This window comes from Pleuronectes platessa, chromosome 15 (genome assembly GCF_947347685.1).
Source record: "Pleuronectes platessa chromosome 15, fPlePla1.1, whole genome shotgun sequence".
NCBI lineage: Eukaryota > Metazoa > Chordata > Actinopteri > Pleuronectiformes > Pleuronectidae > Pleuronectes > Pleuronectes platessa.
This window is the reverse complement of record NC_070640.1, coordinates 10,513,819-10,657,997: the sequence shown is the minus strand read 5'-3', so window position 1 is coordinate 10,657,997 and position 144,179 is coordinate 10,513,819. Positions and strand designations below refer to the sequence as shown.

General features: G+C 40.9%; 6 protein-coding genes and 1 long non-coding RNA gene across 10 annotated transcripts; 4 read left to right on the top strand and 3 right to left on the bottom strand.

The window, feature by feature from the left end:
- Positions 1-5,704: 5,704 nt before the first annotated feature.
- Positions 5,705-13,380, bottom strand: znf346 (zinc finger protein 346). 2 transcript variants are annotated; one of them, XM_053441388.1, is made up of 7 exons: positions 13,285-13,380; positions 11,370-11,473; positions 10,685-10,777; positions 10,297-10,441; positions 9,743-10,006; positions 9,452-9,551; positions 5,705-9,197 (listed from the first exon to the last, which is right to left on the bottom strand). In XM_053441388.1, the coding sequence occupies exons 1-7, from the start codon at positions 13,340-13,342 to the stop codon at positions 8,882-8,884; spliced, it is 1,080 nt and encodes a 359-aa protein (XP_053297363.1). In that variant the 5' UTR covers positions 13,343-13,380; the 3' UTR covers positions 5,705-8,881. The 2 variants fall into 2 exon arrangements, with proteins under 2 accessions (XP_053297363.1, XP_053297365.1); XM_053441390.1 differs by having other exon boundaries at positions 9,743-10,003.
- An 839-nt stretch (positions 13,381-14,219) lies between these two features.
- LOC128456947 (15-hydroxyprostaglandin dehydrogenase [NAD(+)]) lies at positions 14,220-16,854 on the top strand. The gene is made up of 7 exons (XM_053441393.1): positions 14,220-14,315; positions 14,440-14,563; positions 14,969-15,075; positions 15,173-15,269; positions 16,129-16,205; positions 16,338-16,492; positions 16,647-16,854. Exons 1-7 carry the CDS (start codon positions 14,223-14,225, stop codon positions 16,765-16,767), a joined length of 774 nt encoding a protein of 257 aa, XP_053297368.1. The 5' UTR covers positions 14,220-14,222; the 3' UTR covers positions 16,768-16,854.
- Positions 16,855-19,101: 2,247 nt separating this feature from the next.
- Positions 19,102-23,515, bottom strand: LOC128456946 (15-hydroxyprostaglandin dehydrogenase [NAD(+)]). The gene is made up of 7 exons (XM_053441392.1): positions 23,347-23,515; positions 22,224-22,347; positions 21,479-21,585; positions 21,121-21,217; positions 20,780-20,856; positions 20,081-20,238; positions 19,102-19,332 (listed from the first exon to the last, which is right to left on the bottom strand). The coding sequence occupies exons 1-7, from the start codon at positions 23,437-23,439 to the stop codon at positions 19,194-19,196; spliced, it is 795 nt and encodes a 264-aa protein (XP_053297367.1). The 5' UTR covers positions 23,440-23,515; the 3' UTR covers positions 19,102-19,193.
- A 12,105-nt stretch (positions 23,516-35,620) lies between these two features.
- larp1 (La ribonucleoprotein 1, translational regulator) lies at positions 35,621-80,885 on the top strand. Of its 2 annotated transcripts, none has more exons than XM_053441386.1 (21): positions 35,621-36,275; positions 54,616-54,680; positions 56,816-56,881; positions 60,933-61,004; positions 65,177-65,321; positions 67,107-67,241; positions 67,690-67,836; positions 69,601-69,763; positions 70,179-70,323; positions 70,454-70,628; positions 70,852-71,015; positions 71,915-72,013; positions 72,401-72,727; positions 74,452-74,575; positions 74,743-74,948; positions 75,093-75,199; positions 75,800-75,957; positions 76,125-76,269; positions 76,458-76,567; positions 76,861-76,988; positions 77,380-80,885. In XM_053441386.1, exons 1-21 carry the CDS (start codon positions 35,894-35,896, stop codon positions 77,602-77,604), a joined length of 3,288 nt encoding a protein of 1,095 aa, XP_053297361.1. In that variant the 5' UTR covers positions 35,621-35,893; the 3' UTR covers positions 77,605-80,885. The 2 variants fall into 2 exon arrangements, with proteins under 2 accessions (XP_053297361.1, XP_053297360.1); XM_053441385.1 differs by having other exon boundaries at positions 70,852-71,030.
- A 6,835-nt stretch (positions 80,886-87,720) lies between these two features.
- faxdc2 (fatty acid hydroxylase domain containing 2) lies at positions 87,721-98,173 on the bottom strand. The gene is made up of 9 exons (XM_053441391.1): positions 98,068-98,173; positions 96,461-96,501; positions 94,342-94,439; positions 93,947-94,050; positions 93,380-93,501; positions 90,607-90,812; positions 89,704-89,809; positions 89,187-89,353; positions 87,721-88,626 (listed from the first exon to the last, which is right to left on the bottom strand). The coding sequence occupies exons 1-9, from the start codon at positions 98,087-98,089 to the stop codon at positions 88,470-88,472; spliced, it is 1,023 nt and encodes a 340-aa protein (XP_053297366.1). The 5' UTR covers positions 98,090-98,173; the 3' UTR covers positions 87,721-88,469.
- Positions 98,174-103,201: 5,028 nt separating this feature from the next.
- On the top strand, positions 103,202-120,041 carry LOC128457201 (core histone macro-H2A.1). 2 transcript variants are annotated; one of them, XM_053441785.1, is made up of 9 exons: positions 103,202-103,436; positions 105,399-105,599; positions 105,842-105,948; positions 106,118-106,309; positions 107,050-107,154; positions 110,825-110,915; positions 113,440-113,529; positions 117,532-117,706; positions 118,434-120,041. In XM_053441785.1, exons 2-9 carry the CDS (start codon positions 105,428-105,430, stop codon positions 118,597-118,599), a joined length of 1,098 nt encoding a protein of 365 aa, XP_053297760.1. In that variant the 5' UTR covers positions 103,202-103,436; positions 105,399-105,427; the 3' UTR covers positions 118,600-120,041. The 2 variants fall into 2 exon arrangements, with proteins under 2 accessions (XP_053297760.1, XP_053297759.1); XM_053441784.1 differs by having other exon boundaries at positions 103,210-103,436; positions 107,047-107,154.
- Positions 120,042-135,403: 15,362 nt separating this feature from the next.
- On the top strand, positions 135,404-136,351 carry LOC128456574 (uncharacterized). The gene is made up of 3 exons (XR_008341866.1): positions 135,404-135,529; positions 135,635-135,732; positions 136,285-136,351. It is a non-coding gene; the product is annotated as an uncharacterized LOC128456574 (long non-coding RNA).
- Positions 136,352-144,179: the final 7,828 nt, after the last annotated feature.

The window sequence follows — 144,179 nt, the reverse complement described above, 5'->3', positions numbered from 1 at the left end:
TGAGTTTGATGTTATTGAATATACAATATTAAAACTTCTCAAGCTTATAATTTTTGAGGGTTGTAGTGCGGAGCTGGAGCCAATCCCAGTTGTTACTGGGCGACAGACAGGGCACAGCCTGGACAGTCCGTCAGTCCATTGCAGGGCCAACAACCTTTCACTGTTATATTCACACCTACGGTCAATTGAGCGCATGTCTTTGTGGAGTGTGGGAGGAGGCTAGAGTACCACGCAAACAAGGGGAGACGCAAATTCACAGAAAGACTCACGCCGACCATGGGTTCGAACCAGAGACCTATTTGCTGCAATTAAATAAAAAGTGTACTGGTTAATGTGGTTTAACCATGATATCTCTGTGAGGAAGAAAACTGCACTGACCTTATACTTCCTGGACCTACAGAGCTGCTCCCAAGTGTCTAATTCATTTTCCAACTGTTTCAGAAAATTATATATCTGCCTCAAATGTCTTCAGTTGAATGAGGTGTTTAAAGTTTTATTAGTTTCCTTCCTTCCTGAACATTTTGTTCAGAGTGATTAAATAAAGCAAAGTCAGATATTTGCAGTGTTTTCTTTCAGATTTGAGATGTAAATCAGAGACCTCTTTTTTTTCCGCAGAGGGATTAAACAGAGATCAGATGCAATAAAACTTCCAGTAACTTCATGCGATTGATCCTTTTGATCCTCTGAACACATGGGCTGCAGTCAAAGTACAGGAAGTGGAACGAGACACCAGAGTAAAGAAAAGCTATGGACTGTTCTGTGCTTCCTCCTCGTGATCCAATACCGACACCAAAAGAATTCCTACAATTGTCCTGAACTGTATGTGTTGGCTTGACTGACCACTGCACTGTCTACTAAAAGCTGAAAATATATTTGATTGACCACCTATAGGTCTCTACTCTGAGACTGTGGCTCAGGAGATGGGACGTCCACTAACCAGAAGGTCGGTGGTTCAATACCTGGTCCCTGTAGCCCACATGCCAATGTCGAAGGGTTATGCTGCGTTCGCACCAACTGTGTCTTTGCATTCAATTTGAATGTAATATCATTGTGTGAATAATTTATATAATATAGCAATGGCCGAACGTGACAGTGGGTTGTTAATCCTGCCTGGTTGGACAGTCTCCCCTCAAAAGGATTCATGGTGTTACACTATGTTAGACCATAGACTGTTTATAAAGATGGACGACACGTCTTCACTTCCTCCCGCTGTTGAAGTTGTAACATCCAAGATACAAGCTGTCATCTTGTGGCCGGGAACAAGAGTCTGCAAAGAATACTGTACAGGGGAAGAGGCCGATATATCTCAAGTCCCGCCGATACACACACTCGACCAATCACGAGCCAGTATCATCGTGATTGGTCAACATAAACAACAAACTAACCTGAACAAAAACCCCAGTGATAAGAACCATCTAAAAAGACAGAAACATTTAGAAAAATGTATTTGACGTGAAGTTGATTTTCTTTGTTTGGACCTATGTCCCATCTGCTAACATAGAGGAGGCTGGGACCTTTACTGCAGCCAGACACCAGGGGGCGATCCAGACATTTTGGGGAGCCATCATATCATCCATCTGTTTAAACAGTCTATGAGTTGAACGCATGAAGATGTATTTGTGTGAGGACTGTAAAAGTAGAGAGGTTCCGAGTTTATTCCCTCGCCCCCACACACCTGAAGTGGACGTGGTTTCAGACTGACAATACAACACACGCTTCATTTAAAGCAAAACCGGTGCATTTACGGAAAGAATCAATGATCCACTGCATCTGTTTTCCTCCGAGGAAAGAGGAGGAAAAAAACATCTGGATACAATACACCCTCTGTGTTTACAACACGTCCCATCACAGTCCAGCGAGGTTCACGTGCAGACAATGAGAAATATGGAGATCTGTGTGTTTCACGGCAGTTACTCACAAACACGCTCTGGCAACCAAAACCTGTTTTCAAGACTAGTAGGCAAATCCAACTGACAATATATTCAGACCCACTTGTTAGTAGCTACTGTACGATGACACTGCTTCTCACACTGGGAGCATTTTAACACTGACACTCATCTTTTTAATTGAATCACAATAACGCTGAAGCCCATTCAACTTGCAGAGGACCAAGACAAATTGTGTTTTTTTTGGAGGGCTGCTCTAACAGACTATCCCGATGTCACCCTGTGTGCTGCACACACTGGATACACACACACCGACACACATACACACACACAGCTGCAATCATGAACTGTGGACGCATTTATGAGCGTGATGCCGAGTGCTGATAAAAGAAATACAGCTGCAAAAGATTTCCTAAGCGAGAGTCCTGTTTATTCTTTGCATTAACAAATAAAGCGACTGGAGCATTTCAAAGAATTTCAAAGTTGGAGTACAAACTTTGTACTCCTGGTTTTATATTTAGTCTGATTCCAAACAAGTCAATGAGATATGGAATTATATTGTTGAGGTCTTATAAGTTTTAAAAACATCTATTTAACCTATTTGCAGGGTTGGGAAGGAGGGGGGGGGGGGGGTTGAGGTGTGTGTGTGAGTTAAGCTGGTTGATCGTGGATAGTGTCGGGGGAGGATTGATTTACTCGTTACACATAGATGAACGTATGGGTTTTGAATGTTAGTCTTATATTTTGTGTCTTTTGGATGTAAACACATTTTTTTGTTGTTGCTTTAGCTCAGCTTTTCATCATGATGCTATGGTGCCATCATATAAATTAGTTGAATTATATATTTTTTAAAAAGCATGAAATCTGATACCGCACATAGAAATGCAGAAATTAGAGGTTAGAGGTTAGACTATTTTTTTTAAATAAATAAATATATACGAATTTGAACTTACTGAACTTTATTATACAGAGTCTCTTGGACATAGGCTACGTCAGTGTGATAAGTTCTACCAAAATGAAAGAAACTATCTTTGAGAAAAAAGTATTTAATGTATACTTTGACAGTTTGGTCCATGATGCATCAATTAATATGAAGGAGGAATTGTGGAGAAAGGAGAAATGACCTACACTGTAGACAGCCACCAGGGGGTGGTGGAGATGCTTTGGCTTCACTTTTGGGAGCTGTCATGTCATCCATCTTCTAGTACAGTTTATGATCTTTATATTCAGTCTATGTGATGTGTATTATTATTCAATTTCCTTGTTATAAATAAACATACAAAACCACCTTCCAAACTTCTCATCATGGACTTGAATTGTTTAATTATCAAATGGTCAATGTTTTATGCTTAGTTAAAATGACCTAAACTTTGAATTAAATGTTAATACAATATTTATATTCCATGTTATTCTACTATAACCTTTAACATAGTTTAGTTTTATCTTTATACTCTGCAACAAGCAATCCTCTAACAATTTTAACAATTCACCTTATGTTTTTATATGTTGCACCTTGAAAGAATACTTGACCTGAAATCACATCCAAAACTGTTACTAAAAATAAAACCAACATTTAACAGAAAAATTCCATGTCTGGAAATCACTTTCCCCTCAAAGTCAAGGAGCTTTTGTTGAAGCCGAACTGGGCTCCCTGACGTCCACTTTGGGACCAGGAGGAAAATAAAGAAGGAACAAGCTGTCTTTGTGTGTGACAAACTACTTTCTGTAAGTTACACAAACACAATAAAGTATTCATTGTCCCTCTTTTCAAAATGTGACCCTGAGCATCAGTTCTGGGATGTAACCTGGAAGATTTAAGGCTGTCGGGGGCTCAGCGGCAGCAAAACCCTCAGCCAGGAAATTCAGCGCGACTGAGTCCAAACTGTGGCGACGATAAAACAGTCCACATGTGTTTTATATGTAGTCACCTTTGTATTAATGGAGCTGTGGATAAACACGCACGAGTCGCTCTCGAGCACAGGCTGAAGAATAAACACTGAACGCAGCTCAAAGGCCTCAGTGTGTTCCACATGAAGAACCCATGTCTGTAACGTATATCTTCATATATACAGAGGCTTTACTTGTCCTGAAGACACTGTCAGCCTCGGCAATGGGTCACCACAGGGGATACAAAAAGAATCTAAATAGTTTGAATTATTTCACAATCAGGACTATTTTTGATTTTGTTGTGCATCTTCTGTTTTAACTGGTTTCTTCATTTTCTTCATAAAAAATAAGCAAGGACGGAATTCTGTTTTTCCTGATATTAACGTGTTGCTTATCTAATTATGAATATCTCATGTTATAGAAATGTTTAAGATTTAAGATCTACAAATATAATAAAAAGCATTATTAAACATTTGGAAACCAAAGTATTTTACTGTTTCGTATAAGCAGGACATTATGCAATACGTCCACTGATAAACATCAAGCCGAGATGAACCATCACTGCCATGAACAGATGTGTTGGGGAAACGTTTTTTTTTCTTAAAGATCAGGACTTCTATAGTGTAACATCTCTCCAACACTGTCTTCATCCATTTTTCCTCTACTTCCACTTTTTTCTCGTGTCTCTATCAACATTCTGGTGGATTTACTGTAATGTCATTCTGGAGAAAGAGATTAAGACATGTAAAAAGAAAACTGATGAATGAATTGTGTGTGCGGACTGAGCTCACTGTTGATGTTGATATGAGGAAAAGGCCACTTGAGTTTGGACCCTGAGTCTTGATCATGAGCTGGGACCAGAAACCGCAAAGCTGATCCAGCACCTGGGAAAGAGTAAGTGCTCCACCATGTGGCCGAAATGATAATCAGCCCACATGAGTTGTTCAAGGATCGAAGTTTCCTTTTGTGGTCACATCTTGGACAAGTATGTCAGTTTCCTTCTCTTTTTATTGAATTTATTTCTCAGCAAATAATTGGAGACGGACATCGTGTCAGCCTCATGTGATCAGTGAACATCTAGAGAAACACAGATGCTGCAACAGTCTCTAGGAAGGATTCTGGGAGGTTTCAACAATGTCTTGGAACCTGACTGCAGGTATTTGACTTTTTAATTTCTTTTGGAGGTGTTGACATGTTGAATGAGGTCAGGGTCTTGCCCAAACTCTAACTATAAAAGTTGGAAGCAAACTATTGTCATCAAAAGCCAGATATGTTAGAATCGGTGCAGTGCAAACATCCAGGTGACATTCTCAAAGGCACAGACACATGACCCCCAGGCAGCAACACTGCTACTGACACGGTTGGTGGAGAACTTTACTACAACAGACACCTAACTGTGAGAGCCGAGATCTTCAGCTTGGAAACACAAAAGTGATTCCCTGAGTTTTCACTTTTGTGCTTAGAAAACACACAGTAACTGAGTCAAGCAGCAGAAATATAAGACAAACTAGAGATGGAGCTCTTTGACATCAGATTTACTTTTGGGGATAAATGTATGTTTGATGAATCCTTCTGCAAGAGAGCTGTTGAGTCTGGGACCTAGGATCACTGCCTGCACTTTACTGATTCATTGATATTGAAGACATTTTAAGACTCTACAGAAACACTGTATATACAGACGGAAGAGTTTGAAAATAATCTGGTCTCAGCTGTAAAGTAGAAAGCTGTCACTTTCTGAACCATCTATACATTGATGGTATTTCTGTGCTCTTCTTCCTTTCTGCTTATCAGTTGATATATTTATTGGCAGCCATCATCTGTGTATCAGCAATAAAACTACAATCAGCTTGTCTGTTCACACCGAAAAACATGTTTCAACAGAAATCTAGTGTTCACTATCTTGTGTTGAAGGAAAAAAAATTTAAACAAACTCTGGCAAAACATTTCTTTACTCGATGAACATCTTCACGGCATACGTAACATACCGAAAGTGAATCTTATCACAAAACACAAAGAATGAGGACGACAATAAAATGACCATTTGACTTTTGTACATAATGTGCTATACAGTATGTATGAGCCCTCTTGATATAAATTACATCCTTACACATGAGCGCTGAAAACATTCAATACGATAACAATCGTCATTTTATGAGGACAAACCGATTTGAAACAGAAAGCAGCTCTTGTTATGTTGACATCACTTCCTAATTTGACATCACTCTTTGAAAACCTCTCCTATTGAGAGCAATGACAGAGCTCAGAAAGCATCTATTAGTCTCTGCTAAAGTGTATAAAGCCCCATAGCGGACAAGCTCCAAGGGGGGAGTGTTAAAAAAAAAAAAAAAAAATCTTACACCCTTCAGAAAACCAAGAATAGAACTCAAACAGTGTAAAACAGCTTATATTAGCATGATCCCAGAAATAATATATGTCCACTGCGTTTGAAATGGGAGGATTCTGTTAAAATTCTTCAAAAATATCCCTTTACTCTCCATTTTGTAACTTAAACGGTCCAGATGCCTGAAAATTCAAACTAATGTTTAAAAAAAAATTACATTAACATCTGGAAAATAGTAAGTCACTTTTGACAATCATTGGCCGCTTTTTGAAGGTGTAGAGGATGAAATTTAGGTTCTAGCAGCTTAGTGGGATCCGGCCTGAAACCGTTCCACTGACATCTGTATCTTTAAGTAGATGAACGTCTGATAAAGATTTCTCACATTTACTTCTGGTGAGCAGAAAAAGGGCCAACTTTTTACCCACAGAATTAAAAAACAACAATAAGAAGCAACAAATAATAAAAATGGCTAAACTGAGGAGTTATGGACCTCCAGAGAAGAATCAGCCTCGTCTAGATTGTCACATTATAGATACCTAATTAAACAACCATGTGTGACTCAGTGATTTACACCAAACAATGCAATAAAAAAACAACTTCCAGATATTTTAGCTTCAAATATAGAGAAAAATCTATAAAAAAAGAAACTTTTCTTGTAGAAAGCGTTTCCATGTGTAGGCAGCAATGACATTATCACACCTGCTACAGTGACTGATCTGGCTTTTGACTTCACGTCCATCTTCAGTGCCAGAAATAGTCAAACATAAAGGAAGCGGAGAACTGAGGTGATAGTTCAAATACATTCACTGGAGATGTAAACCGACTGTACTCAGCTTGAAATGTAATATGTTAGTGCTGATTAGATGTTAGTAAACACTGAACAATTAAATTACATCGATGTATGTGACTAATGCATCAAACCAAACTTTGAGTCAGGTTCAATAAATGCAGTTAGCCTTACTAGTGTCATACATATGTATATTATATATAAATATACACACAATGCCTATAAAAGTATTCACCCCTGTTGGCTGTTTCACCCTTTTGTTGCTTTTATACATGAAATCATGGTCAATATAATTTGGCTTTTTGGACAAGAATTGTCAAAAAATAACTTTAATATCAAGTGAAACTATTTTTAGAAAATAATGTCAATTAATTAAAAATATATAAGGTAAAGTAAATGATTGCATACCAATTAACCCCTCCTCAGGTCAGTACTTGGTAGATGCACCTTTGGCTGCAATCACAGCACTGAGTCTGTGTGGATGTGTCTCAATCAGGCTGGCACAACTGGCCAGTACGATTTTTCTCCATTCTTCCTTGCACAAGTCAGGTTGCTCAGGGATCGGGCGTGAACAGCTCTTTTCAAGTCCAGCCACAAATTCTCGATTGGGTTGAGATCTGGGCTTTGACTTGGCCACGCCAGAACATTCACCTTGTGGTCTTTGAACCGTTTCTGTGTAGCCTCTGCTGTATGCTTGGGGTCATTGTCTTGCTGGAAAATAAATCTTCTCCCAAGTCGTAGTTCTCTTGCAGACTGAGTCACATTATCCTCCAGGATTTGGCGATATCTTTCTGCATTCATGTTCCCCTCGTACCTTACAAGCTCTCCAGGGCCTGCTGTTGAGAAGTCTACTCTGATGGCCAAAAAGGTCCATTTTGGTCTCATCAGACCAAAGAACCTTCTTCCAATTGACCTTGGAGTCTCCCACATGCTTCTTGCCCGGTCACTCAGTTTGTGAGGACGGCCAGCTCTAGGTAGATTCAAAATGCCCTTCTCCTTCCATTTCTTAATGCTGGATTTAACTGAACTCTGTGGGACGTCCAGGAGCGTTTTGTCTTCATGTTGTGATTGTTGCAGGAACACTGATGAGCCTGGACCTCCCAGACAAAGGTGCTTTTATACTGCAAACACCTGGCACACAGCAGCTGCACTCAGGTGTTCTCCATTTCACTGATTGTGACACAGCTGGACCTCTGTTGAATTAGGTCAGTCACTTTAAAGGTGGGGGGGGGGGGGGTATTAATGCCAAAACTTATTTGACACTATACAGTTTTAATTGACAGTTTGTATAAATCTGTTTTCACTTTGACATGAAAGAAGCTTTTTTTGCAAATTCTTGTCAAAAAAAGCCAAATTATATTGACCATGATTTCATGTGTAAAAGCAACAAAAGGACAAAACATCCGGGGGGGGGGGGGGATACTTGTGATAGCCATGGTGGTACACCATGGCTGAGTTTCAAACCTCACCTGAAATCTGTCTGACCGCAGCACTGAAGTAATGAACATAAAAACATTATCAGGATTGACATATTTCCGATGACACTCAGCCATTGGGTACATATGCGGAGTGTGTTTCAGTCAGTATATTATTTTCAAAGAGAGGCTGAGATGAACCCTCACAAACATTCTTCATTGTGACCATAGGTGGAGCTGCATCACATCTTAGCCCATTATCACATGGTGAAGGGTGTAACCTCTTACCGTCACGAGAACAAAAACTTTTTCAATATGAGAAAACGAACTAACAATAGAAATATTCAGCTGTTCTAGCCGAGAACGCAAAAATACTTTAAACCACGGGTTAATTCCAGGAATCAAACCCACGCTCAGATTACTCTCCCAGAACCCACCTACTGGGAATAGACTGGAGCTGGAGGTCGGTGGATGGTGATGGTTGGTTAATGTGTTAAAGGGGCTGGTTGCTGTGTGTCATTCCAAGTCCTGACTGAAACCTCAGCCGCCATTACCCAGTCCAGCCTTAGGAGAACTGGCATTCCTCTGAGTACAGCTTGTCCTCAGGGGTGTACTTGTTTACTTCTCCGTAAGCGCAATGGTCATCTCCAGCGACATCCTGGTCATTTTCAGGGGCAAACTGGTCATCCCCAGCGACGTACTGGTCATTTCCAGGGGCATACTGGTCATTTCCAGAGGCATACTGGTCGTCCACGGGGGCAAACTGGTCATCTTCGGCAGTGTATTGGTCTCCGTCTCCGCTGGTGACCTGGATGTTCTCTCCGTGCGATTCTTCTTCTGCTGGTAGTGTTTCTGTAGTGCTCTGGCCTGACTTCTTTATTCTTAGAAAAGAAAACATTCAAGACATTGTTATTTTATTGGTAAGAAATGAAACATTTTAAATGAAGCCTGGGGCCAAAACCTCACATAATAGTCACCAGCAGGATGCTCCAGTGTGAAGCAGATTCCTAAACTACACTGTCCATCAGCTTCATTTGTCAGACAAAATCAAGTGAATGTGAAGCAGTAAAGCAATTCTGTGTAATTTACTGGAATTTCTTCTCTTTAAAAGGGAAAAATTAAGCATCATACGTACTGGTTCTTATGTTTTGAACCACTGATATGAGACTGGTACTGCTCCACCGAGTTTAGTTCAATCTTGCAGACGGCACATGGGTAGCCCTTTAGCGTGGAACCTGTAGACAGAAGAGAAAAGTAAATCTTCATAAACTCCCTCAGCTAAATATCACCACATAATATAGAAGAATTGAGATTATTACATAATTCATTATTTATCTTCACAGGAGAGATGACTTCTGTAAGTGGAGCGATTAAAATGGCAGTTCTCCAAATGCAGCGTGATGAATTCCTGACTCTGCGCTCTGACCTGGTGCCGTGGAGGGGCCGTACGTCTCCATCAGTTTGAGCTTGGTCATCTGCTTTCGATGCTTCTTGCCCACGTAGTGCTGCTGGGCCATGAGTGGGTTGTTGAAGGAGGCCTGGCAGATGGAGCAAAAGCGGTCTGGGTTGTTGTCGTTGTTGTTGTCATTGTTGTTGTTGTTGCCGCCGCCGCCCGTCGCCGCCACAGCAATCACATCATCTGCAGGTTTCTTCTTGGGCTGAGCCGTTGGTGCAGTTTGGAAGGCGACTGCTGAAGAGGCGATAAAACAAAAACAATTCTAAAAAAGGTTATTAAAGTTAAATTGTGTCGTACTTCACAAACATCAACTTAGATACAAAAATTGAACAACACGTTAATGATAAACTCATGCTGAAATAGGATACTTTGTTTGCCGACTTAAAAAAAAAAAGGATCAATCTGGAGCCCACAAATAAATAAAGTTTTTAAGTTGCCTATTCTCTATTTTCAGTGTAAAAGCAAGTTTCAAAACAGATAAAGATAATGGAGGGTAAAGGGGTTCTGAATACAATCCCACATACCTGGGGGGTGGGGACCGACCGCCTTCAGCCTCAGGTTCTTAGCGTGAGTTTTGCCGTTGTAGTGAGACTCGGCCACCACAGGAGCTGAGAATGTCATGTTACATATATGACACACCTTATAGCGATCTCCATTGTTACAGTCCTCCTGAAAAAGTCACAGGAAGGAACATTGATCATTTATGGCCACAAAAAGTCAAAATTGTCAGTTTACATTGGATAAAGTTTATCTGTACTGAAAAAACTTTAACATGAAAACCAAAGGAAAGCCAGTTCAGCAAAGTCACAAAGCACAGACTCATCAAATTGATGATTTACCATGTGTGCCAATATGTTTTCATTCACCGAGTTTTTTGCTGATTGGATTTGGCTTGAAAACGTCCTTACTCACACTTTCAGATGTCGTCTTTAACTTTTTATTCAATGGCTCCTCCCCGTTTGTGCTGGAAAGATAACGTCGCACTCTGTTGGCATGTTTCTTGCTCTGAAAGGAGAAGCACAAACGTTTATCACAAAGTGGACGACACAAATCAGCACCACAATCCACAGCATGAGTCACATTTTCAAGAACTAGATTTTTGTGGCTGATGAGTAGGTTTTTGTTTTGTGTCCTGAACAAGAAAACTAATTTTACTCATGGCTGCACAGTTTAGTTTATAGAACATGTCCTAGACAAACTTTTCTACATGTCCATGCTAAGCTAACGCATAATAGAAATGTTTTATTGTTTTCATGTGAAAACCATTGTGAATTTATTTTTTTCTGCACCGTTTATTGAGTAAAGCTTAAGACTCTTTAGCACTTTTAATATCACAAATAATTCAAATGCAAACCAGTTTCATCAAATGAAAAACAACAAAGGAAAATAAAAAGTTTTGCCATTTATACAGAAATCATTTGGCATTCAAATCCCTTGTCTGTCACTTCTTTCCTGCTCTATGTTACAATATTATCAATCATTAGCTGGATAAGTAGTAAAAACGTATAAAACGATAAAGTTCATAAGTAGTCAAACATTTACAATGACATTTAAGACAAATGTAGAGAGAGCAGCCGCAGACTATGGGCTCACTGACCTGATAATGAGTCAACTTCTGAGACTGCGAATTGAGGACAGCGCTGCAGACTTTACACTGGGAGTCAGAAAACAGGTCCCCGTGCTCGATGATCATCTTATTCACTGCAGGTGGAGGAAGAGGAGATTTCAAATCAGGTTACATCTTCTGGGAAAACACTCCATGGCAACAGTTTAAACAAGAATGTCTGCATCGACTCAGACATTTGACAATTATGACATGTGCAGAGATATAATACAGATATGATGAAGACAATCATCAAGATGGGAGATTACATTTCCATCACTCAGTACTTTGTAGGACATATGACGTCTTTAGCTTGCCTAGTTGGTTTGTATCAGTACTGTCATGTACAGGCAACATCCACCATGGTTTTAACAGATGTGGTGGAGATTTATTCAAAGATGGCAGCTTGCCTTGGATCTCTTACGTAATTTTGAATAATACAAGAAATACAAAGGGCATGGACAAAAATATTGGGGCTTTTCCCCGAAGAACATATAACTGAGGAAATCACTGCAATGGTCCTTCTACAGCTTTTAATTCTACACTTACAAACTCCTCTGGTTTGATGGGTTCCTAATCCTGACTGGGTTTCAGCTGTTAGCTGCGATTCATAGCAGGTAAGAACGAATGTGTTGGGTCATTTCCCTGTTCGAGGATGCCTCCTCAAACAGTTCTAGAATATACTGTCACTTTTTATTGTTTGCGTGATTGTCGTGCTTTGACTTTGTAGAGAAATTGCTAATGAGTAGGTGATTATGTGAATGTTCTTGCCATGACGGAGAACAGCACGTGTGACACCAGGGAATTTCTTTGTTCATCCAATATGGTTAAATAAGAATAATTATTGTCATTGGTCTTTAGGGACAGACTAATGGCCACAGGCAGCCAGCAGCTGTAGTTTGTCCGAGGACGGATATCTAACCCAGCAAGTTTTTGACTTGCAGCTTCGTCCGAGGAGGTTTTATTAGCAGCTGAGGGACAGGAACATCCAGCTGACTGGAGATGATGATGAATGACCCTCTGCTTTCTTAGACCATGTTTACCGAGATGCACAGAATGATACCAAACAGCAAACAGGCACTTTTCTCCATCTAAAAAGGGCTAAATGATAAGCTTGAGGACAACTGCAATAACAAGTGAAGACAATAGTGTACTGGATATACTACAGCCTACTTAGTTTTCACCACGTCTAAGAAGCACCAATTTTGTCCAGGCCATTGTAGATGATCTTTGTAGGATTCAAAAGAGTTCAGCTCTTTCCACAGCCATTTGTTTTGATTCGATGGAAGTAGTGGAGCATTATGTGTGAGTGTGTGAGGGGATGCAGCCTTAAATCAGGGAAGGAAAACATCATGGAGAGTTGACATCTGATCTGTCTATAGCCACAGACCCTTTATGAACTTCTGAGATCGCATGATGTTTTGTTGTGCACTTCGTGTGGCATCACTGTCCCCATCACATTTGATGAAGTAGTAACATACATGTGAACTAGAAACGGAGGATGTACTGTAAAGCGATGTAAAAAACAAACACTAGCTACACGAGATGAATCGGGATTCTAGTGGGACCTCCATCTGAACTAAAGAGTGGCATGTCTGCTGCAGCAAACCCAAACACGCCTCCCCCAGTCTCCACTGGTCCACGGTCACTGTGATCGAACACAGTCACTGGGACACTGGATGAGATGCAGACGTGCTCTCCTCGACCTTGGAGCAGCAGCGGCTACGGTTAGCTTCGCATAGATTAACAAACCCGCTGCGCGCGCTCACGCCGCGCTGCCGGCTACAGCTAGCTCGCTGGAAATTAGCAACAACACTGGCATTTTTTACGCCAGACGCGTCCCGACTCGGACCGGGTCGCCGACACCACGTGGCGCAACATGGAGAAAGAGGTGAAAAACAGGCCATACCCTCCGCCAGACCCGCAGGGAAGTGAGGAGCGTCCCCTGTCTGCATCGCGACGGCCATAACATCTACACGCAAGCCAGCGGCGGACCACTGAGCATGTGCAGCCGTTCCGAGGACTTCCTGTGTGCGACACGCCCACAGGTTAGAACCCAAGAATGCGGAAGTCCTTTTGCCAAACTGTGATAAACTACTCACCAGTATGTGAAGTACATACATACACATGTACCACAGATTAATCCAAAAAATATCAGATAGAATAATGAAACACAGGGTTCCTACGGTCATGAAAAACCAGGAAAAGTCATGGAAATTTCAAATGTGTTTTTCCAGGCCTGGAAAAGTCATGGAAATAATAAAATCCCAAAAGTTTTGGAAAAGTCATGGAAATTTGTTATATTCATATTTTCATGTCGTTCATTTACGCTGAGTTTTGAATAATTCATATGCTTTTAAAGAAATACACAAATACATAATATAAGCAGGCATATTTGGGTGTGTGTCATACTGTATGCCTTGGAAATCTCATTGTTAGTTGTTACTTTTTCGCGTATACACCTTTTTCGGGCTGAAATGAAATTTGGCTTAAAGTTATTGAAAAGTCATCGAAAAGTCATGGAAATCCATTGGTGAAAATGTGTATGAACCCTGAAAACAGTGGCAGGGAATATTTTACTTATCTACTTTCATTTTTCATAATTTAAGTAAACTAGTGCAGCTGTTGCCCTGAGCCTGCCAATTATTACCTTTGAATGATGTTAATGTTTAACTTAGGACAGTTTAATATCTGCAAATATTGTACCCTCCTTGTCAGCTGGTGTTGACATGCATATTGTGTTCACCTCTGTCAATATAAAAGCACACCTCTGGGTTTATTGCTCATATATATTTCCCAGGATTCCTTCAGCTGACTTCCTCCTTCTCTCTTTTCTGAACAGGTGAAATGGCTTTGAACGGTAAAATCGCGGTAGTAACTGGAGCAGCACTGGGAATAGGGAAAGCGATAACGGAGATACTTTTACAAAACGGTGCTAAGGTAAGATCTGTGTCTGCATTTCGTCCAGCCAGCCTAAACACTGTGTATTTCAGCCGATCCATGCAAACAGTCGGAAAATGCAGCCATGAAAAACATGTTCCCTGACAGAGCTCCGACTGCACAGGTAGTCCTCCTGGATGTCAACGACAATGCAGGGACGAGTTTAAAGGAATCCCTCGACAAACAGCACGGACGAGAGAGAACCCTGTTCCTGAACTGTGACGTTGAGTCAGAGGAGCAGCTCAAAGGTAACACACACAGACAGTAATGATTTATCAGTTAACTAAATGAGATTGAGACGTTGGACACCTAAGGACAGCAGAGAAAACAAAGAAAGGACACATCAATAATAACATTAATGATCAACTTATGTAGCACCTTTCAAAACACAGTTACAAGGTGCTCTACATGTTAAAAATTTAAAAATGAAGGCAAACAAGAGGAAACTGTTAAAAAGCAAACAATAAGAAACTATTAATGGGAATTTGAAGATCAACCAGCAGTAGTGCACCGATACAGAAGACACGTTTTACAGATGAGAAAAGAGAAAAAACAAGATCTAGTAAAACATTATAAGATGATTTAAATAAATGACTGACTTCCTCGTTGAGATAGTGAGGTTTAACCATCAACTTTACTTTTCTGCTGTCAAGTTGCATTCCAGAAAACTGTGCAAACCTTTGGAGGAGTGGACATCCTGTGCAACAACGCTGGCATCTTGGATGAGGGCGCATGGGAAAAAACTGTTTCCATAAACCTCGTAAGAATTTACAATCTGATGTCATCCTTCAGATTATTATTTAGAAAATCTTGCAAAACTCCTAATTTCTGCTGTGTGATACTATCACTTGTTGTAGGTGGGTGTTATCAAGGTAACCTACCTGGCTTTGGAGCTCATGAACAAGTTGAATGGAGGTCGCGGAGGAGTCATCGTCAACATTGCATCCATGGCAGGTATGGCCCAAAGTGCATTGTGTTAGGTTCTTATTTGTATTTCTATGCTCTCAAGTCTAGAGACAGAAAAGTAAAGAAACTGCAATTACCATGCTGTGGTTGTATGCCTCCGCCATCCAGTGCAGTTTCAGTCTACATACTAAGTGGTTCTCTTCAGACTCATATGAGGTCACAGTGACTTTTGACCTTTGCTCAACAAAATCAGTAATCTATAAGTCTAAGGAAACATTTAGGCCAAATTTAATTTGATTCTCTCTTGATTTCACTCTCACTAGGCAAATAAAGTTGTTGAACTCTGACCACCTTCAGTCTCATAAGTTTCTCCTTGAGCTGCAGTGAATGTTTATATGAGTAATACATGTAATGTGTAGATCGCAGTGACCTTTGATGTTCAACCGCTAAAGCATAATCAGTTCATCTTTGACTCCGAGTGAATCAGTGCCTAAGTTGAAGAAATGTCCTCAACATGTTCCGGAGATGTTGGATTCAAGGTCCCAACATTTGTGTTTCGTTAGGTCACTGTGACCTTGACCTTTGACCTTCAGGCACCAAAATCTAATCAGTTCTTCTTTGAGTCCAAGTGAATATTTGTGCTAAATATAAAATGATTCCTATTTTCGGAGATATCATGCTGACAAGGCAACAAAATTGGCTTTTTGAGGCCACCTTGACCATTGATCATGCATAATGAACAAAGCTGTTTGGTGCTTGTTCACCACTGCTAAACAATATTTCAGTGATTAAAAGGAAAATTGGGGAGCAGGAAATGATTTTGTTCAGCACTAGTATTGTCAGGTTTTTGAAAGTTTCTGGGAAAGTATCCTCCCTGCTGATGACTGATATAACCGATAACTTACAGGTCTTGGTCCGTTCGCGTGCTGTCCTGTCTACACGGCCACCAAGCACGGAGTGGTAGGCTTCACTCAAGCCATGGCGGTAAAGAAGGACTTCTTCTGATAACGAAAAATACAATATCTTTACTTTCATTTAACTTTGTTGCTTGTATTTTACCCTGTGCCCCTGAGCAGCTGATAACGAACTGTGTGTATGTATGTGTGTTGTTACCAGGCTGCTTCTACTGCCTCTGGCTATGGCATACGTTTCAACGCCCTTTGCCCAGGCTTGGTCCAAACCGATCTCTTCACTCACATGATAGACAGATTAGGACAATTCTCCCATCTGGCTGATATAATTGCAAAACCTGCAGAAAAAGGGGCCTTAAAGTAAGTGTTTTTAACAAAGATTTTGAATGCTATGGGCAGAACTTGTAACAGTCAGTAATTATCTCTCTAAATTGTAGTTTTTATTGTTCCTGGCAGAATCCGCCTCCCTTGATTCAAATTAAGCCGTTTGGATTCGCTGTACCTTTTGTTTCAGTGTGTCTGAGGTAGCCGAGTGTTTTCTGGAGCTGGTGACAGATGCGACGAAGAATGGAGAGGCCCTCATGGTGACACCCAGTTTCAAGAAATACAGGACATTCCCCCCGTTAAACCAGTAGGTCATGGCAACGTCAAACATCATACCTGTGTGACAGACTCATTGACACCTTTTAAATCACTTCTTAAAACACCTCTCCATATCTTATGTCTTTTATCAATCCTAGTTCCCTATGTATTACCATTACACCTGTCTGTTTTATTTTGTCTGAAGAATTTTATTATTTTTGTTATTATCTGATCTTATCTTGGACCTGAATATTTTGAATCCTGCTCTTTGTAATTGTGTTATTAAAATGTCTCATAAATGTATTCATATATTACCTGATATTAAATAATATTTAATATTTTTCTGTCAGCCAGATTTATTGAATGCCCAAAGACACACAATTGAATGGTTTACGATTAAGGTAGAATAATCCCACAGTTCGGTGCCCAGTGTGAGGCAGAGTCCAGTTGGCAATAAATCATAATTGTGCAATATTACTTTCCATTTTGGCCAAAGCCAGAAATAGGTGGAACCTTGAACGTTTCATTCAAGCTAAAAGTTTTATCTCAAGTCCACCATTCTGCCACCAGACATTCAGAGTAAACATTCAGCCGTTCTTACAAACAATTCAATGTCGTGGAATTGAAATTCAGAAATTAATCATTTATTAATAGGTCATTATTAATAACTAGCTCTCTAATTCCTCATAGTGTTTGAAATTGACTAGAGTTTCAAATTTTAAACAAATATGTTTACATTTGAAAATCACATATTCCATGGTCAACTAGTCAATCTGTAAAAAGACATAGCATGCCAACGGCCCTATGTAACATAGAGCTTGTACCTGGATGTTATTGCCAAGCATATCAGCCTAAGTTGGAGGAGAGGGCCTGAGAAAGAGCCACAGCTTGCTACTAGCCCTGTGAATTTATAGATCCCCTCATTTTACTGCCCTGCACATCATTTAGCATATTTTTTAAATTAAGGTGAACTGATTTACCAACCAGTTTGTTTGGTTAGGCTAGTGTACGACCAAAACTGCACTACAAGCTGTGATGCACAGACAACATCCAAAGGTCCATTGTTGAGATGGTCTTTTCTATTAAATGTCCACAGGCAAACCAACCTTCCCCCATAATCGAAAGCGGCTCTAGAATAGGAGCGCAAAAAGCTCATCTCCTACATGAGGTTCAAAGGGCCAATAAGAAAGCCCTGCAAATTTAACAGAAAGACAGAATGTTTAACTTGGTGTGGAACACCAGCTCTACAGCTGTTCACAAGTTCATTCAGAATCTACCTATCTGTGTCACAGATAACTACACAGAGCTCCGTCACGCACTACTAGAGGAATTCTTTTCTACTATTGTTTTCGCTTCGAAGGCTATAGTAGGTGCAACTGAGCCTGTCAACACAAACCCTATGGTGTCAGAGACATTCAGCAGCCCAACGGGGGGTGACAAAAGGCAGTGTAGCGACAGATAGACAATACCACAGTAGAAGCTTGAGGAAGCCATACTCTGAAATTCTGGACCATATTACCAGTCACTAGACTGCTCAGAGGATGACTGCAGCATCTCTGAGTACAGTTGAGATCATGGTTATAAACCAGCAGACAGTAAGAGCCCCTCTGAATTTCCATTTTGACTCTGGCTTCCCAGAGCGTTACAGCCCTGAACCACGACACGATCGTTTATCCAGAGCTTGCTCTTCACGGCCAGAACCAGCACAGTTAACCCTGATTTACTGACAGTAGGCATTAAATTTCTTGCAGTTACTAGGCAAACTGTTTTGTAAGCAACAGCAGCAAACTCCAAAAACCTAAATTCTGTTTAGACTTAGTTACCACTGTCAACATTTATGGACCAACGTTTGGACTAACTACTTTCTGTTAATAATATAGTAATAATAATATAGTCCATGAAAAGTCTGTCAGATCAGACTAAGTACTACATTGAGTAGGAGCCAATGAGTGAACACAGAACTCTTGGATAGTCCAAAATTGTCTTTTCATTGTAGGTGCCACTCTCTTTCCATCTTACCAATTATGTCCAACTTCCCTTTTCCCACTAACCCAGTGAGAAACAAGGAGCACAGGTTATTCACTGGGTTAGTGAGAAAAAGGGAAGTTAGACATGACGTGTACTGTCATTGTAATCTGAATCATTTACCTAAGTTGATTATCTTACTTAACCAAAGTAGATATAGACAAACACCCAGATGATATAAACCAAATGAACTGAAAAAAATGACTTTTCCAGCTTTGGACTTCTAAGGAGATGTATTTTTGATGAATTGACAAACATGTTTTCCAGGTTGTCATTTATCCTCTGCTCACAGTTGCTATCAGCACAGAGGGAAAAGCCCACAGTTTAAACTTGAACAATATATTACATTAATCAACAATATATTTACTTCCCCATTGGTTGAATTCTTTATTACAATGGCTTCATGTCTTTATTGTGCACATTTGAGAACCAAGTAGTTTGTCCCTGTCAAGGGCTACTGCACGTATGTAGGGAAATTTATGTATGAATTTCCTCCTTTCCCATCTTCGTCTGTTGGGAGGACCAACAGAACCTGGCCATTCTTTGTCTCATCTGTCACCAGCTCGAGCAAAGCCTCAGCAACCTCAGACACACTGAAACAAAAAGGTGCAGGGACATCAGTGAATATCCATGTTTCGTGTTGTCATACATGAACATGATAATCTACTTGGAGTATCTAAATGATGAATACATTTTTGGGAGATTTTTCTTAGCTATTAGAATAAACATTTAAGTTTTAGATTTAAAACGTCACATTTGTATCTAACATTTAGATTTAGATTCAATATTAAAATTCAAATTTTATGTAAAAATTTAAATTTGGTTTCAACATTTGGGTTTGTCATTTGACATTAGGGTTTTTTTCATTTAACATTTACATTTAATATTAAAGTTTACATTTAGCATTTCTATACTTTTAGAATCAAATGATTCTCAAGGTTTCAATTTAGATTCCACAGTTAGATTTACATTCAACATTTAGATTCAGATTCAACAGTTAGATTTACATTCAACATTTAGATTCAGATTCAACAGTTAGATTTACATTCAACATTTAGATTCAGATTCAACAGTTAGATTTAGATCTAACATTTAGATTCAGCTTCAACATTAAGGTTTGACATTTGATATTTAGCTTCAACATTTAATATGTATATTTAGCATTGACTTTAATATTGATTTATTTTTTAAAGTGAATAAGACGGAGTTCACACATATTGTAAATCTGGTTTAAAAAAATGTGACTTTAAAAAGTACACCCCACTTTTAAAAAACATTTTGGAGCTTCAAAGGCATAGTCTAAGTATCAACTTGCGCAAAAGTATAAAAGCAAAAACTCACTCTAGAACCCCAAAATGTTCAACTAATTGTTGGGTTTCAAGGCAGAGTTCGGAGAATCTTCCCAGTTTTTTGGGGATGTTGGAGAAGAGGTCGGTTTGGACGAAAGCTGGGCAAAGAACGTTGAACCGTATGCCATAGCCTGATAAGGTAGAGGCAGCCTAGACAAAGAACCACACAATTAGACTTCAGCTGTTCATGTAAGTGCAATATGAGCACCAGAGAAAACAGATTAATACATTATTTTTGTTGTTCACACATTCATACAAAGTTCTTAAAGCTGCATTTATTGATTCTTTATGGTCTGTTGGGGACAGAAGACCAAACCAGGGTTAGGGTTAAACCATTGAGTTTCAACTTCAGCAGTCTCACAGTGACCATATTCTCTCCCTTTAGTGTAATGTTTGTTACACTTTTAGTGCTGCTTTTGTTCTACACTAACTTCTGTGAGAAGCATCTTCTCATTTGTTGATAATGTTTCACTTTCATCTTCAGCTAGTCACTACTTTAATTAGTAATTGTGAATTAACAAAAATTGACATATTTATCAAGTGCATGAAACTGTGCCAGTTCTGAATAGTTTTCTTCCTCTTCTATGACTCTTCTTATAATTGTATTTGTTTTGAAGCAAACATTACATGAACTTACAAAACTCTATTTGAAATAAATGAATAATTATAATAAACAGAAAGTCTTTCTTACCGCCATGGCTCGAGTGAAGCCGACCACTCCGTGCTTGACAGCTGTATAGACCGGACAGCTCGGAAGGGGGCCAATTCCTGTAGGGTATGAATCTTATCAGTTCATATTAAGGTTCAAAATGTACAGTTGATAAATCATGAGTTATGAGGCTGCACCGAATTACTGTCCATATTTTTTCTTTTGTCTATGAAAAATGAATTGACTGATGATTTGGGATGCTTTTTAAGATCATAAGATATGTTATAGTTTCTTATCTTATTCCTGAAAAGCTTAGATACTGTTTTAGAGCATTGTTATTGTTTTTAATTCTGACATGAAATGTTTACAAACAGGGCCCTTACCTGCCATAGATGCTGTGTTGACGATTACCCCTCCCCGACCTCCTGTCAACTTGTTCATGTGCTCCAGAGCCAGGTAACTCCCTTTGATGATGCCCATCTGCAACACAGAGCACAGGTTTCATTTTGGTGTCCACTGTAACAGCGGAAATCTTCTATTCTGTCCAGATGTTGTGAAACTAAACAGATGAAGCACACGTTAGGTTGGCACGTTTGGTGCAGTACAGATGTAGACAGAGACTTTGGAAAAACATTGTAGGTTGTGGTGTAATTTCCCCTGTGGGAGTGGTGCATTCCAGTACACCTAAGTAAACAAACCATAATAACAACCAGTGTGTATGTTGCTGTTTCTGCCTCTTACCAGGTTTATGGAGACCATTTTCTCCCACAAGCCCTCATTGAGGATACCGGCATTGTTGCACAGGATGTCTATCCCTCCGAAGGTTTCTGCAGCTTTCTTAAGGCCAGCTTGAGAGCAGGAAGAGAAACAGTGAAAAGTTATCTTTCAATTTCACAACCAAGTGGAGCTCCTCTTCTTATACAGCCTCTTTACATAGTAAGTGACATCGTTCACTGTAAAGCTGAAAACTAGTTTGTTGATATAAAAATCATTAATTATGATTAATTATATGAATTACATTCGAAAGGCCACTTTAAGTCGTCACTGTTCTAAAAAAAAAGAAAAATAATCAGTGGGTGTATTTGTAGTAAGAACATAATTATTATTAAATAGGTATAATCAGAGTACTTGGTGGCTGCAGCCCTTATTCACTAAAACAAAATTGCTCAACAGCTATTGTTCATGTAACTGTAAACCTCAAGCTAACATGCATTGTAGTTGTTCTCAAACAGGAATCAAACAACATCGTACAGACGCAGCACAACATTTCCCACGTTCGTGAGAAAAAACATCTGTTGACTGGAATTTTTGGTCCCAAACAAATAACAAATTGTGGGTGGGATGATTCAGCTCATGTGTTTCTAGGCATGGATTTCATTCAGTGAGTCCAGCTGCTTTCAGGACCACAAGTTCTGAAAAATCCTAAACCGTGTGTTTGTGTGTGTGCCTGAATGCGTGCGTGCATGCATGTGTGTGCATGTGTTACCTTTGATATCCTCCTCTGATTCCACGTCGCAGTTCATGAAGAAAACTTTGTCTTCTCCATACTGTTTGATGAGGGTTTTCATTAAACCCTTTGCTGCTGTTTCATTCACGTCCAGGAGAGCGACCTGCAGGTGAGAGTGAGTCAGTTTACAAGCTCGACTTATTTAAAGCTGCTGTTTTCTTATCCAGACACAACAAACAAATAAATGCAAGTTTCTGTTAAAATGTGTTTTGATTCATCTTCATGATCCTTCTGGAGGCTGTAGTTTATGGTGCTGTTGAATTGCACTGTGTTGTATTGACAGGTCATATTAAAGCAACTCCCACTGATATAAATGAAAAAGAATTTGAAATTCCCCTGTGTTCTAAATAAAGACATTAAAATGTTTGTGGTATCTGTTATCTGTTATTGGTTCAGTGTAGAGCCAGCCCCCCTTTCCATCATGAAGCCAGATGCCACAGGCATTAGTCAATAGCCTCGTAAATTGTCATGTATAGGCATGTTGTCCCAAGGAAGCATCTGGGACATGCACGAGACAGGTACTGGTCCCACAAACAGACCCAACAGGTTATTTGCTATCTGTTGGATGAAGCAAGTTGGGTTATTGACTTCTGTAAAGCCAGGAATCTTTCATGTGCAGTTTTAGCCACAGCTGGGGGACAGTCTTCTTCCATATCTTATCTTCCATATAGGCTAAATTGAATCGCTTCATTCTCAATAAGGAGGAAGTAACAGTTTGCAAAGGGAATGCAAATATCAGGATTGATGCAAGGAGAACATTTTAAGCCCCGTCTTTCCATCAAAGGTTTCCATGTCAGAGACAATTGTGTAACCATGCTCTTTACCCAACACTCTTTGTTGGCCACACAGTAACAGAGATATGTCCTCAAGCCACCCTAACGCATGCCCTCTTTCTGTGAGTTATCAGAAAAGTTCATCTGTTATGTATCTGAACTGTTGCCACAGCATGCCCTCTGCCTGAAACAACATTAAAAATGTACACACATGGTGGCTGAGGTTAGACATTTCTGTTTTTAGGATTTGGTCTCTATTATATTACAGATCATGCAGAAAACCGACAGTATGGATTAGAAACTCACTTTAGAAATTGACAAAAGTTTACCTTGGCACCATTTTGCAGGAGAATCTCCGTTATTGCTTTTCCTATTCCCATCACTGCCCCGGTCACCACCGCGTTTTTGCCATTTAGAGCCATTTCAGCTGTTGGGTACTGACTGAGAAGGACTTCAGCTGTTGGATCCCTGTAGGAAAGGGGTGAAATCAGACAAGCCAGTGGGACTTTAAACTCACTCTGAGTCCTCCCATCTGGAGGGGGCGTGTGTAACGTATCTGAACAAGCTGCTAGGGAGAGATCAAGAAAGGCCATCAAATCAATTGCTCAATATTCTGTGGTGCATCTTATGTGAGACAGCTTTGCATGACAGGTTGCTCTTCCGGAGAAAATTCATGAGAAATGATTTGCCTAAAATAATGTGAGAGCTCAGAGTTCACTGCACAGATGAAAAAGTTATGAAAACTCAAACTTTCAAGACAACTCACTGCAGAGTTTTCTGGGCGCTGCACCTTCACAGATCTTAATGAAATTTGGTGTGCTGATTTGGTCACATAAGAACAATAGAACAAGAGGCCACCTGAGAAAAAAATTAATATTTATATATATATATGTGTGTGTGTGTGTGTAACATATCTAATATGCAAAGTAACATATTAAGATATGCTGTACACTTCAGATTTATATTTATTATAAATTCTCTATATGTAATATAGAGGAGATATACTAGCTTATACAAAAACTATACCTATTTAATATAAAGAAGAATGTTATACCATGGTATATAATGTAATATATACGAAATACAATGGTATCTATTTACTAGTGATGCTGTATTATGACCCTATCTATAGATGAAGGTACACTGTATGGATCAGGCTGTATCTTTATATTTGTACAAGTTTTTCAAACCCCAGGAAGTCTGATGTCACACGATAGATCTGAAGGGTTACCAGATGAGAACTAGGAAAAGCATCAAACCTGTTTTGCCACACAAACTGACTTACCTGATTTCTGTTGTCCTCCAGTCCCTGCAGCACTCTATGTCAGTACATGTAAAGAATATGTGTCCCTGTTTGGTGGGAAGAGGCACCTTGCCTGAAGGGGACTGATAAAGCATAGCTGACAAGACTGGGCAAGCTGCTAAAAATCTGTGTGAGAAAAGAGGAGTGCAAGTTCGATCCCAACCACATAAAACCCGCACAGGTGTTGCAACAGAGGGAACAACGTATCTATTATGAGTTTGATGCTCAAAATGTTGTAGTTTTTGCTCGGCCTGTTGGAGTTCAAAGGTCAACACGCTCTGGGGCGGTTCTGAATTTGCAGAACTTTTGAAAGAGCCTGAACTGGTTTGTTTTAGGGGAGTTGTGCATGTGGTCTTCACCATATTCAACATACAAATACAAACTCTTCTTTTGTTTTTAACAAGAAAACTCATGCAGAGTGATCGCAGACTCTCAGGGGCTGACTGCTGGCCAAAGACCCCACTGATCAATTTAGTACCAGGCTTCCTTATCATATTGATTTCTGATTCTAATGAAAAATTGATTTGGAAGTTTTGATATGCTCTGCGTGTCCATTTTACAACTACGATCTTCCACTTCAAGACAGTGCAAGCTTTATGACAGAGAAAGTGTTGTGATGGCCTTCATCAGTGCACAGAGCGTTTTCCATATAAGCCAACCAGACGTTTGTGAGCTTAATGAATGAACAAAGGAATGGATTTTATCGTTTTAAGCCGTACTTAAAGATTCGTCTCCAACACACACATTTAAAAAGGCAATGTTGTCGAGACCGAGGCTTGCTGGTGTCTCCATATACTTGTAGGAATCAGTGTGGAGTAGAGAAGAGTATCTTGTTTTTCACTCATCATACATAGTATAGTATACACACAGTCAGCATTCTATGTAAACGAGAATCAGATGAGTTGATCATGAAGGATGGATTACGTCATCGATTGAGCAAGTGACACCCTGGTGAAGAGTTCACTCAGCTTGTCTTCTTGGAAGCTGTGCTAAACTCCTCGCACGATGACTTGGGAAACCTTGCAAAGTAAAGAACCACTGAGGAGCAGATCTATCTGGCCCAGAATGGCTAGAGATAGACTAGACCAGAGCCACTGGCAGTACGTGGTGAAACTGAAGAAAGATTTGCAGCGAGCCTCCCAGCTGGCACCAGAAGCCACTGGTGAGACTCACAAAAGAAACAAGAGAGCGTTTGACAAAAGAGTTGGTTTCCAGTCCCTAGAGTTGTTGACAGAGAACTGCTCATGTGACAGCTTGATGGAGAAAAGTAGGCACTGTGAAAAGGGACATAGCACTCCTCGTCTTCTCTAGATAAAAAATGGCCCGACAGTGTTTACAGACAGTAAGGGAAATCCAAAAAGTCATTCGGCTCTCTCTGATCTCACTCCCATCATCATTCGGCATGTTGCATTTGTTCCAGGACTGACCAATCACAACCAAGTTGATCAGAATCGTATTTATTCCCAAGGAGGCTATGAACATATAAGTGTTTAGTGAATAAAAAAACACATATAGTAGAAAATCAGGGAAGATAAAGCTAATTAAGGAGCAAGTAATGAGAAAGATGAAGTGCCAGAGCAATGTGGTGAATAGTGCTGTATAATAGATATGTATAAAAATAAATGTAAAAATGTTTAAAGATTTGTGCATCACAAAATGAGTGCGTATTATAATAGAGGTTTGACAGACGACGGGCAAAGTTTGAAGGTCCCGGTGGGTTCATGTGACTGTAATGCATATTGTTCATCAGGGGTCGGTGTTGACACGATCAGCTGCAGAGGGACAGAAACTGTTCTCATGGCGTGCGCTCCACGGGCCCACAGGCTTCTGGCAAATGGGCGGGTCTCAAACAGGTTGGGTCTGGCAGGTTGGGAGGTTTCGACGAAAAAATATGCAGAGAAAAAAGAACCCTGTCACCCCAATATCCATCTGTATTCTGTAAAAGGTCCAGTGGGTACGATTTCAGTGAAAGGGATCTATTGGCAGAAATTAAATATAAAGTAATCCTTGTGATGTTTCACTAATGTGTATTAATCATCTACATTGTACGAGTTTGTTTCCTTTACCCTAGAATACACTTGTTATATTTAAATATACCCAGACTGCACAAACCAAACATCTTTTGAGTTGTTATGATAACTGAAGGCTACCACAGGTTCTCCTTTGTGTTTGGAAGGAGAGAGTGAGGGGTGCTCAGCTGCAATAGGCAACTTCACCACTAGATGTCACTAAATTCTACACACTGAACATATAACTATCACCCTGACGATGCACATAGTTAGAAAATGATATCAGGGTTGGCTTGTTTGCTTAAAGCGTCCAATATCAGTTTCTCTTTATTATTTACTTAATTTTACAATACCAGCCACAAAATGCTTTATATCAAATAGTATTAATATTTTTGGATCCATGAAGTCCACACAAACACTGACAACTTTAAAAATACTATTGAAAAAATATCAATAAAATCAGAGAAGTAAAGATAAGCACACAAAAAAAGCCCCAACAAGATTAGGGTTGAATAGAAACTAAAAACTGGAGCAAAATTATCACAGGATTTAAATAATAACCATGACCATATCTGGAAAGTTACAAAACATGTGTGCTCATATGAACTGGAAGCTTACAGGTGCATGACACGTTGAAAATACCTCACTTACTAAATGTGGGAAATAATTATTTCTGTACAATTGCATTCACCACAAGTGGATCCGAACAAATGACACATCCAGCCCTATATATATGTGCTGTATATAGAGCTGCCACTAGATGGAGCAAAATGTTGCCACATGGTGACTTATTGCCTGTTGGACTTGGTCTGTTACATCATAGTTTATCAGATAGAGCATGTTTAAACAGCTTCTTTATACAGTCATGGTTTAAACCTATGGACCTATAGAAACTGTAAGGTTCAAACACGTGGTTTCAACACACGAACACAGACAGAGGTGTTCTTTATCGTGTTATAATGTGTAATGAGTTTCAATGTGGAAGATTGTTTCACGTCTCTATCATGTGTTGTTGTCTTCGTCTTGTAACCAGTGATCATATCTTTGTCATGCAAGAATAAAACACATTGCAAAAGAAGCAAGTATTGTAAGGAAAGCATTGCCTTGATGATAACTAACTGAATAATTACTTTTGCACGTTGGTTTGTTTCCATCCTTAAACTCCTATGATATTCTTAATTCACATTTCTTAACTCGGTTACAAATTTCTTATGTTAAATATGAGAACAGTTTGGATTCTGAGATTATTTGATACCATATATTTTAAAATTGTACACATCTAAAATCTAAGGTTTTTCCTCATCGTATAAGAGTTTAAGTACAGAGAATGTAGCACCTTGCTCATACTAAATAAACAATTGTCAGTTGTGATTATGGGCTGTACGAAATAAAATGTGAATCTTTTTATCTACTGATGACATATCCTGTGTAAAATTACAACATACGTATAATCAAGAGGACTTTTTTAACTGACATGTATGTGGTCACGAAAAGGTCTGTCCCTCTAACTCTGTGCCCTCTCACAAACCAGGTCTCACAAAGGGCCCCCAAGCTCATCCTGCTTACGGTGCAAATCGACCATTTAACAGCTTTGAACTGTGATTTGCTGACCAGCTGCTGACTTGTGTTTTTATCCCAGTGGCCCATTGCCATTTCACTGGTGATTACACTGCTAAAGAGCCCGAGAGAGCTGGACAATGCCTGAGAGCTTTACGTGTCACCAGTGTCATCGGCTGCAAAGAATAGGACGAAATATCTGCCTATTTACAGTGTGTGTCTGTGTGTGTGTGTGTGTGTGTGGAGACTTCGACTGGGAATGCAATGGCTTGGGTGCATGTGTGACACTTTGCGGTCTCAGGGTGTTTGACAGTTGCTACAACTAGACAGGAGACGCTGTTTGTTGGTTGGCCAACGATGACTGTGATACACCTCTCCGCTCCCACACACACACACACACACACACACTCACACATACTTGATGGTGTTGGCCTTAGAGACAGAAAGCATTACATTGAGTTACAAACTCTGGTATGTTTCCATTGAACACCCCGCAACAACTATGAGTCAAGTACAAGACACATTAGAGTCATTCAGCATGTGGTGTGTCATCTGGGGGCATCTGTGTGTGCTGCAGGGACTCACACTGTAACATCAGAGGTCACATCTGTCCCATCAGTCGTGTTTGATGATTAGAATAAAAGATCAACCATCAAACAATCACAACTCTCACAAAAAGGGGTTTTGAAAGAAATAAACAGCTTATGTATTTGTCACAGAGTTTATACATGGGATATTTGTTTGGCCTCTGAGTCCAAACACTCAGATGTCAGAGCCTCTCAGGAGATTTCGAAGGGGCCAGCAAGACTACTTTTTAAAAGAAGGTCCTAAATGCATCACAAGCCATTTTCAAACATGATTTTTGTCTTTCACAATTGAAGAACAATGGACAAAGGAAAACGTCCTGAACATCCAGGTGAGGGGTGCCATGTGGGTGGAGGGTGCATGAGGCAGGTCATGACGTAGAAATTCAAAACCTTCGTCAAAGGTTCTCGAGTCTCGTTGTCTTTCCAAGTTTCAATGTCAGAAATTCAAGAGTGACCGACACACAAACAGAAAATTAAGTTAAGATTAAAAACTTTACAGCTTGGTATGATCTGAGTTACAGAGCCAGGAGAACAGATGTTTCATGACGTCACCGAGCACGTGAGGAACAAGTCATTTAGGTATTTCTGGTCGATTCTCATGTGAGCTTGAATGTTGAGTTTTTGTCTGTAGTGTCTTTTAAGCTTTTCAAGCTTTTACAACCTTGTATCAGATTTTACATGACGCACTGAGAAAATTTACCTCTGAAATTGGTTCAGTACATTTGCCCTAAACATTTAAATTTAAAGGAAAATTTGAAACAATATTTGAATTACACTCATTTGTCAACACTTAAAGGTTGAGAAATAGTTTTGCAGACAGTTACATTCTGGTGTAAAAAGCAAACAGAGCTTATGATCTATTGGTAAAAATCCTGAGAATGAATTGGTGAGGAGACTGGCATAATTCATCCTCCTGCATCCTTCTGAATAAAGAGACATCTTCAGCAGCAACCTGTGAACAGTTTCAATCAGACAAGAGGAATCTGGTAAGGTCAAAGCAGCACAGACTTAAGCTTCATATTGTGTGTAATTGTGTGTGTGTGTTGTCAGCCGTGTGTTATGGTGATGTTGTTATGAACAGAACCAAACAGTAGCCTGGCAGGGACAAAAGACAGCGACATAGAGAGAAGGATGCAGAATAGAGGGATTAGGAGGGAATTGTCACCACAGGATGGACACTGATGTGTCATGACTTGTTTTTCATACAAAACTGAAAACACACAAACACCACTGTGTGACAAAACACACTGACCATATTTCCCTGTTTAATCCTGACTGTTAAAATTTGAAATAATAATCTGAAAATGATAGTAAAATTAAAGAAGCTATCTTTAGACAGCGCCTCTTCATTGTATAAATTGCTGGTCACCTACTCCGCTCTGGTCCCAAATTAATACAATATTTGAAATAAGCACAGGGATAGAGCAGCTGCAAAGGATTTACCCAAATCCTCGTATCCACCCTCTTCAGTTTGAGTGGTGCAGGTCACAGGTTAAGTGTTTAAAGCAGCTTGGAGAAGTGTTCTAACATCGCTTTCTGTCCCCTGAGGTACCACAAGTATCCATGTTTGGTTCCATTCTCTTCTCAGTAAACATCAAAAAGCCATTGGTCTGCCCAATTAACTTCTCACAAACCTTTCTCTCCCCTGCTGCGTTAATGATGCACAACTCTACCTTCAGATCCAAGGACACCACTTTAATATCTCAAAATGGAGGCTTGTGTGCCAGTCATGTCAGTCTCTCAGACCCAACTCCTGGTTATACCAGCCAGTCTCAGATCACAAGTTCCTCCTCTCTCTTTCCTTAGAAGTGTACAAGAAAGTGCCAAACACATGATCATTGTGGAAACTGTTGGATTTTCTGTCTGTATGCTGGGATTTGGCAAAATGCTAACAAAGTGAAAATTGTAGAATGATGTTGCACCATTCCATATGAGTCTTGACAAATGAATGTACTTCTCATAGTGTTTACATTTATTCTCTTAGGCACCATTCCACATGTTATTTTTGGCTGTCCCACACAAAAGTTGAAAATGGTGAGAGATACATGGCAAGTTCTTTGGCTGTCAGATAATAAAACAAATCTATGAGTGGGAGTGTGATGGGACTCATCCACTGACAGACCATTTGGGCCTCTAAGAGACCAAGACAGACGGCGTATGCAGATAAATGACTGCATACAAAGGTAGATGACAACTCCCCAAAAGTGAAGCCAAAACAGTTTGTCCATCCCTCCATCGTGAATGTGATATCTCAGGGAAGCCGTGAGAAAATGGGTTATAGTCAAAGGTCAAGTTCACTGTGAGCATTGTAGTGAGAGAAAGTGAGGACTTTTCATATCCCAAAGGTCCTTTTGAAGATCATAATGTTCTGCAATAACACTTTTCTCACGAATAATGACTCAGGAGATTGTGACATTATCTTCTGCAGTTCTACTGGTCAGCGGTGGCATAAAACCACAAGGCAGTCACTTTTTTCCAATGCTGTTTTTCCACATCCGAACACTTTTCTTTTTGTAAAACATGTGTTTAGGCCGGATAATGACACTATTTGCATTTCTCACCTGGAGGACTGAATGTGTAACAGTCACGTGACAAGAATGTCAGTAGCAGCTGGAGGCTTTACAGCAGCCAGGGGAGAGTGGCCGGTCCGGTCTTGCCCACCACACCCCACTCAGTCAGTGGATTATAGTCGTTATCTGTGGGGTTTGGGTGGTGGGTGGGTGGATGGGTGGGGGCAGCTGCTTCTACAGTAGGAAGCAACTTGTGGTTTGTACTGTGCTGCAGTGAATGTTTCAAGTGGTACATTGCCTCAAAATTATATATACCTGCCTAAGAAGTTAAAATTGAACTAAAATGAAAAAACAGCTCTGGAGCTTCTTTAACATTAGAAATAAATGACGATATGGCTTCTGGATGACTTTAATAACAGGATGTCAGACATACATACTCATTTATAGTAAATATTTTTTAAAGACACAGTGCTGGTTTGGTTGAAGGCGGGCTTTATTTCTTATGGGATTCATGAATCAGCACCACCCATCAGAGATGAACAGGTTTGATAGAAGACTTTGCGTCAATGGATTTTAAGTAAAAAAAAAATCTTCAATGAAAAAAAAATTTCCCTTTACTTTCTGGAGCCTCCCTCCAGCATTTTCTGCCGCCCCTCCTTTGCCATTTCAGTCATGCAAACACTGTCAACTGCACGCTGCACCTTTTACAATAATGCAGCCATTTACAACACGCTGTAAAAAAATACACACGTGTCATGATCGGCATCTACTACTGGCATATTCAAGGCTTTAGTCATTAAGCCACGAGGAATCCGGCCAGCCGTGTGCAGCAGTGGAAGCTACTGTGCGGCACGTTTTAACACTTCCAGTATATTTCTGAAATTTTTAATACAGATACAAGTTGTAAATGTGTGTTCATATGACATTAAAGCTAGTTTTACACTTGATATTGAACTAACTTAACAATCTGAGAAAAACAATGTCTTAACCCTGTTCCTAAATCAGTTTAACACACAAACAAACATTAAATGCCTCCATAGTGCTCCAGCCCAAATGTCATTTGTTGGACACTTCACCCACCCCTACATCGGCATAGTGGTGTATAGAAAATGAGTGAATTTTCATTTTTGGATGGACTATCCCTTTAAAACTCCCCAAGAGTTGGTACTTTACTCTGCTACCCTGTCTTGATGTTCCATTATACTCTGCTTATTGAGACTCTGTGTTGGAATCTGCAGTTTGTAGTAGGTGCATTAACTGGTGTTATTCTTTCATAGCATCACTGTATTGTGTTGGTTTAACCTGGGTCAGGAACAGAGCCTGGATCATGTTGATCCATTCATACTAACAGAAAACAGGTTTTTCGGGGCCACTGCCAGTTCATAGAAATATAATTTGAGTTATGACAATTTGAGTGTTTTTTGTGTAAGGCATCTAGAAGTGTGGAGGATGTGAGATTGTTTGAAAATGTGTGCTCTTGTCACAATTTGTAGGATCCATAATGTCTAACTCATCGCCAGCTGCTCCACCAATCAGATCAGGCCATACCACCTCTGCCTTAAGCCCAGTGGGCCCATAAGACCTTCATGAACCACTTTGTCTGAGGCACACCGAGGCTTCATAGCGCTGTAGATAGTTGTGACCAGCCGCCCTGAGGCCAAATCAGCTCTTCAAATAATCAAACAGTCGTCCAATCAGCACCTGCCAAGTCCAATGAGGAAAAAGTAGGAAATGACTGTGCATGTACAAACACGATCTCCATGATTTTATCTGAATTAAAGAGGAATTAAAAGTGTTGACACACTCACAGGTTTGCACAGCTATCCTTATCAAAAGTTTGAATTGACTTCCATTCATTGTGGACGGCCTAACCTTAACCTAATCACAATTCTCATCTAACCACTAACCTTAACTTGGAACTCAGAAATAACATTTCCCCTCATTAGGACCAGGGTTTGGTCCCATGAGGTCTACTGGTCCTGAAAAGGTCAGTGTTTACACTGGAAAATGTCTTATAGGGGTAACAAAAACGAGCACACACACACACACACACACACACACACACACACACACACACACACACACACACACACACACACACACACACACACACACACACACACAGACTATTTATAACCACTGATGTAATATGATATGCATGTACTGATGAATGGTTCCCTTACACAAGTACAATTTCAATGCAGGTTTTTACTCTCTTAACGACTCCAAGAATCAAGAATCTCAAAACTTCTGTCATCACCAGACTTATATGATAATTTGGCACAAACCAAATCATAAATCATAGGATCATAAATCATAAACCTATTTATGTTTCTCTTTCTCACAAGTACAATTTTTGTTAAGTGCTCTTTAAAGTCTGGATTCCCAGAAACAACTCTCCATTGGTTTTGGTCTGGGTTGCAGAAAATTTGAAAACTTCTCCCACGTCTTGTCTAATCAAATTACTCTACATAAACCAGTGAATGTTACTAAACCAGGCTGAGCTGAGTTATTGTAACACGTCTTCACGGGTCTGTGTGAAGAAAACTGAAGTTGTATTAAGAACACAGAAAACAGTAGTAGCTGGAGGAACAGTTACTTCATATGAAGCCATTTTCCCATTCGACTATGAGACAGAACTCCTCACTCTGAAATAACACACAAACACACACACACACACACACACACACACACACAGCCAGTCAGTAGCAAATGGGACAAATCCGACGTGATTATATAATCAACCTCAAAGACTAAAAAAAGCTTGATGAGCCACACGTTGAATGTGACTGCAGACACAACACACCGGATCACACACCGATGACGAGCACACAACACGGACACACACACACACACACACACACACACACACACACACACACACACACACACACCATCTTACAACTCCTGCGTGTGTTGTGGGGAACCCGTGACACCTTAAGAAATTAATGTTTAACATTTAAAAGGAAAAATGGGCTCGGGGCGTGAGCGCACACGTGCAGCTCTGGTGTGGACACGTGGGTGGAGTAAAGGCGACGGTGAATAGCGCTTTACGTAAATGTCACTAGCGTCTTTTACGCAAGTTAGAAAGCAGCATAACGTTGAATGTGCAGCTGATGGATGATTAACGGGACATGAGCTGCATCGTGTTTAGTTGAAGACTAATTACAGTGAAAAATGTTGTTCTGTGAAAGACATTTAAGGAGGTAACGTGATTTGATGCGTTCAGGGGGCGAGACCGACGTCATCGAGGGTTCCGTGAGACGTTCAAGATGTTCAGAAAAAAAGAAAAAATCCAGGAAATATAGTAACCCACGTTTGTAGCTAACGTTAGCCTACATTAACTGTATTTTTAATCGAATTTCAAATTTTTGTTGACCAATTTCAAATTCCTCTGCATCTCTTTGCCATGTTTTCCTCACTGGCCTCTGGAAAATGTATACCACGTTTTGAATACATATCCCTATTTAATTTTAACTTGTCAGTTGTAGTTTTCTGGTATGGTATTGTATTTTATACAAGGCTCTTTTTTTTTCTTTTTAATTCAATTAAATCATTGCTCTTCACATCTCATTCTACAGTTGACCCTTGTTTTAACTCGTGATAAATAAAACTGGAAAATGTGTTGCTTTTATTCATCTTTTCCTCTGACTTAATTAAATCACTTAAAACTACTGCAACAAACCTGGTCTTAAATATATGACGATTGAAGTTGAAAAGATATTGAAGTAACTATTGAGGAATGTTCCCAAAATTCTATAATTTGATATGTGGAGGACAATGAAAGTTGAAGCTAAACTGATACTTTACTTTAGTCAATTTATTGTAACTTATTGGAATTATATGCAAGAATGGATGGACGTGTAGATATATAGCTGGACAAAATGAGAAAACTATTTTCCATTAAAAAACCTACGAAGGAGGTTATTGTTTGTTTGGTCGAGGCAGATGGCCGCCACCATTCCGTCTGGTTCTGCTTGAGGTCTCTTCCAGTTAATTGGCCAAAGTACTGCTCATTGTTGGAACTGTTGGGTTTCTCTGGTCTCAAGTCTTGACCTTCAATGTAATGCACCTTGAGATAACACACTTTATGATTTGGCACTATACAAATAAGATTGAATTGAATTGTTTGTTATTTTTCAGGATTACACAAAGAGACACATGAGATTACCCCTTGATGAAATCATTATTTTTAGATAATAACCAAAGGATATTGGAGAAAACTCAGAGGCACGTTTAAGGGCTGATATTTATGAGTGTGTGCTATTTTGCGCTGATCCAAATTAAAATCCGGATCAAGTGAATATAAATGTGACTTCTGGAAGGGACTGTTGGGCCTTGGTGGCGGTAAGGTCCTTGTTTAGTTCTGCTTCAGTAGAAAACTGGATATGTGAGGTTTCTCGGGCCACTTTCCCATTTTACTATATCAAACGAGATTAAACAGCTAATTTAAAAATTACATCTGGATATCTTTGGCAACTGAGAGCACTTGAGTGTGTTCATCAAAAGGGCCCTTTGAGTTTGAGAGGATTAATGATCAGGCAGCACTTGAACGCAGCATCTCGATCTTGCCCAAAAGCGCGCTCCCGGCTTTACGTGGCTACGCCCCCTATGCACTGTACGTGCGCGCACCCTAGTATCGCGTGGTGGGGATCATCCATGTTGCTGCTGGTGCTGGAGATAAGGTTGTAATCCTGAGGCCCTCGGACACGTTTCTCTCTTTTTCTACATGTTTCAGCGCAGCGCCGACTGCCCCGCGTCTTAGGCTGAAGCTCTGCGAGGAAGGAGCGACAGAGGAGCGGCACTCACCGCCGAGTAACTTCACGTTCCCCTCAAATTGAAGGCGAATTTCGGGCCGGGGGGGAGGAGGACTGGTAATCCTGAGGGGGGAAGAAAGACGGCGGTGGGAAATGGCCACTCAGGTGGAGGCTCTCCTGCCTGGCAATCCGCTCGCCCAAGCCGAGGAGCACGGGAAAGTGGCCCAAGTTGAACCCGAGGAAGGGGAGGGTGGCCGGGGCGACGGGGCCAAGCGGCAGACGGGTGTGGACGACCAAGGGAGCAGCTCCGGCGGCGGCCCCGGCCAGGGAGGGTCCCCCGGTGCGGAGGAGCAGACCTCCAAGCAGGCGACGGAGGAGGACAAGGGGGACTGTGACAGCGAGGACAAGCAGACCGAGGAGGGGGTAACAGGCAGCAGGAAGGAGTTTACTGAAGCTCCCCCGCCCAAGGTGAACCCGTGGACTAGGAAAATGAACGCGGTGACCGTGGTCAGCGTGAATGGACAAGCACACCACGGTGCGTACCCTCCCCTACATGTTGCTTTCTTGGCTGTCAGTGTTGTGTCGGTGTCTGTGCGTCCAGGTGTGGTCATCCGGGCGGCTGTCACTGTGGGGCAGGGGATCACATTGTATTTAATGTAGGTAAATAAGAGGTAAGGGGCTGCGTAAACAATCCCTGTCTGTGCTCCCTGCACGCTGGTTATATTTGGAGTGCGTGCACCCCCCACTCCTTCTCCACCTCCTTTTGGTGAAGGCTATTCCTGAAGTTCAGGGTGGCGGTGTGGAGCCACGGGGGGGCTGGCTGCACAGGGGATCACTCACTTTAAAAAGCACTTAAAAACCCTCCACATGGCTCACATGATTCCTTATAACTCAAAGTTAAACCCCTCTGAGTTCTTTGAAACCCTTTGTTGCCAGTAAGGAGATGTCCTGCACCACTATGGACGTGTTGTAGTGCAATGGTTGTTAAGTAGCTGCACTACATCCCACCAGAAAAGCTGAATGCATTCGGAAGCAGAAAGCCTTTCACTGAATTCCAGGGTGGCTGGTTTAACAAGGGATCTACCTTTAAAAAAAAAAAAAAAAAAACACTTACAATGCTCCACATAGCTTTTTATAAAAAAAACAAATGCCCTGTTTTTTTTGTTGCTTTATGCTTTAAAACCCAGGGTTAAATAACAAGATACCTGTTACTAACTGACACTTCTGCTCTGTGTGAGACTCTCAGGGGGAAGTAGGGAATTGTCCTGCACAAATATGGACATGTGTTATGTGAAGATGCTGCACTCGTGTCATCACACCAGATAATGGTTTTGTACTGTGGTCACTGGTTGCATTCCTCTGCTTCTTGAAACGTCTCTCTGCCGTGCATCCCTCCTGCAGTGTCTTTAAACTCTGCAAAGTGGGAGACAACAGGACATCTGGCTTGAAAACAGTCCCCATGTTTAGCATGTGTCCCATCCACCCATCCAGTCAGACCTGACCTCACACACACACTCCCTGTGTTACCAAATGTTTAAGCTGGTCTTTACTGTTGCTAACACGTTTGTTTTCAGGGCGGGTTTCGACACACGCTAATGAGACAACCACCTTATTGTATCAATTAGCTGTAAACACACGATCTTGGCTAGTTGTGTGTGTAGCGGCTAAGCCAGCTAACAATAGCGCACGCACACACTTCCATGGCCTAGTGTTTCGTCCAGCCCTTCGCACACATACACACACACACACACACACACACAGAGATGTTAGCTTAGCTTCCACGCTGCTACATCCAACCCTGTTTAAAACGCACACCGCCCTCTGTACGTCATCCCAACATCGATTCCAGACACTGCAACGCCACCGATCATTAAAACATCACATTGTTAAATCTCTTTTAATGAAAACGAGCTGGTTTGTTGTGGGGCGTCACGTGTTCACTCCACGTGTTCCACTGGTGAAAGGCATGGCCGCTGCTAGCTTGTTAGCATTATGTGCGCCGCATCCGCGTCAACATACAGAGCGGTTCGTCGCCGGGGGTTGTTGTTTGTAGGCCAGTCCGATTGTTTCGTGGGTAGTACGACGGTTGTCACGTCGTGTGGACGTCGGCAGAACAAACCGGGCCCCTGCCTCCCTTGTCCAGCCCATGCTAGCTAAAGTTAGCATGGGGAGCTAGCAGGCAGCGTCATCATGGCTTCTGCATGATCTCACTGATCCCAACGCAGACGATGTAGATGGTTATGTTTTGTAATTAAAATGCACATCGAGGGAGGTGTTTTAAATCAAGGGCTCATCGATCGATTATTAGGAGTGATTATTGGTGAAGCACGTGGAGCCACCCTCCCCCTGCTGCTCTGTCAGTGCATGGTGGCTTCACGTCTCCTGAGCCATGTGTGTGTTTTGTATGTCCTGGACATTGTCAGACTCTGCAGCCTGTCAGCGGTTTGTGCTGCCTTTTTGTTTGCAGGCTGGTTTGTTGACTGTGCTGTGTGGACTTCGGGTAACAGCCTGTACCCTGAATCCGGACCAGTCTGGGTGGATGTGGTCCAAAAGCTGTCACATCAGCAAAGCAAGCCTGGCTGGGGGCCACAGGTTGAGATAACTAAGAATCCAGTGTTTCAATTCAAACACCCAAAATGTACTAGGGAAAAATTATCACAATTGCAAGTTTAAAATGAAACATAACCTTGAACCTCAACGTTTTTTTTTGTTTTTTTACATGGTGGATCATTACCCCCTTATATGGAACCACAGAGCAAACAGCCTCTCTAATGAACATGGTTCAGCCAATGATTTGGGTGAAATGTGAACATTACATCTGAAATTTGTGATAATTTTTCATATCGTTTTCCTTTAAAGTTACTTGAGTCATTCAACATAATGTCTCATGTCTGAAAAATACCCATCGCCATTTTCTAAAGCCCAAATAGCTTGGTTCAAGGAACAGACTCTTTATTTAGTAATCACAAATGAAAAGGAACAAAAACCTAACCTCCTGAAGCTGAATTTAAAGAAACGTTTCTTTCTTGATAATTACTTAAACCATTATTTAATTATCAACACAATTGAAGATTAATTCTATATTGATTACTTAAGCTAATAGTGAGTAATTGATGCAGCTCAGAAAAACTGCTTGACACTGTAATGCGAGTGTAGACTGAGGTGTAGCGACACTCAAATGTTATCAGTGTTTTAAAGTTATATCCTAAAGAGATCAGAGCATTTTCTGTAAAACTCAGTGTAGCGACATCTATTTTTAGATAGAAAGATTCAAGCTCTCCAGCAAAAATTTAAAAAGTTTTCTTTTTGTCAGGTAGGCGGCTCTCTAATCAGTATTGTGTACCCAGCTTGTCCTTGAACAAGATCCCGGACTCCTGCCCTGGATTAAAAAAACAACAGTTGAAAGAAGGAAAGAGCATTTCAACAGTCCAGGCAGCTGGTTTTAGGATCAAAGTGGGATAGTATCGCAAATGTGACCTCGATTTCTGCAAAGAGCTGGAAGTAATCAGTTTGTCTGGCCCCTATTGTTCTTTGAGTAATTACCAATCTGTAAACATGCTGATGAAACCCACGTTCCTTCTGGACCAGTGAAGTATTTATCTATCTATCAGAAACTGAGTCTTCTTCTAATGTCTCTTATTTTGTAGAACCAAAAATTATATTGGTTTTTAATAATAACTGTCTGGGTTTATTGTTAGTGATTTGGCAGTTACTCCTCTGGCTCGTCTGTAAAACGTTCCTGGACACATACTTAAAGGTGCCCTGCAGAGTTTTCATATGAACAAACAGAAGTTCTGTTTACATTCAGCGTTTCTCACCCAGACACTTATTATCCTTGAATCCTCGAGGCTTAACGAACGTGCTAAATAGATATGCTTCCTCGTTTGTCTGATTTCTTATGCAGCGTTTACATCCATGCTTGCTTGGTAGCAGTTTGCCTCTTTGCTGTTGTGGTTGGTTAATAGTTATGTTACTGTTAAGCATCCTCCTATGCATGCATGGTCTGCTTTCAAAAAACATACTCCAGAGTGATGAGAGAGCCCACAGGGCAACTTTAATGTGCGTTTCCACTGGATTTTGTGGGAAAGGATGCTTTAGTTCCTGGTCTTGAGTTGACTCTGCCTTTGTTACTTTGTGCAAAGGGCCGTCTGATTGAACTTTGACTGGGAAAATAGGTTGAGAAAGGGGGTCAACTCTACCCACTGGTTACAGAGGTCATTGATGGTTTAGTGTTTTGATAAGAGAACGTGTGACTTCTCACTTTCTGATTTGTTGTTACATTTGTCCACATTTTTCATGTACCTGACAACATCGCTACTGGCTCAGTTTTCCAGCCATGATATTGCAAAGATTATTCAGAGGGTTTTTTGGGATGCGTGGTGTCCTCACTCTTAAAATAATTATCTTAATCTGTCTTTTGCCTTTTTTCTGTATTTTTTCTGGTGCTTTTTATGTTTTATGGTCACAAATCTTTGCATAGCTGGTTCCAGGCTGAAACCTTTTCAATCTTTTTTAAATGTCAAAGAAAATGAACCGTAAATATGCTTTTTGAACCCTAAATTTTTCTGAAAATGGGCGACAACTGTTAGGCTTCATTGAGACTCATTTTTGTTCCCGGGATCTACAGTATGGTGTCTTCCTGAATATTAAAATTGTCGCAGAACTGACACCAAAAGCAAAGTGGAGCACTCAAACAATTACTGACAGAGGCAAATACAAATGATGTAGTCACAGCCTTAAGTTGTTACGACTTTCTCGGTCATGTGTCTTAATTGGTGCTCATTTAAACTTTTCAGTGGGTTTTAAATATGTATGATACTGAATTTGAATGGTGGGCTCCGTGTTTCTGAGAACAGCTTGAAGTCCTGATTCATAAATGGATTTTGGCCCCTGAGGAAGTAAATGGTGGATTAGTGATAAATGTGAGCAGTTGTGCGGCCGGCCTTCCTCTGAGGGTTCACCATTAAACAAGAGCAAGACTGTGTTTACATAAGTATACCTTCTCTACTTAAAGATTGTCCCAATTTCTTTAACATTTAACAGAATTTCGGGTGCTAATGAGAAGTCACTGGGTAAAACATGACATAAATCAACCAGACTGTCCTGTAAACAAAATTAACTCTAACAAGGCTTTACTGCTGGCAAAATGACGCCATTTTGGCTCAGGTGGTTAGTTTCCTGTCTGCCTGTTGCTTAATGTTGTGGCAAAGTGACTGTAACGAAATGTTCCACCGAAAACTGTAAAGTGCTGGTGTGTTTCTGCAAGTGCTGGTGAGAAGAAGAAGACAGATCTAAGACGCTGTGGTGTTCACAGTAGAAACGGCCAAATAGTTTTAGGCTGAAATATGGTGAAATTAGGACAAGGATCAACTTTACCCCTTTGGTTTCCCGTCAGCATGCCACAAACTTAGCTTAACTATATTTGTCAATATCATCAAAAGTGAAGTGTAATCACACCTCAACATTTAGTTCTTTCCACCATTGTCATCAGTGAGTGTTTGTGCATGTGTGAGCTCCATGGTGCGGCAGCATGTTAGATACATATATCGGCCTCTGGCCTTCGCACGAAGTCTCTGTGAGAAAGATTTTCTTTTTCTACAGGATACATTTTTAAAATGTATTTCTGCTCTACTGTGAGAGTAGAACTGATAATGTCTGGCTTTTATTGACACGATGGTCCGAAGGCTGTTAAACACTGGGGTTGGTCTCCAAGGAACCCCAGCCTCAGCTTGACAGTTGTCAGGATGTCTCAGTTCTTGGCTGTGTATGTTCATCTTCACTTTCAATTGTGAACAATGCAGACTATTCAAGGTCTAAGGATTTGACCAGCAGGTTTGCCAGATGAATAATTGCAGGTTTGGGTGCATACATTAGCATTTCCTTGCCATGTGTCTTACGGCGCGGCAGCTCTAAACAAAGTTGTGATTTCTAAGTACTCTAAGGTGTGTGTTTTCGAGCAGCTTGGAGGTCTTGCTGCAGTCTTTTCTCTATTAGCGCTTCACAGAACCAGTGTTTCCCTGTTTCAAAATGAGCATGGACACCTTCCTTGTCTCCTGCATTTGTCCCTGTCCTGTGAATCTCTTCCTCTTTGCTGTGCAGGAACAAAACCCCACCCTCTGTCACCAGATCCCCTCAAGGGTGTTTGTAGGATATCATGAGGTGTCAGGCCTCGACAAAGGTCGTGAAGCTGGAGGGGATTGCTGATGTGTGAAGAGGTAGAGTGCTCTACTGTTGCAGGACACTCGTCACACTGCTGCAGCTCGGTGTGTGTTAGCTGTGTTGAGGTGGGCCCAGTCTGAGGGGATGTCTTTAGACCTGCAGGTATAATCCAAAGAATCGGCTACGTAGTTTACCCACAGTTTGTGTTTTACACATACACACCGCACCAGGGTGTGGCACAGGCGCGTTCACAACAGCAACAAATCCTCTGCATTTTCAGGTGAGAGGTGGAGCAGTCGGGTGCAGCAGACAGAGACAGGAAGTGACGTATTAACTCCGCTGCGGAGTTCATGTGAATTTCTCGAAGCAACACCACCATTAACTCTCTAGACATCATCGTCTGGGTCTGCCACTTGTATGACATCGCATTTCTCACCAGGATATATTTGTTTTCTTTATCTTCTTTTTTTCATTTTTGCATCTGTCACTTGTTAGAAGTGTCAAACCCCCCCCCCCCCCCCCCCCATAGCTTGTGTTGAATCCAACTCCTCCTGGATTACTACAAACTTTATCTTACGAGACCAGGCAGAGAAAATCCGCAGAATTTGCGGAGACTCACTCGGGCATTTGCGTTCACAAGCTGCAGAGTTCAGTGCACGTCTGAAAGCAGATTTTATGGCCATGGTTTTCTTTTTTAAATTTTCCGTACTCCTGAGCTGTAAACTGTTTTATCAAATTGTATCATTTGTCAATTTAGTTTTTGATTCATCTTTTGGTTGTTTAAACTTGCACAGACGTTGTGTTCATGTTTGGATATCACTTTAGATGAAACGATTGGTTGATAAGTCTTTCAACAAAGTTAAACTGATTAGTAATAGATTATTAATCAAGCCAATATGTAAATAGTTTTGTTTTCAGCCTCTTTTTTTATATATCTTTGTGAATTCATTATTTGAAGGTTTTTGACCGTTGGTCAGAAAAAACTAAACCTGAAGATATTCACTCTCAGGTCAGAACCTCAGCAGATAATCCTGGAGAGGAAATTCTACGCTAAGAAGCCGACTAATGTCTATGCTACTCAATCTACTTTACCACACACACGCGCACACACACATACTCTCAGCTGTTTCTAATTAGCCCTCTACTTAAGTTGTCGAGTCCGAGTTGCTTTATCTGTGTCAGTGTTGTGTCTGGACTTGGCGATAGAGGCAGATCTCTCAGACTCTGCAGCACGGGCGCTCGCTCAGGGTGTGGATTGTCTGCATCAAGGATGTGTCCCCTTCACTGGTGTTTAATAAGTGTGACTATAGCCAAACGCTCAATGCACATATATATATCACATTTAATTTGCATTATGTCCTGTTTCTGCAGCTAACTCTGACTAGTTAGTTATCTTGTCCTTTTTTATATGGGAGGGATATTTAGTTGTCAGATTAAGTTTCAAGGTAAGACACGAGTCATTGCAATTTCAAACCGGCTGTTCCCATAAGAGGATGTTTTTAATGAATGGGAAAAACAAAAAGCTGCAGTGTGAACCTCAGCCATTTTTCTATGAATTTTTTTGCTTCTGTCACACTTTGCTGTGCCAAACATTTTGGCTCTGCTGGAGCCTCACAGCCAAGGATAAAGCAGCCAGTACTGTATGCTTCGCCAGTTTGTCCAGTCGCTTCTGAAACCCCCCTTACGACACGTTAGTGGTTCGACTGGTTGTCCAGTAGTTGTTCAAGAATGCTAGAGTGGGATGGTAATCTGGGTTTGACCTTTTCTCTTTAGCTCTTTTTCACATTAACTTTTCTTGTGTACAACTGAATGCACCACTGTAAATGTCTTGCAGGACAAACTGTCTGCTAATGTACACCCTTATCCCTGAATGTAATGATTAATGCGTCTGCTCCTCTCTTTGCGATGCCTGGCTTTTCACCCAGCCTTCGGGTGTCGACATTTAGAACATGTTTGACCTCTGATGAGGTCAGAAAACACCCTAGTGCTTTTTGAGAATAACCTCTGTGTTGACTTCCGCTGTTATAGTACCGCTAGGGCTGGAGAATAAATAAATAATAAAGTGACAATTATTGTGATAATTATTTTATATTTCATATTACAGATTTTTATTTCGATGTGATATAATTTGTTATCATATGGCCCAGTCCTAATCTCTGCTTGCTAACCATGTTGACCCTGACCCACCTGTGACCCCTGTCAGGTGTGTGTGTGTGTGTGTGTGTGTGTGTGTGTGTGTGTGTGTGTGTGTGTGTGTGTGTGTGTGTGTGTGTGTGTGTGTGTGTGTGTGTGTGTGTGTGTGTGTGTGTGTGTGAAAATATCTGTGGTTCTGCTTTTATTATGTAGCAGCTGCAGGAAATGCAGTGTAGTTTTTCATGTTTGGATGAAGAGCTGGAGTCAAGTGGTTTTTGAGACATGGTCAACAGGGTTGTTTACCGAACCTTTGAATTCAGCACCATGCCAGCAATACCTCAGCTGTCGGAAAATATTTCCAGCCTATTGAACAACATTAGAACAGACATTATGAAATGTGGTACAAATTAATATCCCAGGGAAATGATTTTTGAAGGTGCTTATTGAATTTAAAATCATGAGTCATTGACATCACACAGTTGTCATTATGGTTTACTTTGGAGGAATTTGGAGATAAACAGATGCGTTCAGCGTTAATGCCCATGATGATAAGAGATTTGATGTTGCGTATGGTTGCATGAACTCAGTAAAGCATTCTTGTCGTGTGTGCTGTAACTGTTGCTCAGCAGACGTGGGGAGAAAACCTCCCAGCCCACTGCTGTGTGATCTTTTGACTCCGCAAGAAGTGATGTCACCAGGCTGAGCATGTGACAACGGGGAGAATATTTGACGTGTGGAGCAGGGAGGCAGGCGGTCTGTGGCCTGCACCCCGACTGTCGTTTCCTCCATATTTGGATCTTAAAGGCTTCCCTCGTCTGTCGTCACCCAGCTCTGCTGAGGATGTGAGACTGTCAGGAAGGAAGCAGCTTGTCAATAAAACTGCAGAGCAACCCTTCACATCAGAAGTTATTTGAGATTTTGATTGTGGTAATGTCAGATCATTTAAACGACGGTTTGAAAATGATTATCGCACCTCATATAGACACATTTCCCCCTCAGCTCTCTTCAGTGCCTTTTAAGGAACTTTGTGTGTCCCATGTTGAGCATTTAAAGAAGTCCTGGCAATGTTTATCATTCCTTTTATCGAAAGAGAAATTAAATGCATGTTTATCTAATAAGGGGTTGTTTTTTATTGGACCCTGAGTTCTGTGGATTTTGTTAATCATCATGTGAGGAAGTTGTCAGACTGCTGCTTTTTCCACTACAGTCACAGGGAAATCCCAGAATCCAACGCTTACCTAATTAAGTAAATCTTTCGACCATGATTTGATTTACAATACATGTGGGAGCATGAAGAAAACCCGCTAGACAAAGCCAAAAAAAAGTCCCACCATCTGGTGGAGGACTGGGCCGGTTTCCCAACACCACCACTGTGTTTATCTAAGCCTGCAGAGCCGACGTGGCACAAGGTTTATTTAAAGGTTTCAACAGTGATAAACCCTTCGGGGTTTGGAGCAGGTATCTGCCCTGCTGTGTGCTGTAACACCCATGGGAAATTGAATGTGGACTCCACCTGAGCTGTGAGCTCGTTTGTGAGTTGTGGGAAGATGAGATGGGGCTGTGTGTGTTGGGGGTTGGAGATATCCGAGATAGTATTTATTGGAAAGAGAGAAATTATCTGACAGCATTTAACTAAATTAGGTTTAGAAAATATCCTTCAGTATCCCTTTTTAGATGTTTCGTTTTGATATAAATGTAAAAAAAAAAATGGATAGATGTGTAAGTATCTGATATTGAGCCTCCACAGCGGAGTGAATTGAACTCACTTCGATTGAAGTGTATTATGAGGAAGAGGTAATATTAATGGGAACTGGTAGGGGTTGGGGGCAGATAATGTTAATGGTTGCCTCTGGCTATGACTGCTGACACAGAACGCTATGAAGAAAGACAATGGGGGGAAAAACACGGGAGCAGGAGAGACTGAAAGAGTTGATACTGATGGAAATTACAGAGAGGAGAGGGTTACTATGGACGTAAGTGAGAGGAGTCTCCACAAGACGGGTCAGCAAGACAAGCAAGGCAAGCAGTCCCTGACCAGTCACAGCCAAAAATAGACCACGATACAGAAGTAGAAGTGATATTTCTCATTAGGTCTCAGAACTATTGCAAAGGGAAGTGAACAAAGTTCAGACCAGAGAAGTTGGTGGAGAGTTATCCTTGATACGCTGGTGGTCCTTATCCTCGCATCTAACCTGGTTAGGCCTGAGTCTCAGGTGACTTAAAGAACATTTTCAACTAAACTAATGTTTCTTGCAAGCTAACTTTGTGGGTGTGCTACCCTGACTGTTATCTGAAACATATTCTTCGATGGTCTCTTTTTTTCCCTTATGTTTGCCACTAAATAAATAACCCACTAACATCTGGCTTCACTGCAGTGGGAATGGATCATATCAGCACTCATTCCCGGGTCAAATGACTGCAGTAGAAATGGATTTTTCTATTGCTCTTGATCTGATTGGCAGTGATGGACTCTTGGTTGAACAAACTAATTTTGCAAGACATCAAGGTGAGAGAGAACCGTGGTTTTTTGTGTCCTCGTGATGTCGACCATGATGCTTTTGGAGAAACCCCCCAGAGGCAAACTCCTAACCATGGGGAGAGGCGCATATTTTGTTGCATGTTAACCTGCGTTTATTAAAACCGGTGTAGACCTACTAATGTTGGTGTGAATCTTAAATACTTGGTAAACGAAGCTTTTGCGTGAAGCACTAATTGCAAAAACGATCTTCAGCTAGAATATAGCCGTAGCCAACTTCTCAGTCTTAATTTTGTCCCTTATACTGTACCATACAAAACACATCTCTCCCATAAACAATCTGTAATTGCCTGTTAGCTTTCATCTCATAATTTAGTCGCCATGTGTGGCTGCAGTAGGGTTCTGTCTCAGGAAGCTAGGTTGACCACCAATTGTTGCCTCTTGAATACTGCTACTTACGAAACATAACTAGCTGCTCCGACTCAGGGTTTTTCTTCGCCGAATTGTGGAGGTTGTACTGAGCCCAGGCCGTTGGCAGACACCCACAAAGACATGCACAGCTCCAGCGCCCCCAGCAAAGCGCTCTGCGCCGGGGCACGGCCAAGGGTCCCCGGAAAGCTCCACTGCCCGGGACACAGAGGAAGCCATAAATAGCTCCACTAAGTTTGCTTACAGTGATAATTTCAGTTTAAACTTTTTACCTGCTCTTTCAGTAATTAACTGATCGTGTGTGTGTGTATATTTTTGTGAGAGTCGCTATCTTGAAACCTTCTAATCACTGTCCCTGATATCAATACATTGAAATGGAGAGTTTAGCTCTGTATGAGTCTAGAAAAACCTAACGATGGTGTTTTAGTTTTGAGTTGAACTGTAGATCTGTCTTGGTTCTTGGGGAAATTTATTTTGTAAGTGAGAATGATTAATGTTTTCTCGGTCTTCTTTGATGCTGACTCATTTTGTTCTTAGTCTCTCCTTCGACTCTGGGGCGACTGGTTTGATGAAACTAAATCTACCTGTTAATGCAAATTATCAGTACTTCTCTTGCCCCCTTCTCTTTCTTTACTCATTCCTTCTCTGTGTTCTATCAGGTGTCCATGTAACACACACTGACACATGACGTGTCCTTGAGTTTTGAAGAATACAACACTCGTATCGTCGCTCTTGCAGAATTGAGCACATAATGCCCAGATAACACTCAGCTGCCTTCGCTCGTACCTGTTAAGTTACACAGTTCTCGACGTGCTGTCACACTATTGGCTCTGTTTTGAGCAAAAAATAGCTTGAGCTGTAAATCCCAAAATTAACAGATCTTTAGTTATTCTTGTGTTGTATTGCACCTTAAGTTTTGTGAAAATTTGTTAAATGTATTAAGATACAGATCAGTTACGCAACCTGCTACAGCCACAGTTTGAAGATTTAGATGTGACCAGTCACCCACCTGTGTATTTTGTGGTCTGGGTTGGCAGGAAATACTCTGTCTGAAAAAAATATAATATTGAGGTAGATTTCTGTGGATGCCGAGTACCTGCACATCCTTTTTAAGCATAGTAGCAAATGATATTAGGACTTTTTGCAGTTTTTTCTCAAAAAAACATGGCATTTCAAAAATCTGTGCAAACGTAATAAAACCGCTATAACAGAAAATTGAAATTAAGTTATAGCTAGTGCTGCTTCAAGAAAAACATGTTATAAAATGCGTGTCTTGATTGAATGTGCTGCTGCCTGTGACTGGTTGGGGGACAGTAGCCTATAGTTTGGCAGACGTCCCGGCCCTGGCAGGCGCTCGTCTGACCTTAAACTATCATCTGATATGCAGCGAACACTGAGCAGCCCTGTAAGCAACCGTGAGCGATGTCCTACATGCTCGGATTGGAGGGATCATAGCGCATGGCTCAGCTGATCATGAGCTCGAAAAACATTGTTTGTCATTGAACAACCGTTGATTGTCCACTGGCTGCAGTTCGATGCACCACAAAATGAAATTATCAGTCACATACAGTTTAAGGAGGCACACACTTGTCGGGCCCAATGATTGGCTCAGGGCTGCTGGTGATCTGTGTTAGATTCCCACATGCCTGTTTCAAAAGAACTGTCAACAATTTTAATGATTAACCCACCAAACATCATAACTTTCACAGAAAATCACAATTGGGATACCACCGCGGTGTGGTGCAGACCGGTCATGTTCAATTCCACACATTTACCTTGACATTTTAGGAACTGAGTTTCATGTTTATCTCAATCCTAAAAAAAAATTATGTATCCTTCCGTCAGGACCAAATTAGTGAAACAAATCCCTGAAAGAAAGTGTCACTGTTTAGTTCACATGAGTAGAGCAGTAAGACAACCTGTTTCTGGCCAGTGAATCCCTGTTAAGCCCTGGTATTAAGAGATGCTACAATCTCAAATGGACATCTGTGTTCAGGTGTCGATGCATCCAAGATGTGCTGAGGATACATCTTGAGAGACACGATCACTCAGAGCACATCCATTAGGGGTCTGGGCCGAACATGTTAAGACATAGACACAGTTTCTATCTGTAGGGAAAAAAACTTATAATATCTATTGAAATGATCTGGGAAAAGAGGGCGAGAGAGTTGTAGTATTTAATTACTTTGCTGCAAATATCTGATGGTTGCACCACAGCCTGGTTACCTGGGGTATGTTCTGGCCTGTAAAACATGCTCTGTCATGCACTGTAGGTAGCAGCATGAGTTTGGAAACCTTCCGTAGACTTTTAACACCTTGCGCTCAAACTAAGCAGATAACGGGGGATAAATACTCGTGGAATTCATGTTGAATCCATGACGTGAATCTAGCACAAAGCTGTTGCATCATTCGAACTTTCTACATGAGACACTTGTGCTGAGCTCAAGATTTTTTACAACTGTTTGAGGAGCGTTTACCAGAGAAGTTTTTGGTTTATAAGGCCTGGTTACACAAGAAAGTGGCACAACTGTGCAGCCAAGCAAATGATTTGGGTCTCCAAACTAGGTGGCTACTTGTAAGGCTATTTGTTTAGATGCAGTTATAAGCTAGCCAGTCAGATATGAAAACTGTTGAGTATTTAGATACCAAGCAGGTTAGTGTTGGCATTTATCTAGAGTTGTGTCTCTGGCCACCTGATGGATGTAAGTCCAAGCTGCTGGATCAGGTGATTATTGTTTGCAAGTTCATGAGCGACCACTTTCATATTCATTCATCTTGCTTTGCAGTCATTAGTTATTAGTCAGCCAGTCACCACATAAATAAACATGAGTTGTGCAGCAAAGCTTATTAACAGCATCCAACCGGCTTTTCATCCTTCCTCGTCAATGCAGTGGATGCTAAGAGGGCTTGATATTGTAGTCTGAAGTTTGGCCGCAGGTTACAAGTGTAGATGTCCTTGAGCTCTAACTCAGGCTCAGCCCCCCCGCTCATCCAAATATATGGTTTGGAGTGGTGCTGGCCACGATGGCCCCATGCAACCAATGGGTGACATCACTAATTGCAGCGATTCCATTACAATTGATTCATTGGGTTGTGACCATGCATTTTCGATTTCGAGAAAATTTGACCAATACCTAGACTTATCAGTTCCCAGTAGTCTACTACATTGTTACATGAGTTATCAGTTCTCAACTGTCCAAAAACAAGTTATATGAAGGTCACTCATTTAGTGTTTAGCTTGAAATTAAATTGAGTAGTGGTGAGATACTTTGTGCCGTTATTGATCTTTGGGATTGATTGCGTTAACTGCACCACGATGTGCTGAGTAATGGTCAATAGCTTTATGTTCACTTCACCAGGTTTTAGGAGTGACTGAAACAATGTGTCTTACAAATGCAGCTTATCTTAATCTAGGTGTTGAAATGGTTGCACAAGAAGTGGTATTTGGATTCTATCAGCCACTAGAAGAAATTCCTTGTTTTGCTTGAGTGTTGCTGCTCATAAACACTGCTGGAGACTAGATCCACAATCTAAAGATGTAGCCTTGAATATGATCCTCGACCGAGAAAGTCTTGAATTTTGGTCAATGTGAAGTTTTGATGCTTCCTCTCATTCCCGTCTGTCATTAGTAATTTTTGGCTGAGTGGCAGGTTGATGTGACGCCAGCAGCTCTGATTAAGATCAGCAGCATTGAAGCAACATTATGCCGGCCTGAGTGTGAGATAGTGGGTTAGCGACTGGAGAGTGCTGCAGGGTTTAAGAAGCTTGTATTTAAAATCTATGCAGGTTAAGAAGTTAAGCTGCCGACGTCACAAAGCAACAATTGAGTGTTGAATTAGTTCACATGGTCTTTTTATCCCCCTGAAATAGAATGTGGGGGCTACAATGATCAAGATGTCGGTCATTACCACTCTAATCATTTAGCTTCCGGGGCAGAATTCATTGGAATTCCTTCATGGAACTTTTTATGAGGTATTGAAGTGTTACCTTTTGATATTTTTTAGTTTCATGTGATTAAGTATTCTAACATCGGGTAACTGCAATAGCACCAAATGATCTGCTCTTGTAATTTTATGGCTGTCGAGGAATACATAGTCTCCTAATGACTCTTTTGTATTGAACCAAAAACATCGGCCTCTGAACAAGATAATGGAACGTGTAAACAAATGTTGGTTGACCCTAAGGCATAATCAAAATAAAATTTTGAAACTTTTTGGGGATTTTCTTTCCTGAAATGGATGATGCTCTAATGATACTCTAACAATTCCACAGTTGTTTTAATGTCCTCCTCTTATTCAGACATGGTCAACGCTGTTTGAGCTGCAGCTGAGGGGGAAAATGAGACTTTATATCCAGTTACATTTCACAGTGTTTTGTGCTCATTCTTTTGTATTTGGACTGATACAGATGCCCCACTTATTGCACTATTGGTCGATTTTTATCTCCTCGATACTTTACACTGTGCAGCCTTGAACACGAGTTTTTGGATTTCTGCTGACAAAATTCCTGCACACATGACTGTAAAACTGTTGAGCAAAGGGCAGAGTTGTTGGTGTCGGGAAGTTTGAGTCAAATCATACTATTTCTCAAATTAAATTCATAGATTTAAAACTAAACAAATTTAAAGAAATTGTAGAATGGGATGTCAGTAAAGAGTTAATACGTTCCATCCTGAGATGGAAGGTCTGGTATAAAGTACTTCTAAATTGGAGCTGATTGTGAGCACAGATCTATATGATGCTGTTCAGGAGACAGTTTGGTGTCTTGATGTGTTTTGACTCCATTGTGTGTTTAATGTTGAACATCTCCATCCATTTGATTCTGTAACAGTGCTTCTTTCTGCCTTACAGCGTAGTTGTACAGTCATGCACTCTGAAAATATGACGTGTGGTTGCCTCAAGGATTGTTAGACTGTAAAACCACTTTCAGACATGCACTGAACCTCTGACATTTTTCTGAAATTGTCCGGCTGTACACGAGAACACCAATATCTGAATCATATATTCTGGCATCCCCATGTAAAGTGTCCAGAGGATACCGGGTGAGTTGGCGTTTTGATGATGTTTCTAACAACATAACAAAATTACCAAAATTACCCAAATCTCAGGATATAAAAAAAGGTGTCAAACACTTAGAAGATGCAGAGGAAAATGCCAGCTTAGGAAGACTCGATTCGGGAGCTTTTGGAGATGGAGGCCGCGGCCGTCACAGACATGTGATTTTTTTTTTTTTTTTTTTTTTTTTTTTTTTTTTTGAAGCGGAATGTATGTCATGTCCTGCCTCCTACATACTCAACTCAGGCACCACCCCTTGTCTTAATGCTCTCGACATTCTCCTGTTATAATAATCTCCTTCTCTGGTTCCTGTGCACATCACTGGACCTTCAACAGGCCTGAAAAAGAAAAGGGTGATTTTTCGGTCTATAAAAAGTTCCCGATCTGCTAAAAAGTTTGAGAGGAACCGTGCAAGTTCCCCATACATATGACTATTCTTCTTATGTTGCTCCATAACTAATTTTGCTTGACATCTGCTGTGACTTTGATAACCTTGCGTATTCTGCATATTTGGCTTCCTCCACAGTTTGTATAAACTCTTGGTCAGTAGTGGCTCCGCAGCTCAGACAAGATATTTGTGCTCACTTTTATTCTCTGCCAGGCAGTTGCAGCATCATTACCCAGCCTGCCCTTCAGTTATTTATGATTCTGTTCTTCTTCTCTCTGTGTCTCGTCATGGGAATGTGAAGAGGAGCTGTGCACCAATATAACCTGATGAAGAAAACTTTGACCTGAACACACTACAGGGGAGTTCAGCTCCAGATATAAAGTTCTATGTGTGGTGCAAAAAGGTGCTGGATAGCTCGCTGTGTGTCACACTGGTGCACAGACCGTATGTGGATATTAAGCCCTGCATTTAATACAACTCAGAGATAACATAATGTGTTCTTTTCTTACATGTGTCAGCTCCCTCCTCATATTTGTTTCGATTGGTGTTTGATCCGTTAAAGCTTCAGGACTCCTGGACCAGACGTCTGTCTGAGTGTTTTGTTGTAAGGTTACAAATCAGTCCCCTTAATTCGCCTGATTCTTTTCCCCACCAAAATCCATCAAACGTTCCTTTTGAAATGACGACAGTCAAATAAATGCCCAATATTACAATGTTAAACCTGGCTCTTATCAATGCCAATCGATCCAAACAATGGACAGGGGTGAAAACACAACCTCCTTAGCGAAGGTAAAATTCTGACATTAAAATAATTATTTTTTAAATTAAGAGAATAGTGGTTTCAGCTATAGTCAGTTGGATACCTGGTTAGTGGTTGTTCCTGGTTGAATTCCATGTAAATCGAACCATCTATTTGACAAACTTTTCGTTTTAGTCGGCCAACCATTAATATTCGTGTTACGTCGAACAACATTCTTCCCAAATCTCTTGTCTGATAATATTTTGCACATAAGACTACATATGTTCTCCCAACTCTGTAATTGCACCCTGGGACGTTGCTGCGCTGGGTGTTGTTAGAGACATAGTGTGCCAAAGGATTTTGTTCCCTGCTCCCTCTCTCTCAGGCATTTTCCCCTGACATGATCGTCCTTAAGGAGCTTACTGAATACTGCGCCTTGGTGTAAATGGCTCGGCAGAGTCTCTGTGAGCAGCTTTCACTGCCTTGTATTGCTGAATGTGGTGACACTGCAGCCAAAGACACCACTAAGCAGGACTTCTGACTTAAAGACACAAGCCAGGTTAAAATGGTGAAGTGAGCTCAGTTGCTCTGTTTTAGTTTTTATGAATATTTTCCCCCCAGGATGGAATAGGATTCATCATTATCGCGTCTTTTTATGAGAAACGCTGTTTGTTCCCTTAGACCTTAATCTTTCTCAGATTTATTAGAGCCCCCCCCAAAAAAATGCATCTCATTCAGTAAGAGTAACAATTTGCCATCACTAGAACCAGGGTAAATTTTTAATTGGCGGCACCACTGTTTCAGGATGGGCAGACACACACTGATAACAGCATCCTTGTTATGTGCCGTATAACATTGCCAGATTCTCTCTCTCCCCTCTCACCCTCTGACCTGTGCTCACTTTACAGGTTAACTATAAACACTAGTTATACTATAAGTTTACTTTGTGTCTGTGATTCGCACAAGTCTTACTCTGTTGTAGTAAGGTGTTTTAACTTCATTTCTGCAGAATAAGCAATGCCCCAGTTATGCATGATCAGGTTACGATAAAGATCAGTTCTTCATCTGAGTTATTAGAAAAGAGAAGAGGAGCAAAGTCTATTAATCGGTGCCAAGTAACGCGCATAGATGCCGTGGCGCTGCCAAGAGCGGTGGTGGGTGAGGTCGGCCCGGCTGTTCTGCTAAAAAAATCTTAAAGGAAACACTGTCAAATAATTTATTGAGGCTGCCTGCCACAGGTAGATAAGACAAGTGTTGGAAAAGTTAATTAAAACTGAACAAACAGGCAAATCATTTAACTGAGACAAGCCAGTCAGTGAGTATGGGCAAAACTGCCAGGGAAAAAAAACAATCTCCTCTGTGCTTAATCTAATGTGTTGTCTGATTAATGAAATGCAATCATCATTGTAGATGAAATCAGTTGTTTTTCTCGCTACAAATGGTCTATTGTAAAGTGTCTAGAGTTTTAATTCTGCTGATATCGATGTGTTTCTACAGAGTCGACCGGCCCTGCCAAGGTGGTGAAAGCAGGGAACCCGCCCAAAGCCAGACGTGGAGGAAAGGTAATGATGCATGCTTGTGTGTTTCAGTAAATGATGTATTCAGTAACGCTCCATTTAAAGTTAAGATGTATTTTTATAATAATGAACAGCACTAGCAGGGCTTCTTTAGGAAGTTACCAAAACGGATTAAGTAGCGGCTGCCATGTGACTTGTGTCAGATTTACAGCTTCAGTTTTCTCTGAGACACGTTGAGTATTAATAAATTGACTTTTCTCACAGTATTCTGGTGCTTTTCTAAAAGATCACTGTCATAATAGCAGTTACATCAGTAGTTTTTTGCTTGGTCACAGATCCCTGTTCTCGTTACTCAAGGGTAAATTTTTCAGCTGACTAGATAAACAAACCACAGATATGTTTTTAATATTTTTGTGTGGACTGAAGAAATGAACTTCACAATAGGGAAATCATGGGGGCAGAACCATGTTAGAAGCTTCCTTCAGTTTCTAGTCTTTATGCTAAGCTAACTGCTCTCTAACTCAACCTTTAAACTTATTAACACACTTCTCTGGTGACAATCAAGTTGACAACTCCATAAGCAACATACAGAAATGACCTACGTGTGTGTTTGCGTGTAGAGTTGAGGACTGAGATCTGATCACAAGTGGCCACAGGTCCCACATGTGGAGACACATTCTAATGGCAGGTGTGAACTGACACACTTGGAACTGTCAACTTGTGATTGGATCACCAGAGACGGACGTTAATACCAAGTATATACCAGGCCTTTATAGTCTGATACAAGCAGTTTTTAAGAATCCATAAAGAAATAAATTGCAGAATAAAACCACTCTTAAACCCTAAGTGCTGTTTTAAAATGGCCTAAAACCTGAAGGTTTTCTGAAGCGACGACAGTATTAACAAAAACGTTAAATATTCTCAGCCTCTGAAACGGATAAAGACATGAAATAAAAAAAGTTTGATCGCTTAAACATTTGGCTTTCATTGCGAACCACTGCAGTTTCCCTAATTGTCACTAATAAAGAAAACTCTCAGGGAATCCTCTCGTCTTCCTCCTCCTTAAACACATCTCTTATTGGCTGAGCCTTGATCATAGGGTCGACGGGCACATTGTCTGGGTCTGAATTCTCTTCATTGTTTTTGTCATATGTGCCTTAATCTACTTCAACATCTATCTCCTCGCCTAGATCCTCCTACTTTTCTCATAATACCCTTCGCAATTCCTGCAAGTATTTCAGTGAATCACAAAGTATTTTCTCAGTCACATGTCTTGAAAAGGATGGCCTCGTCACTAAAGGGAGGAACACAGACGTCGCACCCATTCTTAAAGCTATAATGGGTTAAACACATTTTTGGCTTTAAACAAAGCTTTATTCTATGACACCATCTGATATTTTTAATCTCTCTATGAAGAGAACTTATCTATAATAATCGTTAATCTATTGTGAAGCCTTTGGAAGAATGTCTTCATTATCTCAGTGCAGGTATGTACGGTCGTGTTTATCTTTCACACCTCGAGCTGTGTGTAGTATCCTCCCCTCACACCTGGTACAATGCAAATGGGAGTTCCCGGTGAGCCAATGGCCCGGCAGATAAGACAACACACACTTTGCTCACAGCATGTCATTCACAACTTCATACCTTCTACTGGCAGGGTCTGCTTTACTACCGCAGGGCTGTTAAACACACCTTTACCACAATCGTTTATGACTCTCTGAGGTAACCCCAGTGTTGCAGGAGCAAAATAAATTGACAGACTACAGGAAGCGCTCGGCTAAATGCTTGAGGAAAGCAGGGTGGCTAGTTGACAGCAGGCAAGACAGGAAAAAGTGTATTTTCATTTTCTCTGGAGGAATTTACAGCCTCCACAACAAACGCATGCACATTTCTCCATTTCTCTTTTTTCTTTTATTGGTTTGATCTGTGAACTGAGGCTGAAATGCAGAGCCAATGAAAATACTTGAGGTCTTCTCTTGTTTCCTAAACCTGCTCACACAAAATGTAACCAATGTAACCAATGTAACCAATGTAACCAATGTAACCAATGTAACCAATGTAACCAATGTAACCAATGTAACCAATGTAACCAATGTAACCAACCAGGTTCGCCCGTTTTGTTTTATTCCACATACCAGTGAACATTCTGCTCATTCAGCTTTGTTTTATTCTTTGTGTAGGTTGGAGATTTTGCTGATGCAAACAGCTGGCCGACTCCAGGGGAGATGGCAACCAAAGACATGCAGGTAGGTGGTGTTGCCTGTTTGACCAATATTGACTCACAGTTTGGTAGATGCACACAAAGGACCCACTAATGAGATGAGGGTGGAATCATCCTGATTTCGACAACAGGCTGTGGGGAACATGTTCTCAGACTGTTTACAGTTTGACAGGTCACAACAATTTGATGCACAACAGACAAGCTGCAGAAATCTTTTTGCAGGCCTTTTTAAACAGAAATGGTCACATGATGCGATCCATGGACTCTACTAGAAGTTACATGTTTCTTTTACATTCACATCTATAAGAAAGGTCTGATCACACAGCCAACTTAATAATACCTTCGGACCAGGTGCATTGGAGTGGTAAAACTAAAACCCAGTTTTTCATATTTTCTACACTGCAGCCGGTTGAAGATATGTAGAATGAGGTAAAAAAAACAGGTGAAAAGTAAAAGCAGGACTTTAGTTTCTTGGACTGAGAAGAACCAATCTGGAAGCAGGTTTTGCCCCCCCAGGTTAAAATGCAGCTCCCGATGTTTTAAACTAAAACGTGGTCAGCGGTGCTCAAACTTCAGAGCTGTGTGGACGACACGTGTAAACGAAAACAGGGACATATTTTAAACAAATGAAATACTGTGGGTGTGACCAACGTGTCCTGCTTCCTAAGTGTGACTACAATTAAAGACCTTGTTACTGAAAATCTATGTAAAGACAGTGAAAAGACAAACTTCTGAGTGAAACACAATATGTGGGTGAGGTGTAGTTACAAGGGCGACTTAAATGATGTGTTCGGATTAGTCAAAGTGGGTGTGGCTCAACAAATACAGCATTGCAGTACAGGGCTGTAGTGACTTACTGAGCTGAACAGCTTGTTTCCTTCCAAATCTCATTCCTTTATGTTGCCAACATCTAAACTCGCACACCTGACACATGATACTGCCACTGCATCCCAGGAGCAAACAGAACACTTTTGTATAGTGGGTGGGGTCGGCCACTCAGCCCAAACCACACTCTATTGGATAATATGTATGTAACTGCCCCTGAGTTCAAGATGACTCATCAAAATGAAAGGGAGAGAAGGAGGGAGGTTTTGAAATAAAGAGGTCACAGGACTAAAACTGTGAAATTGTGTTTTTGTTTGTTCAATCTGTCTGTGGGATGAAAAAAAAAATTGATTTCTTACCTCAGTGATAATGTGACCATGACTATGCATTGGGTGCATGACTAAGCACTTCCATACAACATTAAGTTGATTGATGATGGTATGATGTCAGCAAGAATGACTTATTAGTGATGGGAACCAGATAAAGGCAGGGAGAAATTAGTTTGTTTCTCAGTTTGTTCTCGATTGAATGTCACGTCAAACATATGTAAGAACAGATGGAGCTTATTTAAGAACATCTCAGAAGTCTTTTATTCACCAACCAGTCAGAAGGAGCCGCTCAGCTCGTCCTGCTACTTCACTACAATGGGCGTGTCTGTGCAGTTTTCTACAATAGGTATTTTAGTGGTTGTGGCTGTAATTACACAGCAGCTCGACAGACAGAGCCGTTTGCGTCTGCTGACCCAACGGCATGTTTCTTTTTTAAGTGTCAGGGTTAGCGCAGGCTCACCACCACACCAAGACCTCTTGGACTCTGAGGGGACAAAACAAAGATGGCTGACCACACTCCATGGAAGTGGTGAAAGAGGAATATTAACTATTATTAGAAATAATATTCATTAAAAAGTGAAGAATTAATGATGAAATAATTAATAAGAGAATTCCGGCCTGATGAATTCAAACCTCTCAATCCTTTAACTGAAATGAAGATCTAAATAACACCTTGAGTTGACACACACACACACACACACACACACACACACACACATACACACACACACACACACCTTATTACAGATACAGGAAATGCCTCGACAGCTTTACAACATGCAAAAATTTAGCAACTTGTTTGTTTAATGTATTCAAATATGTGCCCTATGAGGTCATGGCCTCATCCAGCTCTCGACAGGTACCTTTTCGAAATATGTGGAACTATTCCTTGAAACAGAGAAACGGAGACATCCAACATGGTCTTAGCTGTAAACACTGTATTTGTGCCATAAATCCAACATATTGATCCTTCAAAAAAATAATTGCACTCGTACACTACAGCTGTGAGTCCGAACAGGGGATACGTCTAATTTGTTTGGTCTCACAGTAGTTGGAGTAACGAATCACCCCCACCTCAGCCAGTCTCTATTTCTGATCTCAGGACGATAGTGTGTCACCTAGAGAGCCACCATGGTAACCCTTCACTATTTTAGGCAGCCAGGTCTGGAGAGAACATGAAGAAGCGTCCGTGTCACGGAGCAGGAAAATGTGGGTCACATCATGATAGCCAGGAATAACCGGTGGGTACGTTGCCATAGGCAGAGTATTGAGATGATAGCCAAGCCCTGGGAAGGGATGCCCTTTTAGGGACCCCCCCCTCAATAAACAGAACCTGGATCTGTGTTGCTGCTATTCTTAGAGTGCTGGAGTTCACTGCCCATCATGTTACGGGTTACATGTAACCTGTTCCACCAGCTATGAATGCTGGGAAATGGACACTGAAACTTGATAAAGGATGAGTTTTGATTGCAGGGTTGTGCTGTTGAATTGAATGCCTTGGTTGAAGTTAAATATACATATTTCCTGCAATAAACCTGACCAGGTTTATAATTTATATACATTATAATTTCATAATGAAATTGACTAAATGTATAATTCACTTGTGGTTTTCGCCATCAGTCTCAACCATCAAACCAAGTTCTAGCCTCTCAAATGCCACAGTGTTGACTTCCTCAGCTATTATATAAAGGCAGAATAAATCTGAATGAAAACTATTTAGAACTAATTTTGATTGATTAATTGGTTACCTCATGTGTATTAAACAATGTAGACAAGAGACCTTCTGCATCAGAAGGTATACGTCCTGACAATTTCCACAGTTTGTCTGAAAACAGATCTAGTCGTGTTTTAATTTAAAAAACCATCAGCTTCTCCTTTAAGTGGTATGATCAGCAAATTTTTTTTTTAATGGCACCAGGAAGTAGTGAGTGTACGGAAATGGGTGCATACCAGAAGAGTTAAGTCCACGGTGGTTTGTGTCGGTTTGACTCTTATTACAATCGAAAACCAGTTGTCTTATCGGTTATTGCTTTATGTCGTTGTCTGTTTTGTGTCCAGAGTAAAACTTTTTCAGGGTTTAGGTTGCTAGGTTGTTGATCTGAGTTTTTTTTCACTCAAACTGCACCAGTGATAAGGATTCTTAATTTCTGTGGGGTAAAACCACTGTGACAGCTCCGTTGATACATTCCTGTGTTGGAGGAAGAGTGAATCAGCATCCTTGTGATCTCATCATCACTGTCTACATTTGCACGACCGTTATACCACATGTCCTCATCTCTTTTGATTCAGAAAACTCACGCACACCTGAGCTTTGAACACAGTCTTCTACACCAGCCTAGATTTCCATCATTTCACAAATCCCTGCCCTCGCTAAAAATAATTGCCTCTTATTCCCATCTGTGCAGACTCCAAAGCAATACACAGAATAAATGTGTTGCCTGCCTGCCTCCATGTAATGGCACAGCATTAGCCATTTAGCTGCTGAAATGATATTGGGTGTACTTTATAAAACCCAGAGGGAGCTCAGTAGAGTGTAGATGCAGCGAATGCTTATTATCCACAGCTTGTACAGCATTCACTTGGCATTTTCACTGTTTGATGGCAACAGGAAGAAGCATAATATCATCATTGTTGTTTGGGCAGAGCAACACAACCCAGATGAGATTTTAAAGATGTAACAATGTGTTTACTTTTTTTCGGTTCCTCAAAAACACCAGATTTAGGACTCATTGATGATTCAAACCAGATCAAGTCCCAAACATTGACAATTCAAGACTCATGACTCCTGTTCATTTTCTGTTAAGCAATAGACCGTGTTGCACTTTTTTTACATTCATTGTGTGTATGCATGTTTGTGTGTGTATGCTCATCATGGTCCACCCCATTGTCGTCTCTAAATTGCTCTTCCCTCCCTCTGTTCAGATTGAGGCAGTGACACGGACCGTGTCCTGCCCGCCGACTGTCAGGCAGGTCAGAGACTCATCGAGATTCAGTGTAAGTTCAACCTGCAGTCCATGAAGCCTGCAGCTGCCCACCTGCTGACATCCAGTCTGATTTATAATTTTCTAACAATAATAAGCTCCACAGTTACACTTCCCTGCACAAAACAAGAAGAATCTATAAGCTGACTTGACCACTAGTCTTATGCTGCAAATTAGACCATACATTATTTATACAAACAGAATTTACATAAGCAGCCCCTGAGAATACAAAACAATGTGCTCATACTATGCTTGTGGGTTTTCCCGTTTACTTTAGTGCGTTCTGAAGCTTTTTATCTCACCCCAAGAGGTTATATATAGCCTGGATGCCAGACGAACTTAGCCCCGCCCACAACAATTTGGTCGGGCAGTTCGGTCTGGAGTCGCTCCATTGGGAAAAAATGATGGCCCGACCGGGCCAATCAGATTGTCAGGGCGGGCTTTATACGATGATTGACAGATGATCAACGGTAACGTAATCAACCACGTCATCACAGTGCCCTCGGGTTGAATTCGTTTTCAACAAACATGCCTGCCGCTGGCGAGCTGAGATGTGTAGATGCTGCCATTGAGTCTGTTTTAGAAGACATCGACAGCGCATTCATTTTGAAAGAGGAACACAGAACGTGGAGGCGACGCCAGAGCACCGCGCTAATCCCTATCGCCCCGGCGCTTGGCTGTTCACAACGGACACTGAACCGACGCTGAACCGCCGGGCAGCGCTAATAATATCACCCGTTGATCCAGTAGATCGCTGCACGGCTTTGTGCCGGTCACACCGGAGGCTGAAGCACCGCGCTGCGCCAAGGCTGCCTCGAGGTGCTTCAGCCTCCGGTGTGACCGGCACAAAGTTTTAACATGGGAGTGGATGGGAGCCAGCTGTTATTTAAGGCTTGGCAAAACTGAACATAAATCGTTGCTCTCTTACTGAGAAATCTAGGCCTGGATTACTGCACCACAAATGAAAGCGATAGTAATATTAATCTACACTAAGGTAATGAGAACAACCTTTTCTTACATAGATCCTGTGAGGGGACACCAAATAGGTTTTGAAACAAATGACTAAGTTTCGGTGTGTAAGATTTAGGTGAAAAGGATCTATTGGCAGTAATTAATTTAAAATATTCCTAGGGATGTTTCCACTAGTTTCATCTAAATTGTCCAAATTTCTGTAGTCTTTACTCTAGAATGGGCCCTTTATATATAAATACTTTATATTTACACCGGTAGTGGGTTCTCGCTACGGAGGCCGCCATGTTTTTGTACCGTAGCCCAAACTGGACAAACCAAACACCTTTTTGAGTTTTTATGACAACTCAAGGCGACCACAGGTTCTCTTTCATGTTTAGATGGGGATGGTAAGGTCAGGGGTACTGACCTGCAACACGCAGCCTTACCAATAGATGTCACTAAATTTTACCCACTAAACCTTTAATTATTCCAATAATGACTCATGGACATAGTGTTTAGTCCTTACTAAAGGATAAACAGTATCAATATTGGAGGTAGATCAAATTGCAGCATTGCAATATCTCAGCTTTAAGATTAAAGTTTTAAAACATTAGTTATCGTTTGACAATTTCATTTATGATCACAAAGTTTACAACGCCAACATTGTTCAGCTTGTGATCAGTAGACGAGCCAACATCGATAGGAACGTCTATAAAGACTTTATACAAGGACTCCATATGATGTGGAAGTTCAGGTGCTTCAGTCATGTACTTGCAATAAAAATTGATATTGAATGTCAAACTATAAATTAGACTATATATCACTTATTAGATTTTGAGGCAGGGTTTGCCATGTTGGTTTGGTGTCTTCCCCCCTGGCTGGTATTTTGATGAACCAGTTAAACCTGTTGTTAACCTGCTGCACTGTTTGAGGCGCCAGACATACTTTTAACAGCTTGGCTCATACAGGATTTAGTATTTTTACTTTTGGTAAATACAGTGTGCAACCCTGTCTGTTCAATCCTCCTCTTTCTTCCTCGCCTCATTTTTAAACGTAGTGTTTCAGAACACATTTAACAATATTACTTTAATATTAAACTTTATGAATGAGTCATCAAAATCATAATGTAAATTGACATAGTTTACATAGTTTAACAGCTGGATTACCCTACGTTAAGTGTTCCAAAGGGCTGTAGAGTTTCACTACGCATTTTGCAGAAAGTTAAGTCTATAGATACATTGAAATAAAAATAATTGTAGGATCCTCAGGGGGTTCTGATTGTAGCCTTGGCAGATCCTACTTCACATTTCAGATGGAAATAATTATAGAACATTCAATTAAAAGCTTTAACATGTCATCAGACACCAATTCATCTCTATAAACCTGCAACCGACCAAAAACGATGAGCGCAATAATCAGACGTGTTTCAGCCTGTGACTGATACTATTCTAGATTCTGTTAGATCAGGCATAACTTATCTGCAATTTTTTTACAGGTTATTTTTTAACATATTTGCAATATTGTGTCCATCTCCAGAATTGTTGCTTGTCTCGTTTGTTTGTGTGGTGAATCATTGTTTAACAGTGCTGTTAAGCACTAAAGTGCATGTTTTAAGTGAGTCTTTATTTCAAAGGCTGAGCTCGTCGAGTAGTGAGTGTGTGCACATGGAGTGAATGGTTTGTGGTATGAAATGTGTCATACCTCGGGAGTACTCACTCGACTAAAGACGAACGCTTTGCATGACTTCTGGGTAAACCCCTCAGGCCTATCGCACTCTGCAGATCTGTGTGTAGCTGATAGCTGAGCTGCTGTAGCACAGAGGAGGAGGCTGGTCGTGTTTGATTTGAATAAAGTCACATATTGGCTCTGTGAGCAAAGATAAAGACCGCGGGCGATTCCCTGTGTGGTGAACTGCTCTGTGTGGTGAACTGCTCTGTGTGTAACTGCTCTGTGTGGTGAACTGCTCTGTGTGGTGAACTGCTCTGTGTGGTGAACTGCTCTGTGTGGTGAACTGCTCTGTGTGGTGAACTGCTCTGTGTGGTGAACTGCTCTGTGTGGTGAACTGCTCTGTGTGGTGAACTGCTCGCTGTCTGAGGCTCGGCCTGAGGACGGAGGTGGAACTCGTGTGTGTTGCTCTGCTTCAGATGAAAATGAGACTGAACAAAAGAACGAAAAGTCATAACCACAGTCTGCTCTTTAACCCAGACACTTTTAATGTGTCCCTGGGGAGTTGGTCTGTCAACTTGAAGTGACAAAATACCCCAAAGCTCCATACTTAGTACCAAACATTTATAATATTTATTTGGTTACACATTACTATATATTTATAAATGTGTTTGGTCATAGACTGATCCCTCTTTATTCCACAAACTAGATTGTTGGGTATGGTCCACTTAAGTCTTGTTTTATTACACATGATCTACTCTTTCGTTTTATTTAGTATACACTTTGCACAACAGATTTTGAAATACTACACTTTATGTAATGAGTACTGGTTGTATACTGCAATTACTGCAGTATCATGGTTGTAAAGATTTTGCATGGTTGGATATAGAGCCAGAATCGTTTGTCAGTTGTCCTCTTTGAAAAATGAACCTTTCACAGACAAATTATGAATGTTTGTTTGCTGATATGAAAACGTTTCTTTCACAGGAAGCTGACGAGTTTTTTAAACAAGAATTATTATTATTGGCTACATACATTATTTCATATTAAACTACGGACGCTGCAGCTGCATGTCACATGTGAAAGGTCAGCGAAGTGTCAGGTTATATAAAAGCTAAAAGTGAAGACCACCTGTCATTACTCAGTGTTGGATACTGAGTATCTCTCGCACCAGAGCCTCATGTCCACCATTGTGACATAGCCAGCAATCCAAAGCTTGACATTATTAGCATTGCGTATATAGCTGATAGTTAAGGTTATTAAGCTTTGATTGGACTAGTGCTCCCTGGATGTAATTCTGCGCAACTTTATGTTTAAAAATGTCCAGAGCATGTTTAGAACTCAGATTTCACTTTGCTTGAACAGAAAATAACCCTTGTACATTTCTACATGTGCTTATGTTTTCATATTAACTTCCTGTATAAAAGGAAGTGTTTTGCAAAATAGTTTTGTGCGAGGTTAATGACATGTTAACCTCTGAATTTGATATTCGAGTCTCCAAAATGCACTTCACAGCCCCTCCAGCTCGTCTTCTAAACGTGTTTCTGTGTGATCCTGTTTTGTGTCCAGGTCCCGAAGAAAACAATGACCAAGAAGGAGTCAAAGGAAAAGAGCAACGAGGAGAGCAAGGAGAACCTGAAGGCCAAGTCAGACGACTCTGGAGAGGAGAAGAACGGCGATGACGACTCCCAGAAGAACGGCCCAAAGAAAAAAGGTGAATTTAATTGAACAAAATGACTCTAGTACTCAGCATGAGTACACCCATCTTTGTTCTTCTCATAGAGAACTAAGTCTTAGCCGTTTATGTCGGATATAGATTTTGTTAAACAGAGTGCGTCCTCCATAGAGGGACAAGAGATTTTTGCACTTGATATCGGTAACGGCTTCTTTTATACATTTGAGGTGACAGAGTAGAAGCTTGTGATGACTGTGTTACAGGTCTGGCAGCAATAAAAGGTTTAACTACAGCAGCCAGCACAGGCAGCAAGTGTTTTCTGACCTTCACTACATGGTTACCCTCCGTGACTGATGTCGGGTTTGTTGTGTGAGAGTCTCTCTCTCTCGCTCCCCCTCCCTCCCTCCCCTTCTCCTTGGTGGTCTTCAGGCTCGTTTTTCTTTACTGAAACAAAACTGGCAAAGAAATGCATCAGGGAGGTTTTCACTTCTGCAGCCCGAGTGTTTTTCAGTCTCTGCAGGGAGTTGTTTTTAGTTCACTTTGTATTTTCTGAACTTCACTTTGTGACACTGATGCTCAGACATTAACATTTCACATTGAGATATATATATATATATATATATATATATATACTTACACGCTAAAACCCAATATGAAAGCACACAAAAGTCCTAGACGAATACCTGTGAGTGACAACCATAAGCATTTATCTTGTGTCAAGTTTTAGGCAACAGTACAACCTTGACGTGTCATGCATGGACTGGTCATGTGACCAGCGGACGTGCTGTAGAAGTGATGAGAACTTCATGTCTCTTCTCTGACTAAACATCAATGGAGAGAAATTTAAAAACTCTGATCTCAGCATTGAAGCAAAAAAGGACAAATCAGGAACTGGTAGACCCAATCAGCTATTTGGCTAATGGCCTTTTTTTTTGTTGGATTTATGAAACTGGTAGATTGTTTGACATTTCTGCCCTTCAAAAATGTGCTACTGAATAAACTGTAGTGAGCTCTTTTAAATATTTGAAACAGTGACCTCTGTCATGTGCAGATCCATATTCGCTGTCGTCCTCTTCTTTTTACCTCAGCCAATGAGGTCATGGTAAAGTTTAGTGCTGATGTGGATAGAGGTGCAGATTCACAATTCTTTGTTTTAGACATTTTTATCAGTTTCTGAGGATATAATGTAAACCTATGAGATTGCACAGTTGGGTGCAGGAAATACAGAGTTGGTAGAGGGAAATATTTTGCCTTGGCTTTGGCCATGTGCTCTTCTAGGTGCCATTCTTCATTTTACTTCGCTCTGCACCTCCCTCCCTCTCTTAGTGTAGTTTTCTCTCTCTCTCCCCGTTACCCTCTCAGTCAGACACAGGGCCACGTCACTTTAAAAAGTGGCCGTCATTTCCTCTTTGCTATTGCATGTGGTATCTGTCACACTCTGACCCAAACTTACACTCATCATTCCTACAACCAGACATGGCTTTACACAACAGATCACTAATGCATCCTGCTGGCCAACCGAGGTATAGCAGCTGACTTAGTGCTGTGTCATCACTAGAAGACCGGGGATAATTGAGCACTATTTTTCCTCATGATCACTGTTATTCAGTTGCCACATCCAGTGTCTGAATGCTGCTTCACAGCTCAGTTAACAAGTTTAAAGTGATAACAATTCATAGTATTTATACTCTTGTTAAAATATCACTGGGTTTATGTCCATAAAATATTTTAAGTTTAGTTAACTTTTAATAAAAACTTTAATTGGGATTAAAGGAATGAATCAGTGCCTTTCTTCTCTAAATGTGTTGCTGTCGTTACAAACAGGAAACAAGCAGAAATGGGTTCCCATGATGATCGAGGTGAAGTCCGAGGGTCCCAGGGAGCGCTCGGCCTCCAGGAACAACAGCAGGCAGAACGAAAACCCCCGCCTCCCTCCCAACGCCAGGAACGACCTCAGAGGTGAGTGTGCAAGGCCGTCACGTAACATTGAACTCACGGCGAGGCCGCATGTTACTGCATTTAGCTGTTGGAGGCAGCGTGCATGACTCAGCAGCAGGATGTGGAGAGATCAGGGAACCTCCCGCTACTTAGATGGTCGCTTTGATAGTTTAACAGTTTAAATTGACATGTATAAATAACTTGTTTTTTTTTATATTCTCTGGTGAAACAAGATTGGCAAACATCTGATCTGTTCCTCCGCAGAATATTGTATAAGTTCAAAGTCCCTTTCTACCACTGAAAACCGTGTCATGATAGATCTGCAGCAATCTCTCCAGTTACCAAAAGTTCAGTTTTTTATCATATGCTATGAGTTGATTGGATTTCCTGCCTCCATGTTAGTTTTGATGGTTCAGTTCTGGTGATGTGTTTGTGTAGATATTAAGATTTGTGTTTGTCGTCCCTACAGACTGGCACAGTCAAAAGTACGAGCGCGAGTGGCGTGACGATCATGACGAGGTGTCAAGTGTGAAGAGCGAAGGGGCGCCGTTCCGCGGTGGGTTCAGAGGTCGTGGACGTGGGAGAGGAAGAGGCCGGGGACGAGGCAGGGGTAGAGGTATGTTTATATTTATTTTTATTTCACTCACAGACGGACATGGGCACGAATGTAAAAATACAACTCAACCACCAGTTTTCTGTGCTCAGAAAAAAAATAGAACGGTATTTTCTTTTGTGGTCCTCACCATCTTTTCTTATTTTTCAAACATAACTGGCACAGAAAGATTCAATATAAACATCACACATGACGTGGGCCTACAGTGAGATATATAAATACAAATGTATATTTATATATTTGTATGTTTTATATTTTACTACACACTACTTTAACTGGTGACATTGTTCAGATCTAAGCTGCAGACGTGCTGTAGAAGTGATGAGATCTTCATGTCTCTTCTCTGACTAAACATCATGGAGAGAACTTTTCACATCTCTGATCTCAGCATTGAAATGCAAAAACAAACAAATCTCTTGACACCTAGCTGGGCTAAATTCAGGCAATATTCAATATTTAAACACTGATAATCTAAGAATATAAATCTTTCGACACAAAACTGAACTATCAGCTTACAAACAAGTTGTCTTTTACACAAACACTAAACTTGTCATGCATGGAGAATGTTTAAGGAGAAATACAAATTAATTTGCAGAAAGAACTAGAAATTTGACATTAGAGTTGGTGCATTGTAAATTGAGTCTATATTTTTTTCACTTTTTGCAAGTTAACATCAAAATAAATTAAATTAATAAAAAGAAACAAACCACCACGTGTCATTGTTCTGGAGTAAACAGTCAATTTAGCTGGACAGAGTTGTTCAGTTGAGAACTCTCCTGAGTAATGGACATAACATCAACAAACCGGAAAAATAAAGAAGCTGTAATGGTTAAAAGAGGTATAATGATATATTCAAACCTAGCAAACACACTAAAGCACAGAGAAGATGGAGAAAACATCAATTCATCAATGTCAAGCTATTTATTTAATCATATATATGCTCTTATTGCTACCAAGTAGAAACGCTTCTATTTTCCCAACAAAATCGAGCAGTGTCTGACTTATCTGGGAGAACTGTTACTTTCTGTGTGCTGCTTCGTCATGGTTGTGTTGGGGCAAAACCAGAAAGTGTTTGAGTGAGCAAGAGGCCTTGGCTCCAGCAGAAGAAGCAGGTTTCCTGTTGGTTTTGGCAGGAGTCTCCCTCTCTCCTCCCCCCGTCGCTCTTTTTCATACACTCTGATTTCCCTCACCCTCTCCACTTCTCTCTCTGTTTTCCGTCTCCCCGCTCGCCTGCCACACGGGAAACCTTTAAAACTGTAATAGGGAAGAAAAGTGAAAGAAAATAAAGTTTACAAACAACACGGAGGAAGAACTAACAACAAATTGTCTCAAAGACTCATTATTGAAGAGATGGTGCATTTATTCACCTCATCTGTGTGTGCTCAGATGGACTCTACACAAACACACTCTCTTTGGCAGACAGGAGATCATATTTCAATAAGGGGTTGATTAGACTCAGAACTTTCTAAATCTGAACAATTGATCTGCTTGTAGCCCTTTTTTATTAAACCAAAATATAATGATGCAATGTTGACCCATCACATAACAAGTGATGTGTGTGACTGCAAAACAAAACGCATCAAATATTAATTAGTTAAGAGAGACTGAAAATACAAGTTAGGAAATACAAGCAGCTATTTGTATTGTTTTTATAGTTTGTGGGATCTGCACTCGAATAGACTGCATACAATGACGCATTGGAGTTGGAGAAATGAATTGAAAACTCAAATCATTGCCTCTCTAACTGACTGTGTCTGTCCCATCAAGGCCACTACGACTACCACTACAGCTACAAGTCCTACGACATGAAGGACGGACCCCACGGGCAGAAGTTCGGCAACGCTATGACCTACTACTACGACAACATGAGCAGCAACGACATGTTCTCCGTCGACCAGGACCTGCTGAAGGACTACATCAAGAAGCAGATGTAAGTTTGGGTTATTTTTTACAGTAGTGATACACAGACAGCGTCTAAACTCAGTTTTAGCTGCATTGAAGGTTTGAAACTCTTAAATCAAATGTCTGTGGCTCTCTGTCTTACCCCACGTTTTATTTCAGAGTCTCTGCCGAAGACAAAAATGGCCGAACATTTATTTTTTCTGAAAACAAAGAAGTTAGCAATCCATGAGAGCAAATTTGTCATTTAAAAAAAGGTTTAGAGGAAGTCACACATCTCTAAACCTGTGTGACTTCCTCTTTCCCTCATCCATCTTTCCCTCATGTCTTATTTCGTCCGATGTTGGACAGAAAGGACAAATGTGAGGAAACGCTTAACTGCAGTCTTGTCACTATGTCCTGGATAATGTTGACCATGTGTGTCCTCACTTCTTCGCGCTCTGCAGTGAGTACTACTTCAGCCTGGACAACCTGGAGCGGGACTTCTTCCTGAGGAGGAAGATGGATGATGAGGGCTTCCTGTCCATCGCACTCGTCGCCAGCTTCCACAGAGTGAAGGCCCTCACCACCGACGTCAACCTCATCATGGAGGTTCGCACATTACTTTCCCTCACTTGGATTCTGCCGATGAATGTGGACAGCAAAGTTGCAGATAGATGATCTGAGATAATGAGAATGTGATTTTAAACTGTTCAATGCAACCCACTCTTTCTCCCACCAGTCTTTGAAGGACAGTAAGGAAGTGGAGGTGATCGACATGAAGATCCGTCGGAAGGTGGACCCCGAGAAGTGGCCTCTCCCGGGTCTGAACATGCCAAACAACACCCACACCGACTTCTCCCAGCTCATAAACTGCCCCGAGTTTGTCCCGAGACAGATGCCTGAGGAGCCCCAAGGTGAGCGCTCTGACCTGGTGTTAATGAAGCTCGATTTCCACTGTGGTGATTTGTCTTATTTGTAAAGAAGTCCAAATAATTTTACTCCTTTGGCAGATTCTAAATCTTAGGCCTCCCTAAGTCTTGTGTCCTGATTTCCCGGTTTCAATACTTTCACTTCATCTGCACACTGGCAGTAGTCATCCTTGACATTGTTCTCTGTGACCTTGTGTGTTTGCTGCAGGTTCTCCAAGGGCCTCTACACCAGTGCACCAGCTGAAGACCGAACCGGACATCTCCAACCTCAAGACGATGCCTAAGGGCCTCTCCGCCAGCCTCCCTGACCTGGACTCCGAGTCCTGGATCGAGGTCAAGAAGAGGCCCAGACCCTCGCCGGCCAGACCCAAGGTCAGCACAGAGAAGGTGAAGTTCACATTAGACTCGAGCGTTTAAAGAGAAGGTTTTGAAAGCAACGAAGACAAACTAAGAGGTTTCGGAGCTGTGAATCCTTGAATATTCACTTCCATGAAATAGAATCGTCACTCACATTACATTAAGTTTTCCAGTCAGATCTTCCATGGACCACGATCCTTTGTTGACACTTACCGATCTTATTTCCGTGAAATTGGATGGGAGATTTTAGAATTTTTAGAATACATATCGCAATAGTAAAATTGAGTCCCTCAAATAAATCCATATTTTTTCGTTATTTCATTGGTAAAACTTGTAATAAAGTCTTTGTTTTTATCCAAACTGCTAATGCATTAACCAATCACCAAATATTTGTATAATCAAATCATAGTTTAAAGTTATTGATCAATACAAACTCTTATTTCCTTGATTTTAGTTTCTATAGATATGTGGATTTGCTGCTTTTCTGTTTTTTAGCAATTAAAATAGAAATAAATGTTATTGCATTTTAAATTAACAATTCAAATGTATGACATATTCACATATTCTCAAAATTGTTTACTATTTTCAGACATTTATCCAAAGAATAATTAACAAATTATTGATCAATCATAGCAAGGATGATTTGCAGTTAATAGTGAGGAGCTGTTATCAGACATTGTTTATGTAGAACAAAGATTCATCCTCACAGGCTCATGCAGCACCATGTTCAGATTTTAAGCACTTTTTGTTGTGTGTTTTATTTTTATTTTGTAAAAGAAAACTTCAGTAAGACCAGTTTGCCTTTCCCTCGTCTTATCTTATCTTTCCACAATGTTTTTTTCGTTCTGTCATCCTCTCCTCCTCTCCTCCTCCTCCTCCTCCTCCTGTGTGTCGGTGCTGTTTGACTGATTCAGGCCCCCTCGTTGCAGCAGCAGAGGGAGAAGGACGAATTGATTCGTTCCCCGTTGCTGCAACCCGGCTCCTCACCAATGCCTGCTACCTCAGGAACTAAGGTGCGTTTGACTTTATTATTATACTTTTAACTCTTATTCCCCTAGAAACCACATTTTGGGCCACTGTTCAGAAAGACCGCTAATGTATATCTATTATTTTGTAGTTATTATCATTAAGGTTAATAAATTACCTAGATATTTAATTTACAAATGATATATATTAGAGAACCTGCATATCCTCAAATTTAAGAACAAAATAAGTTTTAATTGATGAATTCATTTAAATGATAAATTGATCACAATGATTGTCTTCTGAATTCTGAACTGTTATTTCAGTTCAGTAACTGCACCTTATCGACCACATGGTCATACAGAATGAAACCACCCAGTCAGCCCACACATACTCATATTTTCTTTTCTCTTTGTTTGGTTTTGTTCTGTGATCAGGACGGAGCCGAGCCGGACGAACCGGAAGAGCTGGACTTCATGTTCGATGAGGAGATGGCGCAGATTGACGGCCGGCGCAACACCTTCACCGACTGGTCGGACGAGGACACGGACGGAGAGATCGACGACCACGACGTCAACAAGATTCTGATTGTGACGCAGACGCCGCCCTACCTGAGGAAGCACCCAGGGGGCGACCGCACAGGACACCACACGTCGCGCTCCAAGCTGTGCGGCGAGCTGGTCAAGGTGATCAACGACGGGCTCTTCTACTACGAGCAGGACCTGTGGGACGACACGTACGAGCCAGAGTACGCCACCATCAAGGTGAGGCCACGTGATATGTTGCTGATACAGTGATTACTCTGCCTTTTTAAGAACTAACGTTTTATGTTAACTTTTTTACACCACTGCTTTTCTAAACATAAATTATCAATAATATCAAATCTAAAACTGAGGTCGGTTCGAATCACGAATATTTATCAAAAAGATCTTTCATAAGTGAGTTAAGGCTCATTGTTTATGGTCTTTAATGATTCTCACCAACAAAGCCCTTGTTTTCCTGTAAGATTATTTTAAACAAAATTTGTCATTTCGAGTAGATTTCCGAAGTTTTTTATTTAGTTAGGTTCCAAATAACCGTGTTTGTTAAATGTTGGATTTAGAGTTTCAAACAAGCGGATTGTTGAAATCTGTTTATTTAAAAAATCTAAATTTTCCCTCTTTTTTGTAAACAAAATACCAGAAAATTCTGGATTATTTGGTCGTTAAAAACCAAAATCCTGATCCTTTATGACACAAATGAGACTCAACCAGAATGTCTGTGACCAGTGTAACTCAAGGTGGGCTCTTCTGACAGCTTCCATGTTACGTGACTGTGTCTCTGTCCAAGTCCAGGTGATACATTTATTCTTCCCCGGTTAAAGCTGTTTCTGGACATGGAAACCCGACACAGAACAGAAAGTTGTTTTTGTTTCGTTTGGTTTCTGTTGTCACCGTGGCCCATTGTTACATTGTTGAACTCTTTGTGGGACCTTCACGTGCTCGCCCGCACACATCCAGCGGCGTGTGGAACGGAGGACACTTGTTTATAAATAAACCCCACACACAAGGCCTCGGCCTGAGGGGGTCGAAGTGACGGGCTGCAGGGGGGAGACCAAGATGGACGCTCAGAGATCTGAGGAGACTTTGTGGAAGGAAGGCGAGAGTGTGAGTCGCACCTTGCTCATTTTGTGTTTGTGGTCAGATATCTGAACTGAGCTGTTGTTGCATTTGGGACAGTAGCTGTTGTTATTAGGAGGTTGGAAAATTCAGGGTCTGTGTGGATGTGACTCAGCTGGTGAGCGAGTCAGTGTCAGAACAGTGAGGGACATCGGACATGAAGGTGAAAAGAATGTTTTTGGCAGCTGTGTTTTGCTGCTGCATCTCAATCTCCAGGCTGCTGCAGATAAGGTCTGTTTACCCTCCATTTGTTAGTAATTCCTTCAATATACCAGGTTTATTTATTTTTATTTGTATATTTATTTTCTGTTACGTTTTTTTGATGGAAGCTCTTTCAACTCGCTGCTGTGTTTCTGTTTGTCACTACAATTACATAAAACCTATTGAACAGATTATACATATTGACGAAAGGATGAGAAGAATGGAAGAGCCTTTTAAGTTTTGGAGTGATCTGGTTAAATGGGCAGATCCAGGAACTGTGTTTCACTTTCTTTAACATGTCTGTTTGGGATGTTTTTTGACATTTTCGCCGTTTTCCCAGGGAATAATGAATGGTTCCATTTAGAGAACTGATCCCTGTGTGTATGATTTGGTGCCGCTTCATTGGAAGTTGGGTCTCGGTGGAGGTGTTCCCTCTGCTGCCATTTGAGTTGTTTTTTAGTTTCATTTCAGAGCAACGGCAAAATTCTGTGCTGAGTCTTTACATTTTTGGCTTCTCAACATTTGCCACATTTCCCACTTAAACTTTCACTTGACCTCGTAGATTTTTAGTAAGATGAAGATTTTTTCCCTCCTCGTCACATTAATGCTGGATCTTCTACCTTCTACAGCAAGAGGTGGAGAACTTCAAGAAAGTCCACCTGATCACCCGCGAAGAGTTCGACTGCCTGACCCCCGAACCGCCTGTCGACCCCAACCAGGAAGTCCCACCAGGCCCACCCAAACCTCAGCAGAGTAAGAGCACGGAAACACACAAGGCACAAAGGAAACAAATCTAATGATGTTGAGGAGTAGTTTTTATTCAGTAGAAGAAAATTTACTACAACATTCTGTAGAATATTTTCAATAACCTTCTGGAAGTTGTTTGTCTTATTTAAAAAAAAATGTTTGTCCCTCCTCAGTTCCCACAGATGCTTTGGCAAACAAACTCTTCGGCGCCCCTGAGCCCACCTCCATAGCTCGCTCTCTCCCGACTACTGTGCCTGACTCACCCAACTACCGCAGTGCCCGGACGCCACGCACGCCTCGCACCCCTCACCGGAAGGACTCGACCATGACGCCGCGCTTCTACCCAGTGGTGAAGGAAAGTCGGCCCGTTGATGCCAAGGTAAGATGGTGGCCGGGGGATGGTGGAATCAGAAGGTTTTAAGGTTTTAGAGGATCAAAGGAACACTAGCTATTAGTAGCCAGTTATTGACTGTTCACTTACTTTCATATGATCTTGACAAAAAATGTCTCCATCATTTTTCAGACGCCCAGGAAGAGGAAGACCCGACACAGCTCCAACCCGCCCATGGAGTGTCACGTTGGCTGGGTGATGGACTCCAGAGAGCATCGCTCCCGTACGGCCTCAGTCAGGTGAGGCTCACTGATCTGGACTCTGTTTGTCTTAAATCCCCAAATGTACCAAATTTATGTCTATTTTTGTCTCAATATTGTCTTAAAAAAAATCACAATTTCAGATTATTTTGGGACATGACATACATAATACAAAAACAAGGATTGAAACAATTATATGTACCAATAAAAAGGATTGTCTGGATTTCAGTATGAATGAAGATATTTATAATTTAAAGGTGGTTGGTTTAGGTCGAACAAGAAGGGTTAGATATTTCTTAATGTGTCTGCACAGCCCTTATAAATCTACAAAGAATGTGAAGTCACAAGCGTCCCTGACTTTGCAGGTTTGAGACGTTCCTTTTGTTGAATGAACTGAATTCAGTTCATGAATAGACTTTACTGTACTTTGGTAATGAAGTTTTGCATTGAGATTCTTTCATGGTTAAAATTGCTTTTTTATATTGTGTCTCCCAAATATCAGGCTTTTCAAAGTGTTATGAAGTGAAGGGCTTCTTCAGCAGAGAATCACCTGAGATTCAGGACCAGCTTCTCTGCTCCAGTAGTTCTTAAACTTAATGTGCTTATACTCTTGGTGTTCTCCACCTCTCTCCCTCTCAGCTCTAACGCCAGCCCATCAGAGGGCACCCCTGCCCTGGGTAACATCGGCTGCACCCCCCAGTCCCTCCCCAAGTTCCAGCACCCGTCACACGAGCTGCTCAAGGAGAACGGCTTCACGCAACACGTTTACCACAAGTACCGCCGGCGCTGCCTAAATGGTAAGCAAGCACACACATATTCCGCCTTCTCTCAATTGTATAATTATATGATTCTGTCCTGAAATAAGATTTTTTTCCGTAACATATAACTGAAACTACATCTTTTTTTATAAATTAATTTATAATAATCATGTCCACCTTTCCTCTCTCCTCTCGACTAATCACAGAGCGAAAGCGACTGGGAATCGGCCAATCGCAGGAGATGAACACGCTGTTCCGTTTCTGGTCCTTTTTCCTGAGAGATCATTTCAACAGGAAGATGTACGAGGAGTTCAGGCAGCTGGTGGTCGAGGATGGGAAGGAAGGATACAGGTAAGAACCACTTTTTGAACTAATCTGCCCCAAGCCTGTGTGTTTGTTATTTACTTGTTTCTCGAAAGTAAGAGAGAGAGCTCCAGTTCAGTCATTCCTGATTTGTAGCTTTCCCCCGTATCTCAAACATTGTTCAGCTCCCTCAGATTGCCTCCTTCATTATGTGTGTGTATGTCGTCTTGTTGCAGGTACGGTTTGGAGTGCCTCTTCAGGTACTACAGTTACGGTCTAGAGAAGAAATTCAGACCAGATATTTTTAAGGATTTCCAAGAGGAGACCATGAAAGACTACGAGGCTGGTGAGTTAATCAGTGTGCACAGATCAGAGCAGACGAAACGGGTTCTTCATGAAACATCTCGGCTGGATCTGATTCCTTATCATAAATGATCCATGAATTTATGTGTTGATTAAAAGAACATCTTAAACACTGCAGTACTGTAGAAACCACAGAGAGAAAAGACAATACAGACTGAAGGCTTATTTTCTCACAATACACCACCAGATGTCAGACTTTCTGGTTGACGCTCTTCTTTTATAAATAGTGATTCACTGTCATCTCCTGCTAATTGTATTCGTGTCTCCTGTTTAAAGGTCAGCTTTATGGACTGGAGAAGTTCTGGGCCTTCCTCAAATACGCCAAAGCTAAAACCATGGCGATTGATCCCAAGCTGCAGGAGTGTCTGAGCAAGTTCAAACGTCTGGAAGATTTCAGGATCGATGTAAGTACAATGTTTTTGTAAAGATTTATATTTATACATTCATATATCTATGACTCTGAAAATGCTTGTTTAATAGTTTGAATAAGAAATGTTCATGTCATTTTTGACACATTGTATTTGTCCCTGAAGTAGTGACGACTGTTTCATTATCATTTCTCAGCTTTGAAGTTATGTTGCTCTCTAAACTCATTTAAAGTAGGTTGCATTTCTTAAAGAAAGTCCTCTACAGGTCAAATGGATGTAAATATATTATGACTCATCCTCAAAGACAAATATACTGATATTATTTCTTTAAAAGAACAAGTAGCTGCAACAACACAGATGTCATGGTTTGTAGAAACTGAAGGTTTTTTCATTATCTGATCTCCACCCTGCTTTTGTTTGCATCTAGCCGCCGATGGAGGAAGGAGGTCGCAGAAGACACTCGTCCAGCGGCGACGGTCGCCGCCGGCACCCCTCCCAGCCCTCCAGTCGGCCCCACAGCCAGAACAGCTCAGGCCCCAGCTCCGCCCCCACCGCCCAGAGCCCCGCAGCCAGGGATGATGCCAAACCCACCTGTCAGAAAACCCTCGCCATGGCCGACGACCCCGCACCGGATACCAAGCCGCTGAAGTAACGCCACAAACACACCGGCCCGCATGGATCAACTCAACCACGTCTGGAAGTCGCCGGTTCTCTTTGTGCAGCGGGAGGGGGGTGGGGGCATCAAGCCCTTCGTTCATGCTTACGTTTTATTTTATTTTTTTTAATTGAGAGAGAAAGAAGAAAATATTGAAAATTATCTCTTTGATCATAAGTTTTTTCAGTACTTTTTTTTTTTATTGAGTCAAAGAATGGATGAGGTATCAGGCTTCTTTTTTCTCACATCATTGCTGGTTCACACGGTGGATGTTTTGGCAGTGATTTACTATCCTGGATTTTTTTTTGTTACGTTTACCCCCCCTCTCCATCACTGGAACCCCTCTCTGATCGTTAAGCTGGCTGAAAGATTTTTTAATTCCTTGCCCAGATCTCAGATTAATGATTATTATTTCTTTGGCATGTGGTGCGATAGGAAATAGTTTGAACCGCACTGAGCATCTGAAAAGTCCCACAGTCGACTCGCTGGAGGCTGCGCCGCTCCTGACGTCCGACCGGACCAAAGTGGTTTGAACCAAGCGACTGACATTTTCATCCGCAGAGCCCAGAGCGAGCGCTCAGCTCAGGGCTGAAAATTTGAAAATATTTGTTTTACTTTATGGCTGGACACTGAGGGGAGAAACAATTAAGAGCCAAATGATAAAAAGAGTGAAAGAAAAAAAAGACTTGTAGCGCCCCCTCAGTGTGGACATGATCATTGAAAGTTGCCTTATTTTAATGGTTTTACCGCTTCGAACTTGTGCCCGCCACCTTATTGTTGATTGTACAGCATTGAAATCACCCATATATCTGGTCACAGTATGCAGCAGATGCCACTAAGTGGTGCTGTTCCTACCAAACTGCATCCCCCTGCCTCGGTTCCCCCCCCCCCCCCTTTCTCAGCTGTCTTCCAAGTGTCATTTGGTCTATTACAAGTCCAGTTAATCTTCCCTGTGTTTGCGAGTCGTGGCTTTTTGTGCTGAAAACATTTCAGGCAGGTTGAAGTTTGTCTCCCCCCCCACACCACTAAAGATCTCTCTTTGGATGCTTCCTGACTCTCTGAGCCCCTTCACCTTCCCCCGTCACACGAGCTGCATCCATCTGTTAATCCATCCGCTTGACATCCATCCATCAGCTGACCATCAGTGACACTACAGGACTGGAATCATCCATCTGAATTACTTGAAGAAACGATGGTTATGAGGAAGGGCCTTTGCTCTCTGTGCTAAAGCTCTGGATGGAGACGCTAACGAGGTTCAAACGTTTGGCTTCAAACTTCAACGGTGGTTCGTTCGGCCGACCCTCTGCTCCAGGAGGCCGACTGGGCCTCCTCTGTTTCACACACATGTTCACCCGACAGTTACAGGCATGAACACAGGTACATATGTAGCAGCCTGAGCAAGATGAAAACTACACCCGCAGCTCCATGTCTTGCCTCGTTGTGGACAAAAACTCAGAGACTATTGTTTGCTCACACCCTGTTCTGCTCGGTCATCTCTCTTCCTGCAGTCCGCTGAGTGGATCGTTCAATCTTCATCCACCTCGAGTACTGATGATATCAAATACTGATTTTCTTTTCCTCCAATTATGTAAACGTGAATTTGACAGAAGAAGAGAAATGATTACAGCTCCCTGCTACTTGTTTTATTGTTTATAGAACAGATTATATATTTGCCTTACACGTGTACGTACTCTAACTTTTTTTTTTTTTGTTATGGTCTCATAATTATCTTTTAATGCTTTTTAATTTCAATTTGCAGTGTTTCTAGCGTTGCTATGATAAAGGTTGGGTTTGTATCAGGCTGTTTAAAAAAGAAAAGAAAATGAAACATCCGTGGATTTCAGAATGGGGAACATGGTTCACATCACAAAAGGGAAAGTTGACATCAGGTTGTTGACGTGTGTCCGTTAAAAACAAAACCTGTTCATATTTTTACCAATGTTGAAATGAGTTCATCTGCTGTTTTAGCCCAAATGACAGCGACATTTCAACCATCTGTTAACTTGGCCCAAAGAGTTATCGAATCTTCAGCCTCCAGGTTTTTGACAGTGTCAGCAGAGTTTAAAATGGTTAGAAATGAATTTGGAGGAGAGTATTGAGTCTTAATACACATGTTTATCCCGATGCAGATGAAGTGACCCATTTTTCATTGACGTTTGCTGCAGAGTACAGACACAATATGTTCAAATGCTTTTGAGAAATAAGTTAGACAAAGCCTGACATTTTAGTTGAATCTATGTTGGACATGTGCCTATTATTATTTTTATTTTTTTTCTAAGTCCAGGTCCTATCATCATTTAGCCTGTTGGTTGACGTTCCAGCAGATTGGAGGTTGATCTCACATTGTCTTGTCAGTCTTTCGTCACTCTCTTCCTCTAAACCCCAAATTGTTGGAAACGTGAAAATGCAATGCAAAGCTATATTTACTTTTTCTTTTACTTTCAATGTCATGTTGGTTTAACTTCAGGGAGATTTGGATCAGTATCAGAAACTTACAGTTGATGCATCAAGTTGTTTGCTGGAGGTTTAAAGACAGAAAAAGCTACAAACTGTTGAGGAAAGCAAAACTCTGTGAATTTCCCCGAACCACCGAAAGCCTGGAGCTGATGTGTGGCTGCAAACATGACGTTCTGCCAGTAGGGGGTGTCTTCCTCCTGGGACAGTCAAGTGATCCCGCCTTCTAATGTGATCATCACCTGCCATCAGACATTTGGCCGTTTCAAGTATTTTGGAAGCCCTGCAGCCTTCTATATAAGCTTAAAACTGCTGTTTGCTGTCCAAACTAAACTGTAGGGGGCGCTACAGCCTCCATTCAGCAGTTTCTCATGGACGTAGCCAGATGGCCACACACAGGAGGGATGGATGCAGGGAAGAGAGGGAGCAACAGAAAAAAAGAGAAAGAACCTGAGTGGGGTTTTTGACGTTGCTGAGGAATATGGCTGGTTGTGATGACTGGACACTGAAAACAGGACGAAATTACATAAAGCCATATGAATAAGAAATAACTGTATATGAACCATTAAAATAGTTCATTACATTACAATATCCTAGGCTTGTCATGAGGAAAAAAAGATGAAAATGAGGAAAAGAACAAAAAAATATATAAAATGGAAAAATGTAAAATACTTGAATGAGATCTTGTATAATATCATTTAATATTCATAATATCTGCTTAGTAGGCTGATGTGATTCGCTATTAGTGTTATTTGTAATTTGTAGTAATTATGCTTTCCTTTTAATAAAGAAAAAAACCACAAAACGGACAAAAAAACCTCAAACATGGCTGTTGACTGTTTTATTTTTGAGTGTATATTTGTGTGTTGACTTGTACTAAATGTAAACCATGATAAGAATATTCACAGGCCCTCTCTTTATAGGGTGGTTTGTGGGTTAGGATTGCTTTAGGGTTAAGGTAAAAAATTAGGTTAGGGGTTAGCTTGTATTTACTGAAAGTTTTTTTTATACTTTTAGGGTTAGGGTTGTAATAGGGTTATGTTTAGGGATTAGATTTTTTACTAGGGTTAGGGTAGTAACTAGGGTTAATGTTAGGGTTGTGATTTGGGTTAGGTTTTGATTATAATTAAATCTATGGTTAGGCTTTGTTATTTACCGTTTTAGATTTTTAAGGTTAGAGTTAGAACCAGTGTTCTCACTAAGGTAGAAGTACAAGATTGTGTGTGTTTAGACCCTAAACACACACAATCTTGGCATTTATCAAGTCATGATTAAACAGCTTTTCTCTATTTTCTGATGGAGCAAGACACAGTGGCAATAATAACTGAAAGTAAGAGGCAGATATTGGAATGCAAAATACTAATAACAGTGAACTGAGAGGAAAAAACTAACCACCCATCTTTGTTATTTGCTGGCCGGCCCCGGGTCTGAAATTACCAGGCAACAATTGAAGCCTCTAACTCTGTTAAAATACTTTTCAGGTCTCAGGATGAAGCAGCCACTCACCTCTCTGTCAAATGTCCACGGAGGATACTTTGATGACAACCACGTGAACTCCTGGTGGTTAAAGTCAGTGGCTGGAAGTGCTTCTAAAGAAAAATATAGTTGTGTTAACAGATTCTCAAAGTTGGGACAATGGAGAGATCAAGTTTTAATGTTGTTATAAAACAAATCTCCAACAATTTATTTTTCCTTTTCTTCAAGGTAAAAGATCCTGGAATTGAGAGACTCCACCTGCAGGTCGGCGGGCGGAGAGGGTGATGACAGTGTAAAGCAAGGGCAGAGGCCTGAGAAGCAGTGGGTGGTGAATGAGGACTATGAGGGTTCTGGATGAATCAGTAGGGACCCACCTATCACATCCTGCAGTGGATAAACAAGAGGATTACCTTCTCTCTTTATCTGCCCAAGGTGATCCTCCCACGAGGGGATGAAGCAGCCGCTCACCTCTCTGTCCAATGTCCACGGAGGATACTTTGATGACAAAGACTGGCCATTTATAATACGAGTCTGTGCGTGTGGGTTTTCTGCTGAATGCCACCAAAAAATGATGGTAGCGACAGAATCCTTGTGCGCAAACAAATTAGTATTGTATTGAAAAAGAATAAGAATAGTCAAATGTTTTTATTCGGGATTTAATAATCACCCTGATGCCTTTGTCCATCTGTATGTTTTTATTGTGTTTTCTTCCATTTCCTCTTTAATTCTCAGCAATGTCACACATCACAGGTCCAATGTTGTCAGACTGCATGTTTTAAGTGTTGGACAGTGTGGGAGTGTCTCTATTTCTCACTCTCTCTGATGTGGGATTAAAAAATGGAAATGTCATTTTCCTGACACTCACCCTCATCTGTCGCTACTTTAACTCCGACATCACTTGGGATTTTGAAATGTAATAACATTTTTACATAGACAACTAGATCATACACACAATGTGTCATATAGAGGAGATATACTGTACAGCTATAATAAAGCTATGGTCTGGATAAAAGCCTGTTTTTTGTAAATCTCTTATGTAATAGTACTTAAACCTGTTATATTTATCATATTTGTACAGATACGGTTCAACCTCATTCATATGCAATACAAAGCAACTAATCTCCAAAGTCTAACATTACAAACGACGTGTAGAATTGCTTTTTGCAGGGAGATTGTATCAGATTACATTGCATTGCACATGTGCACCTAATAAACCTGCATTTTTTTTTCTGGGAGTAAATGTAATATAATCCTCTGTGATCCTGTGTTGAGACGTTAATGAGGTCACTCATTTACCTATTAGGATCTGCTTTATATAACATGGTCCACAGGGTCAATAACTGGTTTCCAGAATATGAAGTGTGATCTCCATCAGCTAATTAAAGGGACAAATACATAAACTACTGTAAAATTACTGCTGATTAGTTATGAAGCATTTTGTCATGAAAGATATTGAAATTTCAACCAGACGGCACAGACATCACCTGTGAGTGTGAATGTCTGTACCATACTGTCAGTGGTCTGTGCCAAATTATACAGAAGACCATCCGGCTGACATCTGCATATTCCTTTTCAGCATACATGTCAATGCCTCATGGTGACGAGTACATCTTTCATGAATGTCTCGACAAAATGTCCTCCCCTGCAGTAGAAAATCTTTGGAAATACTTTAATCTGAATCAAAGTGATGGACTGAGAGAGGGATAAAAATGTCACACTATTTGATTTATTAGGGCCCGAGCACTGACAGACAGTGAGGCCCTATTGAAATTGTAATTATTATTATTATTTTGCAGATGGCTCAACGGTGCCCCCCCGAGACCCCTTGACCACTTTATTTTTTGAACTTTTAGTAGAACAAGTACCTTGACAGTGACTCTCACACAGCATGTCATACAATATTACAAGTGAAGACAAAATAAAATGAAAACACAAATGGCAAAAGAGTTATCCCAATGGGTTCACAGTTTTACATGCAGTCCAGCTTGTCCAGTCAAATGTCAACAGAATGTTCATTTTGACAGATGGATTAACACAGGTGTCCACTTTGTTAAGTAAATGTCCATCCGGAGTCGTAGGCTTGCAGTTAAACTGTCCATGAAATTCACAGCCTGGAGCCTCTGGGCCCACTGGTCCACGGTAGGTGGGTGGGGCCTGAGCCAGTTTACTGTGATCATTTTGTGGGCAATTAACATCATAACTCTGATCATACACAATTCGTTTTTTCCTTAGCCCCCTTGAAGGTGTAGTTCCCAAAATCAGCTGTTGTGGGTCAATTGAACTGTCTTAGTTCAAGATCTCACGTATCTCCCTCTTCACCTCCTCCGAGAACTTCTGCAAGTTAGGGCAATCCCAGAAAATGTGAGAAAAGTCCCCTATTAGACCACAACCTCTCCAGCAGAGAGGGAAATACTTCTAGTCATACTTAGCTATTACTATGGGTGTTTTAGAATATCTCTTTCTTAGCTTCCAGGTTGGACTATTTAAACATTTGTGCCAGGACACCCAAGAGATTTCCCATTCATCATCTGTAATGATGGTGTTAGTCTTACTGGGTCATGATCAGAAATAAACACTTTTGACTTCCAAAAACCCAGCTTAGTGAAGAAATGTGTCCAGCAGCCCCTGTTGTGTTATTTTCGTCCCATCTTGGGTATTATCTTAAAAAATAAAATGGGAGCCCTACACTCCCTCTTACCTTTACTATCACTCACATAAACTCATCACTTATATTCAGTGTGGTTAGCTGTTCCAAGTGTCATATGAGGGGATAGATATAATGCCTTATTCCTGTCGACCGTTAAACTTAAAGTCTGTTAGCGTTACCTGAGCACCAATGTCATTTTCTCAATATGCAGAACAGACCGTAGATCAGTGTCCCACAGAGATGCGGCTCCTCTTCCTCTCCACCCGGCCTCGCCATGTCACCCTCGAAAGCTCCCGTTTCTTCTTCTCTCTCTTACTAACCTGCACCACGATGCCCAATTCCCCAAGAGTCGGCCGAGCCGGATGTCGCTTCGCTGCGACATCCGGCTCGAATCCCATTCTCCTGCTGCTATATAACTCCACGTACCCGCCCTATTTTCCTCTGTACTTCCGGAGAGTAATCTTGCTCGAAGAGTTTCCCCTGAAACTGGACTTGTTTCTGCGTCCAGGCTTGTCGTGGCACCATTTCTTTCACTGTGTAGTCCAGAAATCTCACAATGATGGAGCGTGGAGGTGTGGTGTTGTCTGGTTTTAGCCCCAAAGATCTGTGCGCCCTTTCAATGTGTACGTTCATTTCAGGCGGTAGCTGCAGCGTGGCAGCTACCGATGTTTAACAAATCCTTTCTCACTACCTTCAGGGACTTGATAGATTCTCAGATTGTTGCGGCGCATTCGGTTCATCACATAGGTCCGTGAGGGCCGCCTCGCGTCTCACCAGGTGCCGAAGTATCTCCGCCTTGTTCATTGCTCCTTCTTCTCCGCTAGCTTCGCCTGGGGCAACGTTAGCCAGCGGCCCTTTTTTACCTTTTGCCTCCTCTAGGGATTTTTGCTGCTTCTGTGTGTTTGTTGTATCTCTGGACGTGCTCATGTCTTCCCCTAGGACTCAACTTGTCCCATTTATCGTCAGAATATTATTATAATCTTGCAAACAGCCGAATTTTGAGGGAGCTAACACTCCTTGCGCCTCAGACCATGGCGTTACCGGAAGTCCACCTTGAACACATTGATCGATCTTCACAATAATCGAAACACAGGTGTATCATGACCAGACAAACAAAAAGTCTACAGTTGCAATTTGTGCATCTTCTTCCTGTGCTTAGTTTCTCAAGGGAATAAGCAGGTAATTGCTAAAGTTGGGCAGGCTGTCGTGTTGGCAGGATTTCAACCACCTATTCATTACACAATATCTAATACTATGTCAATTTAAAAATGAAAAAAATATATATATTTAAAAAATATATATATAAGAGAAATTAATATTAAATAAAAGAAAAGAAATAAAAGAAAAACAAAATATAAATAATTAAGTTAAATTAATGAAAATTAAATATAAAAAAAATTAAATTAAATTAAATTAAAAAACAATTAAATTAAATAAAAAAAAAAAAAAACTGCACGCGCACATCCTGCGCAGAAGCCTACTGCGCACAAGCTGCGCAGAAGCCCATTGCGCACATCCTGCGCAGAAGCCTACTGCGCACATGCTGCGCAGAAGCCCATTGCGCACATCCTGCGCAGAAGCCTACTGCGCACATGCTGCGCAGAAGCCCATTGCGCACATCCTGCGCAGAAGCCTACTGCGCACATGTAGAGCAATTTGATGTACAACCAGCAACGAGTACACAACAAAAATAAACCAATGTATACAATGTAAATAAAACACAATATAAAAACCCTATAGACTAAGTAGCAGGGGAAAGTGAGCTTTTAATAAATTAATTGATAGGTCGACCAACAGAAAATTACCCGTCAACTAATTAGATATTCCAGAAACATTTCATTCTACTTTAAATGTCCTGTTGTGTTTCTTATTATTATTAATGTTGATCACATTTCCTTGATAAATGTGTGGAGGTTTTATTACCTCTGCTAAGAAGGTTATGTTTTCACCTCTGATTTGTCAGTCAACAGGTTTATGTAATAAACTACTGGACCAATAACCACACAACTTGGTAGAAGGAAGCTGCTTGGATCAGAAATGAACCTATACGGCTCTGTTGAGCTCGACAACATGGAGTCCCTGAAAGGAACAACGCGGGGAGAGGACTTGTATAACCAGGTGTCTGCTGTCATCGAAAGAATGAAGCTACCTAGGAGTAAACTTGTCAATGTCACAACGGATGGATCGCCAAATATAACTGGAAAAAAGGTTGGGCTGCTGACAGGAATCCAGGATAAAGTGAAAGAGGAAAACCCTGACCAGGATCTTATTTTCCTTCACTGCAGTTTAATCATGTTGTGAATCCAGTCGTAAAACTTGTGAACTTTATACGAGCAAGGGGACTTCAGCACCGTCAGTTTATAACGTTCCTGGAGGAAACTGATGCGGATCATAAAGACTTGCTGTACCACTCTCGTGTCCGCTGGTTAAGTTTGGGGAAAGTGTTACAACGAGTGTGGGAGGTGAAAGAGGAAATCATCGCATTTTTGGAGTTGATGGGGAAATCTGACGACTTCCCTGAGCTTAGCGACAAGAACTGGCTTAGTGACTTTTTGCGTTTGCTGCGGACACATTTTTACACATGAATGAACTGAATGTGAAAGTGCAGGGTAAAGATCAGATTGTTTCACGACATGTACAAACATGTGAAAGCTTTCAAATCCAAGCTCACTTTGTTCTCCAGACAATATGCGAACACATCTTTCGCTCATTTCCTCACACTTGCCATGCAGGAAGTACAAACAAAAAAAATAAATACAACAAATCAATTGAGGACCTGCACTGAGAATTCTGCCGTAGGTTCTCTGATTTCGACGGATCGCTTGAGGACTGCTCAAAAGATGCTGACTTTGTTTGGCTCGACTTGTGTGTGTGAGCAGACATTCGGCATCATGAACGCCAACAAAGCCCGTCACAGATCAAAGTTAACGGATCAGCACCTCAGATCTATCCTGAGAATTGCCACAACCAAAATAACTCCAGACTTGGATGCACTGGCCAAAATGGGAGATCAACAACACTGTTCCCATTGAAACTGAAAGTGATGATGTGTTGCAGCAGCGAGGTTGGAGCCAAATCTCCGACACACAGCCTGCGTGGTTGCTCTAACCTGTTAATGTAGATAATAAAGAAGTTCAAGTGAGGTAATTGGTTTGGGCGCAGGCCTCAGATGTTTTCATGATGTTTGATCAGTCACGTTACGAAATGTTTTTGTATTGTTCATGTTAGTGAAATTTGTTAAATTGCCTTGCAAATAAATGTTTTGCTACCTGTTAAAGGCCAAATCCTTCCATGTAAGGATTTTTACATGTCATTTATATTAGTTCACACAAACACTCCATCCATCTGTTCCTGGCCCGGCCCCTCTGTCTAATTTTAGAACCCATTGTGGCCCGTGATTCAAATAGTTTGCCAACCCCTGGTTTAGAGTGATCTTTTGCATTTACCCTTTTTTCCTGTTACCACAGCTCATCTTTATTAACCTTTTTAAAACTTAAATGGTCCAGTAAAACATCTTAAATCCATATCAACCACAGTAGGGAAAATCGTCTTTATTTTTTTATTAATCAAACATTTATTCCCAACATTCAGTCCTTGTAGTACAAATGTTATGGAGGTCCTCTGTAATACATCAAGACACATTTAACATTCAGGGGTATGTTGAAATCCCATGGAAAAGAAAAGTGCAAGAAACCAAAGCCTGTCTGAGCAGCAAGTGAACATGAGTCTAAACTGGTGAGACGTTAGTAAACCAGACTTTAAGTACTACAGGAGATTTGGGATCCGTTTTATCACCACAACAGAGTATTTACTTAACGTTAAAACCAGAATCTTTTCTACCGAAATTATCCAAATAATCCAAAACGGATAAAAAGTACACATGAAAGTAAAAGATCCAACTTGGTGTTTTAATCATGTATAACTTCATTGTTTAAAAGCTTCTTCAAACTTGTTCACTTATAGGATGTTAGATAATAACCCTGAACTACTGACTTCTCTGTGACACCACTGACAGTGAACCAATCACGAGAGACTTTTAAACTGCCACGTCCACAGAGGAGACTGAACTTCAGCATGAAACCTGCACATCCGGTTTAGTGCAAAAACAATATTTCATCTTGTAAAAATAAAACCAAAGATCACCGTAGTCTGATCATCAGCTTTTCTGGATAAAAATCGGAATCGTCGTTTCATGATCAATTTGGAAGATTTATCTCCAGGTGTCGCGGGGATGTTCTCAAACTTGGTGAGACCCGAGGCTTTAGAGGTCAGGGGTCGCGGGTCATCACTGACCCTTCTTGGGGGAGTCAGGGATGCTCTCGGTCAGCGGGGTGAGGCCTGCGAGCACGAAGTGGCGCTCGTACTGCTTGGTCTGCCGGAATTTGCTGTCAGTGCCGTGGAGCCGGTCCAGCACACCGAGCACTCCGAAATTCTGGGTGAACCTGGACCCAGGAGGGTTGAGAAGCAAGAGGTTAAGGACAAAGACTCTGTACACGGAAATGAACAATCACATTAAAAAAGCTGTTATCCCTTTAACCTCTGGTAAGGACATTATGTTTTTTCCCCTGTTGGCTGGTTGTGCGGTCTGTAAGCAGGGTTACTCAAAAACCGGTTGGTGGATTTTCATGAAACTTAGTGGGTTGAAAGAAAATTGACTAAGAAAGAACAAATGGGCGGATACAGGTAGTTCCTTTCACTGTACTTCAACAGAAGTTTTTGACATTTTTATCAGTTTCATAAAGGAAGGGTTATGGAATATTTAGAGGACAGATTTCTATAACTGTGTGAATTTGCTTAATTGGATTTGAGGGGACTGTCGGGCCTTGGAGGATGTGTGCATTCACCTGCAGCTAAAATCAGACCCCAACAAACACGGTATTTAAATAACATCAGCTAAAAAGTAACCAAACGTTTGATACATTCAGTAAGTTTTTGAGTTAAATATTAATCCAGTAATTTCCTGCTCGATCCCACTCCTGGTTGAGTGGGCAGGGGGACTCACTTGAGGTGGTGGTAGTCGTGGAACTCCGGGGAGGGCAGGAGGGGGAGGTGGTATCCACAGTGGGAGATAGTGGTGCTCCACAGGACCATGCATAGCCAGAGGCAGGTGGTGGTCACATGGGAGCCCAGGAGCATGGGTCCCATCACCACCGGCAGCATGTTAGAGAGCTACCGGCAGAGAGGAGGAGCAAACAGGTTTAATGGCCGAAGAGAAATCCAGCAGAACACTCAAAATCGAACTTTCGACAGCTGAATCAGGAGCAGTGAGCTCATAAGTGTTTTTCAAGATCAGGTTTTTGCGAGATCTCAGATGTGAAACTGAAATGCATTCAAATCAAATCAAATCAAATCATCAAATCAAAGTTTATTGTCACATACACATTTGATTTATTTGTGACAGCTGCAGCTGGTTTGAGTCTCAATCGGGAGACTAGATAATGTAGAGCCAGAATGCACTGATATCACATTGAGGGTGAGGTAGAGAACGAAAGCAGGGGGGGGGGGGGGGGGGGACTCACCATATGCTCCAGGGGATGAGCGTAAATGCAGACGAGGCCGATGGGAGCGGTCCACTCGTGGTGCTGTTTGTGGTAATGCTTGTAGAGGCTGGGATGGTGGAAGAGCCTGAGAGAAAAGTTGACAATCAGAATATCAACACAGTTTTAACCTCCTGATACGTCATCCTACCTCCCCCTGTTCGAAGAGGACCTTTCCAAATAATGTATATCTCTGCACAAAACAGGGTCTATATAAGTAATCGTGGTATTTATAAAGAGGTAACACTACTGAGATCTTTGCTGAGGTGTGGGCATCAGTCCAGATGTTGCTTGGTCAGGGTAAATGACGATGAAACACAAAATAAAGGGAAGACTCCATGTACGCCCTAAAGGTTTATTGAGAGTGAATATCTCCTATGAAATCATGCAGTTGTCGCCCCGAACCTCCTGCAATACATATCACAACTTCTGAACAGTTTGTGTATTTTTATTCTAATTAAGTGAAGCAGAGCAAGTTACAGAGGTTTTAGTAGAGCTATCTACAGGCATAATCTCCAAATGGCTGTAAAATCGGTGCCATTTGAGATGTTTAACTTTAAAACCCGGTTTCACAACGTAAGATACACAGGGTGATATCATAGCAACCCATTGTATTTTATTACTTTACTTTATTTGTTCGTCTTAACTGTTTAAACGCAGCTTCCAAGCAAATGCTAAAGGTTTTGCACACGTTTGTACTCGTGTAGTTTTATAAACATCTTGAATTCTGCCAGTGGCTCCTCATATTCATGTCCTACCATTAACCACTAGGTGGCAGTAATGTGTAGTGTTCAGTGTTCCATTGACAGTGAACATGCCTCCACTTTTCACTGAACACAGAAACCTTTCTTCAGCAAAGACCTGATAAACCTGAATGATCTGTACCTGTGTGAGTAGTAGAACATGAGTTCCTCTACGAGGGAGAAGATGGCAAATTGCATCAGGGCCCAGTGGAAGGTGGGCAGCTCGGGGTCACAGGCGTTCCCTCTCCAGCTCATCACGAAGTAAACCGCCACCATCATGGGCCCCGAAATGAGGAAGTGGTTGAAGACCACGGTCTTAATTGCATGACGAAGCTTTGCTGTATCCACCTGGAGGATGAGGGAGGAGTAATGTAAACGTCCATACTCTATATATATATATACATATAATCTTAGATGTAAGTGTTAGATATAGTTGCATTTCTTCCATAATAAAATTATTATGTATAATTGTTCTATATATATGGTTGTATTGGTGATTTCCTTTTATTTGGTTTATGGTTAACCTGCAAATAATCAAACCTGACCATTTCTTTTTTCATATCTTCAATACTGATCTAGTATCTTCTCTTCTTGATATCCTGATATCAGTTCCTCATCTTGATTCATTGCAGGTCATGATGATAATGTAGAAACATTATCCTCATTAGATGCTACTAAATATTACTTGTCTGTGTTTGTCTTGTTTGATATCGTGTCCAACCTTTTAAGAAATGTTCTGTGAAGGAATATTATTATTAGTATTGAGGGTCAAAGTTAGTAGTTCAGTACATTTTAATATGAATTATAAGTTTATCTTAAGCACAGAGAAAGACAACTTTTTATAAGTTCAAACCAAAACCTGGAAACGGTTTCTAAATCCTTTTGTTCTCATTGTTTCTAATTATTCTTATTGTTATTTATGCTGCACTAATTATCTTCTTGACTAAAATTCAAATACAGCTGAAATCTGTCAGTAAACTTTTAACCCTGGTTATAAACACACAGACGTATCCTGACTTTTAGGTGTGCATGTGCATGTGTGTGTTTGTGTGAGCATGTGTGTCCATGTAAGTGAGAGTACATGTCAGTGTAATAAGATGAACTTTTGTACAGTTTCTGTGCAGTCGTGGACGGTCTGGTCTATAAAAGGATATATACACTATTGACATGTGTGTTGACTGAAGTACAAACACAACAACCGAGGACGATTGGACCTGTTCCAACAGATATTTTGACTTGATTAAAGCAGACAGATTATTATTCATTTACCAGTCTGCTTCTTGATTTATTTACCACGTTGAACCGAACAAAAACCAGTACCTACCTGTGAAACACTGGAAATGAAAGAATCTTTGGTTTAGTGTGAAAAATTTACAAAAGTTCCCCCAAACATCAGATATGTCAGGAAACAGATCCTGTCACTAATTTGGTTGAATTTAGACAAAAACAATGAATTTAATTAGGTGTAAAGTGGTTGGTTCACTGTGTGTTGTCAGCTCTGAGAAAAACATCTATGTCGGACGAGTGTTCACACACTCTGAATTGATTATACAATAGGTAGATTAACTGATAGAATACACAACCGGTTATGTAAGTTGTAGTGTTGTTATAAACCAGCACATCCTGGCTTTGTTTATGACCAGTGCTGCTCAACCTGTTACTGTTGGTCAATGAACTGAGGTATCTCTCTCCTGAGTATTGGGCCAAAGAAAACACTTAGCTTATCATTGCTGATTAATACAAAGAGAAATGTTGTGTAACTGTCAGTCACACAAACGTATTTGATGTATTGCACAGCTGGATAAAACAGATACTAGAAAATGGTTTGATTTTTAGTCAACCCTGAAATCACTTAACTCACACTGCCTTCTTTGTTCTAATCAGCGAAAGGTAATCCATAATCCAATCCCATTTCCAGAGTCACCTCGAGCTCTGGTTATCAGACATGTCAAGTCTTTATCTCTGCAGTGTCTGACAACATCTGTTACTCAAACAGGACTTTGGTCAAATGGACGTTAGGACACACAGGATCACGTCCTCTCCTCTGAGGGACCACCTGTCCTCTCTATCTCTGCTGAGGAGAGTCTCTTATCCTTCAGTGAATACTTGGCCCTCCTGATTTGAGTCATGTGTTTGTTTGTCTTATGCTGCTTTCAGACATGCCCAGTACAATGTCCAGAAAATGTCCAAAAGTGCTCGTTTGAGAATACAGCAGGAAAATGTCCAGAAAATTCACAGTGAGCTGGAGGGTGTTTTGATGATGTTTTCACAAAGTGACGGACGTGAAACTGTAAGAATGCAAATATCTCAGGATGAGAAAGCGGAGCCATGCGCAGAGAAGACACTGACGAAGACGTCAACTTGGAAAGACAAAGACATTCGAGAAGTTTTGGCGAAGATTCTCAAATATTCTGCCGCGGTAAAGGCGACTGGCCGAAGAATCTCCATCTGTGTTCTTCTTAAGTCACAGACAAACTCCAGACAGTTTCCAGATTTCCAAAGACATTTAACATGGGGGCAGGAAGGAGAAGTCCCAGAAACGTTGGGAGAAGCTGACACAGTTATTTGTAATCTCACATACAGCCCCTCTGGAAAGTTTCAGGAAAATGTCCAGAGTTCAGTGCATGTCTGAAAGCAGCTATAATGAAAATATTGGCAGTAATGATTGAAGTGTCGTAGTTACCACGATATAAAATTACCAGTAGTATTAACAGCAGTAGAGGCAGTAGAAATAGTAACACTGGTGCTGGTGTATTTAGTAGTGCGATAAAAAAAGAAAAAGAATAGAGAAATATCTCTACACTTAAAAATGGATATTAAAACTGTAGGAAAAACTGCGCAATAGAGAAAAAATGAAAAACAAAATAAAAACAGTATATAGACCAAACATCTAATAATGAGGCTTTTTATCCTACCGGGCTGTTCTTGTCCGCCTGGATGCGGTAGCGAGTGATGAAGGACGGTTTGCCGGTGGTGTCCGCCAACAGCAGCAGGAAATTCGGGGTCCAGAACGCCACGGTGGGGATGAGCGCCGTCCCTGTTCAGAAAACCCAGGCCACTGTCACCGCTACATTCTTTTATATAATAACTATAATATTATTACTTAAACTACATGTTTCTTATCTTGTTATACACAAAATGTCTGACAACAGACAAATACAGAATCGGTCGGACAGTTTATGACACGAACAAATGATTTCTGCATGATAAACGTTGACAGCAGTGGTTTCAGTTGTATTTCATCAGTGACTGATACCAAATCAAAAAAGATCTTCTGTGCAGTCACATCATCTAGACATCAAACCTCTGTCTGTATCTCAATCCTGCTTGTTTATGTTTTTTTATAGCTGCTGTAAAAACTTCCTCTGGCCGCGATGAGTTTGTTACTGCTCTGAGAAACATCTCTGTGTTCAATCAATAACTGTCTGTTGCTTTGCAAGCGTGATCATCTGGAGAAACACAACTACGCAGTTGTTTCGTACACAAGAAGAAGAGAGCGGTCTCGTGACCCTCAAAGGCCACGTACAGCCGGGTCCACATGTCCTGCCAGAAATCGCCTGAAGCTCCCCAGAATCTCTGAAGGTGCCTGGAGGGAGAATTGGTGTAGAGTGTCAGGTTTACAGGACGCTTCAAACATGGTGATATCAAACATTTATTCCAAACACAGGCCTGGTGCTGCTCTGTCCTGCTCTGCACCGTCCTATCCAGACCCCCCCCGTCTACTTCTCTCCTATTCTGTTTCACTTCTTATCCTGGCCTTTCTCACCAGCTCTATTGTGCATTGATGTGTTAACCTGCAGGTTCTCCTCAGGCTTATTTCAGGGCAAACTGCCGCTGTGTTGCAATGTCGATACTGTTTGGCATAAAGCGATCTTACCATGTCAGCGAGTTGCCGAACGCTGCCAACAATAAGATTCCAGATCCGATGACAACGGCTGCTTTCTTCACAGAGTCCCACAGTCCTGCAGAGCCGTCCTGAGCAGAGAGACAGCAACAGGTTTGTGTTACCTCTGTTGATGCTGCGCGATCTCCTGATAAGAGGCCAGATCAACATTTCCCACAAAAACTTCCTGCAGTGTGGATACGTCTCTCTAAACAACACTGAGGCTGTTACTCAATCCAGTGTGTGTCCATGGGGATGACAGCACAGTGGCCTCCTGGGTCTGTTCACTTGTAGGTGAAACGTACCATCAGATAATACTTTTTTACAGCAGAGCCATCTCTGACATGCATCGCAAATACACATAAAAACATACAAATTATACTGATTTCACTTTTGTGCAGAAATATAGTGTAATTGATAAAAGTATGTTGTCTGACCACATCATACATTTGCATGGTTTACATTTTTTCGTGATCCAAGAGAAGACAGTATTGTAGTAAGATGGGCAACAGGATTCGTCCATTTATTCCTTGGGTGCTTTGACTTTTCAATTTAGACCATGTCCCATTCACTAACATGGAAGAGGCAGGGTTTGTGACATGTATTGCTGTCGGCCTCAAGGGGACGATCAAGACACCTTGGCGTCACTATAGGGGAGCTGTCATGTCGGCCATCTTTGTGTTCAGTTTATGATCAGATTTTTATTGTTTGCTTTAATCCCTGCTGAACAGACTTAACCATGTTGAGTTTTACTTGTTTCACTTGAGATTTTGAAAATAGAAGCATTAAAGCTTAATCTTCTAGATACAAGATTTCATTTGAATACTGAATCTAAAATGTACAAATGCACAGTTAATTTAATCAAAGCAAAATCTGCGCCAGGTCCCCAAACTGGATCAGTTCACTCTTAATTAAGACCATGGATTGACTCCACATTCACCAGACTCTCTTAAACACCAGGCATTACCCCGGTGGCCCCCGGCTCAACCATGGCAACAGTTACAGATATGTCACACTGGTCTTAGCACTTAACTGTCAGAATCTGACTCTCTGCCGGACGTCTACTACGTCTATGTGACGCTAATGTGAGCTTTGACTGATGGTCGGTTGGTTAAGATAAATGAAAAGCTGTTAATCATATGATCTTGTAAAAACAATTAATAAAAAAAACATCCCTCGTTCAAAAACCTTCATCTGAATGCTCAACTAAACCTCAGCTCAAAATATCGACTTTTGCAAACTACTCATAATGAGGTTGGCTTCTAAACAGGTGATTCTCATAAGTTTTTCTTAAAACAGGTGTTAATTATCAAACATGTTTAAATATAATCTTAGAAATTATATAAAAGCACGCATATCCAAACTGGATAAGGACCAGAAGCCACGGTGAAGGAATATTTGACCACGCTCACACATTACATCTGCACAGCTCCATTAGGAGAATAGAGCCGGTCTCATTCCACACATTGTCCCTTCTCTCTCTGAGGAGTAACCAAGGTCGGGTCATAGATAAAGGGCCAACTAGCGGGACAGTGTAGTGTCTGGGCTAAAGGACTTTCTTACCCAATTCAGATGCCCCAGACAGAGAGGCATCACCTCCAACCCTATTGTGTATTTCACCAGTGGCAGGACGTTAGGACAGGCATACTTTAGGCTTAACTACTAGAGTAACAGCAATGCTAGCCTTTAGTGGATGTGCTGTTGGAATGGGTGACACAGGGTGAGGGAGACTTGTTGGTGACAATTAATCATGTTACTCTGTAGGCGTTGGTGTATTGTTCCACCTTCTGGTCTCCTTGATGCATCAAGTCTACATTAAACTCTTCTGCATGAGACATCAGCTGCTGTCTGAGTTCTCCTTTCACCAGCTTCCAGAAAACTTCCCTCACACTTGCGTCATATTGTGAGGGAAAAAGTTCATTTTACAGTTTGTTTTCAGTCGAGAAACAACCAAAAATCAAACCAGGATATCAATCTAAAATATGGCGAGGCGAAAATGCACAGCAGGTCGTCAGCGTGGGTGTTGGCTGTGACTCGTCGTGTTGGGTTGTTACAGATTTGCTTGGTATTGTCTCTAATGAATTAATGTCATAGCAGAGGGATGTGATCTCACCTGTCTGATGACACTGCCCTTCATGGCGGCTCCACTCGTATCTGTTGAGACAATTTAAAGATACTTATTTATCATTTTCGTTTTCCAGGTATAATCAGAACACATTCATACAGAATATATTTAAGCGAGCAACCTATTGAAACAAATAAAAACGAGTGAAGTTTAGCATCTCAAAATTCAAAACCCTCGGATTTATGTTTGAAGCAACAGTGGAACTGTTCCAAAACGACTGATGGTGGAAGATTAGAGATTAAATGCTCTCATGTTCATTATAAAAAGAAGGTGGCATTATCCGAGCCTGTTCAAAAAGAAATGGTGGTTAGATATCTGTGTTTTTGTGTTGAAAGTTTAAGAAAATAATTATATGCTGAATCTTCACTGATTTCTCCATTCAAATTTGAAATAATAAAGCTGATTTACCACAGTTAAGATATGTAGACTTCTCTTACTGTTTTGTATCCCTCCATTGGGAAAATAATCATCTTAGTGCAGTGGAGCCTGATGCAAAATTTACAGCTAGAAGATTAAACATAATCCTGTTATAATCCATCTTTAAAATGCGCACTTTTACTGTGAGAACCTGCTCCACTCTCATCCCCTCTCTCCTTTTATTGTAGTTCAGAAAGAAAATACAGTGCGTATACTTGCAAGGACTGATGCTACTGTTAATCTATCACAAATCGTATTTTGTCTGATCAGCATCCAAATGTATTCAGTTTATTATCAGGAAAATAAATATCTTTCATCTTTCTATGGGAACAGTGAATTAATTTGCTGATCACTGAGGCTCTGGAGAGACAAGAGTAACAGTGATTCATAAAATCACAGATGATCATCAAACACAGTCAGGTGACGGATTATCTGAGTGACATAAAGTATATTGCTTTGATGAATTACTTTAGTTACCAAGGTACAAATTAAGATCAAAGTTTAGTCTTCAATAACTGCACGTACTCAAGCACGCACACCTTCCATATCATGAACTGAATTACGTTTTATCCTTCAAGTATTACCTGAGCAGCTGACTATGCGTTAAACACAGTCCAGGAATTATACAATCGGTGTTTAATCATTATCAAAAGAGACTAAACTGATTTAAAGACTACGTTATATTTTTGAAAACTATACTATATTCGACACTCACCCAGCTTCAGAGATCCAAAGATTATGGTTTTTTCCAACATAATTTCATAATATTTGTATAGAGTAGTTGTACTGGTGATTAGACTAATTGGGAAAATAATAACCCAGTGTGTAAAATTAATGTTTTTAATGAAGGAAATGAATGGAAAAAAGTCGTCAAAAAATCCACAGCAAAAACAAAACTTAGCCTTGTTCTCAGACAGATGTAGTTTTTTTTCCCATTAACTACCACCAACTATATATATATATTTAAATATATGAAAAGCACAGGAAAATGATAGGGATTTCCAGAGAGGTCGAGGTGGATGAGGAACGAGGTAAGAACAACATATGAACTGTGCTGTGTTACTGAACACTTGAACAACCTAAATTACACTGCTGTTGTTTTGATCGTCATGACTTCAGCTCTGAATTGAGGAAACACACAGTCACGGACATGTTATGAAGATAAAGGTGTGACTTACCACGGACTGCTGTCTGCACCATGATCAACCTGCTGCTTCCTATCTCTCTCTCTCTCTCTCTCGCTCTGCTGCTTGCTTCACCACTCTTTATTTACAACCGGGTAACTCTTCTGATTGGCTGGTTGAGGGTCAGCTGACTGACAGGTTTTTCTCCCTCCGGTCTTCATGGATCCAGGTGAAGGTTGAGCTCAGCATGATCATCACCATAGAATGTGTATAAAAACAATGGAAACCGATGACACTGCAAAATAAAATAAATAAAAACATTACGGTAAAACATGAGAGCAGATACAGTGCAATACTCTCTACTGCAATCAGGTGCTGTGGTGGAATATAGAAAGTATATTTACTCAAAAGTACTTTACTCAAGCACTCACTTCTCATGCAATTTTATACTTCTTCTCTGCCCTCTTTATATATGATTATATTTATTTATTTATAAAAAAAATATGTACTATGCCTTACCCTTAAGTATAGCATGTAACTGATAATTTTTTTACTCTTACTGCTGTAAAAATGCAAAATATATTAACTTATCTTATATATATATATATATATATTCATTGTTCAACTTTGGATTAGCTGTTTTCTCCCCTTTATTCTAACAATTTAATTTAATTTTCATGACAAACATGTATACGTTTCACTTTGGACTTTGGCGCATACATATGATTACATTTTTTACAACCCACACAATTGATGTTGATGACTTTTTATCTATAGACTCAGGGTCCAGATAAATCTGAAAATAATATGTCGATAATAATAAATAATACAATAAATCTATAACGGCAGTATCTACATTGACTCTATCTTTTAAAATAAAAGTAATCATTAGTTGCTGTCTTATATGTAATACAATAATCCGCTACAACCAACCACAGCAATAAAATACTTATGTCATCTATAACAGCATAACAAACACAGGTCCCATTTTTCTTCATTGTATTGGCTACATTCATTTAATACTTAAAATAAAACTTACTTAAACTTAAAACACACACACACACACACACCCACACACACACACACACACACACACACACACACACACACACACACACACACACACACACACACATACACACACACTCTCTCTCCTTGACCCACACCACGTCCAGCCGGCCTGCTGCTGCAACACGTGGCTCCACTATCACTCATTATTACTGTACATGGGGTCACCACAGTGGTTATGTAAAATTAATACGACTTTGAACACTGATGTGTGACAGATAATCAGACCCGCAGACCCTTCAGAGAAAGAACGGACCTATTTTTCACTTCACTCAGGAGCTTCTCTCATCCACAGAGAGACATGTTGGAGAATATATCAACAAACCAATGTCTTTATTCAGTGTCTGAAATTCTAAATTGTTGCATTCAAAAGACAATTCATGACAAACTCACATTAATGTGGAAATCCTTGCATCTCTAACCACATTGTTTTGCTGTTTTCCTGATATTCAGACATAACTCACACATAAGATTTGTAACTCTGTTAAGGAGGTCATGTTTTTTTTGCTGTTTGTTTGTAAGCAGGATGTCACAAAAACCTTTCATTTTTCTTCTTTCTTTAACGTTGCGTCTTCAACATTTTTGTTAATTTCTAAAGAAATAATGCAGAGATCTTTATGAAAAGAAAAATCCTGCATGTATGAAGTGCTTATATCAAGTGAGATTTGGTGCAGATCTGGACAATGATCCATATATTTGACATATAGAGAGTTATGCAGTCTCCGAGTGCCCCTCTAGTCATTTCATGTTATCAGGGTTTAAAATAAATTTTCAAATCCAATCTTAGATTGTCCAGGAGGGGGCAGCAGAGATATTAACACTGATAAATTGGTCTGTGGGAGAAGTTACAAAAAGAAACCCACACAACGACACCGTATAATGACGGGATGAGAACTATGGAGGACCATACATGACTTAAGTAAAAATAAATAAATAAACAAATGTATAAATAAATACAGAAATAAATAAATAAATGAATAAATAAAAATGGAAATAAATAAATAAATACAGAAATAAATAAATAAATATGTTAATACCAAGAGAAATGTCAAAATAAATGTCTTAAATATATTTGCACATTTATTTATTCCCTGATACATTTCCTTTTCATTTGCAGTGTCCTTATGCTAATGAGAAAGGCGGGCCTAACCGCAGTCTCATGCAGGATTGGTCAACTGAGCTACACACACACAGCCCCTGCGCTCCGTCACACACTCGCTCAGAGACACGGGCAGTGACTGAGACTTGAGCTCTTCACCATGAAACAGCCAGTTAGTGACTCTGTGGAACAGTGGAAACACAGACTTTCTCTGGTCACATCTGATCAGAGATCAGCGGCTTCATGATCAGAGCAGAAGCTGCAGGTGGTTTGTAACGAGCTGGAGTTTCTGTTTCCTCCTTCTCCTCTCGGCTCGCTCCTTGTGCTCAGTACAACACGAGACGTGACGCTCACAGTCAGGACTACCGACAGCTAAATCATCCCAATAAAAAATAACCTTAACTAACCCTCTGAACTTGAACTAGTTCATTTTAAGTGTGAACTGGCTCAACGCTGCAAACAGCTACTGGACACCAGTCAGCATTGAGAGGCAGACGTAGGGCTGGATCATTACACTCTTGTGACCAATCCTGCTCGAGACTGCGGTTAGGCCCGCCTTTCTCATTAGCATAAGGACACTGCAAATGAAAAGGAAATGTATCAGGGAATAAATAAATGTGCAAATATATTTAAGACATTTATTTTGACATTTCTTTTGGTATTAACATATTTATTTATTTATTTCTGTATTAATTTATTTATTTCCTTTTTTATTTATTTCTGTATTTATTTATACATTTATTTATTTATTTTTACTTATGTCATGTATGGTCCTCCATAGAGAACCAGGTCATAAGATTTACTGTTGACTGGTCTGCGTAGAGACCAAATTAATTTTAGTTTGCTTTACAGTTTTGTGACATATCCTTCAGTTATACTCCTTATACTGAATGTGTATGCTTGTCTCGCAGCTGTTTTTGTGGAGGTGGTTGTGAGAATCAAGGCAGATCAGGGATTCTGTGGTTTTCTTAGCTATTGATGGATCTGTTATTTATTCAAATGATCCAGAACCTTTGACCGTCATATTAAGTATCTATTATATTCTCCTTTGTTTAACTCAGCAGGTAAATTAGCTCTGACTATGAGGATGTATTTGTTGCACAGCTAAAATCTGACCTCTGGTGTGAATCTTTCGCAACTGCACCGGTGTGCTGCAGGGTTTTGGCACACGTGTCACATGTCGTTTCTCTGCAGACTCACTGACGGGTGGGAACTCTGCTGCTGCTCAGGTGCTCTGTGGAATTACAGTAACATGAAATAGAATTTGACACTCTTCCCTATTTTTTTTTATGTTATGTTTGTACTTTTTTATACAGGTATACTGCGATGTCACGTTAAACCATAAATTCTACTTATCCTCTTTTTGTCTTGGTTTGAGAAGATGTGTGTTTGTTTGTAATCCTTGTGTATTGCAGTTGTTTTTATATGTTTTAGTTTGGCATGTTTTTTTCTCGGTTTCTGATATGAATTTACAAAATAGAAGCATTACAATAATTACAAAAGGTAGTGATGCTTTCAGTAGTTAAAAGGTCTTGAGACATGAATGATTATTAGTTTAGTGTGCTTTGTCTGTAGAGCTCACTCTTTGCTTGCCTGAACATTTTCCAACACAGATTTGCTTCTTCAGATTATCCTATTCAGTTTTCCAGTGGAACATAACATCTACTACCCTTTTATTCAAATTTTATCAGTACTTGCGCAACAGTACTTGAGTGCAGAAGGTCAAGAAAACTGTTAGCAGCATTACTTCCTTCATCTCATAGAGGTTATTTCGACACATCACAGTACGAATGGCAGCCACATGTGTGAGTAATATGGCTTCACTCCATTTAGCTGCAGTCTTGAACAGAACAGAGCATTGGTTGATGTTGCTGCTGAAACGTATGCTTCTCTAAGCGTCTCTTCAAACACAGAAGTCAGTAAAGCACAGAATGTGTCAGCAGCAAAAATACTTTTCAGAAGGAGAAACACTAAACCAGGAAGTTAGGAAGTTTTGATTTGAAGAAATGAGTTTGAGGCGGTGTTGAATTTCTTACATGGGTTAACTTTCAAGCAGAGGAACACAGTGACGAATCTTAAACTTGGTTATCACCGTAACTGACTGAATGGGAGAGAAAAACCCAGACAATGTAACTACGTTCACACTGCAGGCCTGAGAATCTGATTGGGTCCACTTGGGCTCACTGTGTGAACCCAGTCTCTGCTTCCTGCAAAGTGGTACCACTTGGGCCAGGTTCAGATCGGACCGGTCCAGCTGCAAAGATGACATATAAATCAATCTCAGTCACAATATGACAAACTGATTAAATCCTGTTGACCTCTGGATCTGAGGTGATAAAGCATGAGACTCACTCTTACCACTGTTCCCAAATATGCAGCTATTGACAACAGTCCTGAGAACAGTCAGCAGATGACTCTTAATCTTTGCTCTCTATCTCGTTTGAATTGAATTAAAAACAAACAAGCTCAGGTCAGCTATTCAATGACCAGACTTGGGCACGTGTCTGTCAGCTTAAATAGCGGCGGTGCCCCCGAGCATCTTTTAGTGAACCCTAGTCTGGTCATGGTATACTGTCCTTTTCTGTCTGAACCCCATCGAGCCAGAGAGAAAACTAACCGAGCCCAACCCATCCTAACGGTCAGTCTGTTTTTTGTGTCTGAACCTGACCAAGCTCGGATGTTTTCACCGATTTCAGCCTACGTGAATGAACCCGATTATCATTTCATATTTCTAGTGGAAATTTCAAACTCTGAAGGGACTCCATTTTTCCTATCATTTGTATATGTTCATGTATTAAGCAGCTTCCTATATATATATATATATATATATATATATATATATATATATATATTTATATATATATTGATACAAGTTGGTGTGCGCCCCCTCCAAATCAGTTTTTGGGTTTGGGGAAAGGGTACCCAGATTTAGTAGTGACGCCCCTGGTGTGAGGTTCCTGGTTTCGGTGAATAATCTGTGATTAAAACCAATGCGGGCAAGCTGGTTTGTGATGGTTTCCATCGATCTGCTCTGGGAACAGTCAGCCAGCGGCCGCACCACGTGCTCTCCCGGACCGAGTCACGGTGGAAAGGGTTAAAGATCAGCTCCGCGCGGATCCTCAGCTCTCGTCGCTCCGCGGGCAGCGCTGCTGGCTCGCTGCGATATTTCGGTGGATTCGCTGTGGATTGTGGGAGTCGAGGACACTGCCCAGTTCCCGGACGAGCGGAGAGACATTCACCGCTGAGCCCTGTTTCTGTAAGTATACCATGGGAAGGTGGGTTTGTCACAACGAGGTCGGCAGCTCCTCGTCGGTGGAGCCGGTCCGCGTTCACCGAACCGAGCCGTGCCCGCTGCCATGTCGCGTTTCTCCGGCTTAAAGGCCGAGAGAAACCGGGGCTGCTGCCGCTGCTGGATCCGACAAACAGGGAGGGGAGGAGGGCGTGTTTAGACCCGTGTTTAGACCCGAAAGCCCCGCTGACCTCAACGGGAAAATGCCCTTATTTCGTCGGGCAGCTCGGTTTATACCGTAGGTCGAGTCTCCGGGTGTGCGGTTCTAACACAGCCGCCGGTGCGAGGCGTCCGGCGGGTCGTTAACATGCGGAAATCGCTGCCCTATCAGCGGAACCAAATGTCCGGTGTGTCGGAGCCCACCTGCACCTGGCCGGGCAGGAGGAGCGGAGCGCGGCTGCAGATGTTCTAATCTAGAGGACACGATGTGTTTGTGTTCATATTAAACTGGCTCCGTTTGTGTTTGACGTTGTGTTGATGTGTGTATCTGGCCTGTGTGTGATTGACTGGGTCAGCAACACACAGCTAATTGATATCTGCAGCTGCTACAATACAAAAATACCATTTAAATGACATGATTCAATTACACTCATGATTCATTTGGAGTATCCTATTTATTATTATAGTTTAACCCCTAAAACTATAATCCTATGCATATTTAATTTAGATGAATAACCATTTATTTTCCATTCATGCAAAATGCCACTAGCAAAATACCTGTGGGAAAGAAAGCTACCTCTTATTAACATAGATTATAATATTATAATAAGTATAATCCTTGGATTACATGGAGCCTTCACTTTGGCCTCAGGGTCATCTCAACACAATAAAAACCTCATGTTGGTTTAATTATCCACCAACGTGCCAAATGAATCCCTGCTATAAACACACTGTTTATCAAGTGTCTGGCATTGTCTTTATATTTTATATGATAACTATTGATATCAGCTGACATGAAAACTTTTAACTTGATATAATATTTGACAATAACACACAGCCATATGTTTGATCACACATTTTTGGTCTATCATGCCTTGTGGCTTATTTCTCTGAAGGAATTTATGGCTGTCACCAGAGGTTATACAGGCAATTTTCATTTATGAGTCGATAGAGAAATCTCTGACTGAAGCAGGAGGAAGGACCCAGTCACCGGAACCTTGATTTACACTGATAGATATTAACCAGGGACATAAAAGCTGATATCTCAGCCAAAGTGTGTATTAGAGCATATTTAAATCTGTTAAAGTAACATTTAAAAGTGGCATTCATTCATCAAGGGATTTAGTTGTTATAAAAGTTGAGAACTAACCATATAAGTTTATGATTTAATAAAGTAAAAATTAATTAAGTCATATATTTCCATATGCTGTATGCTGACGGTAATGATTTTATTAACAAGTGTAACATGGGTGTGGAGCTGGGTTTAAAACAGGCTGTTTCAGTTTTAAGGTGTCAAAACGTTTCTAACCTTCAAAAACCAAAGATTGTTTGAAAATGTATTGTCATCTTACAGTTAGAAAATAAAGCACATGTCATAGGAATATAACCTATCAGTGTTTTTATTCAGGCATAATAATTAAATAAAAATGTGTTAGTGGTTATATACTCAAACGATTAAGTGACTTGCATCCTGTGACTGTGAGATGAGTCTTCAGTAGGAAAATAACATCCCTCTGTACCATTTCTCGGTTTAACTGTGTTTTGGTTCATGGTTTGTTGATTTTACACTTTTGTTTTGATTCATCACTTCCTGTGGAGGAGCTCTTTCGCAAGAGGAGAATCTCACTGATACAATTTCACTTTCAGCTTTTTAAAATTTTTAATTTATTTTTCTCTAAGTCCTTCATAGTGAGTTAAGTGTTTGTTTCACCATAGGAAGAAAGTACTATTCCTATTAGTCAATGTTCCCTTGTTAATGTGTCCTTGCAGAGTCTGACACTGGTCGCCGTCTCAGCATCATGTCCAGCCGAGGAGCAAAGAAGAAGTCGACCAAGACGTCGCGGTCCACTAAGGCAGGGGTCATATTCCCTGTGGGCCGCATGCTGCGTTACATAAAGAGGGGCCTGCCGAAATATCGCATAGGGGTGGGAGCGCCAGTCTACCTGGCTGCTGTACTGGAGTATCTTACTGGTGAGTTTTATCTTTGGATAGGACAGAATGGGGAGGTAATGTTAGAAATGTCTTGTAGCATTTTTTCCAAATCTCGGAATGACAGATACATTTACAGTTACATTCATAAGGACTAACTGAACGTCAGTTTTTCATTATTAATCACTTTCACATAAATGTTCAGAGACATGCTTTTCTAAACTACTCTTGCTCTTCATTAATTATTGATGAACTTGTCTGATGATTTGTGTTTACTCATGTAGCTGAGATCCTGGAGTTGGCAGGAAATGCAGCCAGAGACAACAAGAAGGGTCGCGTCACGCCACGCCACATCCTGCTGGCCATCGCCAATGATGAGGAGCTCAACCAGGTCAGCTCTGTTCAGTTGATTTTAAAAACTGCAGTGTTGTTTCCATTCTATCTCCAATTTACAGAAGAATTTTAGTAAAAAAATTCCAGTGCATACAGCACATATTCAGGCTGTTTTCTACCAGTGCACCAAGTGATTTCAAGTTGTCTGTTTTGTCGTTTTGTTTCAGTTGCTGAAAGGTGTGACCATTGCAGCAGGAGGAGTCCTGCCCAACATTCATCCAGAGCTGCTGGCCAAGAAGAGAGGAGCAAAGGGCAAACTTGAGACTCCTGTTTCACCCGCTCCTGAGAAGAAACCCAAGACTGTCAAGAAATCAGCTGCTAAGAAACCAAGTGGGAAAAGGGGAGGAAGAAAAGCTAAGGTAGGGCTTCATGTGAACAGTAAACACTTAACACTGAATTATGTTGCTGGTCAACTCAGGAAGTCGAAAAATGTTGTGTGTTATATCTGAGCTATTTCGTTGGCTGCTTATTCCATGAGTTAACGTGACTTTCAAAGTTGTTTCAGTTCACACTACATGATTTGTGATCAGGACTCTTGTGATCATTGTGAGTTCACACCAGACGACTGACTGGGGACAGGGTCACACACACTAAACCATCTTTCACCAGGGGAAACCCCCTACTATATTATGTTATGTTTGCTCCCCGGGCGCCGTGCATGGTTTCCCACTGCTCTGTGTGTCCTCCTGTGTTCACCAGATTGGTCAAAAGCAGAGGACAAATTTCCCCCCATTTGCATGTCGTGTGTCTGTGCATGTGTGTGGGACCAATAAATGTATCTTGTATCTTGTATCTATCTTGTATCTAGTAGTAGTTGCTGAAATGTTTAGATGTTTAGCCTCCAAAGAGGCTTTGTGTCAGCTAACCTCTCAAATCATGTCTTTGAAGAGTTCACACACATCGATTGGCAACTGTCGATAGATTTCCTATTTGGCTTCGATCTGGGGCTGTTGTCTGCAAGTTTCAGATTTTTCCCAAGAAACAATTAATTGGCTGATCCTAACCCCAGAGCTCTCTATGGAGAGGGGGACAAAAGAAGGACAAATTGATATAGAGAGAAATGAAGTCTCACTTGGTGTCCTCGTGTCGTCATCAGAAGCCGGGCGAGGTGAGCAAGGCAGCATCTGCAGACAGCACCACAGAGGGCTCTCCAGGCGACAGCTTCACCGTGCTCTCCACCAAGAGCCTCTTCCTGGGACAAAAGGTCAGTTTTCTGTCAACTTAGATAAATGCTAACTCCAAACAGGTTGATGCAGATTATATTTTAAACTACAGTTTAGTGTGTGTGTTGAATGACCTTTGTTTGGGGTGAAGCGAAGATAATGAATTGGTGTCAGGCTAAAATAAGACTTTTCATATATTGGCTGTTAACTGATTGTGAGTCTCTTTCAGTTGATTAAAAACAATACAACATATTAGAAAAGTAAAAGGGACAAAGCCACAGATATTTACCTTTTCTGTCGTGCACACTCTATATTATCAACAAGTGCAATGTTGAATAAGATCAGTGTTTATTGTTTACTTCTTTACGAATCTGACAGAAAATAAATAAAACAAGGGCTTAGAAGACATCAAACGATTTTATCTGACCTCTTAATACATCCGCATGTTTTTATTCAGTCTACTGTCAACACTTCCTCTTCACAACTGATCCAGATTGATAAAAGAAAGAGATCAAAGATTACATGAAAATGTTTTCTCCATTAATCACTTGGTTTTTCTCAGAAATAAATATGTTTTAATGTTAAATACTTTTGAATAAATGTGCTTCCTAACGTCATAAGGGCTTTTAATGCTTCACTGCACTAACTGCAATAGTAGCAACCATGACTTATTTTATTTTTTTATCAGTGTGATAAAGATGTTTTATTCATGCTCTGTCTGTGCTCAAACCCACAATCTTGCAAAAGCTTTTGGGTTGTGTAGCACAACGTGAGAATAGAAGGATGGTTTTGTGTGGAACAAGACCGGATTGAGCTATGGACTTTCAGGATCTTAATCTGTAGAAACTCTATTTATCCATCTCAATATTTCAGCTCAGGGTTGATTTCAACTTCTGCTGATGGAACGGCACACTTTGCTGTACCATGCATATATTGATTCTGATATTTTATTTATTAGTAATTAATGCAACCTGATGTTGCATTAACTAGAATCATTGGGAAACATCAGATGATTTGAAACAAAACCTGCAGTAATTGAAAGTGAGCATAGACGTGAGCAGCAGCAGTGTTTGCCTGCTTTCATTATTCAACCTTATAATTAGTAAAATGATGATGATTAATCAAAAATGCAGTTCACGTCCCACTGATTAAGATAATAAACGCATGAATAGGAAGTATGTTTCTTTGCCTACTGTAGAATTAATTTATTTTAACTGCACTTTTCCTGCTCAAGCATTTCCCCTGGTGTGTTATTCAGTTTCACGCTTCTCTGTCATCATTACATTCCTTGTCACGACATTTCTCTGGGATGATCTTGGTCTTTATAATCAAGGCTTGACTGTAAATCCTTGTGGAGAAAATATCTTTTACGACTAATGAACCTTTGTGCTAACAGGATGTAGTTAAATTCTTAATATTTACAGGGATACCTTGACTTTTTTACTTTAATTTTTTGGGATATTTTATCTTTGCCAAGTCTACAGACAGATGTTGAAAACTGTTACGATTCCTTCCTCTACCTCAGTTAAACAACCAGCCTCAAAATGTAAACTGTGGGTTGGAGCAGGTCAAAAATAAACAAAAAAGAGTTTTCTCTATAGTTTCACATTGCAGAGTCATTTTACAGATAACTCTTGGAAACAACAGCTTTGCTTTGGCACCTCAGGACTTTGGGTTCTGGGATTTTGAGCTTGTTAACCAGAGCAGAACTTCAGGCTACCAATGAAGATAATCGGGTTTCAACCAGATGGCTCATATTTTATAGCAGGATTAGTGAATGTGTAACAGTATATTCTTTTCATCACTCCTGTTGTACTCCACAACGCTAAAACTAAAAGCTGTAAAATAAATATGAACATGTACAAAAACCACACCGAGCCACTCCTGCAGTAGTACTATATACAACTTTAGGCTTTCAGATACATTTGGTCCAGTTTTTTTATGCAGCAAAAAGGCAAGGTGTCCCTTTTAAAAAAAAATCTGCAGTGTGAATCTGGGTTTTAATGGCTTTGCTTCCTCCCCTCTTCCCTCTCGCTCTCCCTCCTCCCCCGGCATGTCCCATCCTCACTCCACCCCTCGCGCTTCCCGCTCCGCAGCTCAACCTTATCCACAGCGAGGTCAGCAACTTGGCTGGCTTTGACGTGGAGGGGGTCATCAACCCCACCAATGCTGAGCTTGAACTTAAAGATGATCTAGGTGAGCTTCCCCCAAATCCAAACCCCCAACCCCACACCCTCTCTGGCCCTAGAAGGGATTCGGTATTAAAAATCCTTGAATCTCCAAAACTTCACAACTGTGAAATCCTCTGGGAATTAAAGAACAATTCCCAAAATAACCTTTCAGGCTAGTTGTCTAGTTAGAAGTAACACTCTCCTCCAGATTTCGTCATTCACACTGTGGACATCTTATCACAAAAATCCACTTGAAAAAAAGCAGGCTGTTACATTTGATGGCTTTATTTGTCAGTATTTTATTGTTTACTTAGATGGACAGATCATTATTGTTTCACTGTATTTTTCTTTGGCAGAAGGCAGTTTCTATGTTTGCTGCTAACAGACCATTTACTTATTTTACTCTATTATAAGCTGCATCATTTTGTAGTCTAAACGCTTTTGAAAATTGAATTAAACTGATGAAAATCATGTTAAACCACTTTGCTCCAGATGGTGAAAATACATCTTAGGTTTAATGCAGCTAGACAACTTTGATACTGTCTTTCTAAAGCAACTCATTCAGTCATTATTACTCTGAATAGGCTTCAGTCAAGTTGCTATTCTACAAAGTTATTGTCTGTGCAGTGATATTTTGAAATAAAAAAATCCTTGTTAGTCAGCTCTGCAGGAAGTAAACAAACACGATGTTTGTGTTGTTCACAGTGTGAATACAAGACCAGGGTCTTATGTTAGATCCCCTCTAACCTCAAGTAATTAACTAAGCTGTTTGGCTTGAAGCGAAGAGCAGAAAGACTGATTTCCTATATATCCCTTTTCTACTTATCACTGGAAATCAGTAAGTTAAATACAGAATGTTGGGGATATTCAAGGGTTTTTACCAGAGCTCCTGTGTGCGGGGGTTCTGCTTGCTCTTCTGTTTGTTGATGTGCTGCCGTTCATTCCAGGTCGTCCTCCTCTCAGACGGCTGCCAGGCCTTTGGAATTCTTAATAATCACTAATTTCAGAAACATTCTTGAACTGAAAAACGGCTCCAATTTATAGAAGAAAAACTGCTGCACGTTGCTGCCGCCTGGCTGTGAGGTTGTTCGCCTGGACAATGACGACTTATGCTCGGATTAATGAGCCAAGAAATCAGGACTACACAATTAGTCAGAAAACTGATTAAAACTATTTACGTTTTTTATGTCATCAGGTTAAAACTACAAAAATTTAATTAGAATATTTTAAAATACACTCTTGCATCTAGATGCGTGTGTAAGTATGAACAACACATTTAGGCTAATTTAGTCCGTTTTTGAAGTGAATCTGACTAAATGTGAATCCTGCTTCCTGTCGATATAACGTGACCCACCGTGTCCACAGTGGCCTCCTTGTTTCAGTAATATCCTCAGGAGAAGGAGCACCCTCACCTTTTGTGTCTTTTCTTCTTCCTTCTTTTTTTTTCTTACTGTCTCTCCCATCGTTTTGCTCCAGATCACTCACTGTGTTTTTACCACTGTGTTGTTTGCCTGTTGTTTGTCGTCGTTGTTGTCTGTAGTTGCAAGTTGTCCAAGCCGACATTTCCATCGTGGATAGCGACGCTGTCGTTCACCCGACCAACTCCTCCATCTATACAGGTGGTGAAGTAGGTAAAGGAACTATTGACACCACCGAGACCATGACTGCCTGCCTGCTCTCTCTCTCTCTCTCTCTCTCTCTCTCTCTCTCTCTCTCTCTCTCTCTCTCTCTCTCTCTCTCTCTCTCTCTCTCTCTCTCTCTCTCTCTCTCTCTCTCTCTCTCTCTCTCTCTCTCTCTCTCTCTCTCTCAATATATATATATATCTCTCTCTCTTTCTTTCTTTCTGCATTTTCCAGATAGTCTTCATCTCAGTCTCTGGACAAACAGCAGCAGCACAGATGTTATTCTGCAGTGTAGGAGGTTATTTATCCTGAGCTCTGCTCTGAAGACAACCTTTTAATCCACAACCAAGTGCCCTTATGCTCCTATTGTAAATGTTTCACTGATGTAATTATGTGATTTGCTGAAACATTGACTGAAAGAATTATTCTGTATCACAGTGAAAATGAACTTGCAGAGCTTTGAAGCGTGCAGGCAGGGAATGTTTTATTTATGCTGAGTGGTGCTTCTGGGAAACTCAATTTTCCAACATTTGAAAGTCTGCAGCCAAATAGCTCTGCTGTGTTTTCTATGACCCTGAACTGCGCAAGAAAAATGTAAACATTGTGAAAAGGATAATTTTATTATGACAGCTTACTACATTATAATAGGCTATTGAACGGTGGAGGACCAAAACAGTTTTCAGCATTATTTGAGGTTTCGGTCTGATCCATAGACTGTATATGAAGTTGGATGACACGTCTCCACTTCCCCCTGTTATAGAAAAATGGAGCAAAAATATCATAGATATGTGTGACGTATATCGTTTGGAGCCAAAGTTTGCTAACTAGGGATCGTGGTCTGTAGTCACGGTATCTAGGTTCTACTGTAACACATGCACGATCAGTGAGCCAGTCTCAGCTGTCAACCATTATATCTTCTTTTATAGCATCCAATAACTAATTCAAATCAAATTTACCAGAACTGACCATGTCCCATCCACTTACATGGAGGAGGTGTGTTTATGACCCGTCTTGTCATTCATCTTTATAATTAGTCTATGGTCCGATCACCAAATTACCCTAATCCAGTAATCCTGCTTCGTGAAAATGTCCGTCTAGCATTAGCCTCATTACAACTTTCTCAAATGCATTAACCAGTCTGCAGCTCATTTGTCGCCATACACACATAAACCACATCTCCAGCCCTGTAATATGTCTATGAACAGAGATAAAGCCCTGAAACATGGGTGGCCCATGTGTTGCTGTTGTACTCTACCCGGTGACAACACACTGGTGCTTTAGCTTAAAATCAATTCCCCCTTAAGCAAATATGTTGTCATTAAATCATTAATGATCATTCAATATCCAGCACTGCTCGTCAAAAAGAAGGTGCAGATGGAGAAATAGAATCTACACAGAGCAGTGGCTGATTGCTTCATGTAATCCATACGACCAGCTGTTTATTTCTGTCATCCTAACCCTGAGCTGCTGCTTGTTGGGCCTTTTACACACTTAACTGAAATGTGGACAATCTGGGACTCACTTAATTTCCTGTGACCTCCGTCCCCTCGACTGTGTTGCTCCAGCTGCTTAGAAACTCCAGAAAGGGATTGATCCAGAGATCCCATCCAAGCTCCTGAGGGCTGATCACTGGTCATTCAAATGAACAGATTAATGAAGATTTGCCCATCCAACCATTAATAACTATAGAATGAGCTATTGAACCTCTGCTTGCTCGTAGAGCTTTAACCTCTAGCTTTTCTTTAAGAGGCTGACATTAACTTGATCATGTTTTTCTCCCCTGCCTGTTTTTTGAATAATATGTCAGCCAGAGCATTCATTCCTGTGGCTCTGGTGGACTTGAATCACCTTTCTCCTCTTTAGTTTCCTTTGTGGCTTCTCTCTTTAGCTCTGAGGAAATTTCAAGTAGAGTGACTGACTCACATGGAACAGCTTCTATCAAAATAAGGAGGAAAGAAACGGCTGAATTTGCTTCCCCAGGGGTCTCGTAAAACACCATTCACCTAAATTGATTGCTGGACTGATATACTTGAAATGTGTGAGCAACCAAGGTGAACAGAGGTTTTATATCCTCATCTATACCGAGCTCTACACCATCCTCTCCTCTTTACTCTATATTATCTAATTTGAGACTGGAAGAAAATACCCTGAGTCCACTGTTAACAAGCTGGTATGTGACGACATAGGGAAGTAATTAGAGTGTTACTTTAATACATTCATTTAACTAACTCACAATGAGTCATTTGGAAAATAGCAGCACTTTATGAGATGTTTCACAAATACAAGAACAGAATCTCAACGTGTTGCACGAGAGGTGTTGAGCTCAGAGACTGAGAGAGAGGCCAGATGAGATGATTGACAGCATTGTTGTCTGCCTGGCTACCGGTCTGTCTGTCTCCATGTCTGACTCTTTGCCTGTCTTTCTGTCTGTCTGTGTGCATGACATCCCCTCTGCAGTTTCCCTGCTGTGCGTCTGTCTGTCTGTCAGTGATACATGAGGATGTTTTCACCTCAGTCGTGTCTCCACCCATAGGCTGTGCTCTGGAGAAGAAGGGAGGGAAGGAGTTCACTGAAGCTGTGCAGGAGCTGAAGAAGAAAAATGGCAATCTGGAGGTGGCTGGGGGTGAGTGCATAAAGCAGACAAAACCAGCAAAGAGGGTGGCAAAGATATTTTTATAGAAACGTTTCTTGAAGTTCTGGTTTGGAATCTGGTTATAAATTTACCTTTTATTTCAGTATGGCTCTGCTATAATGACCTTTAGGGCTGCAACGTAAAATTGTCCATAATATAAAAATGTTAGTCTTATATAAAATAAAGCCTCAAACACAACATTTGAGAAGCTGAAACCTGCAATTATTTGGTATTTTTGCCTGGTATAACACTGAAGCCATTTGTCAATCAACAAAATACCAATTTATTGTTAATCGTCGCAGGCCTTAATTATAATATTCAAGCAGATTATATCCTTATGTCACCAGGCCCCATATTAAACAGGTAAATCCTCTAGCTTATGTAGGTTTGGCTTTAGCTAAAGCGACAATAGGCCTGATTTTGACAAATTGTGTTCTAAATCTAAACTCACAATGAATTAGAACATATTTAGATGGTGAAGACCTTGTACTGGGTGTGAATCTGTTTATGTTGCAAAATATCATTTGTTCCAGAATGTTTTTTTTTTTTTCTTTTTCTTAAATCTGATATGATGAAACGGTGTCGATGATTTTAAACTTTGTTTTATAACAAGCGTAGAAACGTGACCTATCGGTTTCTGCTTGTCTTATAAACTTTCAAATCCACTTGAAAAAAATATACCATGTTCAGGAGCTTTTTTCAGTCGGCAAAACTAACTTTCCTCCAAAGTCACCACTGAAGGGGCTGGAGAGTCCGTATTGATTCACTCAGGCACCACAACCAGCTCCTCTGACAGTGATGTCAGTAACTCTCTTCTCAAATACACACACACACACACACACCAACTGCTTGCACATACAGTAAATCCATTACATGACGCAATCGACCATTTTGTTGCGAACACAAAGATTTTGCACACTTCATTCAATATTGTTCCGAAGTCTAAAGCTTTATCTTGCATCTAGTGCAAAGTAGCTCAGAGCCCAATGCAAATGCCTTTGTTTCAGAGCGACACAGTTCAGATCTTCCTGTTCACTGTCCAAGTTATTTAAATAGCAAATACAATGCACCCATGACATGTTGGTCTAAAAAAGTAGGTGTGGTCAGGTGCATTCTGGGACTGCCATTGTAATAACAGTATGTTATTACTACCATGAGTGTCCTTGAGTTCAGACATTATATCGTTTCAGGCAAAGACGAGCAATCATGTGAGCAGCATTTTCTTCTTCTTCTACTGTTTAATGCTGTCTCAACTTCTTTGGCTATTTGTCTGAAAGGCTGGAAGTGTTCTCACTGCAAACAATTCAAACCATGGCTCAGTCTGATCTGGAATGAGACCACCTCTTTTTATTGGATAGAATTTTGGTTGCTGGATCTGGACTGGGCTCTAAGGCACCTCTCACACCTGTTGGATTGGTTGGAAATAAACTGAAAAGTCTGAAGATTTGGAGCAAACAAGGAAGGTGTGAAAGCCCCTGAGAGACCAAGCACCAGCCCTCTGAACCATGTGCCTGGTAGTGCTGCACAGTGGATTTGGACCATGTGCTCAGATCATTAAAAATCAAACCCTAAATGTTGCTGAACTTTGTCTTTGACCTTCTGCAGGACCAAGAACTGCTTCTTATATGCCACATATTAAATTGAGTAAAGAAGTCAATGCTTGGATACTTCTGTCATGAAACTGATCCAAGATATTTAGTACTGGTCTGTAATCTTCTGTGACCTGAGTGTAAATTTACAGACATTAGTCTTCAGAGAGCCATATTGTTTGAGCTCCATCCCATTTGTCTCCACTTGTTCTCTTCATCCCTCTCTTACTCTTTCTCCATCTGCCTCATGTCATTATTCATCACACGCTCTCGCCTTTTCCTCCACCTTCACTGCCGCCCTCTCTCACAACCAGCCAAGTTAGCTCAGCGTCCTAATCCCAGTCTCTGCGTGCAGCTCATAAATAGATTACCAGGGGACTGAACACAGAGCCAGTAGAGCCTGCCTGTGATTTCTGGGGAACTGGATCAGCCAAACGGTCACTGTGACCATGCAGCCGTGAAAAAAAAAAAAAGTTCTCCAAGATGTAAAGTATTAATGCATCTGGATTTTTGTGAGCAAACTTCTAAGTTTCAAGGCCAGAGAGGTACCGGAGTTATTCATGCAGAAGCAGAATTTAAGATGTGATCTGATGTCTCTGTACTATCAGCTTGTGGCGTATTGACTTCTTGTGTTATTTGTGGTTAAATTGATAAAGATTAAATCTCTGTCAATTTTTCTTCTCATTAGGCAGCAAATGGTCACATAACAATGATGCAACACAGTTAAAGCTATACGCCAATTGTTTCCTTCATGTGAGACTTTGTGATCCATGATCAGTGGTGGGATATTTGCCAAAAGTAAGTTTGAAATGAAATCTTTGTGCAGATTTACTCTGCAAGTTAAGTTGGAAAATAAACAGAGCTTTACAGTACAGATTTCTTTTATTCAGAAAAGTTATTTCTCAGCTTTTTTGCTAATTGGTACAGAATCACGAGTTCATAAAAACTTTTGCAGTTACTCGTCTTAAAACTGATTTTTACAACCACAACACTGTTGAAATGTACAGTGATAATGTTGTGTTGCTGGTGCAAGATTTTTTTTTTATATGGGGATAATGGTGTCTTCTTTCTTTTGAAAAGTTGGTCATATTCATAAGCTTCTACATCAATTGACAGAAAAGAGCCGTTTAAACTTCATCAAAATAAAGGTTTGATTGACAGGTGATCTCCAGATGGGCCGCACACAGCCGTTCCACCGACCCAAACTATAAAACAACGTTGAACTTTGCAAACGCTCCTCTAAACTGTAATCATTATCATCATCATCATCATCCTCCTCATCACAGACCTTTCCTCCCCCCTGGCTCTCGCCCTGCTGTGTGAAGTCTCTCCATGCTCTCTGTGTTCCATCTGGAAACCAGCTCGTCCTCTGATTTGACTCCAGTCCAGTGCTGCGTTCACGGTGGACTAATAAACTCTGTCTGGAGACTTTTCTCACTTCATAGCGCCAGGGGGCTTTGGCTGAATTACTCTGTCTACAGTCGCCAGTTTGATGAAGGGCTCCACTTAAATGTTTCAACTCCAGAAAACAGACTGTTCTCGTCTTCTTTTTCTTTTGTCTTCTCATCTTTTCTTCACTGTTCCTCCTTTTCTTCTCTCCTCCCGGCTGGAGAAGAGATTTCTGCAGCCCACCTCGCTGTAATACCTCAGTCAAACCATTTTAAGCTTGGGGAGATTTTCTGCATACATTTTCCACAGAGCGGCTTCAAACTCAACTTTTAGGCTTTCATTTGTGACACAACTTGTTACTTTTTATAGTAAAAGATGTATGTGACATGTCAGGTTGGACAACAATTTTGTTCAATGTGATGCTGTTGCATCAGAAACAAGTCGTAAAAATGTATATTTAAGATACTGATTTCACAAACCGTGTAGTTTGCAGGTGAATTCCACTAGTGATGCCACATTTCTCCTGTTTTTCTGCCTCTTTATGGTCTGATAGATGAATTTCATCCAGTTTCTACTCTTTTATATAGTGATGTTGTACAATATATAAAATATTACTTACTGACTTTGGACATTTGATGACTATACTATGTATTTTAAGACTGATGGGATTCATAGATTCATCTTTTTATATCGTATCATAGATTTAATTATTAATAATGAGGATGTGATTCTTTTCATAAGTTATATAAGGACATATCATCTTGGATCTGGGAAATTGCCAAGTGACGTTTTTCACTGTTTCCTGACGTTTTTTTAGACTAAATAATAGTTGATAAATCAAAAAGGAAAAGTAATAGTTCACATCGGACATCAAATTAGTTTCATAACAAACACTAAACGTGTTTTTATTTTGAAGCATGCAATTTTACATGCGTTGCTGTAATGTTGTAATATTTGCACTCACATTATTTACTCCTCTTTCTGTTCTTCAACCTCTCTTCTCTCCGTTCCTCAGCTGTGATGTCCGGCGGCTTCGGCCTTCCTGCAAAGTACGTCATTCACTGCAACAGTCCAGGCTGGGGCTCCGACAAGTGTGAGGAGCTGCTGGACAAGACGGTGAAGAACTGCCTGGCTCTGGCCGACGAGAAGAAACTCAAGTCTGTGGCCTTCCCCTCCATCGGTAGTGGAAGGTAGGAAAACAAAAGATGAGCACAGATAAAAGCTCACCTGACATGCGATGCACCATGATGTTGTGAAGTTAAAATATATAATAACAATCATAAACAACCAACCTGTTACACATTCTGCAAATCACTAGTTGACTCCGATCTTTCTTAGTCTAAACCTGGAAGTGCTTTTCTCAAGATGAATTGATATCATTTCGGTGATGACTTTTCATATAGCGCCATCATCAGGTCAAAATTAATTTCTATCCAATACTTTGGTTTATGATCACACGTAATTTGCATTTAAAAGCAAACGTTACAGAGTAAATATCATAAACAGAGATTTTGAACATGGTAAGATGATAAACTTTAACATTCAATAAATTAATAATACAATTCAATTATAGAATTTTTTTTTTTTATAGTAAATTTATACATTCTACAATTCCCCTCTCACCAAATTGATTGTGCACATGGGTTGTCGTACAAGTGCACACATTCTCCCGCTAAAATTAGCGTTATAGATTCCATCTTTTGCTTGGGAAATGGCGTTTATCTCTATCAGGTCTTCCTGTGAAGTACGCAGGTTACACAGGTGCTTTATAAGCAGGTTTAACAGGCCCTGTTAAACCGTTTCAAAGGAGGCCATCGGTAGTACATAGTCACCTATTATGTCAAAGTCACATTTCAGTGAATAACAGTGACAAGTTAAAACTGTAGCTCACTAAGTGTGTTTGTAATTCTCTGTCAGGAATGGGTTCCCTAAGCAGACGGCAGCCCAGCTGATCCTTAAGGCCATATCCAGCTACTTTGTGTCCACCATGTCTTCCACCATCAAGACCGTCTACTTTGTGCTGTTTGACAGCGAGAGCATCGGGATCTACGTGCAGGAAATGGCCAAACTGGAGACGACCTAAAAGAATCTGGAGCGTCCTCCTCCTCGACACCCCCCACCCCCCCACCCGTTTTTTTTCCTGTGAGGAAATATGAAGGTGTTTACCAGTAATATGTTTAATATGAAGAGAAGAAGAAAAAGAATCTTTCTAAAGGCCGGGAACATGATTTTGCATTATGTGCGTATTTTTCCTATTTTGTTCTAAATTTCTTATTTACTTGTCACCCCTGGCATTTAAATGTAAAAGTGCACTGTTCATTCTTCAGTCTTTTATTAACAACAGTGGCACACGAATCAGATTCAACAAGTGAGAAAGCTCACTGTAAGATTTCATTTTTATTAGAAAAAAAAAAATGCTATGAGGTAGCTACACCTCAATTACACGGCTTCCAGAGAAGTCAGATGAATACGGGTTAATGCATGTGATGGCAGTAAAGATAATAACGTCAGCTATTCTCTTTCTCTCGAGTTGAAAAACACAAGACACTTAATTACGTGTATTTTCTGGTGTCAAATCTGCGTTTTGGAACATCTCTGTTATTGGTACTGTATACTGAAAAAGTTAAGCCTAAAGAAAAGTTGAGTTGGTTCTACTTTGGTCTTCAGGAGACTCGTATAAACCGAATTATAGAATGAGTTTTTGTTTTTGTGCTGTGTGTCACATATTCCTCTTTTTGCCTTTTTTCCATGGGCAAAACATGTTTTCTCAGTGTGCTGCAGAGACCTTGACTTTCCAAAAAAATCATAATTGAAATGAAAACAAAATGTTCTAATTGCAATGTAAATACCCCATTATATTATATACTCCTGGTACCAGTGCAATCAATATACTTTAAACTGAAAACTCATTTGTTTTCATTACAGTCAAAATCTATGATAGAAAGTTAGAGAATTTAGGTTTTTGCAGGGCAATTGGTTTATATTGTGTGTTCTTATCTGTGTTTATATAGATGGAGTATTTGTGAACTGTTATGGCAAATTATTGGACTGTAACATAGATTTTTATTTTCTATTTTAATTTGCACACAGATTCTAAAAGGCACAGGTGATTTGAAGAAAAAAAGTGTAAGAGATTGTTTTTGTTGTGTGTTTTGTCTTTGTTAAGCCATAAAACTAATGTTCTCATTTTAATGCAAGTCCAGAGTTACGCTCCTATGTTGGCTTCCGTTTCATTCTCTTTAGCTCAACCCGCCACTAGGTGGCACCCTGTAATCAAGAATTGGATTTTTTCTCCTCAGCCATTTTCTGTGCAGCAGCAGGCCTCTTCACTCAGACTCTGGTCGATTTGAGTTGGATTTGAATTGAGAATGACGGGCGTGTACAAGGAATCTGACTGATCTGCTGCATTTGGACTTTTCAAAGTTCTAACTTTCTTATCAAAAAACAAAATGTAAAATGCTTTCTAAGGAATTGATTCTACAAAAGGTCTGTACACACTCCGCTAATAAAATAACTTTAAAAACATTGTTGTTTGTTCCTTGTGAGTTTATGAGATCATGTATTGTTCCGTGCAGACCCTCAGGATGCTACCAGGAACTGAGTCTCAAAATCAAATAAGCGCGTGTGAGAGTAAAGATTAGTTTTAAGAAATGTCTCTGTCTCTCAGAGAATACGTGTGTTTGCAAATGTGTGTGTTCGTGTTTTTGTCTGTGTGTGTGTGTGTGTGTGTGTGTGTGTGTGTGCAAAGAAAGGAGAAATCCATCTCCACCGTTTTAGCACAATTTGAGGCCTTTTCAGAAGAAATGGAGAGGGGATGTCATGCTACATTTATTTGATTTGACTGAAAGCCACAGTCAAAGCCTCAGGATCGTGACTCAGCCTCCAGCTCTTGACGTGTGCTTTTTCTTTGCTGCAGCTCCGAGGCCCAAAGGGTCTCACAACGAGAAAACAAAGACTTTCTGAAGAGAAATCTATTCTGTTCTAGTCGTTTGGCTTAAGGACTGATTTAAGTTGAGAACGGCTTAATGGATCTTAACGTGACATTTAAACTATTAGTTTGGGAGGACTGTGTTTTTTTCAACAGCACATAGTTTCATCAAAAGCAATCAAACTCAAGACGTCTCTTAATTAAACCAGAAACAACATCTCAGAACAAGATTTTGTCCAATACTCACTCTGCTTTTTGCTCCGTTTTAGTCTCCACCAGCTCCTGAGAGAAATGTCTGGCTCTTAATCTACTAAATCCTTCACTGTGTTCACGGGTGAGTCACTAACTTTGTCTCTCAGGCATAAGCAGTGTCCTGTTTGGGTTAAATCTACAGGCCTTTAAATCAAAACTATGAATCAAGAGATGCTGTTTATTAAGCTCTGAAATTAAATTCACATTTTGACCTTATTATAGAAGTCAAGTTATTCAAGTTGCCTGAATGGGGGAAGTTTCCTGTGGTGAGTAATTTTCTTCTCAGTCTTACGGTTACAGATCAGCAAAACATTAGTTGATTTTATAGACATTCACCAATGATGTGAATTCTCAGAAAACTGCTATTGATACGTAAACTGCATCGAAAATGTGGTGAAACAAAGTTTCATGAAAACATCATATTGTTGCAGTACTTTGACGACAAATACACACTAATGACTATCAGCCTTTAAAGGCCCAATGTATGTTTTTATAGACCATACAGACAGACAGTATTATCCATGACATGAGGCAAGAGTTTCAAATATTTACAAAAAAACCCCACAGGCTTATTTTGCTTCTGAGTAAATCACTGAACTAATACTTTTCCTTGTAGCTTACATGTGGTTATGTCTCGTTTAAGTCGCTGTGTCTATATTTGCAAATCATCATCTAAGTTCGGGGTTATAGTAGTTTATGTTGTGCGATTTATTTTTAGTTCAGTCTCTTTTTCCTAGTTTTAGCCATCACATATTCCTCTTGTTAATATTGAACCCATCCAAGTTGTTGTTGGAACGTCACTATGAAGAAGTCAGATGATCAAATAGACAAATGTAGTAGGTTTAGATTAATCAAAAACATTCTTTGGAGGTAAAACCAAAAGTGACTGCACCTGAGAAGTTGGTAATCATCCAAACAGTAAATCCAGTGTGTTGTTTTTTTCATTTTCTCTCACACATAAGTTTGAATAACCAAACAACTTTACAAAAAAACTCTCTTATCGTCCTTTCCCCCTGATTTCAGTAATTACAATGTTATTATTACTGATACAAATAATGACCAAAACTAAAAAGAACAATGGATGTAATTTGTATATGCTGCAGGTCTGGGCAGCAGGAACCCGCCTGGTCATCAGACAGCGCCGCGGCCTCGGCCTCAGCCTCAGCCCGGGGCCACATGCTGGCAGGGTACTGGGGAGTCAGAGGGGGGTCAGTTTCCCAGCCATCCAGGGAGGCCGGGACCTGAGACCTCCTCTGAGGGCGCCCATCTGACGCCTAATCCCCAGGAAATACAGGCAGGTTTCACCCCCCACACCCGCCCTCCACCTCTCCCATTTGCTTCCCTCCATCCCATCATCCATCCCACCATCCCTCTCCGCTTCTCCTCCCAGGGCAGAAAAGCCCCATAAATTCAAAGCATCTGTACGGGCAAGGGCCAATCCGAGGGCCGCCTTTCCCAGAGCCCGCGCAGATGAAATTTTATTCTTTGCACGAAAAAGTTACAGGGGGGAGGGGGGGAGGAAAAACAGAAAATAAAGTAAAGCAAACAGTGGGGGAAGATCAAGGAGGAGAGGAGACGAGGGGTAAGGCGCTGGTCATCAGAGATCTGTCCGGCGTTCCAGTGTGTTCGTAATAAGAAAGTAATACTAGGTTCTTTATGCCTGTGAGACCTGAGCCGAGCCCGATAACAACAACAGCCTGCGTCCAACTGCTACTGGTCCCGGACATTTTCTCTCCCAGTGTGAGTGTAGGAACGACCTGTAGTAGCAGATTAAGTGGGTCGAAGAAAAGGTTAAGTTTATCACTCTCGTTATTTTACAAAACTGGCATTAAAAACTAACAGAGTGGCTTTTTTCAATCAAGAACTTCCAGTACAAAAGCATTTCTCATGTGGATTTAGCATAACACCTCAGATGCCTTTTATTTTAGTAAATTCTTTGTAACTTGATAAACGTTGGTAAGAAAAATAGATCTGTTTTTTAAGAGAGGCCAATCAAAGCAGCCTAAACACTCACACTATGGGTAAAAAATACAATGCAAGAATAGCACTTCAGGGCAAATCTCGGCCAAGGTCCGAGAGTCCCCTTACGGAATCACATTCAAATTCACTACATCCAGATTTTCATTTGGAACTGCACCAAATTGCAAACACAATTTTCTTTTAAACATTTGAAGTCACCCTGACTAAATATTTGTATATTAGTTAAAGTGTAAGTAAATGTGATGCACTGTTGGATTTTATAGTCTCTGCAGTTTGTGGACAACTAAAATCTACATATTGCACTTTTTGGTATGAACACAAAGTCTTGCAAATTGTGCAACTTTGAAAGAACTTTGGAAATTGAATTCTCCCCCCCCCCCCCCCCCCCCCCCCCCAAAAAAAGCAAAAGGCTTTTACAAAAATTGTGATATTTACATTTTGTTTTCATTTTTCCAGTACATACATGCATACATGCTCTGAATCTGTATTTTGTGTGGAATGAAGACTCAGCTTATGTTTCCTTTAACCTCCAAGTTGACCCCTAAAACCCCCCCTCCAGGACCTCGCTTTGAAAAAACCTGTGCACCAGACTATCCTGCTCATGTTAGAATAAATTCATAAAAGCTCCTAATCCCTCCGGGGTGAAACTGGTTTTTAAGTTGGGAAGGAAATAAAGCGTCTGTGAAGTATATTTGTGAGCACGGTTGGTGTCAAACTGACGGTCAAACTGATGCTTTTGATTGTTTTTTGGTCAGAGCCGTGTTTCATGTGGTCCGGCACAAAGTCACAGGCCGAGATTTGATCATTTGAAACGACTCAAATGTTGGTTTTACACATGTGCGAGTGAAAAATCAGGATCTGACCTCACCCGACCCAAATCAGTTATTTTTGGAAACCGTGTGCTCCGTGTCGACCTGACTCAGCTAGAATGAGACAGAGTGTGAAACTTTCTGGCTGAAAAATTCATTCATCACTTTCTGTGTTTCATATTTCACTTTCCTGACGTTCTCAGCTGCCTGCCAGCGCGGCATCATGGGTGAAGCTCATCTCATCTCGAAACAAAACAGAACGTTTCGCAAGATTTTCAGGAGAAGCTGCAGTTGTAATAAAAAATACATCTCTCTTCACCTTGGGACCAGATTTAAAACAATTTATAATATTAAAAAGGTTCAACAACTTTCTGAATTTTCCCCACAGTAAATGTAAAGCTGTCAGCATCTGTGTTTTCCAGATGTTGAAATGTGAACGCAATCAGTTCTTGGCGCTTTTTCTTCTGCATTTTCCGACCGTATCACTGGACACGACGTTGATTTTGGCTGATTCTGCAAAACCACCATCGCGTTCAATTATATATATTTTTTACTTTCAATGCCAGCCTCCTTTAAACATATGTTCTCCGCCGGATTCTGAAGTGATGGGGTTCTAGGAGAAATATATATATATATATTCTCGGCCAAAGTTTGAACACATTTGGTTATTTCACAAGAGAGGTTTTTTTCCTCTTCTCACATCCTGCCCACTTCAAACCAGCGAGTCAGATGGAAGCAATATACAGCTCAGAGTCTGATGGCAGCTGTTGCTATTTGCTTATAGACTTTGGAAAAAAAAAGCTGCTGTCAATCGAATCTGATCCAACCACATCTACTCAGCTCTGAAGAAGCTAAATGTAAAATGTATGAAAAAGAATAAATTAAGTGTCGTTTTGATAATGTTTTAATAATGTGCTGATATTTTCGGTTAGAGATAAATATTTAAGATTTGATACCCAGATTTAAATCACCTACTTCTACAGTAAAACCTGGCGGGGTTAAGGATTAAGTTCATGGAAAACAATTGTGGGGGTTTGTCAAATAACATGCCATTAAGGAGGCTCCAATAAATATTTGTTATCTCATCTCCACTTATCTTATGCGTGGAGCGTTGCACGTCTTCCCTACTTCCTACCAATTTCAGCCGTCTGCTCTCCTGTCAATATAACGCTAAAGATACCTTAAAGATATCTTTTAAAATGTCAGAGACGTCGCTCGTAAGAAGAATTATCGCATGACTCTTTTTAGAGTTTCAGTTTGTGCTTTATCGCTCTAATAATGTCAGAGCTGTTTTCTGCAGATGAATGATAATGTTGCTTTACGACCGCAGGATATATAAGCAAGTGTTTGCCAGGAAGCTCTGATCGTCAAACCTTCAAAGGTGGTGATATGTCAACACAACTTGTTTCCACTGCCCAGAAGTGGCCAACTACACATGTTGAATGAGCTAAACCAATCAACCGACATGAACAGAGATGTCTGATCTTGCTGTAAAAGCCAGGGTTTGCTCAGTCACACCATATTGTGTACATCGAATGGCTTCGGTTTAAAAAGTCACACTTTTGACAGCAAGTAAGTGAGTGAAACTTTGAGCTTCTCGCTAAAAAATAAAACAAAATAGAACTTCATGTGTTTGTGCTGATCATTGACATGACGGACGATGTGCGATGTCCAACATAATTCCGAGGGAGTCTTTTAATACCCGTTCAACGCCACCCTCAATGCACAACATGCAAACTCTATCCTGCATCAGCACTGAATGTTGGCGGTAAATTTAATGCTAATGCTGAATAATCCAATGAGAAGTCCTGGCATCTCAACAGGTTACTAAAAAAGGAAGCTAGGCTGTGCTCCTGCGGCCTAACGTGAGCCTGTGTCCCTTAATCCCATGATTCACAACCATTAAACAAGGCTATGAGGGGATATCCAACATCTGCTAAACACAGGGGGGGTGCCACCCTCCCCACTCTGTCACCTACAGTCCACGAGTCCTCACCGAGCTTGGACGTCTCTGTCCATGCAGCCCCAGAGTGTGAGGACACAAATTAGTTTCGGACAAGGAAGGTTACAGCCTCTGACGTTCTCCTGCCACCTCGAAAGGGTTAAGTCCGATCCCAGGCTGGCCTGATCACACTGTTGGGCCATTTAGTGTCGGAAACCTGATAGTTTGGTTCCTTTTGATGGCCTGATTCCCAGGCTTAGGAGAATAAATTAAAAGCAATCCCCGCCGAGGCCTCAGCTGCAGCAGCAGGGCATACTGATTTAGGATTTTCATCTGGGGAGCTTTTCTCTCCCTTCCTGCTCTCCTCTTCCACAACCCCCATCCACCCGTTCATCCATCCATCCACCGCCACCCCTGCCCCACTGAGGAAAATGGTGAATATGCTTTAAAAATATGGCAATAATGAAGTCTCAGTGCAGCTGTCAGTCACTGTGAGGAGACAGAGAGGGAGCACAGGGATGGAGATGTGTCGCCCCGTGGCTCAAGAGTCTGAGATTCAAACCCTTCAGTCCTGATCCCCGATTCCTCGTCGCGATGTCAGGGGCTTTATCACAGCCGGCAGTCCTATGGCCGAGGGGGGAACAACAATATGTGTAATGTGTGTTTAGACTACTGATCTGTGAGGCTGTGTCGTCTGGGACTGGGACCAGAGGAGCAGAGTGAAAAAATTGTGAAAATGGTGAATAATAGAGAAAGTAAAAATCCTGGATACTTCTGAACCAAAATGTTCTTCCACATCCTTCCACCAAGTTTCGTGGAAATCAGTAGATTTTGTTGTTGTTGTTGTAATCGAATAGATGTGAAAGACAAGCATCTCACACTAAAAGTGTAATAATAAAAACTGTCTGTTTGCCTTCACAGACGACTTTAAATGTCTGTTTGCCTTCACAGACGACTTCCTGTGTGAGGGAGAATCCTCACAAGGATCCTCACAAGGATGTTACTTGGTCACGCAGGGTGAATCCATAACTGGAATTGGGCGGCTCCTCTTTGTGATTCAGGCTGAAGAAGGAGAAGAAGGGCGTATTACAGACTGGAGCATGGCGTGGTTTTGCAATGAGGTCCAAGTCAGTCTCAACTGTGAATTTCAATGAGTCATCTAATATCAATCTAATATCACTTACTTTCTTTCTTTCTTTCCTCGCCTCATCTGTCATCTGCAGAGTGGGTGGTCACTGCGATGTCTTCCTCCACAGTTTGACACAGAATATCATTTTAGTAGAATAAAGCAGAACCATCCTGAGCCTTTAGGCGTAAATCACATTGTAAATGACCTTGTTTCAAGTCAAATATGAATGTTGGGGCTCGTCGACACTTGGATGACACCACACGAGCAGTATGGATGCACGCTAGGTTTTTTCTGATGTTTATTATGTCTGAAGAAGGACTCACCATTGACTTCAGTTGTATTGAGACTCCAGCAGTGTGTTGTGGACTCAAACACTTCACCCACAGTTGCATCGGCATAGTGGTGAGTAGATAATGAGTGAATTTCATTTTCCTGTGAACTATCCCTTCAAGTATCAGTATCACATTTAATGTAAAACACATGAATGCTCAGTTATAACTGAACTAAACTGGACCTGACATCACCATTCGTCCCATTGAAACAATATGAATCACTCAACTACTTGATCGACAACAAGAGATGAACTGTGGCAGTGAACGTCTCCTCGTGAGACCAGGACAACAGGGTCAGTTAACGCATCACTGGACAGTTGTAAATTGCATTTATTGGTCTTGCCTGGGTCTTGCTGGGTCTTAGGGTTATACTGAGGTTACTCAAGGCTCAAACATCTCCAGACAGATATATATTCACGACACACACGCACACGCACACACACGCACACACACATAGGCCCTATCTCTTTGTGTGCTGGGTTAATCTGTGGGCCAGATCAAAGGGTCAGGTCCAGAGATAAACTCCGGCCCTGGAGGGTCCGTCCCTCTTCTCTGTGTATATCTACAAATCATTAATCTCAAGGTGATTCGCGGCAGCTCACCGAGTAGCCCCAGAGGATCCTGGGCCAGATAGAGGAGGATTTGTCCGAGCCGTGGCTGTCGACCCCGCTGCCACTCACGTTGATGTTTCACTGTTGCTCAGCTTTGAGCCCCTGCATGCTCTGAAGCAGACATGAGAGCCACTCAAGACACCCCGAGAGATAAAAGAGCCTTCACCCCTGATAGGATGGGACCTCGCTGAAAACACACCACACAAATTATACTCTCTCCCGGCTTTGTACGATGGATCTCCAAGAAGCTTTCCTTTTGAAAAGGCCAAATATTCAGCCGCTTGAATATCTGGAGGCTTTATTGGGCAGAAAATGTTCGACGGAAAACAAAAGGCTGTGCCTGTTCCTGCTTGATTCGGAATACACTTGTAACAATGAGGACAGGGGTGGATGAATGGGTGCATGTGTCATCGCTGCTGACATGCTAAATGAAGGGTATCAAAGCATGTAGGTTAGGCGTGGAGGGAGGGCCAGGGCGAGAGAGGAAAGAGGCAGAGGGAGAAAGTGCAGGAGAGATAACGTTCAAAAAGAACAAACAAACCAGAAAAAAATGCAGTTTCCATTATGGGGCTTCTCTGCAGTCAGCATGTTTCTTCATCACTGTGATGCCTGTGTGCGGCAGAGGGAAGTCAGCCCCTGGCTAATTGGAATCCCAGCCTTCGTCAGAGGAGTGAGAAGACTCACCTCGGAGCTTTGACACCTTGAGAAAGAGACAGGTGACGCCAGGGTGTCCCCCACCCAAAAAGAGAGGAAGGGCGGAGGTTGGATGTGGGTGTACCTTAGGGCGCCGTGACTCAGGTTCTTCTCTGCGCTTGTTTGAATGTTGCTTTTCGTGTGTGTCGCAGTGTGTGTGTGTGTGTATTCTTGCATCAACATGCGGTAGCCTGCGTACTTTCAACACAGGGAGGTGAGTGGGTTTTCTCCGTGTCCGTGTGTCTTATTGCAGGTTTTCAGCAGGGTGTGACCACTGCACTGCATCCAACACGGACAACAATGACTAAGTGTTTCGAAATTTCTCACAGGTCGGTTTGTGGTGCGATGAAATACACAAAAGGATCATTGACATATTGAAGAGTTTACGTAAACCTTTTAAAACTGTCACCACACAAAACACAACGATTATTATTCCAATAAAAAAATAAGCCACAATGAACTCTTAGTTGTCATAAATATCTGTCAATGAATAAGCTAATTCACAAATGACCTAAAATATAAGTTGATCTGCAGGAATAGAATATATTGCATAAACAGTGATTGTTTTCATATCAGATTTCATTCTCATGAGAAAAGGATTTGGGGATATTTATTCAGTTTTCCTCCCGCACCTTGAAATCATTTCTATGACAGAAGAGAGACAATATAAAGAGATTTTACCTTTTCCAGCGCCGTCAAAGAGCTGGCGACTGTTTTCAGATTACATCTATCGGCATTTGGTTGGTGTTAGGCTGGTGTTCATTTCAAACGCTGGGTGTGACCCTAAATCCACTCAGGCCCGGCCAGAGCCCCGTTGACGCCACCGTTCCTCAGCCGACTGATTTCCTGAGAACACCAGAGGCCGGGAGTCAGATGGCGACAGATGGAGAGATGAAGATAAATGTGAACAGTGGTACGAAAAGCTCTGCAGAGGAATCGCTGGTCTTCCTGGGAACCATCTTAGCGTCATAGAGATTTACTAGTGAAATGGGCTTTTTATGATTAGTTAGATGACATGCGGCAAGTTAATCAAGGGTATCATTGTCTTCCTAACCATAACAATAGAAGACAGTTGACAATGGACAGTTACTAATCACTGAAATGTTTAGGTTGTCCAATATGAAATGTCCCTTTGCTGAGGAAATTCATATTTTGTACTTAAAAAAACAAGTTCAATACCCCTTCTCCTCTCAGCTGCTAAGTGCTCCACAGCAGTTTCAATTTCAGAGCAAACTGCTGCTCCTCACAGTTGATGACAGGCTGTAAAACTCAATGAGCTGAAAGAAGGTTATATGATAACTCATTGTGTCTCCATCGCCACGAGCTACACCTCTTAAATACACATTCGATCTATTGTTCAAAATGTAATGACAATATTAGATTTATGTTCCACTGATTTTCACCCGTTGCAACACATGAACAAAAGGCCTCACTGTAATGTGACATGTTTGCTAGTAACACACAGTGCTAGTAACACACAGTGCTCTTAGTGGCACAGTTTAGGTTCTCATAGCTGACAGAGTTGAATTTGTCTTGCTGTCACCATTGTCCCACATAAAGCGATGGTGATCCACAGTTTTTTTCATTTGGTTTATTTTTAAACTTTTTTGGTCTCAAGCAGCTCTTTTGGTAACCAATCCCTTTAAGACAATACAATATTTGTGCATTTAAATATGAATATAGTAAGTTGCTCTGTTCTAAACAAGGCCATCTAATTATCATAATTCAACTTTTGATTTAGAATTTTTACATTTCAGCACAGATTGGGTTTAAATGAAAACTAATTGACACCAAAAATCCTCCCAGTTTATTCTATGTAGTAAGTTTGCAGGTTTTGTATTATAAGGATAAGTGAGGATAACAACTTATCTCCATTCCTGACTATTGATCCTTTCTTCATTGTGAAAGAACAGATATTAGGTTACTGTACTGGGAGAGTATATTGTGGTTTTGAGAGATAAAACATTTATTATTCCTCGGGTAAAATTCCAAAATGTTCTCTTATCCCTCATCCAAACAACAACTGGTTGTGATCAAACAGCGGCTGATGTGTGGTGGTCTCAGCCTGTGCACTCTGGGTTTTTAGCCTCACACCATCATTCATTAATTAAAGCCTCTAAATAGAACGAGCACAACATTATGGACTTCAAAGCAGAAACACATTCACATGAACAAATGTCTGTCCCACACAACCAGATCTGTAATGGGCCTCATGTGGGTCCAAAGCTGTGGAATCTGGTACCTACATGTGAGTCGACTGACAGGAACAGAGACAAGCCCTGATATGATGGTCGATGTGCACGTACCTGTAGAAACACCAATATGTTCTATTCTAGCATGACTTGGTTGTTTTCAGCCAAATCAAAAGTGCTTGAAAATACATTTATTTGTGAAATTGGAAGTACTTTTCAAATTTAAATGACCAAAATAGAACAGTAAAAAAAGGATTGGTACAGATTCAGTAGGTTTAAGTACAGTCCATATGTAATAAAATGAATAAATGATTTGATTGTAGCCGACCAATCAGAGACATCACTATTACTGAGGATTGTGGGTTGTGTAGTTCTTCTCCTTGACACTGCGGAAAAAAACATGTTTTTTAATGTTTAAGTGGAAATAGACAGTTAACACAACATAGACAGAACAGCTCTTACATTCACATACATTCACACGTGCAGATTTAAAGTCATGTTTATGTTTATTTTTATGTCCGCCTGATGAATACAGACTAAATCCAATATTTACTTTAATTTTTGCTGTGCTTTGGTCTCCTCCAAGAAATATGTCGGTATTTCCCAGCTAATTTCTCCATCATGTTCTCCGGCTATTTGTTAACTTTGTCTCGTTTGTTAGAGATGCATTTCGTGGGTACAGAGAGATTGAACTAAGGTGAGGTGGAAAACCAAAACAATGAGCTGAAAGACCCTGAAAAACACCATCAAGCAACTCCCCAGTATCTTGAATTAGCTTCTCCATGCCTGGTAAACACCTACATCTTTTTAACTTCATGAAAATCAGTCAACAGCACCAAAAAGTTCTACCACTGATGCAGTGTTTGTTGCTGCACACGTGTCCCACTCTGATTTCAGGCCAGTCACACAGAGTGAGGTAAGAAAAGGCCCCTGAAGACAGATTAAGTCTGAGAAAATCTTCTCCGGAAGATCGACAGATGGAGCCGACCTGGTGGTCCTCTGCTGGGACCGAGGCAGAGAGAGGTCTGGGGGGGGGGGGGGGGGGAATTGTATTTCTGGCTGCATACGTAAACATGTGCCCGTGTGTATGTGTGCGTGTGTGTATTTTCACACAAGGTTGAGTCTGTGTGTCTGTGTCACGCCATCTTCTTTCTGTGCTCGCTCAGGCCACACATGTACCTCTTTGTCTGTGTGTTTTGGGTGTCAGGCTCTTGACGCTTTAAGCCTTTTCCCCTTTATGCTTTCAGGAAGACGGCAGGACCCTAGGCCTTAACCTGTCCCACACACACACACACACACACTCGCACACACACACACACACACACACACACACACACACACACACACACACACACACACACACACACACACACACATCCACACACCATCGAGCTCAAACAGCAGCCCTGGGTGTCATCTATTCCCTCTCTGAGTTCAAAGTCCAGCAGAACAATGAGGCACAATTAGGAGCTTACAGGCCTTACGCTGCCGGCTTTACAAATAGTGACAGAGTAGCACACACAAAGTACTTCTGTCTTTCTATTAATGTCTCTTGTTGTCTTTTACTAGTCTTTACCAAAGAAGGTATTTTAGGCAAGGTAAGTTTATTTATACGGTATCATTCAGAGACAAAGCAATTCAAATAACAAGACATAAGACCAACAATTAGACATTAAGAAGACATTCAAATTAAATCCTATGAACAAGGCCAATCACAGAGAAGGAGATAATGAATATCAGGGAGATAACAGTGTGATGTAATTCTTCCTAATCACTAATTTCATTGAATTTATTACTTTGAGGGAGACTTGACGGTCTATGAGGGAATGTGTTCATTTGATAATTGAGTAAAATGTATAAAACACATGTATTTAAAGATATATAAAATTTGTATTAAACTATTAAGAGCAATCAAGCATAAATCATTTATAAGAGTGCAACGTTTTTGATGTTAACCTGAATGTGTCAGACAAACGTCCTTACAGGTTTCCACCGACAAAAGTGATTCCTTCTTTGTTTTTGTTTGTTTTTGTTTAAGAAAGGATTAAAAGCAAATCATGTTTTTTCTTTATATATATTTGTTTGATTGACAACATAAATCACTATATAAAGTTAATCATTGATCAGCTATTTGATTAATCTTTCATATCCGAGTAATTACTGAACCTTTTTATATTTTTGTGTAATTTTGTGTAATCCACACATACACTGACAATATACTGTATAATACACACATACCCTTCACATGCGTTTACAAACACACACACAGAGAACATCACCCCCTCCATCCATTAAGCACATTGTCCATGGTGTCCCCTCTGTCTGCGTCCCAGTCATTGTGTGCGTCCAGTGTAACTGGATACCAGTCTAGACTGACTGGCTACTGCCTCTAATCCTCAGAAACATGCAGCTGAATCAATCTGAAACCAGAGAACCGCCGGCCGTCGCCCCTGTTAGCAGCCTGACAACACAAACACTCATTTGTCAGGACAAACACAAATAAAAAACAGGAGTTATCATGTCGGCCTGATGACTTAGTGGTGTAGCAATAACTGTTGTAGTTGTGGTAGCTGTAATATTAACACAGCAGTAGCAACAGTGATTGTGGCCGAAGTGAATGACGATAACCACCACTCACAAAAAAAACTACAGCTTCAAAAATAACTCACCGATCATTGATTATATATCGTGAAGCTCATCTTCTCAAATGTGAAAATTGTCGCTAGTTTTGTGTGAATTGGCAAATCTGCAGCCTCTTCAACTATCCACATGGCGGCTTCCAAATGTAACAATAGAAGATGATTATAGATGAAAACATGATATAGGACATGCAGAGGAATGTTGATTGGAATTTACCAGAACTGATTTTCCTACTTGCCCATTAACAACACACATGTCCAGCCTCAAACAGCTGGACATGGGATTTGTCATTTAAATTATACTTTTCTGAATTATCTCTGCCAAAGTTGTATTCGCTGTCGGCAATTAAGTACATCTGAAACCTAACCAAAGCAAAAGGAACATGGCATCAGGAAAAGTATTTTCTGCCGGTGGAGGGATGAGCAGTGTCATGTTTGGCAGATGATACCAAGTCCGAACAACTCATGACGATTGATTTTGTCACTTCAAAGCAGCGACGGCTTCACGCAGGAAATCCAACCACTTCAGAGGGATGTTTCATCAAAATCAAACCGATTGAAAAGTAAAAAATGTTGACGAGCAGAAACACATGGTGAGAAGGCCACAGGTGACCAATGTCAGCCATGTCTAGACCTCGTGGAGTTTTTCATTTCATCTTTATGGCCACGTTCGTTCTCATTCTGCAACATGACAGTGAGGGATGATGGGAGGAGAGCAGGGCGGGGATGGAGCAGATGGTCTGACAGTCACACATGGTGAAATGTCTCTACATCTTCACCGCGTTGTCATTCGTCTTTTGGCTTTTTTCTCTCCGTCCGTGTCTCTAAGTATCTGTCCTAAGATGAATCTGTTCCAGAGGAAGATCATTAGTTTTTCAACTAAGACCTCAGAGCCACAGACATGCATTCACTAAGAAAGAATGAAATAATATTGTACAACAACATGGATTCATTTTAAAGACAAAGGGCAAAACATGCAACAAAATCACAATTAATTGTAAATATATTATAGGAATAAAATAGGTCAAAGTGTGTTTGTTGTTTTCATGCATTGCCTTATTTTCCATTACACATGCATTTAAAGTAAAAGATTGCTAAAGCAAAAGCAAACCTGGCAGTTATTTGTCATAAAATATGTGATACCTGCTTGAGACAAGACAAAACCCCAAAAACTTTATTAACTATAACAATATTCATCATGATCAATAATAAGGCCTTATGGTTTACAACTTCACCCACCAGAATAAACTCACGACATTTGTTTGTATTGTTTATTTGCTACTAAACCTGATGTAAACAAGCACTGTGGTTCATAAATATGGAAGACATGACAGCTGCACCAAAGTGAAGCCAAATAATCTTGATTGCCCCCTTGTGGCTGGAAGCAGTATAGCTCATAAACCCTGCCTCTTCCATGTTAGTGGATAGAACATAGACCAAAATAAAAAGTCAAAATATGCATCAAATGGGCAAAAATTTGTTTCTGTCGTCTAGGCTACTTATCAGACTTGAATTTGTTCAAACAACAGCTGAGACTGACTCACGATTGGTCAAGAGCGTGAATCGGCGGACCTCGATAACATAGCTCCATCCCCCGATTGCAGCTGCGCAGACTCCGCCTCCAAATTACGTCAGAAGTGCAAGATGACATCATCCGTCCATCTTTATTCAGAGTCAATGCTGTGGACAGACACTAGAGGTTTTCATGTTGTGACAAAATAGACCAGGTCACAGACCCCGTGGATGAAGACTCTGTGACACAGAGCAGAGAATTTGAATTTTCAAAAGGGAAACATACTTTGAGTCTTTTTTTTTCCAATTGGAGTCGATTTGAGACACTTCAACACACCCCTCTTATGATGCACAGTAAATGCTAACTACTCCATGTCAGCCATGTCACTGTCAAAGTCCGAGAATCCACAAAGTCTCCAGGGTGCGTTCCCAATCTTTTCAAGAGATGTTTAGATATTTCATGAAAACAGAAGACAAGCCGACTGACTGACTGATTAATATTACAATTCATACCCTGATCATCTGAGGGCTGCTCTCTGTCCACCGAGCCCACGATGACAACGAGATACTGTCTATGCAGAGAAGTGTAACACACTATACACCCAGTTTCGACTTCCCTCCTCACAAAGAACACATCATGGCCTCAGAGGATTGAGTTGTGTTTACACTATGACGCCCTCCCATTTCCCCCCATCTCGTGTCAGCCGGCCATCCCCGCCTGTTTTAGCTGAGGACAGCTTGTTTTTCACTGTATATCCTCCGCCAGCAGCGCGGCTCCAGCTCGTTCCCCGGGCGGAGATGAAAGCGCCGGGGTCAGACGTGTATATTTGACTGAAGGGGGCGACCACTCTGAGCCAGTCAAGATAAACCAACACTGCCTTCCTCCCTCTGCCCTCCCTTACTCTTCTTCCTCAAGCCCTCCGTCTATCCATCCATCCTTCGCCTTCTAATTTCCTCAAACCCCCCCTAGTCCTCCCTCCTCACTTCAAGGCAGGTCAGTTTATTTTAATTTAATATGGTTTACGGATAAAAACAAGCAACATAAAACCTTGAAAATGTTACAACAGATTTATCCCCTTTTTTCTCACTGTTGTTTCAGCATCAGAAGGTTTTTGAAAACACTTCCAGGAACATTTCAAGTGCCTCATTTTCATTCTTTATGTTCGTTTTCATGCTCCATACATCTGCAGTCTCAAGGTAACAATGGTTGTATTTACAGTCCATGCTGTTTCAGATTAGATAGATTAGATTTTTAATTGACACATGCATCTCATTTGCTTTTTTATTCAAACAAACTAAAAGTATGATGTAAGTTTAGTATGCTGTATGTGTCTGTCCAACAGCTTTTCAGACATGAAATCCAAAAGATTACCAGTAAAAATTGGTTCCAGACATTTTCTGGAGTTTTCCTTTCTCATATGAGGAATGCAGTGGGAGCTTGTCTGGATCAGATGCGTTCACAACAACAGGAACATACCTGGAACCTTCAGGCGAGACCACATCACGTTTTTGTCTGTAGGAGATTGACAGCGACATCGATCCAAATCGCCCAACGCTTAATGACTTCTTCATTTGCACCTTCTTCACATCCGCTTCATGTTAGTTACATCATCCACTCACTCGCAGGACATTTTCCTGCTGTATTCTCACATGGTCACGCAGACATTTTCCTGATATTTTACTCGGGGACTACTACAAAAAGTACCTGAAAAGTTCAGAAGCAACTGACCCGGACATTTACGTTCACAGATACATACGTGCTGGGAGATTTCAGGGGAAACGTCTGGACTTCGGTGCATCTCTGAAAACAGCTTAAGAAAATAAATCATCTAACACTTTCAAATCTATTTAATCTCAGTCTTAAACTCACAGGTTGGTGGCTGCATTATCGTGATAAAACTGATCATCTAATGATGTACTGCAGACCCTCTGCTCAGTGTATAGGGTTTATTTATATTCAAATGTTTCGAGCTCCCTAAAGGAATGTGTATGTACGTATTTCAAAGGATGGAAACACTGCTGCTGTTTTCCATAGAGACAGAAGATGTCTGTTTAAAAGTGGATCCAACAGGTGTAAGAATTCAGCTGCTCATTGCTGAAGATGCTCTTCATCATCTGTGTGTTACATAGGAAACTGAACAGCAGCTGCTCCTGACACACATCATCTCACAGCTGCTGCACTCACAGTCACTGAGGACGCTGCTACACTACGTCTGTGTCTTCTACCATCACTGTGAGCGCTCACAAAGAGGAAGTAGATAGACACACACAGACACACACACTCAGCTTCCTCTGTTTGATTGACTACAGTTCAAAACAGTTGTTACAAAAACACATTTATATGTTCACTTATACTGTAATCAGTGGGAAATGTTTACAAAGTGCTCACACACACGAGCACTTGTACTATATGTATACAAAGATAAAACACAAACACAATATATACATGCACAAACACATATAATATACATACCCCTCTACTCAGGACTCAGCAGCATGATTATGCACACACACACACACACACACACACACACACACACACACACACACACACACACACACCATAGAGCCGAGGTCTGGGTCAAGTGCTGTATTTGAAACAAACACTTCAGTTGAGAAGAACAGGCTGATAAAGAGCTGAATGAAGCTTAGTCAGATTATATCTGTCATGTGTTCTGTGTGTGTGTGTGTGTGTGTGTGTGTGTGTGTGTGTGTGTGTGTGTGGTGCCCTGCAGATAGCTGTATGTATTATTGAGCAGATACCTGATAGTGTCACAGTTCTGTCATACATGTTGAATAATGAATCAAAGAAAAATATATATAAATATAATATATATGTCAACATCCTGGCTGAGTTAAATTACAATTTTGTACCAAGTTTTCTCAAGAGTGATGCTCTTTAAAGTATATTGTTATAAATTTTTTATTTTTTAAATGTTTCTTTTAAATTTAGATTTTAATGAGCAAAACACAAATACATTTCCATGCATTGCAAAAAACTCAAGATTCAATCACACTCAGTGAGACTACAATGACCAACAGGAAGTAAAACCATGAGGGACTAAATGGAGGACAAACGAGAGGAGCATCAGACTCAGTGAATCCAAATCCCCCCCCCCCCCCCCCCCCCCCCATCACCCACCAGAGCCAACTCATTGAGAACTTGCACTGTTTGTAATTAATGCTCAATTAAACTTGACATGGTCGCCCCAAATCCCCTGTAAGGGAACAGATTAGTCTGCACAGCTGGTCCACATTGGCTGTGCAGAGGCGGCCACTAGAGTTACCTTGTTAAGGTGCATTCCCTCCACAATGACAGTATTTATGAGATTTGTTCTGATGGACCCACAGAGAGAGACAGAGAGAGAGAGAGAGAGAGAGAGAGAGAGCGAGAGAGGAAAGCTTTAAACAAACTGTGGTAACTTCCCCATTTGATTACACCAGAGTAATCACTGAAACTTTGTGTGAGCGCACGCACCCACACACACACACACACAGAGACAAACACGCACGCACACATTGATGAAAGAATCCAGGGAATCCATCTGCAGATTATTCATCTGAGTGTCTATTTACTTCTTATTAACAACACATGGCATCTGAGGAGGGCAACTGAAGACACAGGGGCTGAAGATGAAATGCACTGACGGAATCTGGGCTGCGATGCTATGTGTGTCAGTGTGTGTGAGTGTATGTGTGTGTGTCAGTATGTCAGTGTGTGTGTGTGTGTGTGTGTGAGTAAACAGGGGCCTTGCTGAGGTCTCACGGGGCCTTATATGCGTTGTGGAGGTGATGAAGGCTTTGTCCTGACTCTCTCAGTGTTTGCTGTGGCAGTAGATGAGCAAACAGAGGCTGTGACACTGACCGGTCTGTGGGGGAGAGAGTGAGCTCATTTGACTCTAATGCTGATGAATATCGTTCATCCGCCTCCACTACACTGTAAAACAACTGTTAGATTTACTTTTGTCATGGCTTTAATGTGTCCAAAGCATTCATTCATTTTTAATCACCGAAAAAAAGATACAGCTTTTTTTTTAAATATACCCTTAGTAATATTCTCAAATGAAAGCTAGGAAGTGTCGAGAGGCACAACAATGTTATTGAATATTAAACATTAGTAATTTTTACATCCAAATTTCTTGGATTTTTTTTTTTTCCAACATTACTACCTCATTAAACTTTGTTTAGGATCTGGACAAAATTGCACTTTATTTTCAATATAAGAATAATAAATATTGGATGTTTTGACATTTTCACAGATTTCTCAGAGAATAATTCTTGGATCTTGATTAAACATATCAGTTATATTTAGGGGAATGATATTCAACAGTGTGTCAAAGTAAAAATCTAGATTTAGCAGATTTAAATGTGGTTGCATATGGTGACTGTCGGGCCTTTGCGGAGGTAAACGCCTTCACGGCTGCTAATTTGATGTCTAGTTAGATTCCAGACTCAAAATGGTTAATATTTCCCCTCCATCTCCTCCTCAGTCAGGATTGACCTGCGTTCACCTGGAGTACATTCCAATGTGTAGTTTAATATGCATACCTGTGCGTGTGTGGTGTTTGTCGAGGGGTCTTGGGCGTTGTTGACTCTTGGTGAATGGTTCACTCCTGGCGAAGTGTTGCGACAGGTACTGCAGCAGCCTGATCCTAAAGCCGTGCGCTTATCACAGGGAAAATCACCACGACAAACACCTCGGCTGTCGGTTCATGGGGGAATCTGGTGTGACCATTACTACTCGCTGCGATGGTGTCACAGCAGAGGTGACACACGCTGGTTACTGATAAATGTAATGACCTAGAAGTCAAGGAAGAAGCTCTTTTAATAATTAAACATTGGTGAAAAACACGTGTTTCTATTTGGAGGTTCATCAGTTCAACATTCTTAACTCCGATAGAGAGCAACAGCACAAATACAGTAAGCGTGTGTGTGTGTGTGTGTGTGTGTGTGTGTGTGTGTGTGTTTGTCTAAGTACTCTATATGCTGATGGGTTCTCTCATCACAGCCCCGTGTGGAGCCTGCTCTCGTGTTTGGAGGGTGATGAAGTCCAGCGTGTTTGCATGTCATGAAGGAAACAACAAACCCTATTTTCTAAACCAACAATCCAACAGCGTTCCTGCAGAGAGGACTTAACTCTGCCCGCCTGAACTCTGCAACCTGCTAAAGATGGCAGCATGCTGGGCTGTCAGTAATATAGGTTGTTTAATACAAGTACAGATGAGGGCAGCTTCAACGAGCAACCTCAGTGATTTTCATGTTCTATAAATGACTACACATCAAAATTGAAAGCGCATCCGTAAGAATGTAAACTGACAAACTAGTTCTGTAACTGTTCATCCTACAATATTATATAAAGTCAAAAAGTTTCTGAACACGGTTTTCTTAAAGGCTGATGGCTGTTTGATCTTAGTAAAGAAGTCAGTTTGTTAACATGCTTCTCATAACACCACAGCCTACAGCTACTGTCCATACACCATGTTAACAAAATGCAGCCGCCACATTGTCTCAATATTTTGTCTGTGCATCACGGCCCTTACAGGAAGGTTAGCAGTGGACGTCAGGTTCGGAGAAGGCTGTCTGTCAATTGGGCCGCTGCCTCTCTGCCCAGATCCCTCCCGAGGTGTTAAAATCCACCTGACACGGGTGACATGTTAGCGTGACATGCGTGGCGTCAGGGGGAGACACGGCCCCGGGGCATCCGGCTGCTGCAACGTCTGAAAAACTTAAACACAGGGGCTGAAGTTATGTGTCATTGTTCGGGAGTGACGGGGGGGATGTTGCAATGTGAGTGTGTGTGAGCGTGTGTGGCCATTCAGAAAGTTAGCATTTGAATCAGTGTTTATAACCCTGAAGCCACAGCGTCAGCCTTAATGCTCAGATGTGATGTGAGTGTTTAATGGTCCGTGAGTGAATCCTTTCACTGAGAGTTATTGTTTTCTTATGTCATTTCAACCCAATGGCTGAAAACATTCAACTCACAGTGTTTTTTTAAGCCGAGTATGGATATTTTCATACAACACAGACGATATGCTGATTGGTGAGTTTGGCAAGAATTCAACATTTTATGCAGATTTCTCAGTTTCAGGCTTTGCTACTTATTGAGCTAGTTCAGCTTCACATTAGTTCTGGATTGACACAATATGAGGACAATCAAACTGATGCAGTAAGTCAATAGGTAAGCATGCTCAGATTTGCTTGTAAGCACTAAGCACAAAGGACATTGGAGGTTAAAGTCAGCAGTAGTTTGACAGGTGTTGAGTCACACGCCAAAGGATTAAAGGACAGATGTACATTTTGACCTGATGGAGGTGCTACACACTGTATGTTCAAGTCATCCTGAGGACAGCATGAACGTTGAATAGATGATATTTAATCTATAATGTGGTGAAAGCCATTGTGGAGAGGGTTCATTTACATCAAATTGACATCCTTAACTTCTATGGAATCGGTGTCACATTTCAAGTAGCCATGTCCTAACAAGACCTACAAGTTGTAAAAAGTTTTTTCCATTATGTTTAACACAGGGGCTTCCCACCGCTGTCACAGTCCGAGAGGATGAGTTTGTGAGTTACTGTTTTCCAGAGTCTTAGCAAGGGTGGGAATGTTGTCCTTATCTGATCTGCATGTTAACATGGAGGAAGCCCTTCACTGTCAGCGGCAGCTTGTGTAAACCAGGCGTGGTGCGCGGGACGAGAGGAAGTGTCAGCTCGTGTAGAGAGAAGGATTAAAAGTATTTTCATTTGATGCTAAAAAAGCTTCCAGGATATAATCAGGAGCTGACGCCTCAGAAAGCTTCAGTTTTTGAGTAAAACAAACTCTTTTTTGTTTTATGTGACAATTTGATGAAAACAGATGCAGAATCAGCATCATTAGAGATGAGGACATTGAGAAAATGTCCCTAATAAGAGCTGAAACTATTAACTGATGAAAAACTGAAAATTATTTTGATAATTCTGATGATCGTTACATCGTTTTTAAAGCTTAAAAAAGCATTGTAAAAATATTACTAATACTTCTACTGATAAAATAATAGAAAGTAATGATAATAATAATAATAACAAAGCTTTTATCTGGTTTTCTTTGTCCTCTGTGATGTTATCAATCTTTGAAGCCCAGAAAAAAGGAACTGTTTAGATGGTTGTTGGGCAGTTTATTCTACAGTTACATTGAATCTAACGTGTTTGAGCCTGAGCGGATACTCCTGAGTAAATGAGGATGTTTAAACATGATGTGAGTCATCTGTGTGTTTTCACAAATCCTTTTTATTCTCTGTTTCAGATGAGGATTCTATCCTAGGACAATCTCACTGTTCAGACAATAACTGGAAAGTACCTTAAGAAATTACAGTTTAGTGTAAATTGGTGTCTTCAATTTAACTGATCTATAAACCAATGGGCTTGTGGGAAAGAAAAGATCAGAGTTAGAAGAGATCCAACCTTATTAGACAGACACTGCGTGTTTCGAGCTTTATCTCCCTTCTGAGATCCTTCAAGTGGTGTTTGCTGCATAGATAATTACTGTGGGCGACTCTCTGATCTGTGTAAAGGGGCATAAAACAGAACAATCAGCTCCTATAGGTGAGCGCACAAGTTCAGAGCTGATATGTGAGAAACACTGGCCGTAAAAACATCCCATTGTTAAGTAAAGGTATTGTTGTATGATATATATTATTATTCAATTATTTAATTTACAACTGACACCTGACACCTCTATAAAACCCCTCAGAAACTATCTTGTATCTAGGTCGTTTAGTTAGTTTTTTTATTTGACATAATTCCAAATATTAATAATAACAAGCAGGAAGTGATTTCACCTTCAGATTTTGTTGTGCTTTCACTCAAATTGCCCCCGCTTGTGCTTGGATTAGCTCTGCTGGTGCTCAAACTGGGGACTTGCACTCAGAGATGTTCTTGCTTGGACAGTTTTTCCATCTTCAGATCTTCATCTCAGGCAGCTTGTGCATGTGTGAAACATCAGCTCTCGGATTTCTCTTCCACTCTTCGATTCGTTTTCTTTTGCGCTTAATATGTGACTAAATAAATACCTTGCTCTTGATAAAGACAGGAGAAAAAACATACAATATTAAGCTTTGTTTCATTCAATTTGTCCATGAATCTCCATGAAAGACAATAACACAAATAGAAACAAAACGGCCAATGCTGGGAAATTATTAGTGTTCTTTTTATGTCTGAAATTGCCTCCATGTCGCAAGTGAGGTCGTCTCATCAGGAGGAAGAAGAGGAGGAAGAGGGGGGTGTGAAGGCTGCGGCCTCCTCCCTCCTCATCCCTCGTTAGTTAGGAATTTGTTTACCCTCCGTCTAGAGCCGTGACCTGTAATGGACCACGAAGCCCTCTGGTCAACACAGGATTACCCAAGAGCCTCTCCTCAGGGCGAGGACCCTTACACACACACATACACACATGCACACACACTTCACACTGGGTGATAGGCCGCCTAAGCCCCACTGATAACAACCATTACTAATGGCAATTAGCCCATTAGATCCTTGTTAATGCCCAATGACTTGGAGATAGTTTAGGTGAATGAATCTGGGAGGATTTGGTCAACGTGGCCTATCTCGCTCTGCCCTCTTTGTCCTCTCTGTCTCTGGGGAGCAGATATGAGTCCCTGTTCAAACAGCAGCAGACGACCATTTCCTCATAGTTTGCCCGCTGTGATGTGGTTTTAGGAAGTTGGTTGATGAGTGCTTTGAAATTTATGACATGTCAGAATTTAGATATGACCACGGGCAGAGAGAGGTGCTAATTCTTATGTTTGACTTGGGAAATAATTGTTCCTTCAGCGGTTAGAAACCAGACACAGAGGTGGGTTAATTCGGTATTAAACTGGGATTAAGTTCATTGGAAATTAGCAGAGACACCCATATTATCTGCAACCACATAATGAAATCATTACCGAGAAATAAATCAACTCAAAGCAGCAGATCACAGCCACTTTCCAACTCCTAACGCCGATTTCCATTTTTAACAATTACCATTTAGAATACACAGACAGTGACCACGCTGCTGAACACCAGGAGCCAGACTAGCTGAGTATCTAAGTACCTGAAGCGTAAGTGGCAATCTTTAAATTGTGTTGCCTCGTGCAGGGTCTCTCCACCTCAGGCCCCATTTGTGTTAATCCTGCACTGTTTCCCCCCCCGCTGCCACCACCTGAGGCCTCTGTGTGGGAGATAGGACGGCCCAGGGATGGTATGAAGGCTTGGAGGGAAGCCCAAACACTGCTAAGAAAACTCACCAGCCTCCTTTTTTTTTTCTCCTTTCTTTCTTTCTTTCTCTCTTTCTTTCTTTCTTTGCATCCCTCCTATGTGCAAAGACAACACACACACACATACCTGTTTGATGAATGGGAGTTTCTGCCCGGTTTACTCTGCAGTGAAAACGCCTTGGAGTGACTCATTCTGCATGCAAAACATACATTTAAAAAAAAAAAAGAAGAAATGAATGAAAAAGGAGACAAAAGAAAAGTGTGTAAATGTGGAAAGGGGGACAGAGCTGTATTTGCACATTTACTTGCGAATTTGGCCGATCTGCCCCGTTTCAGGGCTTTTTTCAAATCTTTGCTCTAATAATGTCCCCACAGATCGATTTCTGTACAAAGAAGCACTATTAGCCAAGAC

What these genes read in the sequence shown, in the direction of transcription:
- LOC128456947 (XM_053441393.1), top strand. Translation starts at nt 14,223, where the DNA reads ATGGCTTTGAACGGTAAAATCGCGGTAGTAACTGGAGCAGCACTGGGA. An exon ending in GTCAGAGGAGCAGCTCAAAG is followed by an intron (nt 14,564 to 14,968) that starts GTAACACACACA and finishes TCTGCTGTCAAG; the next exon opens with TTGCATTCCAGAAAACTGTG. An exon ending in GCTTCACTCAAGCCATGGCG is followed by an intron (nt 16,206 to 16,337) that starts GTAAAGAAGGAC and finishes TGTTGTTACCAG; the next exon opens with GCTGCTTCTACTGCCTCTGG.
- znf346 (XM_053441388.1), bottom strand. Translation starts at nt 13,342, where the DNA reads ATGGCCGTCGCGATGCAGACAGGGGACGCTCCTCACTTCCCTGCGGGT. An exon ending in TAAAGACGACATCTGAAAGT is followed by an intron (nt 10,442 to 10,684) that starts GTGAGTAAGGAC and finishes TGACTTTTTCAG; the next exon opens with GAGGACTGTAACAATGGAGA. An exon ending in GGTTCAAAACATAAGAACCA is followed by an intron (nt 9,198 to 9,451) that starts GTACGTATGATG and finishes TTCTTTTCTAAG; the next exon opens with AATAAAGAAGTCAGGCCAGA.
- larp1 (XM_053441385.1), top strand. Translation starts at nt 35,894, where the DNA reads ATGGCCACTCAGGTGGAGGCTCTCCTGCCTGGCAATCCGCTCGCCCAA. An exon ending in GAATGGACAAGCACACCACG is followed by an intron (nt 36,276 to 54,615) that starts GTGCGTACCCTC and finishes GTGTTTCTACAG; the next exon opens with AGTCGACCGGCCCTGCCAAG. An exon ending in GATGGGAAGGAAGGATACAG is followed by an intron (nt 76,270 to 76,457) that starts GTAAGAACCACT and finishes GTCTTGTTGCAG; the next exon opens with GTACGGTTTGGAGTGCCTCT.
- LOC128457201 (XM_053441784.1), top strand. Translation starts at nt 105,428, where the DNA reads ATGTCCAGCCGAGGAGCAAAGAAGAAGTCGACCAAGACGTCGCGGTCC. An exon ending in GGGGAGGAAGAAAAGCTAAG is followed by an intron (nt 106,310 to 107,046) that starts GTAGGGCTTCAT and finishes TGTCGTCATCAG; the next exon opens with AAGCCGGGCGAGGTGAGCAA. An exon ending in CAATCTGGAGGTGGCTGGGG is followed by an intron (nt 113,530 to 117,531) that starts GTGAGTGCATAA and finishes TCCGTTCCTCAG; the next exon opens with CTGTGATGTCCGGCGGCTTC.
- LOC128456946 (XM_053441392.1), bottom strand. Translation starts at nt 23,439, where the DNA reads ATGGCTCTAAATGGCAAAAACGCGGTGGTGACCGGGGCAGTGATGGGA. An exon ending in CAACACAGCATCTATGGCAG is followed by an intron (nt 20,857 to 21,120) that starts GTAAGGGCCCTG and finishes CATACCCTACAG; the next exon opens with GAATTGGCCCCCTTCCGAGC. An exon ending in GCTTCACTCGAGCCATGGCG is followed by an intron (nt 20,239 to 20,779) that starts GTAAGAAAGACT and finishes TTCTTTGTCTAG; the next exon opens with GCTGCCTCTACCTTATCAGG.
- faxdc2 (XM_053441391.1), bottom strand. Translation starts at nt 98,089, where the DNA reads ATGGTGCAGACAGCAGTCCGTG. An exon ending in TTCGGCAACTCGCTGACATG is followed by an intron (nt 94,051 to 94,341) that starts GTAAGATCGCTT and finishes TTCTCCCTCCAG; the next exon opens with GCACCTTCAGAGATTCTGGG. An exon ending in CTCATCCCCTGGAGCATATG is followed by an intron (nt 89,354 to 89,703) that starts GTGAGTCCCCCC and finishes CTCTGCCGGTAG; the next exon opens with CTCTCTAACATGCTGCCGGT.